Source organism: Triticum aestivum, chromosome 6B (assembly GCF_018294505.1).
Source record: "Triticum aestivum cultivar Chinese Spring chromosome 6B, IWGSC CS RefSeq v2.1, whole genome shotgun sequence".
Classification (NCBI taxonomy): Eukaryota; Viridiplantae; Streptophyta; class Magnoliopsida; order Poales; family Poaceae; genus Triticum; species Triticum aestivum.
This window is the reverse complement of record NC_057810.1, coordinates 542397965-542542143: the sequence shown is the minus strand read 5'-3', so window position 1 is coordinate 542542143 and position 144179 is coordinate 542397965.

Here is a 144179-nt window from a genome sequence, read left to right as displayed (position 1 = left end):
CTGAGTCGCGATGCTCAGGCACCCCCCTTTAACGCGCAAGCTTGCGACATCCAAGAAGAAAAAGGTACCATGAACAGGCACCAAACAACAAGCATGACGGGTCAAAAACACGGCCCTAAGATAAATGCAAGAGGGGTACATGCCACTGGGTCTGACCCGAGCGGCTTGGGGATAATGCAGCCCGAGGGGCGCCCCCAGCAGAGTAAGCTAAGAACATGAAATAAAAGAGATACACGCCACAGGGACGGACCCACGCGGCCTGGGAATAATGCAGCCCTGAGGGCGCTCCCAGCTGGAAATGAAACTAGAAAGATGTCACCTGATGACACTGAAGACGAAGGGGTGTTGATGCAGCAGACTCGGTGGGCTGCGGGAGCAGATCCTCACGAGCCCCCAGGCCCTGGGGCCTCGGGAGGCTCCGGAGGTGCTGGTGGTTCCTCGCGGACCGTCTCCATCTCCACCAGGGCTGTGGAACGCCTGACCTCTTGAGCCTCCAGGATGGCCCTCATGATGCACTGGTACGCAACAGCCGCGTTCAGCGAGCCGTAAGGCATGCGAACATAGCTGTGGGCGGGCCCTTGCAGCGTCCCACTCACGAAGGCCAGAGGCGCTCCTGAGACGCGGCTTGGTTGAGCCCTGGTATGTCGATGCAGACGCATAGCCCACCATCCTCGCCTGGATGGGGGGCCACAGCGGGTAAGCGGCGGCTGCCTCTCATGACCCTTGATTCCTGTAGCTCCTGAATGGCCTTGCTGACGAACTCCTGAGGGTTTGGCCCTCCTTGCCTTGCTCCTTCTTGATGGAAACGTGCTTCGAAGCACGCTTCCACCTGGTGCCGAAGCGCCTCCCTCGTGACCTTGGCGAGGTCGACGGCCCTCCAGGGGAGAGCCCCCGAGCCCTGCCTGAGGAGGGTGCCAGGCACGCTTCCCTATGCGACGGAAGGAGGTTCCCCCTGAGTAGGCGCGGGTCCTGAGGGACCTGCCTCCTGAGGGGCCAGGCCGGCCGATGTCTTCTTCTTCTTGGGGGCGGCCTTGGGAAGCCTCCTGCTTCCGCGATCCGGATCTTCCAGTGATGCGGCCTGAAAGGCTCTCTCCAGGGAGCAAACTGCGTCTCTCTCTTCGCAGGGCACCGTGATGACTCCGCCACTTCCTGGAATCTTGAGGACGATGTAGCCGTGGTGGGTTACGGCCATGAACTTGGCCAGCGCTGGGTACCCGAGGATGGCGTTGTACGGCAGGCGAATGTGGGTGACGTCGAAGTCGATGAGCTCGGTGCGGTAGTTGTCGCGTGCCCCGAAGGTGACAGGGAGGCGGACCTGCCCAATCGGGACCGTGGAGCCGTCGGCGACTCCGGAGAAAGGCTTGGTTGGCTGAAGCTGACTGTAGGGTACTTGGAGATTGTTGAATGTTTCCACGGACAGGACGTTGAGCCCTGCCCCGCCATCGATGAGGGTCCTGGTGACTAGCACGTTGCTGATGATTGGGGAACAAAGCATCGGGAGGACTCCGGCTGTGGCCGCGCACTTGAGCTGATCCGCTGAGCTGAACGTGATGGCACATGCCGACCACCTGAGAGGGCGCGTGGCCTTGAGCTTGGGGAGGACTGCATTCACTTCTCGGGCGAACTGCTTGAAGATGCGTTGAGAGGCTGGGGCTTGAGCTCCGCCTAGGATGCAGGCGATCGCACGTGGTTCCTGGAAGCCCCCAGCCCCCTCGTCCTGATGACGGTCCTCATTTCTCCTTGGCTGCGGCGGTAGCGGAGGGAGGCCTGCGTTACCTTGCGGGCGATCCTCGCGAGGCTGATCCCTCCATCCTCCCTCATGAGGCGGGTCCTGCCAGCGATCCTCGCGAGGTTGGTCGCGCCACCCTTGACGTGGGCTGCGGTCTTCCCAGCGTCCTGCGTTCCTTCCTCCTCCTCGTCCATAGCCCCGGTCGCTGCGGTCGGGACACCGGCCAGTCTGTCCTTCATGCACGGCCCTGAGCTCTTGGCATTCATTGGTGTTATGGGTGTGTAGTACATGGTACACGCAGTACCGACTACCCTTGGAGGATTCGGGCTCATCTCTGCCCCGCTTGGTGTCTGGTTCTGCCGCGAGCACGGCAGCCCCCTTGCGCTTCACGTCCTTGGCCCCTGCTTGGTGTCTGGTTCTTCTCTTCAGGGTCTGCGGCAGGCAATTCAAGGAGGGAGAGACGCCCTTCCTCAGCCCTAGCGCACTTGGTCGCCAGGTTGAACAGCTCCAAGGAAGTGCACAGATCTTCATGCATTGCGAGCTCCTCCTTCATTTTGACGTCACGCACGCCGTTAGAGAAGGCTGAGATGATGGCCTCCTCGGTCACCTTGGGAATCTTGAGGCGCGCATTGTTGAAGCGTTGGATGTACTTCTGCAAGGTTTCCCCTGGTTGCTGCTTGATGCGGCGCATGTCGCTCACGGCGGGTGGCCGGTCGCGAGTACCCTGGAAGTTGGCGATGAAGCGGGTGCGCATCTCGTCCCAGGAGGAGATCATGCCTGGGGCCAGGTTCAGAAGCCAGGTGCGGGCCCCGTCCTTGAGAGCCATGGGAAACCAGTTCGCCATGACCTTCTCATCTCCGTTGGCGGCCTCGATGCCCAGCTCGTAGAGCTGGAGGAACTCTGCAGGGTCTGCCGTGCCGTCGTAGCGAGGATGCAGGTCTGGCTTGAACTTGCCGGGCCACGCGACGGTGCGCAGCTCGGTGGTGAAGGCGCGGCAGCCCGCTGTGGCCACAGGAGGCCTTGGAGGACGAAGGGCTTGGCCCTGCGGGTCCCCGTGCACCGTAGCTGGGTGCAGCGCGGGGTCTTGACGTGCTGGAGCAGGAGCGTGGTCGGGACGAGCCGGAGCAGAGAGCGCTCGGGCAGCTTCTCGAGGGCGAGGGACCTCTTGGCAGCTCTGCTCCTGCCGCGCTGGTTCCTGACGGGGCGGGTTCCGCCCAGGGGCCGCACGCCTTGGAGCCAGGGCGCCTTCTTGAGGGGAAGGCGGCTGAGGCGCCCCAGGAGCTTCATTGCCCGCGCATGGCGGGGCGCGGTGCAGCGAGAAAGATGGCGTGGGGGAGCCCCCAGCGGCGCGGACGAGTTCGGCGACTCGGACGAGCCATTCTTCGTAGACATTGTCGACTGGGCGGTAGCGCAGGAGCTCGTTTGCCGCGATGAGCGCAGCTCGAGCCTCCATGGCTGCGCGGGGCGCGAGGGATGAAGAACCAGCGGGGGTGAGCGAGGGCGTAGCGGTGCAGCCATCTCGCCTCATGGACGGGTGCTAGGACGATGCTTGCTGCTCGTTCCCCGCCGGGCCGGTGGCGGCGTTGACAGCAGGCGACGGGGAACAACGAGGGCGCCCGCCGACGGGAGCCGGCTGGGCGACGTGGGAAGCGAGGGCGGCTTGGCGCTCGGCGCGAACCCGGCGTGCGTCAGACATGGACGCGATGGTCGGAAAAGAACAGGGCGACGGAAGACGAATTCCGGAGCACCCCTATCTGGCGCGCCAGATGTCGGATTTAGGGTTACGGCAGACCCTTGAGGTTCGAACACTGGGGTGCGCGCGGAGGTTTCGCCTTCTACCTACCTGTTCCTCATCGAATCGCTAAGATCTAAACTACAAGAAGAACAACGCAAGAGACACAGGGTTTATACTGGTTCAAGCCACCATTGTGGTGTAATACCCTACTCCAGTGTGTGGCGTGGTGGATTGCCTCTTGGGCTGATGATGAACAATACAAGGAAGAACAGCCTCGCAAGGGTCTGCTCTTGTGGTGGTGTTGTCCCTTTGGAGGGGTTGATTCTAGATGCCTATCTTATCTCCAGATTCCTATCCAGATCCCTCTACCCTATGGGTGGCTAGTCCTATTTATAGGCGAAGGCCCTGGGCCTCTTCCCAAATATTGCGCGGGAAGGGCGCCAACAATTGGCCAATTTGAAAGGGAACATCTAGTACACTTATCCTGACTAAAGTTGGTCCTCGCCTGTCAAAGGCTCTGGTGGTGACGCCGACTTGGGCTCCACGGTGACCTCCATCCTGCCGTTGGACTGGTCTTGGTCTTGTTGCACCGAAATGGATGCCTTTGCTTGATGCTCTCGCCTGCGCTTGCTCCCCTTGCACCAAAGAGGAAAGAAGGACACTGCGCGGCTGGCGCCCGACCGGCGCCCTTGGTCGTCATGGCTTGCGTCATGGGCACCTCGCGAGGTACCCCGCCTTGAACTCTCCGCCTCCTCGTGAGCTAGCCTGACGAGGCCGTGCCTGAGGAAGCTCCTTGTCGTCCACCCCACGAGGCTTAGCCCCTCGCGAGGGTCTTGAGCTTGTGTTGATGAAGATGGGCCGTGCTGGGCCCCCTTTGAGCCACGCCGCAGGCCGTAGGCAGGCAAGTCTGGGGACCCCCGTTCCCAGAATGCTGACACCGTGTGCGATGTTTCATGTTCCCAATCCCGCCTGCATCCCTAGAAAATATCTGCCCGCCTCGAGGGTTTTTCTGTTTCATAACACACGGTTGTTATCTTCAGACCGTGTGCGATGTTTCTTGTTCCCAATCCCGCCCACCCATAGTAAATATCTACCCGCCTCGAGGGTTTTTCTATTTCATAACACACAGTTGTTAGCTCCGGACCATGTGCGATGCACCATCATCAAAAATTTCAATAGCCCCGCATTTCACTTCCGCGTTTGACTCCTGCGTAGTAAAATTTTTAGTACCCGCATCATTTCCTCAAACACCCTCCCCTCCACACACACACACACACACACACACACACACACACACACCAAACCCTCCTTGGGCACGCGTGCACACAGACACACACCCTCCCTTGCTCGAAACCCTAGCAAGGTCCCCCCCCCCCGCCGCCGCTGCCGCAAGATCTCCATTGTCAACATCTGCCGGTTTGCTCATGCAGCTTACCCACCGATCTCCATACCCAGGCCGCCCTGAGTTTCTTAGATGACGCCTGCCAAATGCCCCCTTTCCCACAGATCCCCATCCCCTTCCCGATCCCCATACCCCACTCTAGAGTGTTGCAGCCTAAGCCCCGCTACGCTTCCCGTGGAGCTCGAGGAGCGACTGGCCCAAAAGAGGTGTATTGTGGTTTCTTCGCCCGATGTTGCCGAGGAAGTTGACGACCATTACTGTTCGCAGACACTCAATCAACGGGCTAGACTATGCGAGTATGTCGCGGATGCCGACTACGGCATCTAGGTCATCGACATCGACGTCCTGAGGCGGGCTATGTCACAGATTAAGTGGCCCACCCCCAACCCCTCGGGTTCAATCGCCGTTGATCTCATCCATGCCCCGCCGCTGATCTCCTCTGCCTCGCTGTCAAGAATTTGCCATCCTACATCGCCATCGAGCCCCTTTTGTCATTTCTGAAGGACACGTTATGCAACGTTGGCTTGGGATCCACAGCTTCCAAGTCAGACCTCATCGACGGCGCCCACGAGGAGGGAACCCTTTTTGTCTCTTCCAAGGGGAAAGAGCCCGTCTGCGACATTAGGGAGGGCACCCTACAGCCGTGCTCTTCAAAGGGGAAGGAGGCCATCTGCGACAACATGGAGCGTATCCGGGGTCTGTGCTCTTCCCACGGGAACAAGCCCATCTATGAAAATTGAGGAAACCCATGATTTGTTTTGTCGCGCCTCTTCACAGGGGGAAACCCATGATTTGTTTTGTCGAGTCCCTTTTGTAGTGTAGTGAGAATATGTCCAGTTTTAATTGCTATATCTAGTTGTTTGTAGTAAGCCTTGTTTATTTCAGTTGTTCACAATGTGATGCTCTATATGTGCAATTATTTACTATGTAGTAAATTTCATCAATCTAGTTTTAAAAATACCGATAGGAATGCATATAATTGCTTGTTGTTAAGCCTGTTATAGCTAGCATATGCCTCTTTTAAAGTTTTTTGATTGTTTTGTTGTTTGTAGTTAGCATATGTCCAACTTCAAATGCTATCTTTGGTTGTTCGTAGTATGCCTTATTTATTCCAGTTATTCACAACGTGATGTTCTATATGTGCAAGTATGAACTGTGCAGTTCAATTTCATCAGTACCAGTTTCAACAATACCACTATGAATGACTACATTTGGTTGCTGCATCTTGTAGTTAACACGCCTTTCCATTTTTATTTAACAATAACCAATGTACTTAGACCGGCACGATACCAGTTTCAATGACTATGTTTTCTTGTTGTTAAATGTTAGGCCCGTTGCAGTTAACACACTTTTCCACTTGTTTTGCTTTACTAGCGTGCTTAAACCTGCACACTGAAGCTATCTTTTGGAGATTATTTTGTCTGACATGGATAATTTTAGTTGATGTTTAGCCTGTTGTGCTTAACATGCTTCTCGATGTACCTACACAGGACAATTCTGGGAACGACTGTTGTTTTCCATCGAGGTTAGTTTCATCCCATGGCTTATATATGCTCACTGTTCAGGATATCGGTAGCTGGTACCATACAGGCCGGGGGCTGATAAGGGACTAATCGGTGAATCAGACTTTAACTGAATATATCTGTAACCCATTTATCGTTAGGTTAACTAGGGCCATATGTAATATATATGAGGCTACATATCAACATGCACTATACTTAATGTCTACATATGCATTCCTAGGCTACATAGCAAAAAGGAAGAGTGCTACCTTAATGTTCTGATGATGTCTAGATATACGTAGAAGAGCAGCAACAACAACAACAACACAACCCTGTTTGGATACTCAACTTAGCTAGAGGTTAGAGTTAGTTTCTAGCTCATGACTAACCCTGAACTAACTCCATCCAAAGAGGTGTTTGGATGACAGGGTTAGATACTTAGATTGACAATAAATGCACTAGGAGAACTAGCTCCAATTAGCACCTCTTGGGTTGGATAGTTATTTTGGGTGGGTTATAGATGAACCTAGCTCAAACTAGCCCTGATGTTTAGATATACTTTAGGGCTATTTGGGCCCAAACTAGCTCAAACTAACTCTAACGCATGGATACGACAGCAGTTAAACAGATAATTTGTAAGAATGCAATAAACTCCTTTCGGCTCATAATATAAGATGTTAATTCATCTAATATGTGAGTATATTGGATGTTATAAGATATTATATAAGAGTGTTGTACTACATCATTGTGCAATTGGTGTTTAGATTCTAATATTTACTTGGTGCTTTTAGGTACATATGTCATTGGTAAAGATCCGCACTTCGACCCTTTCTGCGTATGGGGAAATGAGATATCGATGAACCAGCATCAAGTGAGGAAGATGATAAAGATTGTTAGTAAAATGGGTCAAAGGATGGCAATTAAACTATTTGTTTACACTTTATCCAATACAACAGCGAACTACAGGATGGTAAGTGAGAACTCTGCAACCTTCTTTTTACTGCCCATAATGAGTTGTGTTAGATGACAATGTCGGAATCTTTTTTCCTTTGCAGTGGTTCCCAAAGCAGTTTACTCAAGATTACCTCTCAAACTACATGATTGGTGGGCATGCAAAGGTTAAATTATTTCTACTAGAACACGATGATTATCTAGATGTTTTCATGAAGACCGTGAAGGATGGGCGGTCGACCATCACAAGGGGTTGGACTAGAGTCGAGCATGCCTTCTGCATGGAGGAGGGCACACTATGGGCATTTCGCTTCACCTTGTTTAGCAACCACAATGTATTTCGCCTCTTTCTTTACCATTTTTAATAGTACAAGTATACAACTGTGGTTCATCATTCTTTATTTGGTTCTTATGTAATTCTTGATATATACCTATGAATCAAATAATGCATTGGTTGTCTAAACCTGATGGATATGAATAAAGCTATAGCGTACATTCAAATTCAAATTCAAATTCAAATCCGGTACAATTTGATATAGCAGCAATTAAATTACAGCAAAATTATGCTCTCCAGGTCGTTACGCCACACATTGGTAAAACACAAACATTTGCGATATACACCATAATCCGAGATGGTTCACAGAGAGGAAACGTGTGCAAGCGTGCACACAGTTGTCATTTGCAAAGAGTGTGCGATGTCACACAATATCACAAACGGTGCGGGAAAACTAAACGTTTGTGATAGTTGCCTTATCGTACATGATTCACAACCATGAACTATTTTTGATGAAGTACACATCGTAAACGTTGCACCACAGAATAGCGTGTGCGATAGTAGTCATGTACGACAATGTTATGACGGTCCGACGTTTCATAATCCTATCCGACACCCGTACGACGATTAGCTAATCTTCTTAATTAGTTATCGCATATGGTTTGGGAATGCTTACCATACATGTTCTATAATAGTGAACCATTTGTTATGGGCCGCGCATCATAAACATAGCACCACAGAATACCGACTGCGATGGCAATGCGAGCACAAACGAGTAGGAGTATTGTATAAGCATCTAGGCTCCCTATCCCCGACGGTTTATGGGTCGTGTGGGAAGGACCCCCCTATCGCCCACACTCACTTGGCGACGGTTCTAATGCCGTCACGGAAAGGGGTTAAAAACCGTTTGTATAGCACCAACGCATACCAGTGATACTTGCATAAAAATTTCTCTAGATCATCTCTATCCTTACAAGCAAGGATATCTCTAGTTGCCTCCTCACTCATAATATAACCTTCTGGTGCCTTTGGAAATTCATATCTAGGAGGACTAGCTCTAGTAGGTGTTTCAAGATTTTCAGTTTTAAGTTCATCATCAGATTCAACAATATCATGCTGTCTTACTCAAGCAATTTGTTCATCAAGAAATTCACCTAATGGCACATCATCATCAAGCAAGGTACTAGCATCATCATCAGTAGAATCCATAGCAGAAGTAGCATCATCAATAACTTGCGACATATCAGAATTAATAGCATGTTGTGGTGTTGCAAGTTTACTTATAACAGAAGGTGAATCTAAAGCGGAGCTAGATGGCAGTTCCTTACCTCCCCTCGTCTTTGAGGGAAAAATCTTAGTCTTAGCATCCTTCAGATTCTTCATAATTATAATATGATATTAATCCCAAGTGACTCAACAAATATAGCTATGCTCCCCGGCAACAGCACCGGAAAAAGGTCTTGATAAGCCACAAGTATAGGGGATCGCAACAGTTTTTGAGGGTAGAGTATTCAACCCAAATTTATAGATTCGACACAAGGGGAGCCAAAAAATATTTGAAGGTATTAGCAGCTGAGTTGTCAATTTAACCACACCTGGAGATTAATTATCTGCAGCAAAGTGATTAGTAGCACAGTAATATAATAGTTTTGATGATAGCAGCAGTAGCAACCGCAATGGTAACAGTGATAGCAGTGATTTTGTAGCAGTAACTGTTGTGGAATTATCACGACAGATGTCCTAGTGTGAGGACTTAGTCGTGGAGCCATCGCAACTAGGTTAGCTTAAAGGGATTAAACGGGACAAAGGACACAAGAGTTTATACTTGTTCGGACCCTTGCGGTGAAGGTAAAGGCCTAATCCAGTTTGAGGTGGTATTGCTTATGTCTCGATTACCAGGGAGCGATTCTGCTTGACCTAGCTTTCGATCTCTTCTTTCTTGCCCTAACTCGCTGCCGGGTCGTCCCTTTATATACACAAGTTAACGCCTGGCGGCTTACAGAGTCCCAGCCGGCTCATAGACTACGTGTCCAACTTGGTGATCAACTACGCCTGCCTTATCATACAAGTTTATCCTTATGGAGGTTCATCCTTCTAGGTCCTAAGTCGTCTTTGGGTCTTGGGCCGTCAGAGGGCTTCTCATGACCCGCCCTCTTCATGGGTTATCACTAGTTGTATGACCCGACCCCTCCTGGGTGGTTCATACCTACTAGATATATCCCCAACATTAGGCCCCATGTTGATTTCAAGTTGTTCATATCAATCTTCACCTCTTGAACTATAAACCTGCACCACCTGTTGTAACCCGCCATGACGTCAGCTCTTGGAATCCTCTTAAATCGCCATGACGTCATTTTACCTTAACCGTGCCCTAGGCTCGAAGCATCTTAACTGATCCTTATCTTAATAAACATCCCGAGAATTGAGGCGTTTCTATAGCCATGCGACAATTTTGGTCTCCTCGATTCCCGTGCATGCCTTATGCTCGCCTCCCTTATAAATAGGTATGAGGGTCTCCCTCATTCTTTCCCCCTGCTTCCTTCTTCGTCTTCCTCCTCTTCTCAGCCGCTCAGGTGCTCGTGCTCCGCTGTCGTGACCTCCAGCTGCTGCACCAACTCCGGCCGCCGCATCACCCTAACCGGACCAGATAGTTCCAGTGTGCCTCTGCCGATCCTCATCACCTGTAAGCGCGCCTCCCTCTTCTTCCTCGGATCTCTTTTTAGGGTTTCCACTGCTCATCGGTGTTCTTACTGTTCTTCCTCATCCTCTTTAGTTCTTTGTAGTTTCTAATCTGAATAGGCTATAGGTCTTGTGCGGAAGTAATTTTGTCACCATTTTTGCTATTAAAGTAGTATCACCCTTGCAAAGAATCATACTGGCGCATCTAGGTTTTTCCACTACCGCCACCTTTGGCTTTATTTTCACTGATTTTCCTGAGCTATCACAGATCTTAATTTATAACCAGCTTGCAAAACCTGTTTGTCTGCCCCTTAGCAGAATCTTTCAGCTGATAGATTTAAACCTGAAACCGCCATGGCGGCTTACAACATAAACCATGATCCTCCATATTACATTAGGCCCCGGGTAAGCCGCCATTATCTGCTTAGGTTCATAACCCGGCCATCTTTCAATTTGAACCAAACTAACTTTGTCTAAACTGATTCTTCATAATTTATCCTTGCATTGCAGCTTGAGACCACCACATGTAGCTTGCTATATACCTGTCGGTTTAATTTTTATTCACTCTACTATAGGCCTTGCATTCAATCATGACCAAAACAGTCACCTCTTGTGATTGGGTCCCCTACATCGTCACCGAAGCTATGCTTGAAGACTATGTGAAGATTGTTTTTTTGCCGGCCAAGGATGTCATTCATTGGCGTGCTCCTAACCCGGAAGAAGCCAAACCTCAGCCGCAAGCCGACGAAGTTATTGTTTTCATAGATCACATGAACCGGGGCTTCTCACCGCCCGGGTCAAAATTCTTCCGTGATGTCCTACACTTCATGCAACTTCACCCTCAAGATATCGGGCCCAATTCCATTTCCAACATCTGCAACTTCTAGGTCTTCTGTGAAGTATACCTTCAGGAAGAACCCAGTGTCGATCTTTTCAGAGAATATTTTTATATGATCAGCCAGAATGAGTTTACTGACGGCCCCAGTCAAGAACTCGGAGGAATTTCAATTCAGCATCGCAGAGACGTTATTTTTCCTTATGCTTCACTCCCAAGTCATCCCAAAGACTCGAAACAAACCTGGTTTTACTGCAAGGACACTTCTCCGGCTGATGAGAATCCTTTGCCTGGCTTCCGTGATCAACGGCTCAGCCCAAAGCATCCCCTTCCTAGTCGACTCGGCACTGCTGAACAGGCCAAGCTGATGCCCACATTTTCCAAGGTTAGGGCTTTACTGGGCAATGGACTAACCAGAATCGACCTGGTTTGGTGTTGGGTAGCCTGGAGAATCATAATGTTAAGCCGCCGACCCGGCTTAATGTTCTTATACACTGGTGACACCAAAGACCCGCTTCGCTACAACTCCAAGCGCCTGACTGATAAAGCTATCAATGAAATGACCAAGACTCTTCTCAATGAGTCATTGGAAAACTGTAGTAGAGTGGGTCTGAATCCATTCTGCGTCCTTAACCCTGCACCAGAGGTATGCTATTCCAGCTTACATTCCTGTTGATTTGCCACTCATAAACCTGAACAGTCTGACTATCATAAACCCTTTCAAGCTGGGTCCACTTTCTAGGACAAGAGATATGATGAAAAAGCCACCAAGAAGACCAGATCCAAGAATAGAGCAATGAAGAGAAGCAAAAAGACGTCCACTGTTGCTGAGGCGTTTAACGTGGATGATTCTGAAGAGTCGGAGGGAGATCTTGATTCCCTTGTCTCCTTTTTCATTGACCTTATTGATAGTGATTACTATCAGGACGATGCTGAGAGCAGCCAGGCAGTTGATGTCGAGGTAACAATTATTTCCTCCGACTCAGAGCCTTTGCCAAGACAGAAATCCGATGCGTGATCCGGAAAGTAAGGTTTTCTAACCCTTTAGCTCACATGGATCCCAACTTTATTTTGAAGCAATAACAATATGAGAGTCGGCGCCAAACCCGGAACAGTGGAGGTGGAGAACTTTCCTCCAGTTTACCCAACACACCAGCTCCACGCAAACGGCGAAATGAGGTAAAAGCCCAACACTTGTTTACTTTAACCTGTGTATTTACCCAGTCAACACTTCATGCCTCCGGCTTAACTTTCCAGGGGGTCTCTCACTCTTTGTCTGGCGACTCATCACAAACTCAACTTCCCCCTTTCAAAACCGCCCCTGGGTATCAACTTAAACTTGTGTCTCTTTCGACATCTTTAAGCTCATACTGACTTTCTTAATCTTTGTGTAGTGGGAAAGCAAAGCCTAGCAAGAAGGCCAGGACCAACAAGCCCTCCGAAGACCCCAAACCTCGTTAGCCGGAGAAGCAGGCACCAATCTCAGAGACCTCTGTACAACAACCGGATAATCCTGCTGATGACCCGCCACCAGAAAACCGTGGCACCTCTGTTGATCCCGTGGTTCCTGAGCCGGAGATTGCTAAACCATCCAGCCCAACTAGACCTCTTAAGCCGGATATTGAGGAAGTTGTGATCATTGGCTCTGGTTTCCAAGAACCAGGAAATCCTGTAGCTCTGGCAAAGCATTCTGCCAAGGAAGAGATGGTTGAATGGCGCAAGGTCAAATTTGACATGGCAAACTACTCTCATCTGAGTTGTAGTGAAATCTTCTCTGGCTTTTTGAACCAAGTACACAGCAGCTGAGACCTAGAGATTGACATGGTCAAGCACATGCATCAGAAATATGAGGTATTTAATTCATGCTCTCATATGAGATACATTCCTGTAGCCCCCAAGTCTACTGGATATGATAGGATAAAATATATTGTAGACTTGTTAGATATCTTTAGTGTTGTGAGTCAAATCTTGTAGCCCCCAAGGGCCGTCTTACACTATTAAGTTTAGCCGGGACTTATCAACTGATAAAAAATCCATGTAAATTTAGCCTTACCAGCCGGATGATAAACCGGGGTTACTGCTTCATAAATTGAACTTGGCATCCATTAGCCCCCAAGTGCCAAGTGCTATTGCTTGCAAAGGACTTGGGACTTAAAAAGATAGATAACTTTATGAAGAAACTTTCTACACCCATTAGCCCCCAAGTGCCAAGTGCTATTGCTTGCAAAGGGCTTGGGACTTAAAAATATATATTATAACATAACTCATCACACTTGCTTTGACTTGTCTCAGGAGGCTTCCAGTCAATTTCAATCCCAGCCGACTGACTTGAAATCCCGGCTTGAAGCACAAGAAGCTGAGGCCCGGAAGGCTGACGCCAAGTTAAAATTTAGCTTGGATGAAACTGAGAAGCTCAAAACAGATTTTAACACTGAGAAAATCGCCTGGGCTGAAGAAAAGGCCGCTTTAATCAAAAGGGCTGAGAAAGTTGAGGCCTCATTGGAAGAGGTCACTACCAATTTCACCAGTTTACAACAGCATGTCAATCAAATGACCTTTGCCATCTTTGGTAAGACTATGTTACATCTCAAGAATTTTTACTTCTTGAATTATGAATTGCCTATTAACTCAATCATAACTCCCATGCAGGCCCCAGGAGTAGCAACCTTGGGAAAGAAACTTTAATAAAGCTCAAGGCGGTTTACACCTTGGTGGAGCAACTGTATACTGGAGCTCAACGCACTATCGCTGCCATCTCCCCAAGCAAGCAGACACCGTCTCTTCTCAGCCATGTGCTAAGCAGTCTCTCTGTTTTACCAGCCCGAATTGAAGGGAATAAGCGGTCCGCTGCTAGAGTCGATGCCCTTACGGCTTTAAGCCGGGCTAAGGTGTGGCAGTCGGAATTAAACCCGGCTGAGCTAGCCACAGGCTGCCCCGGTTTCAAAGAATACGGGTCTGCTTTTTACAAGAAAGACTTTGCTGCCTGTGTAAAAGCGGTGCGTCCTCTGGCGAGTCTACTTGCTGAAGAAATGAATCTGTCCAAATACTCGACGGCTTATACCGCAGAAAATCAAAAGATGCCCACGCCGGCTTATAAAGTTGCAGATCTTATCCCTCCAATCCGTAAGCATACCTTCGCCCGGACATTGATCTGTCTGAACTTATTGATGAAGATGCTGAATTTCAAGCTTTGACTAGTATCGATTGGTCATCACCTGACTTCTAGACGGTGGATGAAGAAGAAGAACTGGCGCGGGATGACCCGGAAGCTTCAAACCGCTAGGGCCAGGAGAACTGATCAGCAGGGCGGTTCTTGACTTGCACTTTTCCGGAACTTTGAAAAACACTTTATCCATTTGGGCCTTGCTGAGCCATGTAATAGGCTAGTGAAACACTGATCTGTCGTGCCATCGTGCATGTTTTTCTTTGCATAATACTACTAATTCATCATTGGGAAATCCATCCCTTATGCTTAATAGTATGATCAACTATGCCGATCTGACTTATCATTTTTCCCGTATAAACAGAGAACAAGTGCCCTAGCAGTTTACCCCAAGACGGGTCATAACACCCATATATATATAACCACTAAGGACTAATCAACCCATATCAGGGCCGGTTTATAAAAAACCTTATGCAATAAAATAAATATCTTACCTTTGATATTTGTTCCTCCCGCCGACTTATCATAAGTCATGTGTAAAGGCAATAGCCCATAGAAACATAGTTTTGTTCCATACATGTACACTACAAGTTTATAACACCGCATGCGTCAATGGGTAATATCCCTAAACTTGAGCAGAAAGCTCAAAGCATATGATGATCGTTTCCTGGCGACTTATAATCCACAGCCAGGCTGGGTTAAAAAACCCAACAATGCTCAAATATGAGACATAGACAAGGCTGCTTGGCCCAGCTTGTAACAACCATACGGTAAGAAAAAGGAAGTGATATAAATCCAGAATGGAAAAGAAATCCAAAAAATACGAGGCTTTTACAGGCCGCCAAGCCAAAATTTTCTTCTTCAATGAAACTAACATGATAGCTGTTGGAGTATCCGCGCTTTCTGTGAGCCGGCTTTCACATGACCCAATCGACATTTTCACCTGGATAAGTTCAGGGTCTTTAAAATCTTAACTTATCAAGAGTATGGCGGGGTTGGAATAGCATCGTGCAAAACAGGTCGGTTTAACCAAATTTCAAAGAAGGCAGCTTATCAGCCTGAGCTTCTCCTTGCATTCTGTAGTCCGGCTCTTTCATGACTCAATCAATGTCTTAACCCTTAACAAGTTCAGGGTCTCTTTAAAAGATTGACTTGTTAAGCAGAGGGTGGGTCATCCAGGATTATCTGGTCAAAGAGCACCTTGGATACAGGTCGGATAACCCGGATTTTTGGTGAATACACCTAGCATCCATGCCTATCAAGAGGGTAATTTCAGTTGTGTTCTTTGAACAAGAAGCCCCCAAGTGATATATTTCTGAGCTATGCTCAGCGGGTACCTATGTTTGAGTTGTGTTGTCCATCCAACTACCTTTGGTCCCTGTAATTTGGGCGTCAAGCCTCTTTAAGTAAGATGATAATAAAGACTCAATTTCAAAGAAGTAAAACATTAGAGGCCCTGAATTATCAGGCATGCCGGCTTTATTATATTCATCAAATATATACATTTTCAAAAATATGTACATCACAAGAGCCGGTGGCTCAGGTGTAATAAGGCCGAAGATGGGCAATATTCCACGGCCGGCGGGTCTCCTCCTCCGATGTGCGTGAGTCCTTTTGGTCTCGAACATCGATAAGGTAGTATGACCCATTGTTCAGATTCTTGCTGACCACAAAGGGCCCTTCCCGAGGTGGGGATAGCTTGTGCATATCAGTTTGATCCTGGATAAGCTGGAGCACCAAATCACCTTCTTGAAAGGTTCTGGTCTTAACCCGGCGGCTGTGATAACGACGCAGATCTTGTTGGTAAATCACCGAACGAGCCGCCGCAAGGTCACGCTCCTCATCTAATAGATCAAGTGTATCCTGACGTGCTTTTTCATTATCAGCTTCAATGTACGCCGCCACATGGGGCGAGTCATGACAGATGTCACTAGGGAGAACCACCTCTGCTCCATAAACCATGAAGAAAGGTGTGTAAGCCGTAGATCTGTTGGGGGTAGTATTGATGCTCCATAACACAGAGGGTAATTCCTCTACCCAACAACCTGGCGTCCTCTGCAAAGGAACGATAAGTTCTGGCTTGATGCCTCTCAAAATTTCTTGGTTGGCTCTCTCAGCTTGACCATTGGATTGGGGGTGAGCCACTGAGGATACATCAAGTCGAATATGCTCACGTTGAATAAACTCTTTCATAGCACCCTTGGACAGATTAGTGCCATTATCAGTTATAATGCTGTGGGGAAAACCAAAGCGGAAAATCACCTTTTTGATGAACTGAACCGCTGTTGCCGCATCACACTTACTGACCGGCTCTGCTTCAACCCACTTTGTGAATTTATCAACTGCCACCAAAAGGTGGTCTTCTTATCCTTGGACCTTTTGAAAGGCCCAACCATATCAAGCCCCCAAACTACAAATGGCCAAGTAACTAGAATCATCCTCAATTCTTGAGCCAGCACATGAGCTCGCTATGAAAATTTCTGACAACCATCACATTTACTGACCAAATCCTTTGCATCAGCATGAGCCGCCAGCCAATAAAATCCATGACAAAAAGCTTTAGCCATGAGAGATTTAGAGCCGGCATGATGATCACAATCTCCTTCATGAATCTGGTGAAGAATTTCACGACCCTCTCCAGGAGAGACACAATGTTGAAACGCCCTAGTAACACTGCAATGGTGTAACTCTCCTTGACAATTGTCATCGATTTAGACCGTCTGGTTATCTGTCTGGCCAAGGTTTCATCCTCAGGTAACTCGCCTTGGGTCATATAAGCCAAATATGGAACTGTCCAATCAGGAATAGCGTGAAGAGCCGCCACCAATTGTGCTTCCGGGTCAGGAATAGCAAGATCTTCCTCTGTACGCAATTTAATTGAGGGGTTATGCAGAATATCCAAGAAAGTGTTAGGTGGTATCGGCTTACGCTGGGACCCAACCGGCTCAAGGCATCAGCCACCTCATTTTTCCTGCGATCAATATGTTCCACTTGATAACCCTTGAAGTGCCCAGCAATAGCATCAACCTCGCGGCGATAAGCCGCCATGAGTGGATCCTTAGAATCCCATTTGCTCGAAACTTGCTGAGCCACTAAGTCTGAGTCGTCGAAACATCTCACCCGACTTAAATTCATCTCCTTATCCATCCGAAGACCATGGAGCAAGGCTTCATACTCAGCTGCATTGTTAGTACAAGGAAACATCAACCTTAAAACATAACAAAACTTGTCACCTCGAGGGGAAGCTAAGTCAACGCCAGCCCCTGAGCCCTCCAATTGCCTGGAACCATCAAAGTGAATAGTCCAATATGTGTTATCTAGCTTCTCTTCAGGCATCTGTAGCTTTGTCCAGTCATTGATGAAATCCACAAGTGCTTGGGATTTTATGGCCATGCGAGGCATATATTTCAAACCATGAGGTCCAAGCTCAATAGCCCACTTGGATACTCTACGTGTGGCTTCTCTGTTTTGAATAATATCCCCTAAAGGGGAAGAACTAACCACAGTGATAGGATGACCGAAGAAATACTGCTTGAGCTTTCGACTAGCCATGAACACCCCATAAACAAGCTTCTGCCAATGCGGATATCTCTGCTTGGTTTCAATAAGCACTTCACTGATGTAATAGACCAGCCTCTGAACTGGATATTCCTTGCCTGCTTCCTTCCTTTCCACCACAATAGCTACGCTGACAGACCGGGCATTAGCAGCCATGTATAATAGCAATGACTCTTTATCAATAGGAGCATCAAGAACCAGCGGCTCAGCCAGCTGTTTCTTTAAGGCTTCAAACGCCTCATTAGCAGCATCACTCCAAACGAAATTATCTGTCTTTTTCATCATCTGATACAAAAGGGATAGCCTTCTCTCTCAACCGGCTTATGAACCGGCTTAAAGCTGCAATACGACCTGCCAAACTCTGAACATCATTGACACACGCTGGCTTAGCCAGGGAAGTAATAGCCTTAATTTTTTCTGGGTTAGCTTCAATACCCCGTTGAGAAACCAGAAAGCCGAAAAGCTTGCCATCTGGCACACCAAAAACACACTTGGTTGGGTTAAGCATCATTTTATAGACCCGAAGATTGTCAAAGGTCTCCTTCAAATAATCTATCAAAGTTTCCTTCTTTTTGGATTTCACCACAATATCATCCACATAAGCATGAACATTGCGCCTGCCGTGGAATTGTCAAGTCAGATGTCCTCGTGAAAGGACTTAGTTGTGGAGCCATTGCAACTAGGAATCTTAAAGGGGTTAATCGGGACAAAGGACATGAGGATTATACTGGTTCGGCCCCTTACTGTGAAGGTAAAAGCCTACGATCCAATTTTGAGTAGGATTGCTTATGTCTTGATGACCAGGGAGCGAATCGCTTGACATAGCTCTCGATTGGATGTTACTTGCCCTGAACCGCCACTGGGTCGTCCCTTTATATACAGGGGTCGACGCCCAGCGGCTCATGGAGTCCCGACCGGCTCATAAACAACGTCCGGCTCGGTCTCTCTCTATTCTTTCCTTACAATACAAGTTACATACATATGGCGGTTTATCTCTATGGGCCTTGAACCGCCTTTGGGCTTAGGCCCTTAACTGAACCGCCATTTTCAAGTGTCTTATTGGGCTTCATGTCTTGACTCGCCATAGGTGTAACCCGGCGCCTCATGGGTGGGTCATACCTAATAGTTATATCCCCAACATTAGGCCCCAGATTGATTTGAATGGGTTCATGTCAATCTTCAATACTTAGAAAAAATCTTCAGCTCTTGTCCGTGCAGAAATTTCATAACCCACCATGACGTCATCCTCCGATCTTGGGATAACCCGCCATGACATCATCTGCCATCAATTTATACTTTGTCCAATAGATCTCAACGGATCCTTATCTTTATGACCATCCCGAAAATCGAGGCGTCTGAGTAGTTGGATAACCATTCTTTCTGCCTCCTCTTTTTTCGCGCCTGTTTACCACCTTTTCCTTATAAATAGGCATGACTAGGTCTCTTCTCATTCTCCCCTTTCCTCATCTTCTTCCTCTCGCACTCTACTGCTTCTCAAGCTCCGTCGGCGCTGCTGCGCACCTCATCTTCGTCGACCTTGGACGCTGCATCGACCTGAATCCGTCCAGAGAACGGCGGTGAGCCTCCGTAGTAGCCCTGCAGCTGTAAGTCTTCTTCTTCCCATGCTTCAGATCGGCATTAGGGTTTGTAAGTTCTTTCTGCGTTCTTCATTGTTCATCTTGGTTTCTTCGTAGCCTCACCACTTCAGCCACCTTTGATCCAAAAAGAGTATAAAACTTATGTGATAGCTGTTTCACATTCATTTTTGATACTAGCAGATCCGTTTATCTTGCAACGAGGCCTCATTAGGACTGATGAACTCATCTATACTTGCTTTTTACATCTAGAATATTTTCTTTTCCTGAACATCATTTGATCCAAAATTATTGTCGCGGCCTGTGAAACTTGTTTGTGCAACACTTAGTAAAAAACCTGCACTTGTTAGATCCACATAGCCATGGCGGTTCAAACCACCAGACCACATTGCAATGTTCAATAGATAATGTCAAATACTCATGGTGGCTTAAATAACCTGTTTACCCACGGCGGTTTAAAGAACCTGACATAGTAATATACCATTAGGCCCCTTTGTAAGCCACCATCTTGAATATGTACTGTAATGTTTCCCTCCGACTCTAAATTTGAACCAGAAATCTTTACTCTTTCTTAGGCTTTCATCACAATGCCGCCTAAGCCGCCTACTTCGTGCAACTGGGTCAAATCCATTGTCACAGACAACACACTTGATGACTTTGTGAAGACTGGTTACCTTCCCAAGAAGGAAGTTATGTCTTATCATGCTCCCGATCCAACAGAAGAGAAGCCTCGGCCCAAAGCGGGGGAAGTTATTGTTTTTACTGATCATATGAACCAGGGTTTCTCACCATCCGTCTCAAAATTCTTTAGGGACATCCTACACTTCTTTGATCTCCGTCCTCAAGACATCGGACCAAATTCTGTGTCTAACATTTGCAATTTCCAAGTGTTCAGCGAAGTATATCTTGGAGAAGAACCCAATATGCTACTCTTCAGAGAGTTATTATATTTGAACCTCCAAAATGAATGTGCCAACGGACAAAGTTTGGAGCTTCGCGGCGTCTCAATCGAGTGTCGGAGAGACGTCATTTTTCCCTATGCCAATCCACCAAGTCATCCCGAAGACTGGAACCAAACATGGTTCTACTGCCAATAAACTTCTCCGGCTGATGAGAATCCTCTGCCCGGGTTTCGCGCTCTTCATCTTGATTCCAACCATCCACTTCCTAACAAGATAAGAGCCGCCGAACGCAAGATGCTTCCCCCACCCTAGCTAAGATCAAGGCTCTTCTCGGGAACGGGCTAAATGGCATTGATTTAGTCCGGGTTTGGCTCGCCTGGCGGATCATTCCATTAAGCCGCCGCCCCGGTTTAATGTGCACCTATTCAGGCAAGAAAGATGATCCTCTGCGACACAGTTCTGACGACTTACCTGACGATCTCATCAATGACATGACCAAGTCGCTCTTAAACGAGAGCCTAGCAGATTGTGGCAAGATAGGCCTAAGCCCTTTATGCGAAGCTAACCCGGCTCCAGCGGTAAGTCGCCAAACTGAATAAATCATCTCCATCATTAACGTTTTCATCTGTACTCAACTTCTTCACCGACTTTCATAGGCTGATGATAAATTCTAGAAGGCGAAATATGATCATGAAGCCGCAAAGAAGGCCAGGAAGGCCAAGAGAGCCGCCAAGAAAGCCACTGTAAAGAAGAGGGGAAAGAAACCCAGCGCTTCCGAGTTACTTCAATTGGAGGACTCTTCTGAGTCGGAGGTAGCCCTTTACTCTCTTGGCTCATTTTTAATCACCTTATTGATATTGATTATGATCAGGAGGACACGGGCACGAGTCACAGGGTGCATGAAGAGGTAACTATTATTTCCTCTGACTTAGAGCCTTTGCCGAGACAAAAACTCCGATGGGTAACCCGGAAAGTAAGATTTTCACATCCCTTAGCTTATCAAGATCCTCAATTTATTTTGAAGCGACAGATTCATGAGAGCCGGAGGCAGACCCCGACCAACAAATACGCTGAACTCTCCTCCGGCTTACCAAACACACCACGGAAGCACCGGAACGAGGTCACCTCCGACTTAAATTTCTCTTATCCTTTGGCGAGTCTCACTCGTTAGCCACTGAACTCTTCTGACTCGAATTATCAAGAAACTTCACCTTCCTCCGGCGACTCAATGCAATCTAACTTGCCGGCTTTCAAAACTGCTCCAGGGTAATGATAACCTGCTTATACTGTGTTTATTTCAATTCATCGTACTTGCACTAATCTTTTAATCTTATGAAGTGGAAAAGCAAAGCCCAGCAAGAAGGCGAAGAAAGATAAGCCGGCCGATGAGCATGTCTTCAAAGAGCCGGAGCGTGGAACAGCCGCCACCGAAGCCTCTACTCATGAGCCACCACCTAAGCCAGCTCATGACGCGCCCACTCCAATTGCCGACCCAACTGCCGAGTGAGCCGCCGATGGCTCTAAAAACCCGGAAATCCCTAGCCCGGCCAGGACAGATGCTCCTCAAGACCCGGATGTCGACATCACAAAGACCGGTTACGTTGAATCGGGGAGGCCAACCGTACTGCCCAAATGTTCCACCAAGGAGGAGCATCTGGAACACCTCCGAGTCAAGCTTGATGTTGCTGATTATACTCATATAAGTATTGGGGAGGTTTTCTCTGGCTATCTGAGCCAAGTACATAGCAGCCGTGACGTTGAAATTAATATGGTGAAGCAGATGCACCAGAAGTTTGAGGTACAATCCTTTCTTTGTACTAATTTACCCTTGTTATGCCAGCCCCCAAGTCTATTGCTTATGATGAATATGTTGTAGACTTAGAAGCGAGCTTAATAACATTAGAAATATATAGGGACAAAATATGTAAGAATTCCGGCTTACGTTGTAGCGGCTTAAACAACATGTTTGATCCGGTCTTTAACATGTTTGATCAGAACAAGATACTTGTAAAATTGTTGACCAACAATATGCATTAGACCCCAAGTGCCAAGTTCTATTGCTTGCAAAGTACTTGGGACTTACTCTCATGAACCGCCATGTAGAAAAAAATTCTTCGGTAGACATTAGCCCCCAAGTGCCAAGTGTTGTTGCTTGCAAAAGGCTTGGGACTTGTAATATTAGATGCTATCAGTTATGATTTTTGACCCGATATTTGTACAGGCCACCACCAGTCAACTTGAATCAGAAATTTCTAACCTAAAGAGCCGCCTGGAATCACAAGAGATGGAAACCCAAAGAGCCAGCTCCAAGTTTGAACTCAGTGTATCTGAACAAGAGAAACTGAAAAAAGACTTTGAAGTGGAGAAAAAGGCCTGGGCTGACGAAAAGATTGCTTTGACCAATCGAGCTGAAAACGCAGAGGCGGCTCTTGAAGAAGCAACTGTCGAATTATCTAGCTTAAAATGCCATATATCTCAGATGATCTTAGCGATCTTTGGTAAGTCGCCCTGCAAGTGTTAAATACTTGAAACTTTCCAATGATCATATAAATTGTTACTAATGCACCTGACATTGTTATGCAGGCCCCAGGAGCTCCAATCTTAATCAGGATATGCTGATAAAGCTGAAGGTGGTGTATACGTTGGTAGAACAACTCTATACTGGGTCTCAGCATGCCTTAGCCACAGTGGCCTTGTCCAATGAAGTGCCCGCACTCCTGGTGGATGTGCTAAAGAAACTCTCTGTGCTACCCCAGCGTCTCACTGAACTTAGGCATTCGTCCGCTAGAGCCGGAGCAGTGAATGCCTTAAGCCGGGCCAAAGCTTGGCTACCGGAGTTAGACCTGGCCGACATCGTCATTGGTTATCCGATCCTTAAGGAGGATGGCACTCCCTTTGAACAGGAAGACTTTGCCACTTGTGTAAAGGAGGTACGTCCCGTGGCCACCCTGATAGCTGATGAAGTAGATCTCAGCAAGTACCAGCCAGGTTATGACAAAGAGAACCGGAGAATTCCAATGCCACATTATAAAGTGACCAGCCTGGCCCCCCCAATCCGTAAGCATACGTTCGCCCCTAAAGTTGACCCGGCCGGACTAATCGATGATGAAGCTGAATTTGAAGCTTTGAATGGCATTGACTGGTCATCATCAACCTTCCAGGAAAGGGAACAGGGCGAAGACGCGGAGAGGGCTGACCCGGACGCTTCAATCCAACAAGAAAGTTGATCCACCAGTGGCTTATCTTTGTAACCCGCTGAAAAACAATTTAATCCTTTGGACTTGGGGAGTCATGTAATAGGATAGGAAAAACATAGCTTCACTTTGTCGTGCCATCGGGCACATTTTGATGCCTTAACATTGTTTAAGCCGCCATCTTATATTTGCTCCCTTTTTATCATCTATATTCCTTGTGCATAAGAAGCCGTTAAATTTTCCTGCATAGGGAAATAGATCACAAAGACTCTTGGCGGCTTATCGCAAGGTGGGTCATATAACTCTCATCATGAAGATAAGAATCACAGATAAACCTATTATGAATTATAGCTGTTTGAATCATACTATTAATATCATACCTGTGACTTGAACTTTGAACTGCCGGTTTACATGACCCGCACAGTAAGAGTGGTAACTCAATCCTCAGAAGCCGCTTACTTCCAAGTACATGATATTTGTCATATGTTGGTGACTTATCGTTCCAAACTAAGCCGGTTTAAAGCTAAACTGCACTTATATTTAAATCTGAACAAGAAAAGTCTCAAGACAAACCAAAGATTGTTCTCAAAACACTTAAGTCAAATGGAGATAAAATAAAGCAAAGGCTTCTGATTCGAATACGATCAGTAAACCGTTCCTAAGGGGTTAAGCTAGGATTCCAATATGATCATCTAGCCCCCAGTGGCTTTGGCGTTGCGCCGATCAAGAGGGTACCGACATCTATGTTCTCTTGGGTTCGAATACGACCCATGTTTGAACATGAAGCCCCCAAATGACCTTGAGAGTTTTTTAATGACTCTGATTCGAATATGATCAAAGTCGGACCCAAAGAGGTTAAGTTGTGATTCGAATACGATCAAGAAGCCCTCTAGTGAGCTTGGCAGTGTGCCGATCAAAAGGGTACCGACAACTATGTTCTCTTTGGTTCGAATACGACCTATGTTTGAACAGGAAGCCCCGTAGTGATCATAAAGTTTTAACGACTAGATTTGAATATGATCATAAGCCGAACCAAGAAAGTTAAGCTAGATTCAAATATGATCAGCCCCCAGTTGGTCGTTTTTTGAAAAACAATGATGAAAACATACAATCTTTGAGGATGAAAAGGATAGAGGTCCTGCTTTATTGCTTATCATGGTATATACATCGTCAAAATATGTACATCATGAGAGCCAGTGGCTCAAGTGTAATAAGACCGAAGATGAGCTATATTCCACGGCCGGCGGGTCTCCTCCTCCGACTTACGTAAGTCTTTATGCTCTCAAACATTGCTAAGGTAGTATGACCCGTTGTTCAAGTTCTTGCTGACACAAAAGGCCCTTCCCAAGGTGGGGATAACCTGTGAGCATCCATTTTATCCTAGATGAGCCGGAGCACCAAGTCACCTTCCTGAAAGGTTCTGGTCTTAACCCGACGGCTATGATAATGGCGCAGGTCCTGTTGGTAAATCGCTGAACGAGCTGCTGCCAAGTCACGATTTTCATCTAGCATGTCAAGTGCATCTGGACGGGCTTGTTCATTATCAGCTTCAACATAATCTGCCAGGCGGGGCGAGTCATGACGGATGTCACTTGGTAGAACCGCCTCTGCTCCATAAACCATGAAGAAAGGCGTATAACTCGTAGACCTATTGGGGGTGGTATTGATGCTCCATATCACAGAAGGTAACTCCTCCACCCAACAACCCGGCGTCCGTTGCAAAGGGACCATAAGCCGGGGTTTGATGCCTTTCAAGATTGCCTAATTGGCTCTTTCAACTTGACCATTGGATTGGGGGTGAGCTACCGATGAAACATCAAGTCGGATATGCTCACGTTGATAGAACTCCTCCATGACACCCTTGGACGGATTAGTACCATTGTCAGTTATAATGTTGTGCGGAAAGCCAAAGCAAAAGATCACCTTTTTCATGAATTGAACCGCCGTGGCTACATCACACTTGCTAACTGGCTCTGCCTCAACCCATTTTGTGAACTTATCAACTGTCACCAAAAGGTGGGTCTTCTTATCTTTGGACCTTTTCAAAGGCCCAACCATGTCAAGTCCCCAGACTGCAAACGGCCAAGTAATTGGAATCATCCTCAACTCTTAAGCCGGCACATGAGCTCATCGTGAGAACTTCTGGCAACCGTCACATTTACTGACCAGATCCTCTACATCTGCGTGAGCTGTCGGCCAATAAAACCCATGACGAAAAGCCTTAGCCACCAGGGATTTTGAGCCGGCATGGTGACCACAACCTCCTTCATGAATCTCACAAAGAATTTCTTGACCTTCCTTAGGAGAGACACATTGTTGAAACGCCCCACTGACACTACGATGATGCAACTCACCTTTGGCAATTGTCATTGACTTAGACCGTCGGGTTATCTGCTTGGCCAATATCTCATCCTCAGGCAACTCGCCCCGGGTCATGTAAGCCAAATATGGCACTGTCCAATCTGGGATGACGTGAAGAGCCACCACCAACTGAGCTTCCGGGTCAGGAACAACCAAGTCTTCCTCTGTAGGCAACTTAACAGAAGGGTTATGCAGAATATCCAAGAAGGTGTTAGGCGGCACCGGCTTATGTTGAGACCCTAGCTGGCTTAGGACATCAGCCGCCTCATTCTTCCTGCAATCAATGTGCTCCACCTAGTAACCCTTGAAGTGTCCAGCAATAGCATCAACTTCACGGTGATAAGCCGCCATGACGGGGTCTTTAGAATCCCACTTGCCTAAGACTTGTTGAGCCACCAAATCTGAGTCGCCAACGCACCTGACCCGGCTTAAACTCATCTCCTTAGCCATCCGAAGACCATGGAGCAAAGACTCGTACTCAGCTGCATTGTTACTACATGGAAACATCAACCTTAGCACATAACAGAACTTGTCACCTCGAGGGGAAGCTAAAACAACTCCAGCCCCCGAGCCCTCCAATTGCCTGGATCCATTAAAGTGAATAGTCCAATATGTGTTGTCCGGTTTTCTTCAGGCATCTGCAGCTTCGTACAATCGTTGATCAAGTCCACCAGTGCTTGAGACTTGATGGCCGTGCGTGGCACATACTTTAAACCATGAGGCCCAAGTTCAATAGCCCACTTGGCGACTCGTCCTGTGGCACATACTTCCCAATGGAGCAGAACTGACCATAGTGATGGGATGACCCAGAAAATATTGCTTAAGTTTACGGCTTGTCATAAACACCCCATAAACGAGCTTCTGCTAATGTGGATACCTTTTCTTGGAATCAATAAACACCTCACTGATGTAGTAAACCGACCGTTGAACCGGATGCTCCTTACCTGCCTCCTTGTGCTCCACCACAATGGCTACACTGACAACACGTGTGTTAGCAGCCACATATAACAATAGCGGCTCCTTATCAATGGGAGCAGCAAGGACCGGCGGCTCAGCTTGCTGTCTCTTCAAATCTTCAAAGGCGGCGTTAGCAATGTCACTCCAGACAAAGTCGTCTGTCTTCTTCATCATCTGATACAGCGGTATGGCCTTCTCACCGAACCGGCTTAAGGCAGCAATACGACCCACCAAACGCTGAACATCATTGATACACTTGGATTTTGCCAAAGAGGTAATAGTCTTGATCTTCTCCGGGTTAGCCTCAATGCCTCTGTTAGAAACAATAAACCCCAAAAGCTTGCCTGCGGGTACACCGAAGACACACTTGGCCGGGTTAAGCATAATATTGTAGACCCTAAGATTGTCGAAGGTCTCATTTATATCATCTATCAGTGTTTCCTTCTCTCTGGACTTCACCACAATATCGTCCACATAAGCATGAACATTGCGCCCAATCTGATTATGCAGGCAATTCTGCACACAACGCTGATAAGTCGCCTGGGCACTCTTGAGCCCAAAAGGCATAGAAACATAGTAGAAGGCTCCAAAAGGAGTAATGAAAGTTGTCTTCTCCTGGTCCTTAACTGCCATCTTGATCTGATGATAACCAGGATAAGCATCCAAAAAACTCAAACGCTCACAACCCGCCGTAGCATCAATGATTTGATCAATACAAGGGAGAGCAAAAGGATCAGCCAGACAGGCCATGTTTAAGTCTGTGTAGTCCACACACATACGCCAAGTGTCATTCTTCTTAAGTACCAGCACCGGATTAGATAACCACTCAGGATGAAAGACTTCAATAATGGACCCAACCGCCAAGAGCCGGGCCACCTCTTCACCAATGGCCTTACGCCTCTCCTCATTGAAGCGACGAAGGAATTGCTTGACCGGCTTAAACTTTGGATCTATATTAAGAGTGTGCTCAGCGAGTTCCCTCGGTACACCTGGCATATCAGAAGGTTTCCATGCAAAGATGTCCCGGTTCTCACGGATGAACTCGATGAGCGTGCTTTCCTATTTTGGATCCAGGTTAGCACTGATACTAAACTACTTGGAGGAATCGCCGGGAACAAAGTCAACTAGCTTAGTGTCATCGGTCAACTTAAACTTCAATATCGGATCATGCTCTGCAGTTGGCTTTTTCAAAGATGTCATACTCGCCGGGTTAACATTGTCTTTGTAGAACTTCAATTCCTCTGTTGCACACATAGACTCAGCATAAGCAGCATCACCTTCTTCACACTCCAAAGCTATTTTCCGGCTTCCATGAACGGTGATGGTCCCCTTGTAACCCGGCATCTTGAGCTGCAGATAAACATAACAAGGCCGTGCCATGAACTTGGCATAAGCCGGCCGTCCAAACAGAGCGTGATACGGGCTTTTAATCTTGACTACTTCAAAGGTTAGTCTCTCGGCCCTGGAATCATGTTCATCTCCAGAGGCTACTTCCAGATCAATCTTGCCTACAGGATACACCGACTTACCAGGCACCACTCCATGGAAATCAGTATTGGGCGGCTTAAGATTTTTGTCAGTCAACCCCATGCGACGGGAAGTATCATAGTAAAGGATATTAATGCTGCTACCCCCATCCATGAGTACCTTAGTGAATTTGTATCCACCAACTTGAGGCGCCACTAGCAAAGCCAAGTGACCCAGATTATCAACCCGGGGCGGGTGATCCTCTCGACTCCACATAATGGGCTGCTCAAACCATCGCAAGTAACGGGGAACTGCCGGCTCAACGGCGTTCACAACCCTTTTATGGAGCTTCTGATCCTGCTTGCATAAACTTGTGGTGAAGACATGGTACTTCCCAATATTCAACTGCTTCGAATTACTTTGATAACCAGACTACAGCTGCTACTGAGCCCCCTGACCAGATTGTTGATGATAACCACCCTGATTACCTTGATGGTTTTGGTGGCCCTAGAAATCGGAATTAGAACCGCCACCACCGTAACCCGGACCTTGTGAGCCGGAACCTGAGCCGCCATTCGGGCCATGGCTATATGCTGGAAAAGATGAGACTCTTTGAATTGCTTCATGATAAAGCAATCCTTCCACAAATGTTTAGATGACCTTTCCTTTGTTCCGTGCCTTGGACACGGCTGGTTCATCACTGCTTCTAGGTTGACTTCTCCTCCTCCAGACTGAGCCAGCCTCCCCTTACGATGCTGGTTATAATTCTGCATGTTGGTATTGGCCACAAAATCCAAACTATTATCAGCCTTGCGCTTACCATTTCCCCCTTGACTTGTCGGGCTATGATGCTGCCCCTTGGTGTTGCCACTCTTCTTTACCCTTCCTGACTTTTCATCATCAGACTCGGGGTCCTTGGTACCATTAGAGTCGTCATACTTAACCAGAGCCACCATCAGCTCCCCCATGTTGCTGCAGTAGCGCTTAAGCCTCCCTAGCTTTTGTTTAAGGAGCAGAAAATGGCAATTCTTCTCTAACATCAATACTGCTGAACTGGCATTGATGCGATCCGATGAGTGCAGGATAGTTGAGACCCGGCGCACCCAATGGGTTGTTGATTCGCCCTCTTCCTGGACACAGGCATCCAAATCCACAATTGACATAGGCTGCTTGCACGTATCTTTAAAATTCTGAATAAACCGGTCTTTTAACTTGGCCCATGACCCAATGGAGTTAGCAGGCGGCCCTTTCAACAAAGTACGAGTTGTTCCATCCAACATCATGGTGAAATACTTAGCACACGCAGCATCACTAACATCCAAGAGTTCCATGGCCATCTCATAACTCTCAACCCATGCCTCAGGGGGTAAATCAGCTGTATAGTTAGGCACCTTGCGAGGACACTTGAAATCCTTAGTTAAACGTTCATTACGCAGAGCCGGCACTTAGCATGGCACACCCAAAGTTCTGAAGGTTACGCCTGTTTCCACCGAGGTTGTCGGATGAGCCAGAGAATGTTGACGAGCTGCGTATTGAGCCGCCAGCTCAGCCTCCTGACGTGCTCTTCCCTTATCCACAACATTCTGAGCATTAGCTCCACCACGCGCCGGCTCATGCCCATGAAGCGAGTTGCGGTTTCGTCCACTGCTTGACACGGCCGGTTCATCAATATGCCTGTTATAACTTTTGCTCGGACATGGCGTGGAATGGATATGGTCCCGACTATATGAATAAGCCACCTATTGAGCCACAGCCGTCTGGAGCAGCTCCTCGACTCATCATATTTCCATCGCTGCCGGTGATTCGCCCTCAACCAGCAGAACCGCCAGCTGTGTCGCCGCAGCAATCATGTTATCCAAAGGATTAGAATAACGACCCAGCGGCGTTGGCACATACTGAGGCGGAGTATTATTTAGACGAGGCAGCTCCGTCGTGCGTGGTTGAGTCGACGCTCCAGCCCCAGGCGCTTCAACTTGGTTTATCTTTGGTTGGTTACTGGTCCCCGCTCCAGGCGTGCAAAAGAGGTTTCTCGCCTCGTAAACCGGAGGTAGACGATGGTGATGCCTCCTCCTCACGACTTCATTTGAAGTGTTTTGATCCATCGTAAGCCAGAAGGCCTCTGACTGAATCCGCTGTGCCTGAGCATCTAGGGCAGCCCACTCCGTGGCCATCCTGACGTTGTCTGCATCCAGCTCCTCCTTGGCCTGTGCTATCTCATCATGCAACTTTGCAACCTCCGCGTTGTGCTAAACTTGATTTGCCAGGTTAACCTCCGTTGTTAACAAGGTTGTCAGATTATCCTGCAAATCAGTCAAAACTTGAGTCAGCGGGCACACAGGGCCTCCTGCCCCAGCTACCATCATCGTTGCTGACCCGAAGACCATTGCTGCCGCAGTCGAAGAATTCTGCGTGGGCTGTGTACCGGCCATGAAAATCGTAACCCTATTTGGCGGCTCATAGGGGTCCGGAATACTATCGCCATCAGAATAGCCCCAAGCCAGCCATCTTGTAGTTGGTACAGCGAATTAGTGTCGCTAGTGGATGACTCACTATCGGAGTAGACAACCGTCTCACCACCAGACACCGATCTATCCTCAGATTCCGCCCCATGGATGAATCCCACAAAGGCACGCTTCTCGGCAAGCTGAACTCGGGCGGGTCGCGCATGCTGAGCTGTCTCGTGTCGGTGCAGATGTCCGGCTCAGGGCCCGGTTCATCGATCTTGCCGATGAAAACATGATTCCGCCAAAGGGGACCCGGTACCCATACTCAATTGAGCCGGACTCGGGGCCCTAGCCTACATCGTCGGCGTAGAGCTTGCCGCGATGATTCTGGGTCATCTAGCCCACAACGTATCCCTTGATCCCTTCGAAGCTGCCCTTCAAGAACTCAAAACCACCATGCGCTAGCCCCACGGTGGGCGCCAACTGTCGTGGAATTGTCACGGTAGATGTCCTAGTGTGAGGACTTAGTCATGGAGCCATTGCAACTAGGTTAGCTTAAAGGGGTTAAACGGGACAAAGGACACAGGAGTTTATACTGGTTTGGCCCCTTGCGGTGAAGGTAAAGGCCTAATCCAGTTTGAGGTGGTATTGCTTATGTCTCGATTACCAGGGAGGGATTCCGCTTGACCTAGCTTTCGATCTCTTCTTTCTTGCCCTAACTCGCCGCCGGGTCGTCCCTTTATATACACAGGTTAATGCCCGGTGGCTTACAGAGTCCCGGCCGGCTCATAGACAACGTGTCCGACTCGGTGATCAACTACGTCTGCCTTATCATACAAGTTTATCCTTATGGCGATTCATCCTTCTAGGCCCTAAGTCGCCTTTGGTTCTTGGGCCGTCAGCGGGCTTCTCATGACCCGACCTCTTCATGGGTTATCGCTAGCTATATGACCCGGCCCCTCCTGGGAGGTTCATACCTGGTAGTTATATCCCCAACAGTAACGATAGCAGTAGCAATAGTAGTAACTTAGCAAGAACAATAGAAGATAAATTCGTAGGCATTGGATCGGTGACTCGTTGGATGATATTCATCATGAGACAATCATAACCTAGGGCAATACGGCACTAGCTCCAGTTCATAAATATAATGTAGGTATGTATTCTGTAAATAGTCGTACGTGCTTATGGAAAGAACTTGCATGACATCTTTCGCCCTACCCTCCCGTGGCAGCGGGGTCCTATTGGACACTAAGGGATATTAAGGCCTCCTTTTAATAGAGAACCGGAGCAAAGCATTAGCACATGGTGAATACATGAACTCCTCAAACTACTGTCATCACCGGGAGTGGTCCCGACTGTTGTCACTCCGGGGTTGACGAATCATAACACATAGTAGGTGACTATAACTTGCAAGATCGGATCTAGAACATGGATATAATGGTGATAACATAAACGGTTCAGATCTGAAATCATGGCACCCGGGCCCAAAGTGACAAGCATTAAGCATGGCAAAGTCATAGCAACATCAATTTCAGAACATAGTGGATACTAGGGATCAAGCCCTAACAAAACTAACTCGATTACATGATGAATCTCATCCAACTCCTCACCGACCAGCGAGCCTATAAAGGAATTACTCACTCCCGATGGGGAGCATCATGGAATTGGTGATGAAGATGTGTTAGTGATGATGAAGATCGAAGATCCCCCTCTCCTGAGCCCCAACGGACTCCAGATCTGGCCTCCTGATGAAGAATAGGAGACTACGGCGGCTCCGTCTTATGAAACGCGATAATTCTTTCTCCTTGATTTTTTTTCTGGAATAATGTGATTTTATAGCGTCGGTTTCAGGGTCATCAGGGCCATCAGGCGGGGACAACCCACTGGGGCACGCCTGGGGGGGTAGGTGCACCCTGGTGGGTTGTGCCCCCCTCAGGTGGCTCTTGGCTCCAGAAATTCTCTTTATTGATATAAAAAATCCTCGCAAAGTTTTGTTCCATTCCGAGAACTTTTATTTCTGCACAAAAACAACACCATGGTAGTTCTTCTGAAAACAACGTCAGTCCAGGGTTATTTTCATTAAAAACATGCAAATTAGAGTTCAAAACAAGAGGAAAATCGTTAGGAAAACTATATACGACGGAGATGTATCAGCCCTCCCCCGCACCTCCAGCCACCGCGGCCCGCCGCCGGGCCGAACTGGGCCCAAGCCAGCCCGCGCGCCTCCCAGCCATGCCCGAGCGCCGGCCGGCCTCCCGCTTGCCTACTCGGTCGCCTCCTCCGTCTCCAGACGCCACCGGCGAGCAGCTCCCCCGGAGACCCCTCCCCGAGCACCCTCACGCCGCTCGCGCCTCGTCGCCGCCTCCCTGTGCCCGCACGCTGACCCCGCCGCCTCGCAGCGCCACCGTCATCGGAGCAACACGCTCGTGTGCCGTCCGGCTCCGACGCGCCCCGCGGCTCACCACCGGCCGCGTCTCCGGCCTGATCCGGATAGGGAACGGCCAGATCCGCCCACTCCACGGCCAGCTCCGGCCATGCCCATCGGACCTCGCCTCCACATCGCGCCCCATCGCCGCCGGAGGACAGCCCCGCCATTACCAACCTCCGCCTGCACCGCCTCGTCCGGCCCCGTCATAGATCCAAGCCATCCTGCGAACCAAACAGATCCGCCTAGATCTCCTCGTCCCACTTCGTCCTTAAGGTATAAAATTTCGCCCAAGTCATTTTTCTGGTAACATCATATCGCATCCTTGTGGGGCTTGTAACTTTGTGCCTGTTGATCCAAATTGAGTGTATGATATGTCAAAATGTTCATCTCTGGATGCTCTACATGGTGGTTACTGTTGCATGCTTGTTTCAGTTCATCTGCATGCCATAATCTCTGTTGTAAAAGTGCCAAGTGTTGTTAACTGCTAAAAACTGTTATAATTTGTCATTTTGTCATTTTTATATCTTTTTGTGTGATTTTCTTTTGAGCATCATGTCAACGTGTTTTAGGAGCACAATCATGTCATCTTTGCATTTGTATATTCCATTTGTTATGATATGCCTTGTGGTGAGTGCATCGAGCTTGTGAAGTGGGCTACTTGCTGTTAGTGTTCTGTCAAGTCTGAATCTGTTATATCATATTGCCATGTTTGCTTGATGCTAAGATCTAATCCATGCATAATCTGGAGATGCTTAGTTGACATGTTGTAATGTCCATGTTATGCTCTATCATGAGATGCCTTTTTATTCCATATATATGTCTTGTTGGATATGTTTTATTTGCTATGAACATGCCTAAATGATGTTCCAGTTTTCTGTTAACTTCATGATGCTATGTTGTGAGCTTGATATTAATTAATTTATGCCTCTTTTGGAGATGCTACAATTACATGAATTGAAGTATGTTATGATTAATTTGTTCACATGCCAAGTTTGATAATTTTACACGTAATATGACCTATGTTCCAAGCTTGCGAACATGCAACGATAATGTTGTTGTTTTACACTTGCTGAAACGGTTACAACATTCAAACTTGTCTTCATGGTTCCCACTAATCCATGAGCCATATGCATATGATGTCTTGATGTTATTTTCTATTTGTTATGTCTAATTTGATTCCATGCCCTTGGTTGCTATGTATAGTTGTTGTAGCATCTTTGTTTATTGCCTTCTACATGTCATCATATTAACTCTGCTCATGCATATGCCCTGTTTTTCACCAAGTCATGAATCTGTGTTATAAAGTTGTTTTTTGCATTAATCATATTGGATTAATATTGATGCCTATGAACCTGAACCTTGTTATAAAGTTGTGTTATAAAGCGTGTTATCTGTACTTTGAGTGCATATCAAGTTTGTATTCATATGTTTCCTGTAGCTTGTTGTTTTGATGATTACAAAGTGCCTACTTGCTGTTTTGGGCAGATTGTTGTTATAACTTGTTTGGAGTGTATGTGTTGAACTGTTGCTCCGTTTTGAGCATGCTCTATATGAATCTTGTTTAGAATTGCATGTAGTTTCATATTATCTTGTTGCATTCATGTTTTGGAGTGTTTGTGATTGTGTTTTGCTTGCTTTTGTATCAATGCCATCATTAACTTGTGTTGCTCATATCTTCTAGGTCGTAGCTTCGAATTAAATAAACTTTATATGTAACTTGACTAAAAAACGTGTAGATTATCATGGTGCTCCTTAACTTGCTGTTTAACAACCTCAACATTGTGTTTTAATCATATATGGACCAATTTTGAAATTTGCATGTGAGGACTTACCAGAATTGTTATATGTTGTTCCCGGCCTCATTTAAACTTGCTTTGATGTGTGGTCTTGTATGCATCATCTCTTGACACGAGTCGCATCATATAGCCCTCTCATGCATCATACTTGGTTGTGCATCATGCCATGTTTATGTGTTGTGTGTTTACCATGTTGTTTGCTTCTTTCCGATTGTGCTTCTTCTCGATAGTTCCTATTTCGTTGTGATCATGAGGATTCATTCGACTACGCTTGGTTCGTCTACACCCGTTCGTCTTCTTCATGAACTCGATATTCTTCCTAACGGCATTTCAGGCAAGATGACGGTTACCCTGGATCTCACTACTATCATTGCTATGCTAGTTGTCTCGATGCTATTGTTATGTCGCTCTTCCTACCACTTGTTTATCAAGCCTCCCAATATGCAATGAAACAACCTCTAACATTTGCCACCATCCCAGCAAACCATTGTTTGGCTATGTTACGCTTTGCTCAGCCCCTCTCATAGCATTGCTAGTTGCAGGTTGTTCCATGTTGGGACATGGATATCTTGGGATATCACAATATCTCTTATTTTAATTAATGCACTTATATACTTGGTAAAGGGTAGAAGGCTTGACCTTATGCTTGGTGTTTTGTTCCTCTCTTGCCGCCCTAGTTTCTGTCATACCGGTGTTATGTTCCTTGATTTTGCGTCCCTAACATGGTGAGGGTTTATGGGCCCTCTTGACAGTTCGCTTTGAATAAAACTCTTCCAGGAAGGCCCAGCATTGGTTTTACCATTTGCCAACATAATAATATTAAATTAATTAATTAATTTGCATAGGGCATCATGAATCCGAGGATTCATTATTCCACATACACAGGGGGGCCAGTGCTGATGGTGTTGGTCCCAAATGGGCAGACTACGGGGCCACCACGGGGCAACTCGAGGTCTGGTTTTACTCGTAGACTGACCCATCTGGTGTACCCTGAGAACAAGATACGTTCGACTCCTATCAGGCTAGGTCGGTGCATCGGGCGGTCTTACTGGACTTGTTTTACCATTGTCGAAATTTCTTGTGCACGGGGATTCCGAGTCTAATCGGAGGGTCCCGAGATGGAGAATTGTCTCTGTGGATCGTGAGCTTGTCATGGGCTAAGTTGGGACACCCTTGTAGGGTTTAAACTTTCAAGAGCCATGCCCTCGGTTATGTGGCAGATGGGAATTTTTAATGTCCGGTTGTAGAGAATTTGACACCAGGTTCGAATTAAAATACACAAACCACGTGTGTAACCGTGACGGTCTCTTTTTGAGTGAGTCGAGAAGAGAACATGGTGGGGTTATGTTTGAATGTAAATAGTTCAGGATCACTTATTGATCATTACTAGTTTGCGTCCATTTGCGGAGCTTCTCATCTTATTCTTGTACTCGTAAGTTAGCCACCGTACAGTGCTTAGTCGCTTGCTGCAACCTCACCACTTATCCATTTCTTACCCATTATGCTTTGCTAGTCTTGATACCCATGGTAATGGGAATGCTGAGTCCTCGTGGCTCATAGATTACTACAACCACAGTTGCAGGTACAGGTAATGCGTTGATCATGATGTGAGAGCGATGCTTACTTGTTTTGGGAGTTCTTCTTCTGCTTCTTCTTCGATTGAGGGATATGTTCCTGGTCGGCAGCCTGGGCTAGTCGGGTGGATGTCGTTTGAGTTTCTATTTGTGTTTCATCTGTAGTCGGATGTTGTTCTCATGTATGATTTGTTGTATTCATGTCGCATTGTATGCCTTTTGTATGTATCCCCATCTATTATGTAATGGTATGATGCAATGATATCCACCTTGCAAAAGTTTCTTCAATATGCGGCTCTATCCTTGGTGGGACCTTCGAGTTCCTATCCGATAGGATCACATATTGGCGTGACGCCCAAATGGCATCCCCTGTTTCGTCTTTGTTCATCAGTAACTTTACTTGGAGCTATATTTTTATTCACCACATGATATGTGTTTTGCCTGGAGCGTCATTTTCTTTTATTTTGTTTTTCTTGTTGTTTGAATAAGATATTAAGATCTGAAATTCTTAAATGTTAGAGATTCTTCACATAGTTACACAATTATTCGACTACTCATTGATCTTCAATTATATCTTTTGGAGTAGTTTGTCGTTTGCTCTAGTGCTTCACTTATATCTTTTTAGAGCACGGTAGTGGTTTTATTTCGAAGAAATTGATGAACTCTAATGCTTCACTTATATTATATTGAGAGTCTTAAACAGCATGGTAATTTGCTTAGGTTATGAATTTAGTCCTAATATGATGTGCATCCAAGAGGGGTATAATAAAAACTTTCATATAAAGTGCATTGAATACTATGAGAAGTTTGATTCATTATGATTGTTTTGAGATATGAAGATGATGATATTAGAGTCAAGCTAGTGGAGTAATTGTGAATTTGAGAAATACTTGTGTTTAGGTTGGTGATTCCCGTAGCATGCACGTATGGTGAACCGTTATGTAATGAAGTTGGAGCATGAGGTATTTATTGATTGTCATCCTTTGTGTGGAGGTCGGGATCGTGCGATGGTTAACTCCTACCAACCCTTCCCCTAGGAGCATGCGCGTAGTACTTTGTTTCAATGACAAATAGATTTTTGCAATAAGTATGTGAGTTCTTTATGACCAATGTTGACTCCATGGATTATACGCACTCTCACCCTTCCACCATTGCTAGCCTCTCTAGTACCACGCAACTTTCGCCGGTACCTACTACCTCTAGAGCTTGCGTTGCTTTTTCCCTTGAAGAGGAAAGGCTGATGCAGCAAAGTAGAGTAAGTATTTCCCTCAGTTTGAGAACCAAAGTATCAATCCATTAGGAGATAACGCACAAGTCATTGAATACCTGCACAAACAATCAAACAAACTTGCACCCAACACGATAAAGGGGTTGTCAATCCCTTCACGGTTACTGGCAAAAGTGAGATATGATAGAGATAGATAAACGGTAAAGTAAATATTTTTGGTATTTTTGGTTTATAGATCGAAAAGTAAAACATTGCAAAATAGTAGATCAAAAACTTACACGATGGAAGAGAGAACTTATATGATGGAAAAGAGACCCGGGGGCCATAGGTTTCACTAGTGGCTTCTCTCAAGATAGCAAATAATATGGTGGATGAACAAATTACTACCGAGCAACTGATAGAAGAGCGCATAATGATGACGATATCTAAGGCAATGATCATGAACATAGGCATCACATCCGTGTCAAGTATACCGAAACGATTCTGCATCTACTACTATTACTCCACACATCGACCGCTATCCAGCATGCATCTAGAGTGTTAAGTTCATAAAGAACGGAGTAATGCATTAAGTAAGACAACATGATGTAGAGGAATTAACTCAAGCAATATGATGAAAACCCCATCTTTTTATCCTCGATGGCAACAATACAATATGTGCCTTGCTGCCCCTACTGTCACTGGGAAAGGACACCGCAAGATTGAACCCAAAGCTAAGCACTTCTCCCATTGCAAGAAAAACCAATCTAGGCAAAACTAAACTGATAATTCGAAGAGACTTGCAAAGATATCAAATCATGCATATAAGAATTCAGAGAAGATTCAAATAATATTCATAGATAATCTGATCATAAATCCACAATTCATCGGATCTCGGCAAACACACCACAAAAAAGTATTACATCGAATAGATCTCCAAGAACTCGAGGAGAACATGGTATTGAGAATCAAAGAGAGAGAAGAATCCATCTAGCTACTATCTATGGACCCGTAGGTCTATGGTAAACTACTCACGCTTCATCGGAAGTCCAATGGTGTTTATGTAGAAGCCCTCCATGATCGAATCCCCCTCTAGCAGGATGCCGGAAAAGGCCTGTCGGTGTCAAAACTAGCAGATCTCGGGTAGGGAGGCCCAAGCTGTCTGTCTGAGGATCGGCGGTAACAATGATCAAAGGGACACAGTGTTTACCCAGATTCGGGCCCTCTTGATGGAGGTAAAACCCTACTCCTGCTTGATTATATTTGATGAGTATAGGAGTTACAAGAGTTGATCTACCTCGAGATCGTAATGGCTAAACCCTAGCTTGGTTATCCTATCAATGTTATGATCCTAGCTTCGGTCTAAACCCTCCGGTTTATATAGATACCGGAGGGGCTTAGGGTTGTACAAAGTCGGTTTAACAGAAAGGAAATAGCATATTCGGACACCTAAACTTGCCGTTCACGCATACGGGAGTCCTAATCGGACACGAGAGGCGGTCATCCTCATTGTATCTTGACGGCCCATTAGTCCGGCCCATATCAAATAGACCGGACGCTCAAGGACCCCTTAGTCCAAGACTCCCTCAGTAGCCCCTAAACCAGTCTTCAATGACGATGTGTTCGATGCGCAGATTGTATTTGGCATTGCGAGGCGGGTTCCCTGAACAATATACATCAGCTTTCCTCCATAAAAGAACTATATTTGGCCTTGCAAAAATAACACAACCCTTAGCCGCGAAGGCAGGACATATAAAAATAGGAACAGTGTCTTTACTGACAACTTTTTCCGGCGAAGCGTCAGACTTGACCCTTTAGTGTTTTGAACCGTTTGCACACCCTGCGTTCCGTGTTTCGAGGCCAAGCCCCTTGGCCCGTCTTGTCAAAATAGAGATCGTGCCCACTTATTACGGGATTGCTCATCAATAAGATTTGGGTAATCCAACCGTTTACGGCGCATGCTTATGTTGGGAACATGCGAGTTTCAAGGCATAATTTGGGGACGGTTGGCATTTTTACCACCTATAAGAGGGCAATAGATTTCTGCTCTCTTCCCCACGTCTTCTTCCAACCTCAGCCTTCCAATCTCCCAAGCTCTCAACGCCCGAAAGAAAGCTTTCGTGTTCACCGCCACCACCTCCTCCGGCCATGGCCGGATCCGGTTCCAAGGGAAAGTGGGAGGCCTCCTCCGTCATGGAGAAGGAGATAAAGGATCTTCGGAGTGCGGGGTACCTAGCCGCAACCATCATGCACAGGCTCCCCACCAAAGGTCAAATAATCCCCACTCTGGAGCCCGACGAAAGGGTCATTTTCCTCCCCCATTTCCTTAGAGGGCTAGGCTTTCCACTCCATCCCTTCATCTGGGGACTCATGTTCTACTACGGGATAGATTTCCAAGATCTAGCCCCAAACTCTTTCCTCCACATCTTGGTGTTTATTGTCGTGTGTGAGGCTTTACTCCGCATCCCCCCACACTTCGGCCTTTGGCTGAAAATCTTCAATGTGAAGCCGAAGGGGGTCGACGGGCAGCACACGGACTGCGGCAGGGCCATGATAAGCAAGCTGCCCAATGCCACATGGCCCAAGGGGGCCTTTGTCGATACCGTCAAGGTATGGCAACAAGAGTGGTTTTACATCACCAAGCCGCGCCATACCAACTGGGCGACGATTCCGGAGTTTAGATCTGGACCCCCCACAAGGCTCACTTCGTGCAACGCCATGGGCCTCGACTGGGGGTCCCAAAAGAAGGTGCAGACGCTACAAACGCGCATCACCAACGTGCTGGGCAAGAACACCGGTCACACCAATGTGGTGCAGATCATGCTCTTCTGCCGCATTCTCCCCTGCCAGCGCCGGACTTCCCCCATGTGGGAATTCGGTCCGGAGGAGCCGTGGAACCTGCAGCACTTCCTCAGCATGATGCACGCTGGAATATGGAAGCTTCTTTTCAAGGCCTAGAAGAGCTGGCCCATGGAGACCAAAGACGTCGGTCTTGACATCGAGAATCTGGCCACTCCGGTAAGTGTTAATTTTCCGAAGATATGTCCGGTCTATATATTTGATCAATACGAAACTTATCAACCCACCTCTTTACAGGACTGGACAAAGAAGGCAGAGCGGATCAAGAGTCTGGCTCCATTGCCCGAAGACCCAGTCACTCCTCAGCTGGAGGAGATGATGGTCCCGGCGCCCTACCAAGCGCCCGAGAAGAAGGGCAAGAAGAAGGGCAAGGAGCCCAAGGGCAGGCCCCGTTGAAGAGGTCCTTCGGACGTTGTGTCCGGAAATACCGAGGCCGTCTCCTCTCATGAGGAAGATAAGGATGAGGAGGAGGAGGAGGAGGAGCACGGGGAGAGCGACTCCCCTCGCACCACAAGGAGGAAGAACAGGACGGCTCCAAGAATCAGAAGGGGCAACACCGAAGAAGAAGAAGATCACCTTCTCGGTCCAAACACAGCCCAAGGAGAGCCCCCAGGGTTAAGCCCCTGGCCGAATCGTAAGCATCGAAAACCTTACTTGTTCAGCTTCCGCTTACCCACCTCTATTTATATAAATTGTATCTTTGCTTGCATTTCAGCCCTCTGCGCGATATCCCGAACCCCTCGTCTTCGTCGGGGAATTCTCTGGCGCCTGAAGAGGCGGAGAGCGATGGACCATCGCGAGCGCTCTCCCCCTGCCATGGAGGAAACCGAGGTGTCATCCCAAAGGACCTCTCCTGGCCAAGGAGGGGCGGACGAGGCCATCCAGAAGGCGCCCGAGGTTAATATCTCGAATGCTGCAGAGCGGGGCACGGCGACCCCCATGACCACCGAGGTTGGGGGCCTCAACAGTTTGGGCCCTCACCGAACACCGTCCCGGAGAACAATGTGGCTCCGGGTTCGGACCAACACCCCGCTTCGACAGAGGGGGAGGAGCAGCAGCTCCATAAGTAGCCTCTGTTAATCTGGAGGCCGCTCATACTTTGGAGGAAGCGCTGCAACACGCTTCCACCATGGAGGAGCACCGCACCCTGATGGGTGCGGTTATGGAGAAAGTTCGGTCTGCGAAAAGCAGACTGAACAAAGCCTTCAATAGCCTACTAACGGGCTTTGAGGAATGTGATGTAATTCTCTTACAAGTTTTCCTATGCATGGTTGAACCCATGTATAGATAGTTGCTACCTCTTGAGCTTGCGTTGGTTTTCCATTGAAGAGGAAAGGGTGATGCAGCAAAGTAGCGTAAGTATTTCCCTCAGTTTTGAGAACCAAGGTATCAATCCGCTAGGAGACAACGCACAAGTCAGTGAATACCTGCACAAACAATCAAGAACCTTGCAACCAACGCGATAAAGGGGTTGTCAATCCCTTCATGGTCACTCGCAAAAGTGAGATCTAATAGAGATAGTAAAGTAAATATTTTTGGTATTTTTGTTGTATAGATTGGAAAGTAAAGATTGCAAAATAGTAAACAAGATTCAACAATATGGAAAAGAGATGCAATATAATGGAAAAGAGACCCGGGGGCCATAGGTTTCACTAGTGGCTTCTCTCGAGATAGCTTGTATTACGGTGGGTGAACAAATTACTGCCGAGCAATTGATAGAAAAGCGCATAATTATGAAGACATCTTAGGCAATGAACATGAACATAGGCATCACGTCTGTGTCAAGTAGACCGAAACGATTCTGCGTCTACTACTATTACTCCACACATCGACCGCCATCCAGCATGCATCTAGAGTATTAAGTTCATAAGAACGGAGTAACGCATTAAGCAAGATGACATGATGTAGAGGGATAGACTCAAGCAATATGATATAAACCCCATTTTTTATCCTCGATGGCAACAATACAATACGTGCCTTGCTACCCCTACTGTCACTAGGAAAGGACACCGCAAGATTGAACCCAAAGCTAAGCACTTCTCCCATGGCAAGAAAGATCAATCTAGTAGGCCAAACTAAACTGATAATTCAAAGAGACTTGCAAAGATATCAAATCATGCATACAAGAATTCGGAGAAGAACCAAATAATATTCATAGATAATCTTGTTCATAAATCCACAATTCATCGGATCTTGGCAAACACACCGCAAAAGAGTATTACATCGAATAGATCTCCAAGAACATCGAGGAGAACTTTGTATTGAGAATCAAAGAGAGAGAAGAATCCATCTAGCTAATAACTATGGACCCGAAGTTCTGTGGTAAACTACTCACGCTTCATCGCAGAGGCAATGGTGTTGATGTAGAAGCCCTCCATGATCGATTCCCCCTCCGGCAGATCACCGGAAAAGGCCCCAAGATGGGATCTCACGGGTACAGAAGGTTGCGGCGGTGGAAAAGTGGTTTCGTGGCTCCCCTGATGTTTTCAGGGTATGGGAGTATATATAGGCGAAAGAAGTACGTCGGTGGAGCTACGAGGGGCCCACGAGGGTGGGGGCGCGCCCTCCTACCTAGTGGACGCCTTGCTGCGTCTCTGACTTCAACTCCAAGTCTTCTGGTTTGATTTTGGTCCAAGAAAGATCATCGCGAAGGTTTCATTCCGTTTGGACTCCATTTGGTATTCCTTTTCTGCAAAACACTAAAATAGGCAAAAAAACATAAACTCGCACTAGGCATCCGGTTAATAGGTTAGTCCCAAAAATAATATAAAAGAGCATATTAAATCCCATTAAACATCCAAAACAGATAATATAATAGCATGGAACAATAAAAAATTATAGATACGTTGGAGACGTATCAAGCATCCCCAAGCTTAATTCATGCACGTCCTCGAGTAGGTAAATGATAAAACAGAATTTTTGATGTGGAATGCTACCTAACATATTTATCAGTGTAATTTTCTTTATTGTGGCATGAATGTTTAGATCCGAAAGATTCAAGACAAAAGTTTAATATTGATATAAAAACAATAATACTGCAAGCATACTAACAAAGAAATCATGTCTTCTCAACATAACGTGGCCAAAGAAAGTTATCCCTACAAAATCATATAGTCTGGTTATGCTCTATCTTCATCACACAAAGTATTTAACCATGCACAACCCCGATGACAAGCCAAGCAATTGTTTCATACTTTTGATATTCTCAAACTTTTTTAATCTTCACGCAATACATGAGTGTGAGCCATGTACATAGCACTATAGGTGGAATAGAATGGTGGTTGTGGAGAAGACAAAAAGGAGAAGATAGTCTCAAATCAACTAGGCGTATCAACAGGCTATGGAGATGCCCATCAATAGATATCAATGTGAGTGAGTAGGGATTGCCATGCAACGGATGCACAAGAGCTATAAGTGTATGAAAGCTCAAAAAGAAACTAAGTGAGTGTGCATCCAACTTGCTTGGTCACGAAGACCTAGGGCAATTTGAGGAAGCCCATCATTTGAATATACAAGCCAAGTTCTATAATGAAAAATTCCCACTAGTATATGAAAGTGACAACATAGGAGACTCTCTATCATGAAGATCATGGTGCTACTTTGAAGCACAAGTGTGGTAAAAGGATAGTAGCATTGCCCATTCTCTCTTTTTCTCTCATTTTTTATTTTTTTTATTTGGGCCTTTTCTCTTTTTTTATGGCCTCTTTTTTCCCTTTATTTATTTTCATTCGGAGTCTCATCCCGATTTGTGGGGGAATCATAGTCTCCATCATCCTTTCCTCACATGGGACAATAATCTAATAATGAAGATCATCACACTTTTATTTACTTACGACTCAATACTTAGAACAAAATATGACTCTATGTGAATGCCTCCGACGGTGTAACGGGATGTGCAATGATTCAAGAGTGACATGTATGAAAAATTATGAACGGTGGCTTTGCCACAAATACGATGTCAACTACATGATCATGCAAAGCAATATGACAATGATGAAGCGTGTCATAATAAACGGAACAGTGGAAAGTTGTATGGCAATATATCTTGGAATGGCTGTGGAAATGCCATAATAGGTATTTATGGTGGCTGTTTTGAGGAGGGTATATGGTGGGTGTATGGTACCGGCGAAAGTTGTGCGGCACAAGAGAGGCTAGCAATGGTGGAAGGCTGAGAGTGTGTATAATCCATGAACTCAACATTAGTCATAAAGAACTCACATACTTATTGAAAAAATATACTAGTCATCGAAACCAAGCACTACGCGCATGCTCCTAGGGGAAGGGTTGGTAGGAGTTAACCATCATATGATCCCGACCTCCACACAAAGGATGACAATCAAAAAACACTTCATGCTCCAACTTCGTTACATAACGGTTCACCATACGTGCATGCTACGGGACTCACAAACCCCAACACAAGTATTTATCAAATTCACAATTACTCCACTAGCATGAATCTAATATCACCATCTTCATATCTCAAAACAATCATAAAGAATCGAACTTCTCATAGTATTCAACGCACCTTATATGAAAGTTTTTATTATACCCCCCTTGGATGCCCATCATATTAGGACTAAATTCATAACCCAAGAAAATTACCATGATGTTCTGAAAGACTCTCAAATAATATAAGTGAAGCATGAGAGTTCATCAATTTCTATAAAATAAAACCACCGCCGTGCTCTAAAAAGATATAAGTGAAGTACTAGCAGAGCAAAATTGCCTAGCTCAAAAGATATAAGTGAAGCCCATAGGGTGTTCTAATAAATCAAGATTCATGCGTGTCTCTCCCAAAAGGTGTGTACAGAAAGAATGATTGTGGTAAACTAAAGATCAAAGACTCAGATCATACAAGACACTCCAAGGAAAACACATATCATGTGGTGAATAAAAATATAGCCTCTCGTAAAGTTACCGATAGACGAAGACGAAAGAGGGGATGCCTTCTGGGGCATCCCCAAGCTTAGGCTTTTGGTTGTCCTTGAATTTTACCTTGGGGTGCCTTGGGAATCCCCAAGCTTAGGCTCTTTCCACTCCTTATTCCAAAATCCATCAAATCTTTACCCAAAAACTTAAAAACTTCACAACACAAAACTTCAACAGAAAAATCTCATGAGCTCCGTTAGTATAAGAAAATAAACCACCACTTTAAGGTACTATAATGAACTCATTTTTATTTATATTGGTTTTCAAACTACTGTATTCCAACTTCTCTATGGTTCATACCCCCCGATACTACTCACAGATTCATCAGAATAAGCGAACAACACACGAAAAACAGAATATGTCAAAAACAGAACAGTCTGTAGCAATCTGTACCTTTCAAATACTTCTGTCATTCTAAAAAATCTGAAATAAAGTGGCGGACGTGAGGAATTTGTCTATTAATAATCTTAAAAAAGAATCAACCTAAAATCACTCTTCTGTAAAAAAATGACAGCTATTCTCGTGAGCGCAAAAGTTTATGTTTTTTACAGCAAGATCACAAAGACTTCACCCAAGTCTTCCCAATGGTTCTACTTGGCACAAACACTAATTAAACATAAAACCACATCTAAACAAAAGCTAGCTAAATTATTTATTACTAAACAGGAGCAAAAATAAAATAACAAAAATAAAATTGGGTTGCCTCCCAACAAGCGCTGTCGTTTAACGCCCTAGCTAGGCATAAAAACATGAATAGATCTAGGTATTGCCATCTTTGGTATGCAATCCATAAGTGGCTCTCATAATAGATTCATAAGGCAATTTAATTTTATTCCTAGGAAATTGTCAAATGCCTTTCCTTAACGGAAATTGGAATATAATATTTCCTTCTTTCATATCAAAATTGCACCAATCGTTCTAAGGAAAGGTCTACCAAGAATAATAGGACATGTAGGATTGCAATCTATATCGAGAACAATGAAATCTACGGGCACATAATTACTATTTGCAACAATAAGAACATCATTAATCCTTCCCATAGGTTTCTTAATGGTGGAATCCGCAAGATGCAAATTTAAGGAACAATCATGAAATTCACGGAAACCTAGCACATCACAGAAAGCTTTTGGAATCATGGAAACACTAGCACCCAAATCACACAAAGCATAACATTCATAATATTTAATCTTAATTTTAATAGTAGGTTCCCACTCATCATAAAGTTTTCTAGGAATAGAAACTTCTAGTTCAAGATTTTCTTCATAAGATTGCATCAAAGCATCAACGATATGTTTAGAAAAAGCTTTATTTTGATTATAAGCATGAGGAGAATTTAACACGGATTGCAACAAGGAAATACAATCTATTAAAGAACAATTATCATAATTAAATCCCTTGAAATCCAAAATAGTGGGTTCATTGCTATTTAAAGTTTTGACCTCTTCAATCCCACTTTTATCAATTTTTTGCATCTAGATCTAAAAACTCCGAATCATTGGGACGCCTTTTAACTAAAGTTGACTCATCTCTAGTCCCATCTTTACCAAGATTCATATGGGAAAACAAGGATATAATAGGAGTCACATCAATCACTTTTAGATCTTCATCATTATTATCATGAAAACTAGAAGAACACGCTTTCATAAACCAATCTTTTTTAGCACGCATCCTAGCGATTATTTATTTGCACTCATCAATGGAAATTATCATGGCTTTGAGAGACTCATTGATATCATGCTTAAGCGGAATAGGTCTAAGCTTCAAAGAATCAACATCAAGAGAAATTTTATCCACGTTCCTACCCAACTCATCAATCTTAAGCAATTTTTCTTCAATCAAAGCACTGAAATTCTTTTGCGAACTCATAAATTCTTTAACATTATTATCAAAACCAGAGGGAAACTTATTAAAATTTCCATAAGAGTTGTTGTAGTAATTACCATAATTATTAGAGGAATTGCTAGGAAACGGCCTAGGATTAAAATTGCCTATATACGCGTTGTTACCAAAATTGTTCCTACCAACAAAATTCACATCCATAGATTCATTATTATTCTCAATCAAAGTGGACAAAGGCATATCATTAGGATTAGAATAAACACTTTTATTAGCAAACAATTTCATAAGTTCATCCATCTATCCACTCAAAACATTAATTTCTTCAATCGCATGAACTTTTTTACTAGTGGATCTTTCGGTGTGCCATTGAGAATAATTAACCATAATATCATCTAGGAGCTTAGTAGCTTCTCCTAAAGTGATTTACATAAAGGTGCCTCCCACGGCCGAATCTAATAGATTTCTGGAAGCAAAATTCAATCCAGCATAAAAAATTTGTATAATCATCCACAAATTCAAACCATGTGTAGGGCAATTATGTATCATTAATTTCATCCTCTCCCAAGCTTGTGCAACATGCTCATGATCAAGTTGCTTAAAATTCATAATATTGTTCCTAAGGGAGATGATCTTAGCGGGAGGAAAATACTTAGGGATAAAAGCATCTTTGCACGTATTCCATGAATCAATACTATTTTTAGGCAAAGAAGAGAACTAAGTTTTAGCACGATCTCTAAGAGAAAACAGAAATAGCTTCAATTTAACAATATCATTATCCACATCTTTATTATTTTTCATATCACACAAATCAACAAAGTTGTTTAGATGGGTTGCGGCATCTTCACTAGGAAGGCCAAAAAATTGATCTTTCATAACAAGATTCAACAAAGCGGTATTAATTTCACAAGATTCAGCATCGGTAGTAGGAGCAATCGGAGTGCTAATAAAATCATTGTTGTTGGTATTGGAAAAGTCACACAATTTAGTATTATCTTGAGCCATCGTGACAAACAATCAACCCAACACACAAGCACACAAGAAGCAAGCAAAAAGAGACGAACGAAAGAGGGGCGAAGAAAAGGCAAAGGTTTTCGAAAATTGTTTTAGAAGTGGGGGAGAGGAAAATGAGAGGCGAATGGCAAATAATGTAATGCAAGGGAGAAGAGTTTATGATGGATACTTGGTATGACTTGACTTGGCGTAGATCTCCCCAACAACGGTGCCAGAAATCCTTCTTGCTACCTCTTGAGCTTGCGCTAGTTTTCCCTTGAAGAGGAAAGGGTGATGCAGCAAAGTAGCATAAGTATTTCCCTCGGTTTTGAGAACCAAGGTATCAATCCAGTAGGAGACGACGCACAAGTCACCGAATACCTGCACAAACAATCAAGAACCTTGCAACCAACGCGATAAAAGGGTTGTCAATCCCTTCACGGTCACTCGCAAAAGTGAGATCTAATAGAGATAATAAAGTAAATATTTTTGGTGTTTTTGTTGTATAGATTGGAAAGTAAAGATTGCAAAATAGTAAACGATATTCAACAATATGGAAAAGAGATGCAATATAATGGAAAAGAGACCCCGGGGCCATAGGTTTCACTAGTGGCTTCTCTCGAGATAGCATGTATTATGGTGGGTGAACAAATTACTGCCGAGCAATTGATAGAAAAGCGCATAATTATGAAGACATCTAAGGCAATGATCATGAACATAGGCAGCACGTTCGTGTCAAGTAGACCGAAACGATTCTGCATCTACTACTATTACTCCACACATCGACCGCTATCCAGCATGCATCTAGAGTATTAAGTTCATAAGAACAGAGTAATGCATTAAGCAAGATGACATGATGTAGAGGGATAAACTCAAGCAATATGATATAAACCCCATTTTTTATCCTCGATGGCAATAATACAATACGTGCCTTGCTGCCCCTACTGTCACTGGGAAAGGACACCGCAAGATTGAACCCAAAGCTAAGCACTTCTCCCATGGTAAGAAAGATCAATCTAGTAGGCCAAACTAAACTAATAATTCAAAGAGACTTGCAAAGATATCAAATCATGCATATAAGAATTCAGAGAAGAACCATATAATATTCATAGATAATCTTGTTCATAAATCCACAATTCATCGGATCTCGGCAAACACACCGCAAAAGAGTATTACATCGAATAGATCTCCAAGAACATCAAGGAGAACTTTGTATTGATAATCAAAGAGAGAGAAGAATCCATCTAGCTAATAACTATGGACCCAAAGATCTGTGGTAAACTACTCACGCTTCATCATAGAGGCAATGGTGTTGATGTAGAAGCCCTGCGTGATCGATTCCCCCTCCGGCAGATCGCCGGAAAAGGCCCCAAGATGGGATCTCACGAGTACAGAAGGTTGCGGCGGTGGAAAAGTGGTTTCATGGCTCCCCCTGATGTTTTTAGGGTATGGGAGTATATATAGGTGAAAGAAGTACGTCGGTGGAGCTACGAGGGGGCCACAAGGGTGGGGGTGCGCCTAGGGGAGTAGGCGCACCCTGCTGCCTAGTGGACGCCTTGCTGCGTCTCTGACTTCAACTCCAAGTCTTCTGGTTTGCTTTTGGTCCAAGAAAGATCAGCGCGAAGGTTTCATTCCGTTTGGACTCTGTTTGGTATTCCTTTACTCCAAAACACTAAAATAGGCAAAAAAAAACATAAACTGGCACTAGGCCTCCGGTTAATAGGTTAGTCCCAAAAATAATATAAAAGAGCATATTAAATCCCATTAAACATCCAAAACAGATAATATAATAGCATGGAATAATAAAAAATTATAGATACGTTGGAGACGTATCAATAATAGCCCCTGAACCTTTGTTCAGATTAGAACAATCCGGATAGAGGATCCCAAAACAAGTTAATAATGTACCATGCTATCGTGTTGGACATGCATCTATGTTGGCGGCTACTGCCCAAGCCGCAGAGGTTTTCGAGCTCAATTGGAAGCTTCGGCTAGCCGATGAGGAGCTCGACCATGTCAACAAGCGGTTTGACGAAACACAAGGTATGTGGCACTTTTACATACCAAAGTGATATGGTTCTAATTCTTTAAACTTGCAGAGTTTTATGACTATACTCATAGTTGGCACAGCCGAGGTCGAGTCCCTCAAGAGCGTGCTTGCCCAAGCCAAGAAAGAGGCGGAGGTGAGCAGGGCGGCCGCTGACAAAGCGGCGAAGGAGTTGGAGGCGGAGCAAACCACCCGCCGAAGACATGAAGCGCGGGTGAGCAAGGTCGAACAAGAGCTCAAGGACGCCATAACAAAGTGTGAGTCCTTGGACCAGAAGACTTCGGAGCAAGCCTCCAAACTCGCCAAAGCTCTCGAGAGCGTGAAGGAGGCCCGGGTTGAAGCCCAGGGCGCCTGCCAGCAGATCTAGGAGCACGAGGCAGATAGCGACTGGCAAGGCCTTTCTTCTATAGAGTAAATTTACAAGTAAGAGATACATCTTGCTAACCCGAGTTTGGAGTTCTCCACACGCGTTTGTGGATCTACCGAGGAGTGTTGCTGACGCCACAGAGTTCTTCCGAGCCGAAGAGGGGAGCTCGACAGAGAAGTTGTTCTGGTCGCAGTACCTTGTGCCAGAGCATTCGGCGCCCCTCAGTGATCAGCTAAAGCAGCTGACCGAGTTGCATAGGGTGGTTGGCCTGGCCATGAAGGATGTAATAGTCCCTCTTTGGCCAGCCGAGCCCATACCCAACAGCTACTTCGGACTCGTGAAGCGGTTGGTCGATGCTCGTCCTCGGATTGACGCCATCAAGCGGTCGACCTGCATATAAGGTGCCCGGATGTCCTTCGCCCGAGTCAAGGTGCGGTGGGCGCAGATGAAGGCCATCGAAATTGCCACCGCGGGGCCGCCCGAAGGCAAGGAACACCGAAGGCTGGAGAGGTACTTCAGTGAGGTCCTTGAGGGAGCCCGCATTGTAGAGGGTCAGTGCTCAAAGGATATCATATTTGAGTAGTGGAGTCCGGCTTGTAAGAACCATGTAATGAACTCATAATGGGAAATATTTATGCTTGCGCTTTGTGATTTTGTTAGTTTATCCTCCTATTTGGCCGTTTATTTTATAAGTCTGAAAGTTTTACCAGTCGTCGGCTTCTGCCCCCATGTAAATATTACAGGGGTGTTCGGGAATGCATCTCCGCACTTTATCCAATGTCTTGGTCCTATTTAGGAGGCGACTTGCAAGGTGAACTAGGAAATTAGACTATGCGGCTTTATTACTTTCACTTAGCCATAAGAGTCCATTGGTGGGGCTAAGTACTAGCCCCTGTTGCATAAACGGAAATCTGGATTATGGTGCCTTTGCAACACGGCTGGTCGAATCCCAGCGCCTCGTATAACACGACAGAAATCGCGAACGATTTGTAGTATAACACTAAGTCACCGGATTGCTGACCCGCTCTCGCATATCATGACAGTCAGTTATCGGCTTTCTCTACTGAGGTACTTAACCGGATGAACCAGAAACACAATCGCAGTAGTTCTCCCTTTACTACCTTAGCCGAACTTGCCGAACGTAAGGTGGCAAACACAGGAGCTGGGCAACCCAACTATAGACCAAAGACATGATTCAGAGCCGATGCACATAGTGCAATATCCGAGATGCCGAAAAGTTCCCTATATGTGTTCGGACTTAAGGGTTTGCAGGGCCGAATACAACCCCTGGTATGAAGGCCGCGCCTAAGCGCGTCCACCAAAAGCAAGGGGGGAATACGGATGACGAGATAATATAAGAACCCAACAAAAAGGTGGTGATCATCTGCTTCCTTTATAGCCTTATCAGAACATCGAGGCGTGTTTCGATAGATAATGCCATTAATAGTAAGGTCATGTTACATGCCTAAAAAAATACATAAGGGAAAGTCTAGCACAGGGCCTAAAAGTAGTGGTTGTAAGACTCCAGTGATGCCCTACTGCATGTCTGCGCCATTTCTCCTTAGTAACAAATCCTTTGATAGGAATTTTCATGGTTGGCCGTAAAGAAAGGAAATACTAGACTTGAAAGGATCCCAGGTGCAACCATAAAGCAAATAGGGTTCTTAATGAACCTGTAGGAAAAATGTATGAGGTCCAAATAGGGTCAAGCCGTACTATGGACTTTTTCCGCAGTGTGCCTCCGGTGCTGCCCAAGGTATTTTGAGTGCGTAGTTATGTACGCGTGGTATGTAAGCCGCAACCTTATGGGGCAGTCGGCGGAGGCCGAACTGCTAATCGAGGTCCGGATCCGTCGATTTATCACAATGATGAGGGAACCGCACTCATTTAGAGACGTCATTGGCTTATTGTCCGACGAACTATTCGGCTTGATAAGGCTGCCATACACCTCGGCTGCAAGGGCTGCGGTGTGCTCTTCTGTACGTAGGGAGCACTCCATATTTCCATTGATTGTAATAACACCACGTGGTCTGGGCATCTTAAGCTTAAAATACGCATAGTGCGGGACTGCATTAAAGCGTTTGAAAGCAATTCGTCCGAGTAGTGTGTGATAACCACTTGGGAAGGGGACGATGTCGAAGATCAGTTCTTCACTACGGAAGTTGTCTGGGGAGCCGAATACTACCTCCAGTGTAAGTGAGCCCGTATAACGGGCCTCCACGCCAGGTATCACTCCTTTAAAGGTAGTGTTACTAGGCTTGATTCTAAATGGGTTGATGCCCATCTTGCGGACAATGTCTTGGTAGATCAAGTTGAGACAGCTACCACCATCCATGAGGACTCTAGTGAGATGGTATCTGTTGATAATTGGATCTAGTACCAGGTCGGCCGAACCCCCATGACGGATACTGGTTGGGTGATCCCTGCGATCAAAAGTGATCAGATAGGCTAACCATGGATTAAATTTTGGGACGGCGGGCTCTATGGCGTAGACATCCCAAAGTGCACGCTTGCGCTCCCTTTTGGGAATGTGAGTGACATAGATCATGTTCACTGTTTTCACCTCGGGGGAAAACTGCTTTTGGCCCCCGATGTTCAGCTGACGGGGCTCATCATCGTCCTCACTTGGAGGTCCCTTTCCCTTATGTTCGGTATTTATCTTACTGGCATGTTTGAAAACCCAATAGTTTCTATTGGTGTGGTTAGTTGGCTTATCGATTGTGCCATGAATCTGACAGGGCCTCTTAAGGATTTTATCCAAGTTGGATGGACTGTCCTTGTTGCCTTTGAAAGGTTTCTTCTGCTAACCGGATTTAGAACCACTGGATACGGCATTGACTGCCGTATCATCTGCGTCGCCATTGTTGCTTCGACATTTGTTTTTAGTTCGGCGTGGTTTACCATTGCCATCCTTGGCCAGAAGTGCTGGAGTCGCCTGAGTTGTTGCTTCTACGAGCTAACCAGTTGTCTTCTCCCGCACAAAAATGGGTCATTAGTGCAGTTAAAGCTGCCATGGTCTTTGGCTTCTCCTGCCCTAGGTGTCGGGCGAGCCATTCGTCTCGGATGCTGTGTTTGAAGGCCACTAAGGCTTCAGCGTTCAGACAATCCATGATTTGGTACTTTTTAATTAGGAAACGATTCCAAAGCTTGCGAGACGATTTGCCTGGTTGCTGGATTATGTGACTCAAGTCATCTGCATCCGGTGGCCAGACATAAATGACCCGAAAGTTGGCCCAAAAAGCATCTTCTAAATATTCCCAGGTTCCAATGGAATTCTCTGGGAGGTTGTTCAGCCAGTGTCCAGCTGGTCCTTTCAGCTTTAGAGGAACATATTTAATGGCGTGGATATCATCTCCCCGAGCCATATGAATGTGGAGAAGGAAATCCTCAATCCAGACGGCCGGATCCGTCGTTCCATCGTATTGTTCGATGTTTACGGGTTTGAACCCTTCCAGAAACTGGTGCTGCATTACCTCATCAGTGAAACACATGGGGTGCACGGCACCTCTATATCGTGCAACATCACGGCGGAGGTCGGGCGACATTTGTGCTTGGTGTGGATCCCAAATATTGTAATGTTCATCGCGCCGGGCTTCATAGCCATTATCTCTCACCGGGGCATGACCTCTTGATTTGTAGATTGATCTGGTCTGGTCGGCTTTATTGGCCAGGTCCTGATACAAATCATATGTATACCCTACAGCCGTTGTCTCCTTGCCTCTTCAGCAAGGGAGAGTAGGTCGGTGTTCGGCTTGATGTGTTGTTTTGTCCTGTCCACGTGGTGGTCGGTCTAGTTGATCTGCATAATTGTATTTTGACGGTATTGGCTCTAAGGCTTCGTCGTTGAACTGTGGTAGCAGCTTACGCTTGGGGTAACTCTTTGCTGGTCGCTCGGGGCCGTACTCTTCGATGGCCAGGACCTTGGTCCATCTTTCATTGAGTGTATCCTATTCAGCTTTGAGCCATTGTTGTTTCTTTTTCAGGCTCCACGTTGTGGCGATGAGCTGTCGCTTGAAGCGTTCTTGTTCGAGGGGTTCCCCTGGACGATAAAATCTTCGTCTCCAAGGCTAACATCCTCTTTAGAGACTGGCATATAATTGCAGTCTTCTGAATCTTCATGATCAGTGTGCTCGGGGCTATACTGACCCTCCTCCCTCTCATCCTGATCGGACGTGGGCTCGATGGGGTGTTCGGGATCTTCGACATTATCCGGAGTCTCATCATCTCCAGTGCTGGTATTGCTATCCTTTGCCTGACGTGATTGTGAGCGGCGCCGCTGACGTCGGCGCTTTGGTGGTTCATCGACGGGTTTGTCCTCATCAGGATTCGAATTATCCTCGTTGTCCTTTTTATCAGGAGTGTCCACCATGTATACATCATAGGTTGAAGTGGTCGTCCAACGCCTTGTGATGGGTGGGACTTGGACTGATTCAGCATCGGCATCATCGTCCATACCGTCGATGTCTTCGGACACATAGTCCAGCATGTTGGTTAAATACTCGACAGTGGATATTAAGTGGGTGGTGGGCGGGTCATAAAATTCCCCGCTCTCTGTGTCCAGCCCATACTGGGTGCAGTTGGGAGGCAAGGTTTCTATAATGGCGAGAGATTGCATTAAGCCCAGTGCTTCGCCTAAGGGTGAAAGCTGGGCATGATCCTGCAGATCTGCCGGGCTGAGTTCGGCGACAGACGCCTGATCGGGCCCGATCAATGCAGACTTCGAAAGTTTAGAGTTGTCGTCCAAAAGTGAGTCCAAGATTGCGTCTAGGTCTCCAGTCGGCAGTTCCATGATAGAAGAGAGTCCGGTGGGGCTGATCCTCCCGTCTTTGGATGATACGACCTGCTCCGGATCTAAGGCCGAGGCAGGCGTGAGTGTTGACCCCTAAACGGGATCTGAGAGCGGATTCGAAGAGCTTCCTTCATGGGTGCTAGGGGCAGCAACCGAGGTCATGAACCCCTCGAAAATTAGATCTCCTCGCATATCGTCGATGTAGTTCAGGTTTCCAAACCTAATTTGCTAGCCAAGGGCGTAACTGTCGACCTGCTCGAGGCGGCCGGTCAAGTTGGCACGAAGCACAAAGCCGCTGAACATAAAGAACTGTCAAGGGAGAAAGGTTTCCGTGGATGCAGCATCATCATTTATGAAGAGGCGAGCCATCAATCCTTTTGTCGACGATACAGCGGAGCTCTCAATGAAAGCACCAATGTCGGTGTCAAAACCGGCAGATCTCGGGTAGGGGGGCCAAGTTGTATGTCTGAGGATCGGTGGTAACAATGATCAAAGGGACACAGTGTTTACCCAGGTTTGGGTCCTCTTGATGGAGGTAAAACCCTACTCCTGCTAGATTATATTCGATGAGTATAGGAGTTACAAGAGTTGATCTACCTCGAGATTGTAATGGCTAAACCCCAGCTTGGCTAGCCTATCAATGTTATGATCCCGGCCTCGGTCTAAACCCTCTGATTTATATAGATACCTAAGGGGCTTAGGGTTGTATAAAGTCGGTTTAACAGAGAGGAAATAGCGTATCCGGACACCTAAACTTGTCGTTCACGCATACGGGAGTCCTAACTAGACATGAGAGGCGGTCATCTTCCTTGTATCTTGATGGCCCATTAGTCCGGCCCATATCAAATAGACCGGACGCCCGAGGACCCCTCAGTCCAGGACTCCCTCAAGGCCCCTAGATGGGATCTCACGGTTACAGAAGGTTGCGGTGGTGGAAAAGTGTTTTCGTGGCTCCCCCTGATGGTCTTGGAGTATAAGAGTATATATGGGAGAAAGAATTAGGTCAGGAGACCCACGAGGGGGGAACAGGGCAAAGGGGCGCGCCCTACCCCCTGGGCGCGCCCTCCACCCTTGTGGCTGCCTCATAGCTCCTCCGACTTCATCTCCAAGTCTCCTGGTTTGCTTCTGGTCCAAGAAAGATCATCGCGAAAGTTTTATTCCGTTTGGTATTCCTTTTCTGTGGAACTCTAAAACAGGTAAAAAACGTAAACTGGCATTGGGCTCTAGGTTAATAGGTTAGTCTCAAAAATAATATAAAATAGCTTATTAATGCATATAAAACATCCAAAACAGATAATATAATAGCATGGAACAATCAAAAATTATACATACATTGGAGACGTATCAAGCATCCCCAAGCATAATTTTTGCTCGTCCTTGAGTAGGTAAATGATAAAAATAGATTTTTTGATGTGGAATGCTACCTAACATATTTATCCACGTAATTCTCTTTATTGTGGCATGAATGTTCAGATCCGAAGTATTCAAAACAAAAGTTTAATATTGACATAAAAACAATAATACTTCAAGCATACTAACAAGGTTATGTCTTCTCAAAATAACATGGACAAAGAAAGCTTATCCCTAGAAAATCATATAGTCTGGCTATGCTCCATCTTCATCACACAAAATACTCAAATCATGCATAACCCCGGTTTCAGCCAAGCAATTGTTTCATACTTTAGTATTCTCAAACTTTTTCAACTTTCACACAATACATGAGCATGAGCCATGGACATAGCACTATAGGTGGAATAGAATGGTGGTTGTGGAGAAGACAAAAAGAGGGAGATAGTCTCACATCAACTAGGCGTATCAATAGGCTATGGAGATGCCCATCAATAGATATCAATGTAAGTGAGTAGGGGTTGCCATGAAACAGATGCACTAGAGCTATAAGTGCATGAAAGCTCAAAAAGAAACTAAGTGGGTGTGCATCCAACTTGCTTGCTCATGAAGACCTAGGGCATTTTGAGGAATCCCATCGTTGGAATATACAAGCCAAGTGCTATAATGAAAAATTCACACTAGTATATGAAAGTGACAACATAAGAGACTCTCTATCATGAAGATCATGGTGCTACTTTGAAGCACAAGTGTGGAAAAAGGATAGTAACATTGTCCCTTCTCTCTTTTTCTCTCTTTTTTTCTTTGGCTTCTTTGGCTTCTTTGTCCTTTTTATTACTATTATTTTGGCTTCTTTGGCCTCTTTTTTTCATTTCCTCACATGGGACAATGCTCTAATAATGATGATCATCACACTTCTATTTACTTACAACTTGAAAAATTACAACTCGATGCTTAGAACAAAAATATGACTCTATGTGAATGCCTCCGACGGTGTACCGGGATGTGCAACGAATCAAGAGTGACATGTACGAAATAATTATGAAAGGTGGCTTTGCCACAAATACGATGTCAACTACATGATCATGCAAAGCAATATGACAATGATGAAGCGTGTCATAATAAACGGAACAGTGGAAAGTTGCATGGCAATATATCTCGGAATGGCTATGGAAATTCCATAATAGGTAGGTATGGTGGCTGTTTTGAGGAAGGTATATGGTGGGTGTATGGTACCGGCGAAAGTTGCACGGCACAAGAGAGGCTGGCAATGGTGGAAGGGTGAGAGTGCGTATAATCCATGGACTCAACATTAGTCATAAAGAACTTACTTATTGCAAAAATCTATTAGTCATCAAAACGAAGCACTACGCGCATGCTCCTAAAGGAAGGGTTGGTAGGAGTTAACCATCGCGTGATCCCGACCTCCACACAAAGCATGACAATAAAAAAATACTTCATGCTCCCACTTCGTTACATAACGGTTCACCATGCGTGCATGCTACAGGACTCACAAACCTCAACACAAGTATTTATAAAATTCACAATTACTCCACTAGCATGACTCTAATATCACCATCTTCATATCTCAAAACAATCATAAAGAATCGAACTTCTCATGGTATTCAATGCACTTTATATGAAAGTTTTTATTATACCCCCCTTGGATGCCTATCATATTAGGAATAAATTCATAACCCAAGCAAATTACCATGATGTTATGAAAGACTCTCAAATAATATAAGTGAAGCATGAGAGTTCATCAATTTCTACAAAATAAAGCCACCGCCGTGCTCTAAAATGATATAAGTGAAGTACTAGCAGAGCAATATTGCCTAGCTCAAAAGATATAAGTGAAGCACATAGGGTATTCTAATAAATCACGATTCATGCGTGTCTCTCCCAAAAGGTGTGTAAAGCAAGATGAATGTGGTGAAATAAAAAGAAAATACTCAAATCATACAAGACGCTCCAAGCAAAACACATATCATGTGGTGAATAAAAATATAGCCTCAAGTAAAGTTAGCGATAGACGAAGACGAAAGAGGGGATGCCTTCCGGGGCATCCCCAAGCTTAGGATTTTGGTTGTCCTTGAATATTACCTTGGGGTGCCTTGGTCATCCCCAAGCTTAGGCTCTTGCCACTCCTTATTCCATAGTCCATCAAATCTTTACCCAAAACTTGAAAACTTCACAACACAAAACTCAACAGAAAATCTCATAAGCTCCATTAGTATAAGAAAATAAATCACCACTTTAAGGTACTGTTGAAAACTTATTATTTTTTTATATTGGTGTAATATCTACTGTATTCCAACTTTTTCATGGTTCATACCCCCCGATACTACCCATAGATTCATCAAAAATAAGCAAACAACACATAGAAAACAGAATCTGTCAAAAACAGAACAGTCTGTAGTAATCTGTAATTGTCGAATACTTATGTAACTCCACAAATTCTGAAAAATTAGGAAGGCCAGGGAAATTTGTTCACCAATCCATAGCAAAAATAATCAGATCAAAATCACATTTCAATAAAATCCTGGAAATTATTTACTGGGCACAAAAGTTTCTGTTTTTCAGCAGGATCAATACAACTATCACCGTAAGCTATCCTTAAGGTTTAACTTGGCAAAAACATTAATTAAACACAAAACCACGTCTAACCAGAGGTTGTATTAATTATTTTACTAAATAGGAACAAAAATCAAAGAACAGAAATAAAATTGGGTTGCCTCCCAACAAGTGATATAGTTTAACGCCCTTCGCTAGGCATTGATAATTTCAATGATGCTCACAAAGAAAAGAACTAAAGCACAAAGAGAGCATCATAAAACACGTGACAAACACATCTAAGTCTAACATACTTCCTATGCATAGGCATTTTATAAGCAAACAAATTATCACGGCAAGCAGAAACTAGCAAATGCAAGGAAGAAGAAAGAGACAGTAGCAATCTTAACATGAAGAGAGGTAATTTAGTAACATGAAAATTTCTATGACCATATTTTCCTCTCTTATAATAATTACATGTAGGACCATAAGCAAATTCAACAATATAGCTATCACAAAACATATTCTCAACACGATACACATGCATGCAAAGTTGACACTCTTCCAAAATAGTGGGATCAATATTAACTAAAGTCATGACCTCTCCAAACCCACTTTTATCAAAAAATTCATAAGATTGAACATTCTCCAAATATGTCGAATCTAAAGTTGACACTCTTCCAAACCCACTTCCAATATTATTTCAAACATTATTATCAACCTCATATTCATCATGGGGCTTAAATAAATTTTCATGATCATAAGAAGAATCACTCCAATCATGATCATTGCAACAAGTAGTAGACATAACAGAACTAGCATCCCCAATCTTAGGGTTTTGAATTTCATTAACACAACTGACATTAATAGAATTTATATAACATCATCGCAATCATGTTTTTGATTCAAGGAACTATCAAGTATTGGTGCAATTGCAACAATCTCATGTTTAACATAAGGAACTATAGCAAATTCATCTCCATAAATATTGGCATCATGGCCATAAGAATAGCAAGCATCATGTTCATCAAGGGATATTTCAATCAAGTCATTGGAATCATAATTATCTATAGATTCATGCATATCATTATTTTCTTACAAAGCAATGGTCATTATTTCAATAAATTATTTGACATAGGCATTATGAGCATAGTTTTCATAGCAATATTTAAGTATGTCAAAAAATTTAGATTTGTAGAGAGTAATATCATACTTTTAAATCAAAGAAGCAACTTCATAAGCACCCTTAAAAGCAACAAATTCTTTAATTTGTTCAATATCATAGTAACTATAAACACCCTTTTTATAAGAAGATAAGATTTCATTATCATTAGACTCACATAGGTAGGGAATGTGTTTTTAGGGTTCTTAGAGCGACAAGTAAAATCATAAATTTCATAAAGATTCCAAGCATAACACAGAAAACTATTTATTTGATTCCATAAGAGTCTCCCTTTTTTAGATAAACAGTGACGCACAAAATGAGCATGTTCATCTGTAGATTTTCCCTCAACTAAACTAGTTGGGGTTTCAGCACGAGCACATATACATCGAAGATGATCCAAGTAAAACATGTTAATTGGATCCATATCAATAGATTTTTAGCAAAGCAAAGATGCAAGCAAATAGAAGGCACATGGAAACACATACGGAAAGAAGGTGAAGAAAAGGAAAATCTTTTCGAAAATCATTTTAGAAGTGGGGGAGAGGAAAACAAGAGGTGAATGGCGAATAATGTAATGCAATAGATGAGAGTTTATGATGGGTACTTGGTATGGCTTGACTTGGCGTAGATCTCCCCGGCAATGGTGCCAGAAATTGGCAAGTTTATGGGAGACAAATCTTGACTTGACTTGGCGTAAATGTCATCGGGAACGGCGCTAGAAATTCTTCCTGATACCTCCTGAGCTTGCATTAGCTTTTCCCTTGAAGAGGAAAGGGTGGTGCACAAAAGTAGAGTAAGTATTTTCCTCAGTTTGAGAACCAAGGTATCAATCCAGTAGGAGACAACGCAAAACTCACTGAATACCTGCACAAACAATCAAACAAACTTGCACCCAACACGATAAAGGGGTTGTCAATCCCTTCACGGTTACTGGCAAAAGTGAGATCTGATAGAGATAGATAAACGGTAAAGTAAATATTTTTGGTATTTTTGGTTTATAGATCGAAAAGTAAAAGATTGCAAAATAGTAGATCGGAAACTAATACGATGGAAAAGAGAACTTATATGATGGAAAATAGACCCGGGGGCCATAGGTTTCACTAGTGTCTTCTCTCAAGATAGCAAATAATACGGTGGATGAACAAATTACTGCCGAGCAACTGATAGAAGAGCGCATAATTATGACGATATCTAAGGCAATGATCATGAACATAGGCATCGCGTCCGTGTCAAGTAGACCGAAACGATTCTGCATCTACTACTATTACTCCACACATCGACCGCTATCCAGCATGCATCTAGAGTATTAAGTTCATAAAGAACGGAATAACGCATTAAGTAAGATGACATGATGTAGAGGAATTAACTCAAGCAATATGATGAAAACCCCATCTTTTTATCCTCGATGGCAACAATACAATATGTGCCTTGCTGCACCTACTGTCACTAGGAAAGGACACCACAAGATTGAACCCAAAGCTAAGCACTTCTCCCATTGCAAGGAAAAACCAATCTAGTAGGCCAAACTAAATCAATAATTTGAAGAGACTTGCAAATATATCAAATTATGCATATAAGAATTCAGAGAAGATTCAAATAATATGCATAGATAATCTGATCATAAATCCACAATTCATCGGATCTTGGCAAACACACCGCAAAAGAGTATTACATTGAATAGATCTCCAAGAACATCGAGGATAACATGGTATTGAGAATCAAAGAGAGATAAGAAGCCATCTAGCTACTAGCTATGGACCCGTAGGTCTGTGGTAAACTACTCACGCTTCATCGGAAGGGCAATGGTTTTGATGTAGAAGCCCTCTGTGATCGAATCCCCCTCTGGCAGGATGCCGGAAAAGGCACCTAGATGGGATCTCATGGGTACAGAAGGTTGCGGCGGTGGAATAGTGTTTTCGTGGCTCCCCCTGATGGTTTGGGGGTATAAGAGTATATATGGGCAAAAGAATTAGGTCAGGAGACCCACGAGGGGCCCACAAGGCAGGGGGTGTGCCCTCCACCCTTGTGGCCACCTCGTAGCTCCTCCGACTTCATATCCAAGTCTCTTGGTTTGCTTCTGGTCCAAGAAAGATCATCACGAACGTTTTATTCCGTTTGATATTCCTTTTCTATGAAACTCTAAAATAGGCAAAAAAAACAAAAACTGGCACTGGGCTCTAGGTTAATAGGTTAGTCCCAAAAATAATATAAAATAGCATATTAATGCATATAAAACATCCAAAACAGATAATATAATAGCATGGAACAATAAAAAAATTATAGATACGTTGAAGACGTATCAGGATCTCATGGGTACAGAAGGTTGCACCGGTGGAAAAGTGTTTTCGTGGCTCCTCTGATGGTTTTTGGAGTATAAGAGTATATATGGGCGAAAGAATTAGGTCAAGAGACCCACGAGGGGCCCACAAAGCAGGGGGCGTGCCCTACCCCTGGGCGCTGACGATGCCATAGACCTAGGGTAGGGTCATAGGCCTGACCTAGATACCCCACCCAAGGTCACTACCCTAAAAGTAGAGACATTCAAAGCACAGCAGGGAGTATCAACTGAAGCCATCGAGTGCAATCCACTCGACCGGTCACCTCACTCGGATACCCCCCCCCCTCTAATTTCACTCGACCAAGACGAAGACATTCGACCATACAAGAAACCACTCGGAGTACAGAAGACCAGGAGTCACTCAGGATGGCAACGGTTAGGCGTTCACTCCGTAGTCTTAAAGGTCATTAAATACACATTATAATTGGCGTTATCAGTAACGCCTTATCTTAATGTACATTGAACCCCTGTAATGGAGGTGGGCTGGGGTCCCGGCGCACTGTATATAGGCCACCCCCTCCTCTGGGACAAGGGTTTGCACCCCCTGTAACACACTCACCCATATTCCAGTCGACCGCCTCAGGGCACCGAGACGTAGGGCTTTTACCTCCTCCGAGAGGGGCCTGAACTCGTAAACTCGTGTGTACAACCTCGTCGTAGCTAGGGCCTCGCCTCCTCATACATACCCCCTATTCTTACTGTCAGACTTAGTACCATGACAGTTGGCGCCCACCATGGGGCAAAGCATCTTAGCGACTTCCGGTGAGGTTGCATTTTCTCCGATCTTCATCAACATGGTTTCCAGCGGCGGTTTGGTCATGGGTCATGAGTTCCGACTTGGTGCGCTCACTTTCATCGTCGACGACTCCACCTGGCTCCAGGAAGCCCCCCTCGACATTGAGGCTCTCCTGATCTATGGTTCGCACTTTCACGAAATGCCTGCGGCGTCCTCCTTCGGCAGTCGTCGACCCCGCATCGGTCGGTCCTCGCGTCACCTTGTCAATCCGTTGGACGCCGCCGCAAGTGATATGGTTAGTCGCGGCTCCAGCGCTGGGTTAACATGCGGTGGCTCGTCAGACGGCCACCCCCCAAGTCGCGGCAATCGATCCCGTCGAGTTCCGCTGCGGTTCAGTTGACCTGTCGACTGATTCTGCAGATACGTTTTCTGAGAGCGGGAGCTATGACCCCACGACAGAAGTTCTCATGGTCGATACCCGTTGCAGCCCACCTGGGTTTCGCCGCAGTGGCGGCAACGGTGACGGTGATAGCCTATCGTTCGGCCACGAAGAGTACAAACCTCAACCTCTCAACTCATAGCAGAGGGAAGAGCTACACCTCCGCAACGTGGAGGCCCTCCAGACCCCCATCATAGGGTAGACCACCGAGGCTCGGGCCTTGGAGGCAGTGCGACTGGCCATGCTGGCTGAGCGCACTTGTTTGGAGAATCTGCAACATTCTCTCGACGAGCGTGCCCATCGACTGATCCCCAAGTCCAGTCGACGTCCATGATAGTTGTTTCCACCGAAAACTCAGGTATTCTGCACTCCGATCCAGAATCTTGCAGTTGTTGCGTGTATCTCAGAGTCTATGCAGTCGTCCCGTTCAGAAGCTAGAAGGGGTTTGGAACAGATCAGAATGCTGCTCCGAGCAGCAGGAGACCTGAACTCCATCGTTTCTCAGTCGCGGAACAGGATCCACAACAGATCGATAAGGGTAGATATTGTTCAGTCGGCACACAGTCCTGGGTCGCCTTTGCAACTTGAAGATCGTGATCACCACCGAGATCGGCACCTGGGAAGAGCTCATGGAGAGTATGATCGTGAGTACGCCCGCGACAACCATCATCAAGCGCCTTTGCCCCTTCCGAGGGACGGGTCATACGCGCCCCAGAGGTATGATGACATGCGTCCGTATGGTAATGACCGCAGAGTTCTAGTTGACCTAAGAGAGCCTGGCTTCGATGCAAGGTCAGTCCTTGTTCAGGGTTTGGTCGACTGGAACAGAGCATACAGAGAAGGGCTGGATAGAGACAGGCCCAGCAGAAGCAGGGTCCACGTTTATGGCCCTGAGTGTTTTGGAAGAGCCATCAGAGCCGTTGAGATCCCTCACAACTTCAGATTGGCGACTGGCGTCAGCAAGTTCACAGGAGAATCAAAGCCCGACACTTGGCTTGAAGACTACCGAGTGGTTGTGCACATTGGTGGCGGCAGCGATGAGGTGGCCATGAAGCACCTCCCTCTGATGCTTGAAGGTTCTGCCAGGGCCTGGCTGAATCAGTTGGCCCTTGGAAGCATTTTGAGTTGGGATGAGTTGGCCCGAGTGTTTACCAGAACATTTGAGGGCACCTGCAAGAGACCTGCTGGTTTGCCGGAATTGCAGCATTGCGTGCAGAAACAGAATGAGACCTTGAGAGATTATATCCAGAGATGGATCACTCTTCACCACGCAGTGGAGAATGTATCAGATCACCAAGCAGTCTGTGCCTTTAAAGAAAGCATTCGCTATAGAGAGCTCAATCTGAAGTTCGGTCAGACCGGAGACATGTCTCTGGCTCGGATGATGGAGATTACCACTAAGTATGCTAACGGCAAAGAAGAGGACCGACTCCGGGGCAAAAACAGGCCAGTCGCCCAGCACACCGGAGGAGGAAATTCCAGTCGGAAGAAGAAGCAAAAGGCTGAGGCAGTAGGCCCCGCCGAAGCAGCAGTTTTGAACCAAGGAAAGTTTAAAGGGAAGCCTAAAGGGCCTTGGATCCCTAAAAAAGTGAAGGATCAAGCAGGAAATGATATGATGGATTTGCCATGTCATATACACACCAAAAAGGATGAGGAGGGGAATCTGATTCTCCCCAAGCATACCACTCGACAGTGTCGACTCCTGATCCAGAGCTTCCGAGAAAGCCAACCCAGTGAAAAGGATAAGGAGTGTGATAAGGAGGAAGACAAAGATGATGATGGTGGTTACCCCAATGTTAATGCCACCTTGGTGATTTTTGTTGATCTCAAGAGCAAAAGTCGACTGAAAGTTATTAACAAAGAGGTAAACATGGTTGCTCCGGTAACACCAAGATATTTGAAGTGGTCAAAAAACCCTATTACAATCGACCAGTCCGACCACCCGCCGCACGTTGCTACCCCTGGGCGGCAAGCGTTGGTGGTCGACCCATTCGATGGGGGCACCCGACTGACCAAGGTTTTGATGGATGGTGGAAGCGGTCTGAATATATTGTATGCTGAGGCCCTCCGAGGGATGGGCATTCCAGTGTCCAAACTCAGTGAAAGCAAGATGAGATTCCATGGTATCATCCCGGGAAAAAAAGCCGATTCACTCGGTCAGATCACTCTTGATGTGGCTTTCATTGATTCCCTGAACTACCGTAAGGAAAAGTTGACGTTCGAGGTAGTGTATTTTGAAAGTGCCTATCATGCCATTCTAGGCAGACCTGCTTATGCTAGTTTCATGACTCGACCGTGTTATGTGTACCTCAAGATGAAGATGCCTTGCCCCAAAGGCGTGATCACGGTTAATGGAAACTGGCGGAGAGCAGAGGATTGTCTCCAGAATGGTTCAATGATCGCAGATGAGCAGATGGCAGTAGTGGAGTTTCAAGAATACAAGAAGACAACAGATCTGAGTGATTTTCTGCGTGCCAAGAGGCCTGCCTCGGAATCTGCATTCCAGTCGGCCGGCGAGACAAAGCCATTTCACATTCACCCGACCGACCCTAATGCTGCTCCAACTCATATCTCAACAACACTCTACAGCAAATAGGAAGAAGCACTCATCCAGTTCCTCTGTGAGAACTCGAACATCTTTGCATGGAAGCCATCTGACATGCCAGGTGTACCCAGGGGACTGACTGAGCACTGTTTGCGAGTCGACCCGAAGGCAAAACTGAAAGTGCAACTATCCCTGGTTGGTTTTGGTAATGATTAACAACATAGCTCATTGAACTAATGCCATTTCAAGATAAATATTTCAGGAAAGTTCAATGTTTGGCATGGCATGGATTAGGACTGTGGACCCCTCAAAATTCTAAGGACAAAAGACTGGCTCAAGATCTAAAGTCCAACACTCTACATTCTCTATTTTAGTGACCCAAGATCACATTGAGTCTATAGGAAAGCCAATACTACTAAAAAGGGATGAGGTGTTGCTTGCTTGCTCAAAGTGCTTAGTGATATGCTCCAAAGCCCTCAGCCACTTTCTCATATCCACATATGTCCCAAACCAAAAGTCAAACTCGGCCCCACCGATTTGATGCATCCGGCACCACCGAGTTCAGTTGACATAGCCACTTGCTAGAAACCCTAGTCACTTCGATCTCACCAATAGGGATCTCGGTCTCACCGAGATGGGGTTGCAAACTCTTCGTTTCCCTTCGTAACTTTTTGGTCTAATCAAGATGAGCGATCGGTCCCACCGAGTTTGCAATGCAAATTCTCTGTTTCCTTTTCATAACGCTTCAGTCCCACCGAGACAAGCGAATCGGTCCAACCGAGTTTGCCTGACCAACTCTCTGGTTAGCTTATTACCAAAGTCGGTCCAACCGAGTTTCTGTAATCGGTCAAACCAAGATTACGTTATGCCCTAACCCTAATGATATCGGTCCCACCAAGTTGACATGTCGGCCCCATCGAAATTGCCTAACGGTCACATTATGTACTGAATCGGTCTGACCAAGTTTTCTGATTCGGTCCCATCGAGTTTGGTATATTGTGTGTAACGGTTAGATTTTGTGTGGAGGCTATATATACCCCTCCACCCTCTCCTCATTCGTGAGGGAAGCCATCAGAACGTGCCTACACTTCCAGCGTTCATTTTCTGAGAGAGAACCACCTACTCATGTGTTGAGGCCAAGATATTCCAATCCAACCATATGAATCTTGATCTCTAGCCTTCCCCAAGTTGCCTTCCACTCAAATCATCTTTCCACCAAATCCAATCATATGAGAGTTGAGTGTTGGGGAGACTATCATTTGAAGCACAAGAGCAAGGAGTTCGTCATCAACACACCATCTATTACCTTTTGGAGAGTGGTGTCTCCTAGATTGGTTAGGTGTCACTTGGGAGCCTCCAACAAGACTGTGGAGTTGAAGCAAGGAGTTTGTAAGGGCAAGGAGATCGCCTACTTCGTGAAGATCTACCCTAGTGAGGCAAGTCCTTCGTGGGTGATGGCCATGGTGGGATAGACAAGGTTGCTTTCGTGGACCCTTCGTGGGTGGATCCCTCCGTGGACTCGCGCAGCCGTTACCCTTCGTGGGTTGAAGTCTCCATCAACGTGGATGTACGATAGGACCACCTATCGGAACCACGCCAAAAACATCCGTGTCTCCTATTGCGTTTGCACTCTCCAATCCCATCCCTTTACATTCTTGCAAGTTGCATGCTTTACTTTCCGCTGCTCATATACTCTTTGCATGCTTGCATGAATTGTGTTAAGATTGCTTGACTTGTGCTAAGTTGATAAAATCTACCAAGAACTAGAATTGGGAAAAGGTTAAGTTTTTATTTGGTCAAGTAGTCTAATCACCCCCCCCCCCCTCTAGACATAATTTCGATCCTACAATTAGCATCAGAGCTTTGGTCTCCATTTGCCCTGATTTCCATAGATTTTGGTGATCATAGCCTTGGTTTCACAACTTAGGAGAGTATGGCGTCTAGCAAGGGAAATTACCACCGTAGAGGTTCTTACTTTGATGGTACTAATTTTGCTAGTTGGAAGCATAAGATGAAAATGCATATTCTTGGACATAACCCCGCCGTTTGGGCTATTGTGTGTATTGGCTTGCAAGGTGAATTCTTCGATGGGAGAGAACCAAACCGTGAAGCTACCGCGGAAGAGTTGAAGATGCTGCAATACAATGCTCAAGCTTGTGGTATCCTCTTCAATGGATTGTGCCCCGAAGAATTCAACAAAATCAGCCGCCTTGAGAATGCAAAGGAAATTTGGGATACTTTGATTGATATGCACGAAGGTACCGACTCCGTCAAGGAATCCAAATTGGATGTGCTTCAAAGTCAAGTTGACAAGTTCAAAATGAAGGATGGTGAAGGTGTCGCTGAAATGTACTCTAGGCTTGCTCTCATCACAAATGAGATTTCCGGCTTAGGAAGTGAAGAGATGACCGATAAATTCATCATCAATAAGATCCTAAGAGCCTTGGATGGAAAATATGATACCGTGTGCACATTGATCCAAATGATGCCCAATTACAAAGATCTCAAGCCAACGGAAGTCACTGGAAGAATTGTTGCTCATGAGATGTCACTCAAGGATAAGGAAGATCTTCACAACAAGTTAAGTGGTGCTTACAAAGCCTCATGTGATGCTCCTAGATCATCAAGTGAGAAACAAACCTTCAATGAGGAATTGAGCCTAATGGTGAAAAACTTCAACAAGTTCTACAAGAGTAGAAGCAAGGAAAGAAGCTCTAAGTCAAGGTCCTACAATGACAAAAGATCTTCGAGTCGTGGACGTAATTGCTACAATTGTGGAAGACCCGGACACTACTCAAATGAGTGTATGGCTCCTTACAAAAGGAGAGAAGATTCACCTAAAAGATGAAGTAGAAGAGAAGAATCACCACCAAGAGAGAGAAGGAGTAGAGATGATCTTTATGAACGAAGAACCTCCTGGAGAACCGAGGATTTGAAAAGGAAGGACAAATCATCAAAGAGCTACACAAAGCAAAGACATCAAGCTCATGTTGGTGAATGTGTACCCGACTCCAACTCCGACCATTACTCCGAGAGAAGCTATCATTCTGACTCCGAATATACTCAAGATGAAGGTGTTGTCGGTCTAGCACTTGTGTCAACCAACTCCTACGACATATTTGACTCACCAAATGAAGGAATTGGAAGATGCTTCATGGCTAAAGGCCCAAAGGTATCACACCCCGAGTATGTTGATTTCAATAGTGATGAAGATGACTTGTTAGGTGATGATGATTTACTTGTTGACAACTCTAGTGATGAATACTATGATGAAACATCAATTAATCATGCTAATCAAGATAAAATGAATGACAATGATAAGGAGAAGATTGAGCGTCTAACTAAAGAACTAAACACTTTTAAGTTAGCTCATAAAACTACATTGGCATATCATCGAAAACTTTTAAAGACTCATGAGAAGTTACGCTTTGAAAAGCTCAACCTTGAGCAAGAACATGAGTTTTTAAAGGCAATCAATGATGATCTTCGCAAGAAAACTTCTTCTTACATTGCCAAGCGTTTACTTTTATCTACTTACATGCCACAAGTAAAGTCTAGCAACAAGAGTAAGAAAGATTCTTCTTCTAGTGGTAACAATAATCATGCTAAATCCAATGTTGTTGCTTCTAGTAGCTCTCTTGATTCCACTAATGATTCTCTTAGCCAAGTTACACTTGAGCAAGAAAATAGCTTATTGAAGGGAATTATAGAGAAAGGTGTCTACAAGAGCCTTGCCAGAAGTAAGCAATTTGAGGAAATTGTATGCAAGCAAGGAAGGCACCGGAAGAATCAAGGTGTTGGTTTTGAACGAAAGTTCAATGCCAATGGAGTTGAGTCGGAATAAGATCAATACCCCAAGATGAAGTTTGTTCCCCAACAAGAGAAGTATGATCCTACTTCTTTCCAAGGGACACAAGCTCAAGATGATCTTCCACCACAAGACCACAAGAAAAAAGGCAAGGACAAGCTTCAAGAGGAGATTGATGCATTTGAAGAAGCTCCCAAGGCCTTGGTAAAGTGGGTTCCCAAGACTACATCAAGTTATACTTCATCAAGTCCACTACAACCCCAAGGATTCCCATCAAGATGATGTGGATCCCAAAGAAGAAGGACTAGAGAGTTCTTGAGGGTGAATCCGCCAATATTCTTCACTCATATCATTTTGTCTAGGACAAGTGCAATCTACTTCCACATCTTGCACTAGTTCAAGGAGTCACAAACCCTCTTGTTGGTAAGACAAGGGACAAGGTAACCTAATGCTTTCATGGACATCATCTTGTGTGTGCATCACTCTATGTCTATGGATATCCTTGTTTGTTCCTTGTGGGACTAACCCATGTAGGTATTGAAAGTGCAACTCACTCAAATGGATTGCTCCAAATGATCTACAACAACATTGAGCATCCATATCTTCAACACCTACATGAAGTCATCATCAACAAAACCCAAGGTTAGTTCATCCCTCTTAAGGGGGGATCTCACATCTAGGGGGAGCTTTACTCTAAAGAATTGAGCTAAAGCAACTCTAATGGTGCGAACACAACAATGCTTTATGCAAAAGTGGTAACCCCACTTGTGCTTAAACGATGAGTATGACCTATGATAAAATGTTCTCATTTGACTCTTGAGTCAGTATACTCATATATAGATGACCTAGTCATCGCCAATTGGTTGATAGATGCTAGAATTGGTTGTGCATGCTTTGTCACATATTTCATTTGCCATTTTATTATGTCAGCATGTCATTTGCATATTTTACTCATTCGAGGACATCCACTTGTTGTTTTGATTGTTTGGATCTTTCTCTTTTGCCAAGTGGATGGACAAGAATGCCTAAGAACCTTCTCTAGCTATCTATGCTTTTCTCGTCTCAAACTCTATTCATGCTACATCAAAAAGTTTGATCAAGTCAGATTCGAACCACTCTGTGTGAGGAGCACTCGGAGTCCCCGATTTGCCATAGACTTTAACTTCCAAAACCTCTTTGTGCATTTCGGTCTGACCGAGACATCCATTTCGGTCAAACCGAGTTCACTAAGTTGATATAGGTTTTCATCTTGGTGCAACCGATTTGCACACTTCGGTCACACCGAGTTGCAGCAACCGCTTGCGATTCTGCAATCTCGGTGCCACCAAGTTGTTCCACTCGGTCACACCGATAGGGTCGGGATATAAATACCCACGGGTGAGATTTTGGAAATTACTTCAAATCCCCTCATCCCGTGCGTGTCCTGCTCTGCCTCTTCGGGTCTCCGTATCGTCTCCTCGCCGGCAGCGACCTTCCTCCATTGGATTCTGCCACCGTCGACGGATTCTGCTCCGCCGTCGCTGCCATAGCGAACACCCGCCATTCTAGGGTACATGTTCGATCCCTTGTGTTGTCTTTTTAACTCTGATTCCTAGCACAAGGACAATGCCATGATTCTTGCCACGAATGAGATTGATCTATCAAGCTAAATCTTCCTTAGGCCTAGTTTGATTCGAAAATTTTAGGTTTAGCTCTCCGCAGAACTCATCTCAGACCAACCGAAATGTAGAAATTGGTCTCACCGATTTGGTTTAGGCCATTGCACATGCATTTTTCGGTCTGGCCGAAAATTGCAAATCGGTGTGACCGAGTTCAGGATTCTGTGGAACCCTAGCAATCTCGGTGCCACCGAACTGTGACTCGATATGACCGAGTTCACTAGTTCAGGTTCCAAGTGTTGCTTCGGTATCACCGAGTTTGTCAATTCGGTAGCTCCGAGATGATTTCCGTACAGAACTAAAACTAAGTTTTTGACTCAATTTGTTTTGCAAAACCTCTGTACTTTGTGATGCTCATCTACTCTACCTCATCTACAACCTATTCACAGGGTCTGCTAACAGTTTGCCTGCAAGATGTCTGACCAGAGTGAAAATCAGAACAAATCTGAATAGCAAGAGCATTTGAGGGAGGGCACTAGTCCCTCCAGCAGCTATGATGAGGGCAGCAGGAGCACACCTAGTAACTTGCCCAAGGCAGCTACTAGAGCAAGAAAGAAGAGAACTTCAGATTTAGAAGATGAAGATTATGTTGCAGCTGAGGATGAGGCCACTTCAAAGAAGAAAGTGTTGAAGAAAGAATATGGTACTGCTGCTTCAACCAAATTAGGCATGAACAAGAAAGCACCAGCAAAAAGAGTTCGTATGTCTAAGTCCAGAGCCTCAACTCAAGAAACTTTGGGATCTGAACCCAAAGAGACTGTTGCAAAAGGGAAGAAGAGGAAAGAGAGGGTCAAGAAGACCACCGCCAGGATCATTGGCATGCCCTCGATGATGAGAGATTCTAACGAGGAAGAGGATGCTGCTCCAGCACCTAAGGCACAAAAGCTAATGGGAGATGCAATTAAGTTAGGGGTTGCTGCTAAGCCCAAACCTACTCCCAAAGTTGCTGCTCCAGCCACCAAGTCTGCACCCAAGAGGAGTACAAGAAACATTCCTGCTGAGGAGAAGAACAAGGCCCCAATGCCTGAAGTTGAAGAAGAAGAAGAAGTTGAAGCCCAAGTGCTAAGGAAGCTCAAACCCAAAGATTCCAGACCACAATGATACACATCCTGTGGCAGAGGACATGAGTATCAGGAAGGATGCTGGTCTGAGACTTTCGAGGAAGAATGACCCATATGCTGTAAGGAGGAGAACTATTATGGATTACAGGTTCCACACTAAGGAACAACAAGATTTCTATGGGACTATTCTGCTTGATAAGAAGCCCATAGTATGTGACATGATATGGGTTGACTGGACATACATCAGAAAAAATGAAGATCACTTCCCAGGTGTCTATGATAGCTTCAAGGCTTGTGAAGTGGACAAGTTTGTTGGTCAGAAGCTCACTAAGTGGAATGATGAGCTGATCATGCAATTTTACTCCACTGCTCACTTTTATCCTGATGGCAAAATTGTATGGATGTCAAAAGGTACTAGGTACCAATCCACTATTGATGAATGGGCCAGATTGATAAATGCCCCAGAACCTCATGAGGGTGACTTGGATATGTATGCTAAGAAGAAGAAAGACCATAACTCAATTCCAAGTATGTACAAGGAAATTCCTAATGCGGACCTAGAAACTCACAAGCTTGGTCAAGTGAAGCACTTATTGCCAGGCCTGCCTACAATCAATACCATCCTAAGGCATACTCTTTTTCCCAAGTCTGGAGATCATAGAATGATAAGAGGACATTCCATCAACTTGTTGCACATATTTGATGTTCCTCAAAAGTTCAAAGTCATGAGTCTGATTGTGGAAACAATCAAGAGGATAGATGTAGATCAGAAGAGGTCTTATGGGTATGCTCCACAAATTCAGGTGCTCATCAACTCAAAGATGGGCACATGCACTTATTTGTTGGACAAGGAGCATTTACCTCTCAAGCCAGATTTTGAGGATAACACTGTTGTCATGGATGAGAAAGATCCTTCCTCAATGCAAGCACATGAGAAGAGAGAGAAGGCAAGGGCAGAGAAAGCTGCAGAAATGCCAAGTGCTGAAGAGGCATTCAGGTGTTCTTAAAGAGTAAGAAAGATCAACTTGGATATCTAATCCAATCCACCTTGAGGATTGAGAAGGGCTTGGCCACCCTCACTCAAAATCAGGAGAGTTTGGAGAGGATCATTGAACAGAAATTCTATGATCTTGATGTCAAAGTTACTGAGATTCAGTTAGTAGTTGAGCACCTCCAGGAGGAAGTAGAGGAGAAGAAAGGCAAGTCAACTATAGATGCTTTCACAAGAGTGCCAAGAGGTCAGAGGTTTGCTGCAGTGCATGTTCCTGATACTAGAGCCACTACATCTGCACTAGCAGCCACAGCTTCAGTGCCACCTCTAGTAGCCACTCCACCAGCTCCAGCTACATCAACAGAAGCTTTTGTCCTTGGAGTCATCTCTACACCACCTCATGAAGACCAAGCCTGGGAGACGCATAGCACTATGCATATTTTTAACTTTTTGGTAACTTGTTGCCAAAGGGGGAGAAATATGTATAAATCATAGTCTGAGAGAGAGAGAGAGAGAGTGTGTGTGTGTGTGTGTGTTGTTTTGTTTTTGTCTCTCTTTGCACTTTATTTGCTTGATACTTTATTGTGTATTTTCTTGATACATTATGTCTTTTGTGAGATACTTGGATGATCGTGTGTTTGATCATATGCTACCTTAATGTATGCTTGAATGATATTATCCCTTATATCCTTTTATGATCATTCACTTTGCTTGGTGATGAGTGCAATTGTTATCATTTTGAGCACTCCACCAAGATGTATGTGACATGTAAGAGTGACTGAGGGATTCCTGGATTAGGGGGTATCCGGACAGCCGGACTATATACTTTGGTCGGACTGTTGGACTATGAAGATACAAGATTGAAGACTTCGTCCCGTGTCCGGATGGGACTCTCCTTTGCGTGGAAGGAAAGCTTGGTGATTCGGATGTTAGATCTCCTTCTCTATAACTGACTCTATGTAACCCTAGCCCCCTACGGTGTCTATATAAACCATAGGGTTTAGTCCGTAGGACAACAACAATCATAATCATAGGCTAGCTTCTAGGGTTTAGCCTCTATGATCTCGTGGTAGATCAACTCTTGTAATACTCACATCATCAAGATCAATCAAGCAGGAAGTAGGGTATTACCTCCATCGAGAGGGCCTGAACCTGGGTAAACATCGTGTCCCCAGCCTCCTGTTACCATTAGCCTTAGACGCACAGTTGGGGACCCCCTACCCGAGATCCGCCGGTTTTGACATCGACATTGGTGCTTTCATTGAGAGTTCCACTGTGCCGTCGCGATAAGGCTTGATGGCTCGTCTCGTTGTCAGGGACAACATCACCTCTGGGGGAGCCCTGGCTTCAGGCCAAACTCTCCGACTAGGCGGCTTCGTCATGACCGCCCGATCGGCTATCGCGCCGATGATGACTTCTCGGGTCATCAAAAACAGCCTCCATGTCAATTCGGAACTCGCCGAACAGATGGATCCAATGGAGCTCTCCTCCCTTAACGAGCTCTTGGATCGCATCGCCACTCTGGGGGTCGCTACGGACTACGATCGGATTGGGATTAAACCCGACCAAAGAGAGATTAACTCTCCGCCGGTCACCCATGAGATAGCGGTAGTGGAAGAGCAACACATGGATTATCCTTCTATTTTGAGGATGAACTATGTCCAGATTTCCGAGCTCTCCAAGCCGTATACCCGTTCGCGGGAAGACATGACCCAAACCCCAAACTTAGAATCGGGCGGTAGGCCGGAAAAATTGGGCAACATCCCGGAGCCCGAACTGCCAAGCTTGAAAGCTCCTCTGCCCCTGGGTCTCAAATCGGGTCAGGGTTCGGACTTAAATCTACCCACCCGCCCAGATTCAATCAATCTCTCCCATATCAGACAAGAGCCCCAAGAGATAGTACATCATTACTGGGCCAGATTCCTCCTTATGATAAACAAGGTCAAGGACTGTCGCGAGGAAGACGCGATCTCATTATTTTGCAAAAATTGCACGGACAAGGGGATCCTAAACACTATAAGTCGCCATGACATAGTACACTTCGCTGACTTAGCGGCCATAGTACAAAAATACTGCGCGATGGAAAGTGCCTAGAAAACCCAAACAAACTTTTGGGATAATCCGTCTCTCAATAAACCCTCCGTCCGAACTAAAAGGGCAAACTCTCGCAAGTCACCCGACTCAATTACCAAAAAACAAAGGCCTGCTGCAGGGCGCGGAACCGTATTGGAGCAATGGCTCAATGGGCCATGCAAAATTCATAGAACACCGGAGACCATACCAACACATAGCCTTAGAGCATGTTGGATACTCCGGCAGGTAGCGAAGAGTGGTGAGGATCTCTTCATCAACCATACTGCAGAACAACATCCCGCTGAGAATAACAATGCGGTACTGACAGTCTTCGAGACTTTCACCTCCAATAATAGGCGCAAGCGAGCTCTCCGTAGCCTCGCCAAAGTTTGCAACGTGGCAACAATAAATCCGTGGAATGACACGGCTATAACTTTCAATGACAGTGACGAACCTCAATTCCGAACAGTTCGGGCACCAGCCACTTTGGTCCTTACTCCAATCATGGACGGCTTCCGGCTCACTAAAGTGCTCATGGATGGCGGAAGCGGATTAAACCTCATCTACGAGGAAACCCTCAACAAAATGGAAATAGACAAGAGCCGCTCGAGCGGAGTAGTACGACCTTCAGGGGAATCATCCCTAGCCGGGAAGCACGATGTGCGGGAAAAATCACACTAGACGTGGTATTCGGCATGCTGGAAAATTACAGGTCCGAAGAAATCACATTCCAAGTGGCCCCATTTAGCAGCGGATACCACGCCCTTTTAGGGCGGGACGCATTCGCAAGCTTCCAAGCGATACCCCATTACGGGTACATGAAGCTCAAAATGCACGGGCCCAATGGAATCATCACTCTAGCTAGTGATCCGGACGTTGCACTCCGAGCTGAAAATAAAACCGCCGCACTGGCCCTGGAGGCATTATCCGAGGCCCTCGCGGCCGAAGAACTAACCATGCTGCACGCCACAGTGGACAGAGATGACGTGATACTTGACAAGCGTCCCAAGTCCACCTCTTTCAAACCCGCGGACGAGATAGTCAAATTCCAGGTCCGCCCAACGGACCCCACAAAAACAGCTTCCATTGGGACACAGCTGAACCCTACAATAGATGCCGCACTGCGAGATTTCTTGCGTGAGAATTGGGACATTTTCGCCTGGCATCCTTCAGACATGCCAGGATCCCACGCAGACTGGCCGAACACAGTTTAAATATACTGAAGGGGTATAAGCTGGTCAAACAGACCCTTAGGCACTTCTCAGAGCCTAAACGGCAAGCCATGGGGGAAGAGCTAGCTAAGTTACTCGAGGCATGGTTCATCAGAGATATAAAACATCCAGATTGGCTAGCAAACCTGGTGATGGTACCAAAGAAGGACAAATCCTGGCGCCTATGTGTCGATTTCAAGGACCTCAATAAGGCTTGCCCTAAGGATCCCTTCCCCCTCCCCCACATTGATCAAATCATTGATGCTACCACAGGACACGACTCATTGTGTTTCCTCGATGCATACTCCGGATACCATCAAATCAAAATGGCGGAGTCCGACCAAGCCGCAACGGCCTTCATCACACCATATGGACCCTTCTGTTTCAATACCATGCCTTTTGGGCTCAAAAATGCCGGCGCAACCTACCAACGCATGATTCAGACATGCCTGGAGAAACAAATTGGCAAAACAGTGGAGGCATACGTGGACGACGTGGTCATCAAAACAAGACACGTCGAAACTTTAATAGACAACTTGAGGCTCACGTTCGATAACCTCCGGACATATGACATCAAGCTCAACACTGGAAAATGTGTCTTCGGCATACCTTCTGGGAAGTTGCTCGGCTTCATCGTCTCCAATAGAGGAAATTGAAGCAAATCCGGCAAAAATCCGAGCTCTGTCATAGTTGGCTACCCCAACAGACCTCAAGCAAATCCAGAAATTAACTAGATGTGTGGCTGCCTTAAGCCGCTTTATCTCCTGATTAGGAGAAAAGGCACTACCTCTTTATCGCCTTCTTCGATGCACCGAACACTTCGAGTGGACGGATGCGGCCACGGCCAGACTGGAAGAAATAAAGGACCTCTCGGCCAGCAGTCCAATCCTGACCATGCCGAATACTAGCGAACCTATGCTATTATATATAGCCGCAACACACCAGGTTGTAAGCATAGTGCTCGTCGTCGAACGAGAAACGGACGGACACAAATTCCCGCTCCAACAGCCGGTATATTACATGTCCACTGTCCTCACCCCATGCAAATCCCGGTACCCACACTATCAAAAGATAGCATACGCGGTCTTCATGGCATCCTGGAAGCTACGACACTACTTTGAAGAGTGTTCTATTACGGTGGCCTCTGAAGTGTTGGAAATATGCCCTAGAGGCAATAATAAAATGGTTATTATTGTATTTCCTTGTTCATGATAATTGTCTATTGTTCGTGCTATAATTGTATTAACTGGAAACCGTAATACATGTGTGAATACATAGACCACAACATGTCCCTAGTGAGCCTCTAGTTGACTAGCTCATTGATCAATAGATGGTTATGGTTTCCTGACCATGGACATTGGATGTCATTGATAACGGGATCACATCATTAGGATAATGATGTGATGGACAAGACCCAATCCTAAGCATAGCACAAGATCATGTAGTTCGTTTGCTAAGAGCTTTTCTAATGTCAAGTATCATTTCCTTAGACCATGAGATTGTGCAACTCCCGGATACCGTAGGAATGTTTTGGGTGTACCAAACGTCACAACGTAACTGGGTGGCTATAAAGGTGCACTACAGGTATCTCCGAAAGTGTCTGTTGGGTTGGCACGAATCGAGACTGGGATTTGTCACTCCGTATGACGGAGAGGTATCTCTGGGCCCACTCAGTAATGCATCATCATAATGAGCTCAATATGACTAAGTAGTTAGTCACGGGATCATGCATTACGGAATGAGTAAAGTGACTTGTCGGTAACGAGATTGAACGAGGTATTGGGATGCCGACGATCGAATCTCGGGCAAGTAACATACCTATACACAAAGGGAATTGTATACGGGATTGACTAAATCCTCGAAATCGTGGTTCATCTGATGAGATCATCGTGGAACATGTGGGAGCCAATATGGGTATCCAGATCCCTCTATTAGTTATTGGCCAGAGAGGTGTCTCGGTCATGTCTGCATGGTTCCCGAACCACTAGGGTCTACACACTTAAGGTTCGGTGACGCTAGAGTTGTTATGGGAAATAGTATGTGGTTACCGAAGGTAGTTCGGAGTCCCGGATGTGATCTCGGACATCACGAGGAATTCCGAAATGGTCTGGCGGTGAAGATCAATGTATTGCACGAAGGGTATTGGAGTCCGGAAGTGTTCCGGGGGTACCAGGCTATGGCCAGCATGACCGTCGGGAGCCCCGGCAAGTGTTGGAGGGCCTCATGGGCCAAAGGGGAAGGGGAAAACCAGCCCACTAAGGGGTGGTGCGCGCCCCAAACCCTTTCCCATGTTATTTGGGGGAGGTGGGGCGCCTCCACCTGGCTTGGGAGGAAATCCTCCACCTGCTTGGCTTGGGGGGCAAGTCTCCCTAGGATTTTCCCTAGGGAGATCCAATCTGCTTGGCCACCGCCACCTAGGGGAAACCCTAGGGCGCCTCCCCCTCTCCCCTTGCCCCTATATATAGTGGAGGGGTGGGAGGGCAGCCGCACCTCTTCCCTGGCGCAGCCCTCTCCCTCCTCCAACACCTCCTCCTCCTCCATAGTGCTCGGCGAAGCCCTGCTGGAGAACCACGAGCTCCACCACCACCACGCCGTCGTGTTGTCGGAGTTCTTCCTCAACTTATCCTCTCCCCTTGCTGGATCAAGAAGGAGGATATGTCCCCGGGCTGTACGTGTGTTGAACACGGAGGCGCCGTCCGTTCGGCGCTAGATCGGATCTTCCGCGATTTGGATCACCGTGAGTACGACTCCATCAACCGTGTTCTAGTAACGCTTCCGCTTAGCGATCTTCAAGGGTATGAAGATGCACTCCCTCTCTCTCTTGTTGCTAGAATCTCCATAGATTTATCTTGGTGATGCGTAGAAATTTTGAATTTCTGCTACGTTCCCCAACAGTGGCATCATGAGCTAGGTCTATTGCGTAGATTCTATGCACGAGTAGAACACTAGTTGTTGTGGGCATTGATTTTGTTCAATATGCTTACCGTTACTAGTCCTATCTTGTTTCTACGGTATTGTGGGATGAAGCGGCCCGGACCGACCTTACACGTACACTTACGTGAGACAGGTTCGACCGACTGACATGCACCTGTTGCATAAGGTGGCTAGCGGGTGCCAGTCTCTCCCACTTTAGTCAGATCGGATTCAATGAAAAGGGTCCTTATGAAGGGTAAATAGCAATTGGCATATCACGTTGTGGTTTTGGCGTAGGTAAGAAACGTTCTTGCCAGAAACCTATAGCAGCCACGTAAAAACTTGCAACAACAATTAGAGGACGTCTAACTTGTTTTTGCAGCATATGTCGTGTGATGTGATATGGCCAAGAAGGATGTGATGAATGAAATATATGTGATGTATGAGATTGGTCATATTCTTGTAATAGGAATCACGACTTGCATGTCGATGAGTATGACAACTGGCAGGAGCCATAGGAGTTGTCTTTATTTATTGTATGACCTGCGTGTCACTGAATAACGCCATGTAATTACTTTACTTCAATGCTAAACCGTTAGCCATAGTAGTAGAAGTAATAGTTGGCGAGACAACTTCATGGAGACACGATGATGGAGATCATGGTGTCATGCCGGTGATGATGATGATCATGGCACCCCGAAGATGGAGATCAAAAGGAGCAAAATGATATTGGCCATATCATGTCACTATTTGATTGCATGTGATGTTTATCATGTTTTTGCATCTTATTTGCTTAGAACGACGGTAGCATAAATAAGATGATCCCTCACTAAAAATTTCAAGAAAGTGTTCCCCTAACTGTGCACCGTTGCGAAGGTTCATTGTTTCGAAGCACCACGTGATGATCGGGTGTGATAGATTCTAACGTTCGCATACAATGGCCTAGCATGTACACATGCAAAACACTTAGGTTAACTTGACGAGCCTAGCATGTACAGACATGGCCTCGGAACACAAGAGACCGAAAGGTCGAACATGAGTCGTATAGTAGATACGATCAACATGAAGATGTTCACCGATGATGACTAGTCCGTCTCACGTGATGATCGGACACGACCTAGTTGACTCGGATCATGTATCACTTAGATGACTAGAGGGATGTCGATCTGAGTGGGAGTTCATCAAATAATTTGATTAGATGAACTTAATTATCCTGAACATAGTCAAAAGGTCTTTGCAAATTATGTCGTAGCTCGCGTTTTAGTTCTACTGTTTTAGATATGTTCCTAGAGAAAATTTAGTTGAAAGTTGTTAGTAGCAATTATGCGGACTGGGTTTGTAAACTGAGGATTGTCCTTATTGCTGCGCAGAAGGCTTATGTCCTTAATGCACCGCTCGGTGTGCTGAACCTCGAACGTCGTCTGTGGATGTTACGAACATCTAGCATACACGTTTTGATGACTATGTGATAGTTCAGTAATGTTAAATGGTTTAGAATTGAGGCGCCGAAGACGTTTTTTGAAACGTTGCGGAACATATGAGATGTTCCAAGAGCTGAAATTGGGATTTCAGGCTCGTGCCCACGTCAAGAGGTATGAGACCTCCGATGAGTTTCTTAGCCTACAAACTAAGGGAGAAAAACTCAATCGTTGAGCATGTGCTCAGATTGTCTGAGTACTACAATCACTTGAATCGAGTGGGAGTTAATCCTCCGGATGAGATAGTGATGTTTCTCCAAAGCCACTGCCACCAAGCTACTAGAGCTTCGTGATGAACTATAACATATCAGGGATAGATATGATGATCCTTGAGCTATTCGCAATGTTTGACACTGCGAAATTAGAAGTCAAATAGGAGCATCAATTGTTGATGGTTAGTAAAACCATTAGTTTCAAGAAGGGCAAGGGCAAGAAGGGATACTTCATGAAATGGCAAATTAGTTGCTGCTCTAGTGAAGAAACCCAAGGTTGAACCCAAACCCGAGACTAAGTGCTTCTATAATGAGTGGAACGGTCACTGAAGCAGAACCACCCTAGATACTTGGTAGATGAAAAGGCTGGCAAGGTCGACAGAAGTATATTGGATATACATTATATTAATGTGTACTTTACTAGTACTCATAGTAGCACCAGGGTATTAGATACCGGTTCGGTTGCTAAGTGTTAGTAACTCGAAATAAAAGCTGTGGAATAAACAGAGACTAGCTAAAGGTGAGATGACGATATGTGTTGGAAGTGTTTCCAAGCTTGATGTGATCAAGCATCGCATACTCCCTCTACCATCGAGATTGGTGTTAAACCTAAATAATTGTTATTTGGTGTTTGAGTTGAGCATAGACATGATTGGATTATGTCTATCGCAATATGGTTATTCATTTAAGGAGAATAATGGTTACTTTGTTTATTTGAATAATACCTTCAATGGTCTTGCACCTAAAATGAATGGTTTATTGAATCTCGATCGTAGTGATACACATGTTCATGCCAAAAGATATAAGATAGTAATGATAGTACCACATACTTGTGGCATTGCCATTTGAGTCATATTGATATAAAATGCATGAAGAAGCTCCATGTTGATGGATCTTTGGAATCGCTTGTTTTTGAAAAGACTGAGACATGCGAACCATGTCTATTGGTATACATGCATGAAGAAACTCCATACAGATGGATCATTTGGACTCGCTTGATTTTGAATCACTTGAGACATGGAAATCATACCACATGGGCAAGATGACTAAAAAGCCTTGTTTTCAGTAAGATGGAACAAGAAAGCAACTTGTTGGAAGTAATACATTTTGATGTGTGTAGTCCAATGAGTGCTGAGGCACGGAGTGGATATCGTTATGTCCTTACTTCACAGATGATTTGAGTAGATGCTAAGTATATTTACTTGATGAAACACAAGTCTGAAATATTGAAAGGTTCAAGTAATTTCAGAGTGAAGTTGAAGATCATCGTCACAACAGGATAAAATGTCTATGATATGATCATAGAGATAAATATCTAAGTTATGAGTTTGGTACACAATTAAGACATTGTGGAAATTGTTTCACAACTAATACCACCTGGAACACCATAGTGTGATGGTATGTCCGAACATCATAGCTGCATCCTATTGGATATGGTGCATACCATGATGTATCTTATTGAATTACCACTATCATTTATGGGTTAGGCATTACAGACAACCACATTCACTTTAAATAGGGCACCACGTAATTCCATTGAGATGACACCGTATGAACTATGGTTTAGAGAAACCTAAGTTGTCATTTCTTAAAAGTTTGGGGCGGCGACGCTTATCTGAAAAGTTTTTTGCCTGATAAGCTCGAACCCAAAGCGGATAAATGCATCTTCATAGGACACCCAAAACAGTTGGGTATACCTCCTATTTCAGATCCGGAAGCAAAAGTGATTGTTTCTAAAACGGGTCATTTCTCGAGAAAAGTTTCTCTCGAAAGAATTGAGTGCAAGGATGGTGGAGACTTGATGAGGTTATAGAACCATCACTTCAACCAGTGTGTAGCAGGGCACAGGAAGTTGTTCCTGTGGCACCTACACCAATTGAAGTGGAAGCTAAAGATAGTGATCATAAAACTTCGGATCAAGTCACTACCAAACCTCGTAGGACGACAAGGATGCGTACTGCTTCAGAGTGGTACGGTAATCCTGTCTTGGAGGTCATGTTGCTATGAACCTACAAGCTGTGGAGAAGCGATAGTGGGCCCGGATTCCAACAAATGGCTCGAGGCCATAAAATCCAAGAGAGGATCCATGTATGAAAACAAAGTGTAGACTTTGGAAGAACTACTTGATCGTCGTAAGGCTGTTGGGTACAGATGGATTTTAAAAGGAAGACAGACAATGATGGTAAGTGTCACCATTAAGAAAGCTCGACTTGTCGCTAAGATGTTTTCTGACAAGTTCAAGGAGTTGACTACGATGAGACTTTATCACTCATAGCAATGCTATGAGTCTGTAGGAATTGTATTAGCAGTTACTGCATGATTTATGAAATCTTGCAGATAGGATGTCAAAACATTGTTTCCTCGACCATTTTCTTGAGGAAAGGTTGTATATGATACAACTAGAAGGTTTTTCAGTCCTAAAAGATGCTAACAAGTATGCAAAGCTCCAGTGATCCTTCTAAGGATTGGAGTAAGCATCTCGGAGTTGGAATATACGCTTTGATGAGATGATCAAAGGTTTTGGGTTTATACAAAGTTTATGAGAAACTTGTATTTCCAAAGAAGTGAGTGGGAGCACTATAGAATTTCTGATGAGTATATGTTGTTGACATATTATCAGAAATGATGTAGAGTTTCTGGAAAGCATATAGGGTTATTTGAAAAGTGTTTTTAAATGGAAAACCTGGATTAAGCTACTTGAACATTGAGCATCAAGATCTATAAGGATAGATCAAAATCGCTTAATAGTACTTTCAAACAAACACATACCGTGACAAGATTTTGAAGGAGTTCAAAATAGATCGGCAAAGAAGGAGTTCTTGACTGTGTTATAAGGTGTGAGTATTGAGTAAGACTCAAGACCTAACCATGGCAGGATAGAGAGAAAGGATGAAGGTCGTCCCCTATGCTTTAGACGTAGGCTCTACAGTATGCTATGCTGTGTACCGCACCTGAAGTGTGCCTTGCCATGAATCAGTCAAGGGGTACAAGTGTGATCCAGGAATGGATCACAGGATAACGGTCAAGGTTATCCTTAGTAACTAGTGGACTAAGGAATTTTCTCGATTATGGAGGTGGTAAAAGAGTTCGTCGTAAAGGGTTACATGGATGCAAACTTTGACACTAATCTGGATGATTCTGAGTAGTAAACCGGATTCGTATACTAGAACAGTTATTTGGAATAGCTCCAAATAGAGCGTGGTAGCTGCATCTACAAGATGACATAGAGATTTGTAAAGCACACACGAATCTGAAAGGTTCAGACCCGTTGACTAATAACCTCTCTCACAAGCAAGATATGATCAAACCCCATGGGTGTTGAATTCATTACAATCACATAGTGATGTGAACTAGATTATTGACTCTAGTGCAAGTGGGAGATTGTTGGAAATATGCCCTAGAGGCAATAATAAAATGGTTATTATTGTATTTCCTTGTTCATGATAATTGTCTATTGTTCATGCTATAATTGTATTAACTGGAAACCGTAATACATGTGTGAATACATAGACCACAACATGTCCCTAGTGAGCCTCTAGTTGACTAGCTCATTGATCAATAGATGGTTATGGTTTCCTGACCATGGACATTGGATGTCATTGATAACGGGATCACATCATTAGGATAATGATGTGATGGACAAGACCCAATCCTAAGCATAGCACAAGATCGTGTAGTTCGTTTGCTAAGAGCTTTTCTAATGTCAAGTATCATTTCCTTAGACCATGAGATTGTGCAACTCCCGGATACCGTAGGAATGCTTTGGGTGTACCAAACGTCACAACGTAACTGGGTGGCTATAAAGGTGCACTACAGGTATCTCCGAAAGTGTTTGTTGGGTTGGCACGAATCGAGACTGGGATTTGTCACTCCGTATGACGGAGAGGTATCTCTGGGCCCACTCGATAATGCATCATCATAATGAGCTCAATGTGACTAAGTAGTTATTCACAGGATCATGCATTACGGAATGAGTAAAGTGACTTGCCAGTAATGAGATTGAACGAGGTATTGGGATACCGACGATCGAATCTCGGGCAAGTAACATACGGATACACAAAGGGAATTGTATACGGGATTGACTGAATCCTCGACATCGTGGTTCATCCGATGAGATCATCGTGGAACATGTGGGAGCCAATATGGGTATCCAGATCCCACTATTGGTTGTTGGCCGGAGAGGTGTCTCGGTCATGTCTGCATGGATCCCGAACCCGTAGGGTCTACACACTTAAGGTTCAGTGACGCTAGAGTTGTTATGGGAAATAGTATGTGGTTATCGAAGGTAGTTTGGAGTCCCGGATGTGATCCCGGGCGTCACGAGGAGTTCCGGAATGGTCCGGCGGTGAAGATCGATGTATTGGACGAAGGGTATTGGAGTCCGGAAGTGATCCGGGGGTACCAGGCTATGGCCAGCATGACCGAAAGGTGTTTCGGGAGCCCCGGCAAGTGTTGGAGGGCCTCATGGGCCAAAGGGGAAGGGGAAAACCAGCCCACTAAGGGGCGATGCTCCCCCCACACCCTTTCCCATGTTATTTGGGGAGGTAGGGCGCCTCCACCTGGCTTGGGAGGCAATCCTCCACTTGCTTGGCTTGGGGGGCAAGTCTCCCTAGGATTTTCCCTAGGGAGATCCAATCTGCTTGGCCGCCGCCCCCTAGGGGAAACCCTTGGGCGCCTCCCCCTCTCCCCTTGCCCCTATATATAGTGGAGGGGTGGGAGGGCAGCCGCACCTCTTCCCTGGCGCAGCCCTCTTCCTCCTCCAACACCTCCTCCTCCATATTGCTTGGCGAAACCCTGCTGGAGAACCACGAGCTCCACCACCACCATGCCGTCGTGCTGTCGGAGTTCTCCCTCAACTTCTCCTCTCCCCTTGCTGGATCAAGAAGGAGGAGACGTCCCCGGGCTGTACGTGTGTTGAACACGGAGGCACCGTCCGTTCGGCGCTAGATCGGATCTTCCACGATTTGGATCGCCGCGAGTATGACTCCATCAACCGCGTTCTAGTAACGCTTCCGCTTAGCGATCTTCAAGGGTATGAAGATGCACTCCCTCTCTCTCTTGTTGCTAGAATCTCCATAGATTGATCTTGGTGATGCATAGAAAATTTTAAATTTCTGCTACGTTCCCCAACACGAAGTACCACTCAATGACATAATAAATAACCGCGACGCCACGGGCCGGATTGCTAAATGGGCTATTGAGCTCCTGCCGTTCGACGTAACATACAAACCACGGTGAGCCATCAAGTCGCAAGTACTGGCCGACTTTGTCGCCGAATGGACAGAAGTCAAACTCCCTAAAGAGTACGGCGCATACTCCAATTGGATCATGCACTTCGACGGCTCTAAAATGCTGGCCGGATTGGGAGCGGGTGTTATCTTGACATCCCCCACTAGAGACACGATCCAATATGTACTTCAAATATTATACACACACTCCAACAACGTAGCCGAATACGAGGCTCTATTGCATGGTCTTTGGATGGCAGTCTCCATGGGCATCCAACGCCTAGATGTGCGCGGGGATTCGAACCTCGCAATATCTTAGATAAATGGAGACTTTGATGCCAAGGATCCGAAAATGGCGGCGTACCATAATGCCGTCCTCAAAATGTCAGCTCGGTTTGAGGGGCTCGAATTCCACCATGTGGTCCGAGAAAACAATCAAGCGGCGGATATTCTCGCCCGCATTGGTGCTAAACACGACCCCGTCCTACCTAATATCTTCTTGGAAAGGCTGTTCAAGTCATCCATGGTATGGGAAGGGGAGATCGGCAATACCAGTCCGGATCCGAATATAAACCCAGATTCCAAACCATCTGACGTAATCGGAGGTTCTGCCACCGAAATAACAACTTCGGCCCACGAAATCATGGATGTCATCGCCCCATGGACCGAGCCCTTCTTAGCCTACCTAAATAGGTAAGAGCTCCCCGAGGACCAAAATGAGGCACGTTGTATTGTGCGGTGTTCCAAGGCCTACAAAGTTCACGAGGGAGAGCTTTATAAGAAAAGCGCCACCGGAGTGCTCCAAAGATGCATCTCCGAAGAGGAAGGGCGGCAGCTCTTGGCTGAAATCCATTCCAGACTCGGCCGGCACCATGCCGCAGCTCGGGCACTTGTAAGCAAGGCCTTCCGTATAGGTTTTTACTAGCTGACAGCCCGGGCAGATGCACAGGACCTTGTCCAACATTGCGTCGATTGCCAACTCTTCGCCAATCAGAGCCACATGCCCCCTACCGCTCTCCAAACAATCCCCATAACTTGGCCCTTCGCGGTCTGGGGGCTTGATATGGTCGGACCTCTTAAAGGGGGAAGCCATAAGAAAAAATACTTATTGGTCATGGTGGATAAATTCACCAGATGGATCGAAGCCAAACCAGTCAAAATGGCAGAATCCGGACCAGTGATAGACTTCATATCAGGGGTCGTGCACCGCTATGGTGTCCCCCACAGCATCATCACTTACAATGGCTCAAATTTCACAACCGATGAGGTGAAAACCTGGTGCGGCAAAATGGGCATAAAGATAGATTACGCCTCTGTCTATCACCCCCAAACAAATGGACAAGTCGAATGGGCAAATGGTCTTATTATGAGCGGCATCAAACCCAGACTAGTGCGATCCTTGAAGGAATCAGACACGCACTGGGTCGAGGAGCTCGACTCCGTACTTTGGGGGCTGCGGACCACGCCAAATCGCACCACCGGATACACACCATTTTTTATGGTGTATGGTGCAGAGGCAGTACTACCCTTCTATATAATTCATGACTCACCTCGCGTGCGCATGTACAAAGAGAAAGAAGCCGAGATAGATCGGTAGGACAACTTGGATGCCTTGGAGGAGGAGCGTGACGTTGCAAAAGCCCATTCCGCATTCTATCAGCAGCAGGCTCGAAGGTACCAAAGCAGAGAAGTACGGGCCAAAACTTATAACATTGGCGAACTCATTCTACGCCTACCGGAGAAGAATAAGGACAAGCTCAATCCCAAGTGGGAGGGTCCCTTCATCATTGATAAAGTCCTCACCGGAGGAGCGTACCGTCTGCGTAATGCATCAGATAACATACTCGAGCCAAACCCATGGAACGCGGCAGACTCCGAAGATTCTACGCCTAGCGCCAAACTCAGTGTTTGTATCCTTACCTCCGCCTTTTCAATTATGTACTCCTCCTTTCTTTCTCTTCCTCTTTTCCTTTTATACACAAAGCCTTAAAAGCTTTACGGATGCTTTGATCGCTCCGGCCGCACTATGCGTGCTCAATATACCTGGGGGCTTCCTATACGGAAGCTTAATATAATTACTTTCATGGCTTCATGCCCACCACATATGCGTCACCTTTCCATATGTGCCTTTTCTTCACCATTATATGCATCGATATGACTTAAGTTTTGGCCATGCTGGGTTGCATGGCTCTTGTGTTTATGCCCTACGTTCATGTTAATTCGGCTAGGGCATAAGGGGAGCACCTCTGCGATTGCTACTGCCGGTTCAGCCGGATGTGTACCTCAGACTGGGTGAAGCCGAAAGCTAGCGTTCTTAAGAGAATATTCGGTCGGCGAACAAAAGATGCTTTTTGTTTATTACAACATAAATCCCCAGATGTTTTGTATCCCGCGTCTCTGTTCGCAGTTTGGACATGCACATCGATGCATGCATACCCAGGGAAAGGAACCCCTAACGGAACTATTCTCTCTAGAAGATGTTTCTTACTATCCATGTAATATAACATAACTAGTTGGGTACTTGTCTGTTCAAGCACTTATGACCCCTACGCCTGGTTTCCACACGTACCCCGGTTTTACATAACTGAGCGGGTACTCGGATACACTCCGGACTGTCGGGTTCGAAGGCTGAAGCGAAAAGGTCTGCCATGACAAATGATTTACAATCCGGCTAGGGACCACATACGTCCATTGAAGTACATAGTCACTTGGACTGGCTAAATTTTTCTTCTATACCATCCAACAGGCTTCTAGCCTACAATCCTGTTGGGAATACTTTGCAGCTAATGCTACTTGGTCATACACCAGACTTATGGGAATCTCTTTCCCATCTGGCCCCACCGGTCCGACTTCGGCCATGTGGTTTGGGTCAGCCTTGGTGTTGGTGTCAAAACTGGCGGATCTCGGGTAGGGGGTCCCGAACTGTGCGTCTAGGCGGATGGTAATAGGAGACAAGGGACACGATGTATTTACCTAGGTTCGGGCCCTCTCGATGGAGGTAAAACCCTACTCCTGCTTGATTAATATTGATGATATAGGTAGTACAAGAGTTGATCTACCACGAGATCAGAGAGGCTAAACCCTAGAAGCTAGCCCATGGTATGATTGTCGTTCGTCCTACGGACTAAACCTCTCCGGTTTATATAGACACCGGAGAGGGATAGGGTTACACAGAGTCGGTTACAATGGGAGGAGATCTACATATCGTATCGCCAAGCTTGCCTTCCACGCCAAGGAAAGTCCTATCCGGACACGGGACGAAGTCTTCAATCTTGTATCTTCATAGTCCGGGAGTCCGGCCAAAGGTCATAGTCCGGCCATCCGGACACCCCCTAATCCAGGACTCCCTTAGTAGCCCCTGAACCAGGCTTCAATGACGATGAGTCCGGCGCGCAAATTTGTCTTCGGCATTGCAAGGCGGGTTCCTCCTCCGAATACTTCATAGAAGATGTTGAACACAAGGATAGTGTCCGGCTCTGCAAAATAAGTTCCACATACCACCGTAGAGAGAATAATATCTGCACAAATCTAATCTGCTAACGTATTCCGTAGCGTGACATCATGCCACAGCCAAGCCTTCATTCGAATTGTTTTACTATCCCACCTCAGTGTGTTTAGCGAGGCGGTTTCCTTGGCACGTCTTGTCAAAGCAGAGATCGTGTCCCCTTATTTCGGGATTCTCATCAATACGGACGTGGGTAACCCAACCGTGCCATTGGTATGGCATCATAATTGAAAGTGAGTCCCAAATGGTCACGGGGAGGGCTCTTGGTATTCAACCCCTTTATAAAGGGACCAAGGCCCGACTCCTTTCTTTCAATCCAATCAAATCCGCCTCTTGCCTCGAGTTCCAACACCCAAAGCTTCAGATTCAGGCGCTTCGGACCTTCGATGATGTCCGACTCCGACCTCCAAGGCCGGTGGATGCCTTCCTCCATTACGGAAGAAGACGTGCGAAAGCTGAGAGATGCCAGGTATCTGACCGGCGAAATCTCGCATAGGCTGCCTGCTCAAGGGCAGGCCATTCCCACTCCCCAGCCTGGTGAGAGTGTGGTGTTCACATCTCACTTCCTTCGGGGGCTAGGCTTCCCGATTGATCCCTTCGTGAGGGGGCTCATGTTTTATTACGGGCTGGAATTTCACGACTTAGCTCCGGAGTCCATCCTCCAAATCTCACCGTTCATCATCCTGTGCGAGGCCTTCCTCCATATTACTCCTCACTTTGGGTTGTGGCTTAAAACCTTCAAGCTAGAACCGAAGATGATCGAGGGGCAGCATGCTGAGTGCGGAGGTGCCATTATAAGCAAGATTGCCGATGCTCCATGGCCTGAGGGCTCTTTTCAAGAGGAGTTCGGCTTATGGCAACGAGAGTGGTTCTACATCACAACTCCTAGGGGCACCACGTGGGTGGCGCCACCGGCTTTTCGCTCGGGTCCCCCACCACGGCTAGCGTCATGGGTCAACAAAGGGCTTAACTGGGGGCCGCCCAAGGACATGCCCATGCTGCATCGCCGCGTTCGAGATATCCTAGAGAGAGATATCAATTTGGCTGTAGTGGCGCAGGTTATGCTGATTCATCGCATACTGCCCTGCAAACGTCGCCCCCTCCGCATGTGGGAATTTAATCCGAAAGGGCCACGAGCTCTCCAACACTTTATGGGCACGACGCCCGTGGAGATGTACAAATTGTTCTTCGGATCACAAGCAAGGTGTCCGTACTTGTCCGAGGACGCAGGTCTGAGTTGTAATCGCCCGGATACTCAAGTAAGTAGCCCCGTACCCGGACATGCCATCCGTACATTTATCATAAAACTGCCTTTAAAAGAGCTGTCCTTTAAAAAGGAGTGGATAGTGGAAGCAAAGCTTATCAGGTGTCCGGCCCCCCACCCGGAGACCACGCCGGATCCCATGTTGACCAGGATGCGGGAGATTGCGCCTTTTGAAGAAGGCGAAGAGGGGAACAAAGAAGCTACCGCCTCCGCGAAGGAGGCTGTCAGGAAGGGAGGAGTCGAGAACTCCTCTATCCAGGGAAAGAAGAGGAACGCCTCTGAAGACTCGGAGGCGATCGCCTCAAAGCGGGGGAAGAAATCTTCGTCAGAGGGTCCGGCGCCGAAGAGTGCTCCGGCCGCATTGCGCCCCCAAGGGGATCAGCTCTCCAATGAGCCGTAAGTAAAGAGGGGGGTTTTAAAATGAGTGATATCCCTGTTTTATTTCTGAGGAAGATAACCAAATTTTTACCTTGCAGTTCGGATCCCAACCCTTCTCAGCATAGCTCATCTTCAGGGGATCTCCTTTCGGAGATGATGGAGAGCGAAACGCCTCCCCCAACTGTACCGTCTTGCGAGGCTGGCGACCCCGAGGTGTCGTCTCGGAGGATTTCTCCAAATCCGGACCTTGAAAAAGGTCGTCGGACTAGTCCGGCACCTTTTGGTGCACGGTCGGAGGGGCTGAAGGATCTGCTCGGGCGAGTGTCTATCTCAGAAGAACACCGTGTGTTGATGAACACGGTGATTAGAAGGATTTCATCCGCGGAAAGCGGATTGTACGAGGCCGCCAGGAGTTTACTGACAGGTTTTGAGGTACGCGAAAAGATGTACCTTTTGACAGAGCCGCATATATAAAATGCTCCCTGTATAAATAGTAGCCCCTGAGACTCTGTGTGTTGTCAAAAATGACGGCGCATAGAGGATCATAATCCCAGGTATAATATGTCGCCTTTCCTATGTAGGTGGCGAGGTGTTCGGTGGCTAGCCGGACTGATGAATTTGCCGAGCTAAAGCGGCAACTTGACGTAGCAGATGCCGACATCGCGCTTGCAAATGAGCAGCTAGACGAGGCACAAGGTGTGTAATGTCTCCAAAGACATCTAATAAGAGGAGCTTGATGCTCGTGCCTTATAACATATGTGCTTAATGCAGATGGTGCCGCTGCCGTGGTGAACCTTCGGGCGGAACTTGCCCAAGCCAAGGAGCAGGCGAGGAAGAGCGATGCGGCTGCCGTTAAAGCGCCTGAAGAGCTAAAAGCCGAACAGGCTGCTCACTGCCAGAGCAAGAAAGAAATGGCCGAGATGGCTGTAAAATTGAAGGATGCTGCCGACCGTTGTAAGCTTCGTGAAAAAGAAGATAGGGTGGCATAGAAGGACCTAGAAAAGGTCACTTTCGAGGCCAAGGACACTCGCTCTATAATGAGAGCTATGAAGGAGGAGCTTCGTCAGGCCGGAGATATCGCGGCTGGAAGGCCCTATATGTTGTGGATGAAGTTCGGGGATCCTAAGTATGCTCCGTTGGACCGGAAGTGGAGTGGGCGAACACTTACCTGGATTTGGCGGCGAGTGCCGCGGACACGACCGAACACTTCCGGGGTCTGGATGACAATAAATTGGAAGGATTGTTTTGGTCGTAGTTCCATAATCTAGAGCACCCACTTTCGGTGTCCGACCGTTTGGCCGCTTGGGCGGAGCTGAACAGGTTGTCCGGACTCGCTATGAGGTACGTCGTGAGTCGTCTGTGTCCGGAAGAGCCAGAGCCGAAGAGTTATTTTAGCTTGGTGCAGCAGTTCCTTGGTTCGGTGCCGCATGTTGATGCAATGAAGAGGTCTATGTGCATAGAGGGTGCACAGATGGCTCTTGCCCGTGTCAAGACATACTGGGCGGATATGAAGGCCAGTGTTGTTGCGTCCCGGGATTCGGACGAAAGCCGAGTACCTGCCAAGCACTACTTTGAGGAAGTTCTTCAGGGCGCTCGTTTAATAGAGACGCGGTGCTCAAAGGATGTTGTGTTCAAATAACATGTGCTATTGTAAAACAATATTTTGATGGGATATAAAAGCTTTTTATACTTGTGCTTTCAAGAATTAGAATGCCTCCTGTGCGGCCGTTAATGTATATGTGTATATAACCTGAAAGATGGCAGTCGTTGGCTTCAGCCCCCGTGCATATAATGCGGGGGTGTTTGCAGAAGGCGCCTTTTCACACTTGATCCAACGTCTTGGTCCTATAAAGGAGGTGATAGCGCAGCGAACTAGGCAACCGGACTATAATGCTTTATCACTTTCACTTAGCCATAGGAGTTTGACAGTGGGGCTACTGAATAGCCCCTAGGGGCACCGCGCTCGCCCGAATTCGGGGCGCGTGTGTGCCTGACCGGGAAACGGCCCTTCGTTAATGCGGAGGAATCCTAAAGATTCCGGCAAGTCATCGAGTGGTTGACCAGTCTCTCGCTATATCATGACAGTCAGTTTTTGGCTTTCTCTACTGAGGTGCTCGCCTGGCCGAACCGGGGCACAATCGTAGTAGTTCTCCTGGTGCCGCCTTAGCCAATAGAGCGGAACGTAAGGCAGCGAAACACACGAGCCGGGCAAACCCAACATTTGACCAAAGACATGATTCGGAGCTGATGCATATAAGGCCAAACTCGCAACGCGAACACTCCCTAAGGTATTCGGTCTTTATGAAGACGGGCCGAACAAAAGCCCTTGGTAAAAGAGCCCCTGGTGTCCAGGTACGCACAAAATTCTAGCGTGGCCACATGCCAAGACGCCAGCCTCCTCCTCGGTTATAGCAAAAACCAGGGGATGTTATCAACAAGAGACAGTAAAAAAGGTTTACGCAGGGTCCTAATCTGAAAAGAATCCTTGAAACGGGTCCCTACTGCATGCTGCGCATGTGTCTCCGTTGTGCTATATCCTGGACGGGTGTAGCACGGTGTTCGTCTGCAAAAGGGAGGAACTTAGTGGAAAACAATCGCGCGAGAAATCGATGTTAAAATAAACAAAGTATAATACAGAAAATGGGGAGAATTGAGCTTTATTGTCTCCTGGTGTAAACGCGCGGAGCCCCTTGTACAGGGTTATGTGGCTATTAAGCCTTTGTATGTTTGCGCCGAACTCGTCGAGCCATGTCCAGAGTCTTTAACGACCTGTTTAGGTGCTATAACTAGTAAAGCTGGATTAGTGCGCGGCTGTCAAGGCAGCCGCACCATCATCCGCGCTTGGGTGACACTTGATGTTTCCCATTAATGAGATGATGCCTCGTGGACCGGGCATTTTGAGTGTAAGGGATGCATAATGCAGTATTGCATTAAAGCGGGCGAAAGCTTCGCGTCCCAGTAGTGCTTCATAGCGACTTATGAATGGGGCGATGTGGAAGGTTAGCTTTTTGCTTCGGAAGTTGTCGAGGGAGCCGAACATAACTTCTAATGAGAGGGAACCCGTGCAATGGGTATCTGGGCCTGGCGTGACCCCTTGAAAGGAAGTGTTGCCATGGCGAATTATTGCTGGGTTTAACCCCATTTTGCGGATTGTGTCCTGATATAGCAGGTTTAGGTCACTGCCGCCGTCCATTAGGACTTGTATAAAGTGGAGTCCGTTCATTATCGGATCTAAGACCAAGGCAGTCCAGCCTGCGTTCTAGATACCTCTAGAGTAATCCTGATGGTCGAAGGTGATTGGTTGTAACAACCAGTGGCGGGACTCCTCTGGGACAGGCCGTATGGCGCGTATCTCCTTAGGCGCCACTCTTCTTTTCCCTTTTGTCACATGAAGTGAATTTACTATTTTGACTTCTTGTGGGAACTTCTTTTGTTCTCCGGCATTCTGCTTGTGGGGTTCGTCATCGCCCTCGCTTGGTATGTCGAGCCCCTTGTGTTTGGCGTTGAGTTTGCCGGATTGCTTGAAGACCCAACAATCTCGGTGGGTGTGGTTTGCAGGCCTCCCGAGAGTACTGTGGATTTGGCATATTTTGTCCAAGATTTTGTTGAGGTTAGAAAGCTCGTCCCTATTATCCTTGGGGACGGCCTTTTTTGATTCTGCCGAGAGCTTTTGAATCCGGTGTTGACTGTTGTGCTCTTCGGGCTGTTATCCTTGATCCGACTCCATTCCTTGTTACGGTGTGGTTTCCCGTTTCCATCTCTGACTTCGGATGTACTTGGGTCGCTGGTGCTGCTTCTTGCCAACCAGCTATCCTCTCCTGCGCAAAAAGCGGGTCATGAGGCTTGTTAATGCGGCCATTGTTCTTGGCTTTTCTTGGCCGAGGTGTCTGGCGAGCCATTCGTCTCGAACGCTATGCTTGAAAGTTGTTAGGGCTTCGGCGTCCGGACAGTCGACTATTTGATTCTTTTTAGTAAGAAATATGTTCCAGAGTTTCCGGGCTGACTCTCCGGGTTGTTGAGTTATATGTCTTAGATCATCTGCATCCGGAGGTCGGACATAGGTCCGTTGGAAATTTGCCCGAAAAGCATCCTCGAGCTCCTCCCAACTTCCAATGGTGTTTTCTGGAAGGCTTTTAAGCCAGTGCCGGGCTGGCCCTTTGAGCTTGAGGGGTAGGTATTTTATGGCGTGGAGGTCATCTCCTCTAGCCATGTGTATGTGGAGGATATAATCCTCAATCCAGACTCCATGGTCTGTTGTTCCATCGTATGCCTCTATGTTTACAGGCTTGAATCCCGCTGGAAATTCATGATCCAGCACCTCATCGGTGAAACATAGGGGATGCGCGGCGCCCCTGTATTTCAGTGTGCCGTGATGTTCGGATATTTGTTGCGTTGCATTGCTTAATAGAGCTTGCTTTCTTGGCCCATAGATAGATCTAGGTGGGCCGTCTTTTTGATTCGAATCCTTGTGCGGATCGTGTGCCAGATTGAATGCGGCGCCCTTTGCCGCTCGATGTTGGCCATGGGGTCGTCTATCCGACCAGGTGGCTTCCTTGTTTTTTGACCGTGGGGGCTCTAAGGCCTCCTCATCAAATTCTGGTAGTAATCTTCGCGTCGGATAGCTCTTTGTCTGGTGACTGTCGCCGTACTTGTGTGCGGTGTTGAGTACTCTGTCCCATCTGATTCTAAGTGCTTCTTCCGCTGTTCTGAGCTTCCGCTTCTGCTTTTTCAGGCTACGTGCCGTGGCGACGAGCCTTTGGTGGAGGTTATTCTTCTCCAGTAATTTGTCCGGCATGAGGTTGTCCGTACTATTATCTTCACCGGGGACGGGATGCTTGGTTTGTTCATCCAAGTTGCCCTGTTCGGACGGTTGCTCGATGGTATGTTCGTCGTCCGCCGGTTCATCCTGCTCTATGGCTGGATCTCTGTCGAGGTGGGGTTTGGCACGGCGTTTCCACCGCCGCTTTGATTGCTTTTCGAGGGAATGATCCCTCATTGCGACTTTTTGATCCTCGTCTTTGTTTCTTTTAGGTGTGTCCACCATGTATACATCGTGAGGTGAGGTGGTTGTCCAGTGCCCTATAGGCGCTGGTTCTTGGTCGTCTCCTTCATCGGCATCCATACCGTTGATGTCTTCGGAGTCGAAGTCGAGCATGTCGGTTAAATCATCGAGAGTGGCTACGAAGTGGGTGGTGGGTGGGTTTTGAATTTCTTCATCGTCCGCATCCCAACCTTGCTGACCGTAGTCCGGCCAGGGCTCCCCTGATAAAGAGAGAGACTTTAGTGAATTCAGGATGTCGCCAAAGGGCGAGTGCTGAAAGATGTCCGTGGCGGTGAACTCCATGATCGGAACCCAATTGGGTTCGATCGGAAGGGGTGCAGAAGATTCGGAGTTCGGAAAGGAGTCCGGCACCTTGGAGTCACAAGCTTCACAAAGGACAAGGCTGGTATTCGGCTCGATCGCCGTAGAGATTGCAGCCCCCGAGGCGGCGTCCAACCATCCATCCCTGATTGGCGTGGTCGGCTCCGAGCTAAGGGTCGGAGCGGACACCTGAGCGGCACTCTGGGCATTGTCCGGCGGCAGAGCTAGATCATGCCCATCGTGACAGTGCGGCGCGCTCGGCTGTGGCTCGAATCCGTTGAAGATCAAGTCCCCGCGGATATTAGCTGTGTAGTTCAAATTTCCAAATCTGACCTGATGGCCAGGGGCGTAGCTTTCGATCTGCTCTAGTTGGCCAAGCGAATTGGCCCGCAGTGCAAAGCCGCCGAACACGAAGATCTGTCTGGGGAGAAAAGTCTCACCCTGGACCGCGTCGTGGTTGATGATCGAAGAAGCCATCGGGCCTAAAGGTGACGACACAGAGAAACTCTCAATGAAAGCACCAATGTCGGTGTCAAAACCGGCGGATCTCGGGTAGGGGGTCCCGAACTGTGCGTCTAGGCGGATGGTAACAGGAGGCAAGGGACACGATGTTTTTACCCAGGTTCAGGCCCTCTTGATGGAGGTAAAACCCTACTCCTGCTTGATTAATATTGATGATATAGGTAGTACAAGAGTTGATCTACCACGAGATCAGAGAGGCTAAACCCTAGAAGCTAGCCTATGGTATGATTGTTGTTTGTCCTACGGACTAAACCTCTCCGGTTTATATAGACACCGGAGAGGGCTAGGGTTACACAGAGTCGGTTACAATAGGAGGAGATCTTCATATCGTATCGCCAAGCTTGCCTTCCACGCCAAGGAAAGTCCTATCCGGACACGGGACGAAGTCTTCAATCTTGTATCTTCATAGTCCGGGAGTCCGGCCATCCGGACACCCCCTAATCCAGGACTCCCTCACTTGGCGTATCGCGTCTTCACCATGGCCCAGGCTTCCCTTGCACCTTGTCGGCAGGCCGATATCTCCCATAATCAGAAGCGCCACCGTGCTCCTTTGAGCATATCCACAAGCTCCCCCATGCCTCCTGGCAGGGAAGCGGATGGCCACAAGGCCTGGGCAATACCCTGCATCACCTGCTGAGCTCGTCCGTGCAGTTGTGAGAGATCTTGCAGCAAATCGCATGCGGATCCGGGCATCTCCTCTTCATGGCGTCCCGTCAGCATACCTACAGACATAACTCTGTTAATACACTTCCCCACCGAACTCTACTATAGTTCGTTTAAGCACTTACCATAAATGCCACGTCGAAGCCTCTTGTTCTCCTTCACGGAGTCTGCAAGTTGAGCTCAAACATCTGCTAATTCGACGCTCAGCCGGATATTGGCATCTTGGAGATTATTTTTCTCTTGAATAACCTGCGTAAGCACATGCTCGCCAGCCTTCGGATTCTTATAATATGTGGCTCATTATCTTTTACACTCTTCGGATTCTTTCCGGGATCGTCTGCAGAATCTTCTGTTAGACTTATCAAGCATGTCGAATACTAAATGGTATACGTCCTTAAAATTTCTCTATTGAGACAAGTATTACCAGATGAGGCCTTCTGGGATTCCTCTAGTTCGTCAACTGCGGCCCGGAGCTGGATCTTGCAATCCTCTAGCTCTCGAGATAAATGGGTATTCTTTTCTACAAGAACCTGTGCATACAATGATCCTTAAATCAGTTGTTCCAATTGTTTCAAGTCTCAGGGGCTACTGATACACATGCTTATTAAATTTTCTTACCTGAATATCCTTTGCATATCGGCCCGTTGCTCGGGCGAGTCCATCTTGAGCAGCTTGGATGTATGCGTCTCCCAAATTGAAGGCATTGAACGCCTCTTTGGAAAAACACTATCGCGGAGTACGGCCCGTCAGCGCCGGTGATTCATGGCGCTCTCTACTTCGGAATTTGTGGTGGAGAGCCTATCCGCATCCTCTGTCGGAGGACAATTCGGCGTCGTCCCCACATTAGCCTCCACTCATGAGGCCGGTTCTGGAATCTGGCTGGTGGAGGCGTGGCCGGAAGGGTCTCCGGATATAGCCCGGCGACTACTATTTCTGCCAGAACATGATGGACGCTGTTACATTTCAAAGATGATAATCACAGAGCAGGTTTTAAATTATACCTCTGCGACGGTGTTTCAATCCTGACCGCCTTCCTCTTAAGCCTGCCTGGCCTAGATGCCCTTTGCTGATGAGCCCCTAGGGGCTCGGTGCCGCGTCCCGGTGGCCATCTCAATAAAAGTACGATATATGTGCATAATGTATGGCATAAAGAGGGAATCCTTTCTGGAGGTTAGGGCTTCAGCTTCGCTTACATGTGATACGGGGATTAGCCCGGGATAATCAGCGATGATGGCCACTAGGGTGCCGTTGCAGCTTGCCTGATAAAATGTCCCATCGACAAGCTCCACAGACATATCCAGGTCTTCTTCAAGTCCAGGGTCGAAAGCCCGGCCAGGATCCTCTGGCTGCGGAGCGGGGTTGTTGAACTCTTTCACAGCCTTCCTTAGTTCCTGCTTTGAAATAGCAAGGTAAATGATTGTGACAAAGGATGCAAGAATGGATGGAGTTGAGTAAAGAGTAACGGCTTACCCAGCTTGGAGGGTTGTACATGGAAAATTCATCCCGCGGCTTAATGCAGAGGAACTCCTCTTCTTCTCCTTTATATAAATCGGACAGTATCCTCGCCAGAGCGGTGGCGGAGTCCAGACCTTTACAACCGCAACGGGTAGCATCGTCTTCCCCGTTGAAGTGCCACATGGGTTTCCCCCAATATTGAAGTGGCTGCACCCCCCGCATTATGCATATTGACATAACTTCGATTATGGTCAGTCCTAATTGGGCCAGTGTTTTTATCCTGCCCATCAGGAACTGGACCTCTCTGTCATCTTCCTCCTGAGGGCTCCGAGGGCGCCAGCTTTGGCGTTTCTTCAGTGGAGCATTACTGAACTCAGGAAGGCCCGTCCAGATTGGGTCCGTAAGGGGAACAACATCCACATAAAACCACTCTGAGGGCCACTCTTTGGATGCCTTCTTTGGAGTGCCGGATAAGTATCCGGTCTGGGCAACGCGCCATATTTCGGCTCCGCCCAATTGATATATAGATCCCTCCTCATTGCGAGGGACAAGGCAGAATAGCCTCTTCCATAACTCAAAATGAGCCTCGCAGTGCAGAAATAGTTCGCAGAGGGTAACATAACCTGTGATGTGCAGTACGGAGGCGAGGGTGAAGTTATGTAGCTGGAGACCGTAGAACTCCAGGAGCCCGCGGAGGAACGGGTGGATTGGAAACCCGAGTCCTCTCAGCAAATATGGGACAAGGCATACCCGCTCCCCCTGAGATGGGTTAGGAAAGTTCTCCGCTTGCTCCCTGCCATCATAGGTGGCTAGTCCGGCTTGGACGGGGACCATATATGCAGGTGGAAGGAACCCTTGGGTCTGCAACTCTACTAAACGGTTGTGGGGGACAGAACACTTTTCCCAATCACCTGGCTTAGAGCTAGGGGAGCGAGAAGAGGAGCTGCAGTGACCGGCCATGATGGAATGGTTTTTCCAGATGCGCTCCGTTGAATGCTTGCTTGGGGGAAGGAGGTGAGATTTGGATCTGAGAATCCCCGTCTCTTCAAATAGATGGTTCGCTTACAGGGTCAGGGTGGCAAATGTAAAAATTCCCCGGCTCCTCGTATTCACTCGACACGTGGAGATAGCCATTATTTAAGCACAGAAGCCGAGGAGTACAACATTGATGGGAAGCCGGACACTGTTCGCTACGACAGGTACTCTAGATTTGGAGAAGAACCCGCCTTGCAATGCCGAAGACAATCTGTGTGTCGGACTCATCATCATTGAAGCCTGGTTCGGGGGATACTGAGGGAGTCCTGGATTAGGGGGTATCTGGATAGCCGGACTATATACTTTGGCCGGACTGTTGGACTATGAAGATACAAGATTGAAGACTTCATCCCGTGTCCGGATGGGACTCTCCTTTGCGTGGAAGGCAAGCTTGGTGATTCGGATGTTAGATCTCCTTCTCAGTAACCGACTCTATGTAACCCTAGCCCCCTCCAGTGTCTATATAAACTGGAGGGTTTAGTCCGTAGGACAACAACAATCATAATCATAGGCTAGCTTCTAGGGTTTAGCCTCTATGATCTCGTGGTAGATCAACTCTTGTAATACTCATATCATCAAGATCAATCAAGTAGGAAGTAGGGTATTACCTCCATCGAGAGGGCCCGAACCTGGGTAAACATCATGTCCCCAGCCTCCTGTTACCATTAGCCTTAGATGCACAGTTCGGGACCCCCTACCCGAGATCCGCCGGTTTTGACACCGACAGTGACCCATGATCCTAACACATTGTGCATTTGCAGTCCAAAGCAAATTTAAATAATGCACAAATTTAGGGGGAGCTCTTGTTTGTCACATACTTCTCAAAGCGACAATGTATTTCGATCTTATTATGATTTGTCGAAGCTTTGATCTATATGTTGTCATCAATTACCAAAAAGGGGGAGATTGAAAGTGCAACTATCCCTGGGTGGTTTTAGTAATGATTAACAACATATAGCTCATTGAACTAATGCCATTTCAAGACAAATATTTCAGGAAATTTCAATGATTGGCATGGCATGGATTAGGACTGTGGACCCCTCAAAATGCTAAGGACAAAAGATTGGCTCAAGCTCTAAAGTCCAAGACTCTACATTCTCTATTTTAGTGACCCAAGATCATGTTAAGTCTATAGGAAAGCCAATATTATTAAAAGGGGATGAGGTGTTGCTTAATGGCTTGCTTGCTCAAAGTGCTTAGTGATATGCTCCAAATCTCCCAGCCACTTTCTCATATCCACATATGTCCCAAACCAAAAGTCAAACTCGGCCCCACCGATTTGATCCATCCGACGCCACCGAGTTCAGATGACATAGCCACTGCCAGAAACCCTAGTCACTTCGGTCTCACCGGTAGGGATCTCGGTCTCACCGAGATGGGGTTGCAAACTCTCTGTTTCCCTTCTTAACGTTTTGGTCTAACCGAGATGAGCGATCGGTCCCACTGAGTCTACAATGCAAACTCTCTGTTTCCTTTTCGTAACGCTTCGGTCCCACCGAGATGAGCGAATCGGTCCCACCGAGTTTGCCTGACCAACTCTCTGGTTAGCTTATTACCAAAGTCGGTCCAACCGAGTTTGTGTAATTGGTCAAACCGAGATTACGTTATGCCTGACCCTAATGATATCGGTCCCACCGAGTTGACATGTCGGTCCCACCGAAATTTCCTAACGGACACATTATGTACTGAATCGGTCCGACCAAGTTTTCTGATTCTGTCCCACCGAGTTCGGTATATTGTGTGTAATGGTTAGATTTTGTGTGGAGGCTATATATACCCCTCCACCCTCTCCTCATTCGCGAGGGAAGCCATCAGAACGTGCCTACACTTCCAGCGTTCATTTTCTAAGAGAGAACCACCGGCTCATGTGTTGAGGCTAAGATATTCCAATCCAACCATATGAATCTTGATCTCTAGCCTTCCCCAAGTTGCTTTCCACTCAAATCATATTTCCACCAAATCCAATCCTATGAGAGAGAGTTGAGTGTTGGGGAGACTATCATTTCAAGCACAAGAGCAAGGAGTTCATCATCGACACACCATCTATTACCTTTTGGAGAGTGGTGTCTCCTAGATTGGTTAGGTGTCACTTGGGAGCCTCCGAGAAGATTGTGGAGTTGAACCAAGGAGTTTGTAAGGGCAAGGAGATCGCCTACTTCGTGAAGATCTACCCTAGTGAGGCAAGTCCTTCGTGGGCGATGGCCATGGTGGGATAGACAAGGTTGCTTCTTCGTGGACTATCGGTGTCAAAACCGGCGGATCTCGGGTAGGGGGTCCCGAACTGTGCATCTAGGCGGATGGTAACAAGAGACAAGGGACACGATGTTTTTACCCAGGTTCGGGCCCTCTCGATGGAGGTAAAACCCTACTCCTGCTTGATTAATATTGATGATATGGGTAGTACAAGAGTTGATCTACCACGAGATCAGAGAAGCTAAACCCTAGAAGCTAGCCTATGGTATGATTGTTGTTCGTCCTACGGACTAAAACTCTCCGGTTTATATAGACACCGGAGAGGGCTAGGGTTACACAGAGTCGGTTACAATGGGAGGAGATCTTCATATCATATCTCCAAGCTTGCCTTCCACGCCAAGGAAAGTCCTATCCGGACACGGGATGAAGTCTTCAATCTTGTATCTTCATAGTCTGGGAGTCCGGCCAAAGGTCATAGTCCGGCCATCCGGACACCTCCTAATCCAGGACTCCCTCAGTAGCCCCTAAACCAGGCTTCAATGACGACGAGACCGGCGCGCAAATTGTCTTCGGCATTGCAAGGCGGGTTCCTCCTCCGAATACTGCATAGAATATGTTGAACACAAGGATAGTGTCCGGCTCTGCAAAATAAGTTCCACATACCACCATAGAGAGAATAATATCTGAACAAATCTAATACGCTAACGTATTCCACAGCGTGACATCACGCCACGGCCAAGCCTTTATTTGAAGCATTTTACTGTTCCACCTCAGCACGTTTAGCGAGGCGGTTTCCTTGGCACGTCTTGTCAAAGCAGAGATCGTGTCCCCTTATTCCGGGATTCTCATCAATACGGGCGTGGGTAACCCAACCGCGCCATTAACCGCGGCGCTTGGGAGATAAGCGAGTTTTATTAGGCTGGTGGGGGTTTATAGTTTCGACCGCCCATATAAGGGGATAAGGATCCACCCTTTCCATTTACGCCTTCTTCCTCCTTTGCTTTTCCATCCCTGCGCACTCGAGCTCCAGCGCCCAAGTCCGCACTTCCCACCTCAACCTTTCTCCAATCATGTACGGAGCGGGAGGTAGATGGATGGCCTCCTCCGTCACAGAGGGGCAAATCAAAAAGTTGAGGAAGGCCAGATACTTGTCTGACGACATCGCGCACCGGCTTCCAGATGAGGGGCAAATCATCCCCACCCCTGGGGCCCATGAGAGGGTCGTGTTTCGCCCCCATTTCCTCCGCGGACTGGGCTTTCCTCTTCACCCGTTCGTCCGGGGGCTCATGTTCTACTACGGCCTGGACTTCCACGATCTGGCCCCGAACTTCATCCTCAACATCTTGGCATTCATCATCGTGTGCGAGGCCTTCCTCTGCATCCAGCCCCACTTTGGCTTATGGCTGAAGACTTTCAATGTCAAGCCGAAGGTAGTGGGCGGCCGCCAAGCGGAGTGCGGAGGTACCATGGTGGGCCGGATGGCCAACGTCCTATGGCTCGAGGGCTCCTTTGTGGAGACAATAAAGGGGTGGCAATCGGGGTGGTTCTACATCACCGAGCCGCGTGACCCCAAATGGGCGGCGGCCCCCGAATTCCAATCTCGTTTCCCCACACGGCTCACCTCCTAGAAAGAGACGAGCCTAACGTGGGGAGATTCAGAAGAGCTAACCGGACTTCAAGCTTGCGTCCAAAAGCTGGTGAACAAGAGTCTCAAGCTTTTCAACGTAGTCCAGGTCATTCTCATCCGCCGGATCCTCCCATGCCAACAACAGGCCTTCAAATTGTGGGAGTTTGATCCGGCACAGCACCAAACCTTGAGCAAGCTCTTCGACACTATGTACGAAGATGCCTAGAAGGTGTTGTTTAAGGGTGCCGAGGCCCCCGCATCCGCCACCAAAGATCGTGGATTCAGCTCGCGGTGTCAGGCCAGCGAGGTAAGCTATTCTACCCTTTACGGGACTCTTGTTTTTCATATTCTGACTCTATGTGGGATCTAAACTCCCTTACCTTTGACAGGACTGGTTGAAGAAGTCTGGGCAGGTTAACTGTCCGGCTCCCTTACCAGAAGACCCAGCGGACGCCCGATTGACGGGGCTGCTGGTTCCGGCACCTCACGTGGTGCCGGATAAGAAGGCCAAGAAGAAGGCCACGGGAACCCGAAAGAGTTCCCGGCGCCTGGTGGTGTCGGATTCATTGCCTGACAACCCCGAAGCACCCTCCGCCTCTGAGGACGAGGAGGAGGAAGAAGAAGCCTCTCCCCCTCCAGCGGGGGGAGGAAAGAAAAGGAAGGTCGCCCCAACTGGGGAGGCCGGAGGGTCCAAGAAGGGGAAGACCCTTTTACCGGACTACGCCTCCCATGCCGAAGACGGCGGGGAGGAATGGCCATCCAGGGTCAAGCCCCTGGCAAAATCGTAAGTATCCGGATACCCAAATAACTTATGGCGCTCCTCTATTATACGGTACCTTCTGACGCCGAATTCAATCATGCAGTTCGCCCAAGGCTCAGCTTGGCGATTCGTCGAGCGGCTCCCTGGATTCGTCGGATGTGAATAGTGCTTCACTTCCGACGGCCTCCTCCCCACTCCCTGCGGACGACGCCGAGGTGGAGTCCCAAAAGGGACTAAACCAGGAGGAGGTGGTCCTGGAGGCGCCACAGGCGACCTCCCGGATTCCAGGCCCAAAGGGGGTAAAGCCCCAGAGGTGTCTAAGTCCGGCCCTAGGCCGGACACTGCTCCGGAACCTTCAGTGGTTCCGGAGTCCGGCAGGCGGCGCCTTCGTAAGAAGGGCAAGCCTACGACGCCAGCGACCTCCGTCCAACCGAAGGTGCCGGACAATTTGCTGGAGGTGCTTAACGGCACCTCCATCGACGAGGAACACTGCACTGTTATGAGTGCGGTGATTCAGAAGGTTCAGTCCGCCAAGAGCGGGCTGACAGAAGCATGTACAAGTCTGTTAACAGGCTTTGAGGCATGTGTTCAAAAACATATAAAAATGTTACCGCATAGACAGTAGCCCCTGATGCTCAGTTCGGCGTTCGGAAAGAAAAGCCGAGCTGAGCATCTAAAAAGATATACGTGGGAGTCTAAAAAATATGTCAATATGGGAATGCAGGTTGCGCTGCTGAGCTCTGCCGCACTGACTGCGGAGGTCAATGCATTGAAGGAGAACCTCGAGCGGTCCGAGAACGAGCTCGGCCGTGCCAAGAAGCAGCTCGAGGACAAGGAGGGTATGTAATACCGCATGTAAATGTATATAGAAATACTTGGTTGAAAATAATGGCAAGGACCAACGTAAATGTTGCAGGGGACACGGCCGAGGTGGTGACCCTGAAGGAGGCGGTCTCCAAGGCCGAAAACAATGCGGCCTTGGAGCGCACCGAGCGAGAGAAGCAGGAGGCGCGGGTGGCGGAGGTGCGGCAAGAGCTCGAGGCTCTCGTGGAAAAAAACGAGAGTTTGGAGCGTGACTCAAAGACTCAAGAGTCTGAGCTCGCCTTGGCTCTTGAGAGTGCGAAGACTGTTAAGGCCGAAGCCCAGAAGGCCCTCCAGGAAATCGAGGCCATGAAGAAGATAGCGGCGGGTAAGGCATTCTTTATGCAAAGCAAGAATATAAAAGTAAATTATCTGTTACTTACCCGAATCCGGAGCTCTCCAGGAGCATTCGCCGGTCTTCCCCGTAGTGTGTCTGATGCTGCCGCAGTTTACCGAGCCGAGGAGGGGAGCTCGACGGAAAAGGTGTTCTGGTCTCAGTATGCTGAGGCCGGAAATCCGGTGCCCCTGAGCGACCAGCTGAAGCAGCTGGTCGAACTCCACAAGGTGGCCGAACATGCCATGAACGGCCTCATAGTTTGGTTGTGGCCTAGAGAAGCCATGCCTGGGAGCTACTTCGGTCTGGTGCGGTGGCTGGTGGGCACGTGTCCGTGGATTGAGGTCGTCAAGCGCTCCATCTGTATTGAAGGTGCCCGTCGGGCCCTTGCCCGTGCTAAAGTGCACTGGGGCAAGATGGACGCCGAGAAGCTTGTGACGGACGCGCCACCGCCGGGCAAGGAGTATCGCAAGCCCGAGATGTATTATGAAGGGCGTCCTGAAGGGTGCCCGCCTTATAGCGGGTGAATGCTCCAAAGATGTAATTTTTGAGTAGACTCGCATCTGTTATCCTGTACGCTGAAAACTTTGTTCATATGCGCTAAGCAACGCTTGTTAATTTAAAATATTACCTTCTGTGCGGCCGTTTATCAAATCTGAGAGATGCAAGTCGTCGGCTTCTACCCCCATGCCACGAGTGCTGGGGTGTTCGGGATAAACCTGAGCGCTCTTGTTCCCATTCTTGGGTCCATCTAGGGAGGCGCTCAGCACAACGAACCAGGCCATCGGACTTATAATGCTTTATCACTCTCACTTAGCCATAGAATTCTATAATTTTAAATTTCGGCGAAGCCCCTAGTATTCGGAAGACCGAGTTCGGGGCGCTATCCACGCCTAGGCCAGATAAATCCGGCTCCTCGCTCTAAGCGGCATAAGTCTTTAGGGACTCGAAAAACCTCGCGAACAGCGACCGGTCTCTCGCACTATCATGACGGTCAGTTTTAGCTTTCTCTACTGAGGTGTTAACCCAGCTCAACTGGGGCACAATCGCAGTAGTTCTCCCAGCGCTACCTTAGCCAACATTGCGGAACGTAAGGTACCAAAACATGGGAGCCGGGCAAACCCAACTATTGACCAAGACATGATTCGGAGCGGATGCATATAGTGCTATAAGTTCAGGGGTGCCGCACTCATGAGAGTGTTCGGTCTTCTCACACCATGTTATGGGGTGCTTAAGCCCCTGGTGTATTGGCCGTACCAAAGTGTACGGTTGCAGAATGTCATGACTGAACATATTTGTATATATAAAAAATAGATGAGTACAATAATAGATAAGAGCTATGTATTGTTTATTAAAAAAGGGCTGCTACGAAAGCAGAATGATACAAGTAGTGTGATAAGCAAGAGATGGGATTATTTGACATGTCCCCCTCCAGGGCAAGCTGCGGAATTTTAAGTAAAACAGGTATTAAGCTCGTTATAGAGACCACCTGGACATTTGACGCGGCTTGTTCTCTCCTTGGCTGTTGCATCGTGTGTTCGGCGAGTGTATTGCTGGACAGGCCTTCCGAATAGTTGGGTCCTGAAAGTGTGTAAAAAGGAAACAGCGGAATAGGGAGCCCCTTAGTGCGGTTGAGCCGCATTCTGGGCGTGCCGTAGTTGTGACCCTCCCCTTATGCCCATGGTATCTCTAAGGCGTAATTATGTACGCGTGGTACCGATATCACCATTTGGCAAGGGCTGGGGTTGGGGCCGCACTGCCATGCTTGCTAGGAACGTGCCAGCCGGATTTGTTGTAGGTTACTTCGGGCTTGCTTGACGTTGTCCGGACGTTTGACACCTGGATTGGAGAATTGCCTTGAGAGGCTATTCTGTACTTCCGCCGCCAGGGCCGCCGTGTGCTCCTCCGTTCGGAGAGAGCGTTCGGTCTTTCCATTTACCGTGATGACTCTGCGAGGTCCTCGCATCTTGAGCTTGAGATATGCATAGTGTGGCACCGCATTGGATTTTGCAAATGCGGTTCGTCCGAGCAGGGCGCGATAGCCACTGCGGAATGGGACTATGTCGAAGATTAACTCTTCGCTTCTGAAAATATTCGGGGATCCGAAGACCACTTCGAGTGTAACCGAGCCCGTACAGCTGGCTTCTACACCTGGTATGACGCCTTTAAAGGTTGTCTTTGTGGGTTTAATCCTTGAGGGGTCGATACCCATTTTTCGCACTGTATCATGATAAAGCAGGTTCAGGCTGCTGCCGCTGTCCATTAGGACTCTGGTGAGGTGAAATCCATCGATAATTGGGTCTAGGACCAATGCAGCGAATCCATCGTGACGGATGCTAGTGGGTGGTCCCTTCGATCGTGATCGGGCAGGAGGACCACGGGTTGAACTTTGGGGCGACTGGCTCCAACGCATAGACGTCCTTGAGAGCACGCTTCCGCTCCCTTTTGGGGATGTGGGTTGCGTATATCATGTTCACCATCCGTACTTGCGGGGGGAATCCCTTCTGTCCTCTGTTGTTCGGCGGCCGGGGCTCCTCCTCGTCATCGCTATGCAGCCCCTTGTCTCTGGTTTCGGCACTTAACTTGCCTGCCTGCTTGAACACCCAACAATCCCTGTTGGTGTGGTTGGCTGGCTGTTCGGGGGTGCCGTGTATCTGTCATGAGCAATCGAGTATCCGGTCTAAGCTGGATGGGCCCGGAGGGTTTCTTTTGAATGGCTTCTTCCGCTGACCGGGTTTAGAGCCTCTGAATCCGGCATTGACTGCCGTATCTTCAGTATTGTCGCCGTTAATGCGGCGCTTGTGCTTGTTGCAACGTGACCTGCCGTTGTTGTCCTTGGTATCTGAATTGCCAGGGCTCTTGATTATGTTATTGCTACGAGCTAGCCAGCTGTCTTCTCCCGCACAAAAGCGGGTCATGAGTGTCGTGAGGGCTGCCATACATTTCGGCTTTTCCTGTCCTAGGTGCCGGGCAAGCCATTCGTCTCGAATGTTGTGCCTGAAGGCTGCAAGGGCCTCGACGTCTGGACAGTCGACTATTTGATTTTTCTTGGTGAGGAACCGTGTCCAGAATTGTCTGGCCGATTCCTCTGGCTGCTGGATTATGTGGCTTAGGTCATCGGCATCTGGTGGTCGCACATAAGTGCCCTGGAAGTTGTCAAGGAATGCGGATTCCAGGTCCTCCCAGCAACTAATTGACTCTGCTGGTAGGCTGTTAAGCCAATGTCGAGCTGGTCCTTTAAGCTTGAGCGGGAGGTATTTGATGGCGTGTAGGTCATCACCACGGGCCATGTGGATATGAAGGAGATAATCCTCGATCCATACCGCAGGATATGTTGTGCCATCGTATGATTCGATGTTTACGGGTTTAAAGCCCTCAGGGATTTGATGATCCATTACTTCGTCTGTGAAGCATAGTGGGTGTGCGGCGCCCCTGTACTGGGCTATATCACGACGCAGCTCCGATGAGCTTGGTCTCTTGTATTCGGCATGGCCGTACTTATCATGTCCGGCGTGACGGCTAGCGTCACGTGAAGCAGGACGCCCATGCGATCCGTAGATCGATCTTGTTTTCCTTGCCTTATTCTCCAATATGTCTCGCAGGTCTGTTGCGTCTCCCTGTACTCTGGTATGTTTTGAGTGGTGCCGGGGTGCGGCTTGGGTCGAGGGCCTGAAGGCCTCTCTGTCGCGGCCACGGGGTGGCCGATCGGGTGCATCGTACGCTGGTGATGTAGGTTTAGTTGCTTCCTCCTTAAGTTGGGGTAGCAGCCTGCGCTTTGGGTAGCTCTTGGAGGGGCACTCGAGTTTATACTCTTCAACCGCCAGGACTTCGGTCCATCTGTCGGCTAGCAAGTCTTGGTCAGCTCTAAGCTGCTGCTGTTTTTTCTTGAGGCTGCTTGCCGTGGCCATAAGCCTGCGTTTGAAACTCTCTTGTTCGACAGGATCCTCTGGCACGACGAATTCGTCGTCGTCGAGGCTTGCCTCATCTTCAGAGGGAGGCATATAATTGTCGTCCACGACCTCTCTGTCGGCCGCTCTCTCATGAGGGCTGGCTCCTTCGTCCTCCTGCACTAAATCCTGCTGGAGGGGGTTGTCTTCGGCACTGTCCGGCGTGTTGTTATCTCTGGTGCCGGAATCGCTGTTTTTGCTTTGGCGGGACTTAGAGCGGCACCGCTGATGTCGGCGCTTAGGTTGCTTCTTGGAGGGGTCGTCCTCCGTTTTTTCATCGCCATCCCCTGCTTTGGGGGTGTCCACCATGTATATGTCATATGACGAGGTGGCTTTCCAATTCCCTATAGGTGCTGGTTCTTGGTCGTCTCCTTCATCGGCGTCCATACCGTCGATGTCTACTGAGAGCACAATTGCTCAAAGGCCAAAGAAGCGCTCTCGGGTCCTAAATGACCAAGAACTTCTTGTCGTCCGCATCCCAACCATGCTGACCATAGTCCGGCTAGGGCTCTCCTGACAAAGAGAGAGACTTTAGTGAATTCAGGATATCGCCAAAGGGCAAGTGCTGAAAGATGTCCGCGGCGGTGAACTCCATGATTGGAGGCCAATCGGGTTCGATCGGAAGGGGTGCGGAAGATTCGGAGTCCGGAACGGAGACCGGCACCTTGGAGTCATAGGCCTCGCAAAGGACGGCTGGTATTCGGCTCTATCGCCGTAGAGATTGCGGCTCCTGGGCGGCGTCCAACCGTCCCCCGACTGACGCAGTCGGCTCCGAGCTAATGGTTGGAGCAGACACCTGAGCGGCGCTCTGGCGCTGTCCGGCGGCAAAGGTAGATCATGCCCAGCGTGACAGTACGGCGCGCTCGGCTGTGGCTCGAATCCGTCGAAGATCAAGTCCCACGGATGTCAGCCATGTAGTTTAAGCTTCCAAACCTGACCTGATGGCCAGGGGCGTAGCTTTCGATCTTGCTATGGTTACAACTCTTCTTTGATACATTTCGTTCGTTGAGTTGTAACACTTAAACTCGATGGTCGTCTGCTACTTATTTGCTCTTTCATGTGCGATGATAACTTCCGCACTTAGATCATTCGGCACTTAGATCATTTTGCAGACGTCCATTTTCCATTATGCATGTCATTCCTTAAGTTATATCATTTCATGCATGATGAATTATCTTCATAAGTTGAAGAGGATCTCCACAAGTACAACCTGCCATGTGCATTTGCATTCCAAAAGCAAATTACTTATATGCACATCTTCAGGGGAGCCCTTGCCACTTATGAAGACAATACCCTATCCTTTACAATTTCACATACTTCATTCCCCTTGAAAACATCAACTAGTTTGTCATCAATCACCAAAAAGGGGGAGATTGTAAGTGCATCTAGTGCCACCCCTAGTTGGTTTTGGAGTATTGACTACAAAGTTGGTTGAGGTACTAATGCGTTTGTGAGAATTGCAGGATAACGCAGGTTGTCTCCCCTCATTGATTCGGTTTACCTACCGGCGATGACCCCTAAAAATGTATGAAGACATTGAAGACAATGGTGGTATGTGAAGATATTCACATCAAAGTCTATGACATGAGAAGACATTGAGCGAAGACTATGGAGCACGAAGACTGTGTTGATTCGTTGTTTCCTTTTCTTCTTTGTTGAGTCATAGGAACCACCGTACTGTTAAGTGGGGTCCAAGTGAACAAAGTCAGAGTGACTGAAGTGATGCTCAACCCAAATCCTATGTCTTCGAGCGAAGACAATGAGAGCAAATCTTATCCAGAGCTGGATGAGTCAGCTTTGCTTGTAGCCCAAGTAAAGTTGCCGTGTGTGTTTGAAATCTGACCGTTGGAACACGTGTCAGTTCCTTAGTGACCCAGGGTCATTTCGGACATATCAGGTCGGGTTGCCTTGTGGCTATAAATAGCCCACCCCCTACACCATAAATTGGTGGCTGCTCAGTTAGTTAGTTTTGAGGGGGGTGAATAGGCGATTTTTATCAAAGTCTTCAAAACGTGGAAGTTTTGAAGACAAACAATAGAAATGACCTAATTGATATGCAGCGGAAGATAAACTACAACAAGCAAGCCATAGTCAAGTATGCAATAATGTGAACATACAATGACTAATAGCAGCTAGGTAGTAAGGATCAGGATGGAAGATAATACGAAACCAATCAACGATAGTAGTCAAGCAATGAAGTCAAACAGATAAGACAAATAAGCAATGACTTCACGAAGACAAACTCAAAGTAAAGGAGGGAAGAGATAGAACCAGTCAACTTGATGAAGACACAGGATTTGTTGGACCAGTTCCAGTTGCTGTGACAACTGTACTTCTGGTTAGGGAGGCTGATATTCAACTCAGAAGACTGTGTCTTCACCTTATTCCCCTTGAGCTAAGGACACACAGTCCTCGCCCAATCACTCTGGTAAGTCTTCAAGGTAGACTTCCGAACCTTCACAGACTTCGTTCACCGGCAATCCACAATGACTCTTGGATGCTCAGAATGCGACGCCTAACCGGCTGGAGGATACACAGTCCCCAAGTGTAATAAGTCTTCAGGTCACACAGACAGAAAAACTTCAGTGATGCCTAACACTCTTTGGCTCTGGGTGTTTGGGCTTTGTCCTCGCAAGGATTTCTCTCTCAAAGGCTTCGAGGTGGGTTGCTCTCAAAACGACAAAAGCCGTAAACTCACTCTAAGCAGCCACCAATTTATGGTGTAGGGGGTGGGCTATTTATAGCCACAAGGCAACCCGACCTGATATGTCCGAAATGACCCTGGGTCACTAAGGAACTAACACGTGTTCCAACGGTCAGATTTCAAACACACACGGCAACTTTACTTGGGCTACAAGCAAAGCTGACTCATCCAGCTCTGGATAAGATTTGCTCTCATTGTCTTCGCTCGAAGACATAGGATTTGGGTTGAGCATCACTTCAGTCACTCTGACTTTGTTCACTTGGACCCCACTTAACAGTACGGTGGTTCCTATGACTCAACAAAGAAGAAAAGGAAAACAAGAAAACAACTCAGTCTTCGCGCTCCATAGTCTTCACTCAATGTCTTCTCATGCCATAGACGTCACGTGGATATCTTCACACACCACCATTGTCTCAATGTCTTCATACATTTTTAGGGTCATCTCCGTAGGTAAACCCGAATCGAATGAGGGACACTTCCTGCATTATCCTGCAATTCTCACAATCGCATTAGTCCCTCAACCAACTTTGTCGTCAATACTCCAAAACCAATTACGGGTGGCACTAGATGCACTTACATTTACGACTTTTGTCATTTTGAGAGCAACCCACCTCGAAGCCTTCGAGAGAGAAATCCTTGTGAGGACAAAGCCCAAACACCCAGAGCCAAAGAGTGTTAGGCATCACTGAAGACTTTCTGTCTGTGTGACCTGAAGACTTATTACACTTGAGGACTGTGTATCCTCCAGCCGGTTAGGCGTCGCGTTCTGAGCATCCAAGAGTCATTGTGGATTGCCGGTGAACGAAGTCTGTGAAGGTTCGGAAGTCTACCTTGAAGACTTACCAAAGTGATTGGGCGAGGACTGTGTGTCCTTAGCTCAAGGGGAATAAGGTGAAGACGCGGTCTTCTGAGTTGAATCTTAGCCTCCCTAACCAGACTTACAGTTGTCACAGCAACTGGAACTGGTCCAACAAATCATGTGTCTTCAACAAGTGACTGGTTCTATCCTTTCCCTCCCTTTACCTTGAGTTTGTCTTCGTGAAGTCATTGCTTATTTGTATTATCTGTTTGACTTCATTGCTTGACTACTATCGTTGATTGGCTTCATACTATCTTCCATCCTGATCCTTACTACCTAGCTGCTATTAGTCTTTGTACGTTCACATTATTGCATACTTGACTATGGCCTGCTTGTTATAGTTTATCTTCCGCCGCATATCAATTAGGTCATTTCTATTGCTTGTCTTCGAAACTTTCATGTTTCGAAGACTTTGATAAAAATCGCCTATTCACCCACCCTCTAGTCGATAACTAGCACTTTCAATTGGTATCAGAGCAAGGTACTCCCTTGTTCTGTGTGATTCGGTTTAACCACCTAGAGTTTAGCTATGTCGACTGCAGGATTGAGGAATGTATCTTGCCCCACCTTTGACGGTCATGAGTATCCTTGGTGGAAAGCCATGATGAAGAAGCAACTCATGGCTATGGATAGCAAATGGTGGACCTTCACTGAGATTGGTCTTACCGATCTATGCAAGATGGTGGAGGCTGATGACATTCGCAAGTACACTCTACTGAACCTCACAGCGAAGGATGTCATCTGCTCCTGTCTGTCCTGAAATCAGTTCAGGAACGTCATGCACCTCAATCACACGAAGCTAATCTGGGACCGGCTTTCTGAGGTCTATGAAGGTCATCTTAATCGTCATGATCCTTGGCTTGATGACTACAAGGAGTCTCTTAAAGATATGACCTTTCCACCTGAATCATCTTCATCTTCACCATGCCTCATGGCAGGGGGTGCTAAGGTAACTGAATGCTACCTCTCTGAAACTAGTGATGATGAATCAGGTGATGAATTTGGCCCCAGCTATGTCAAACTTGCTTCCCTTGCTACTGAACAACAAAGGACTATGGAACATACTCAAAAACTGTTAGACAAAAGCGATGACCTGTTGGACGCAGAAATGACACGTTCACAGTCCTTAGTTGAAGACATAAAAAATCTTCATGCTAAGTACCAAGAACTTGAAAGTCTTCATGAGACGCTCTCAACCACTTATGAAAAGCTCTCCTATGATTATCTTCAAAGGAAGCAAGAGCTTGAGAAATTGAAAGCGACTCATGAAGATCTTCAAAAAGAGAATGAGTCATTTCGCGCTCAACATATCAGTTCCGCTCAGGATGGATTTGAACCACCATGTTTAAAATGCATTGAGCGTGATAACGCTACCTCTGTTGCTGAATGTTCCAATGCCGCTGCTGTTGCATTGTCTTCAACTACTGATGTGGAAACTAACCCCTCTACGGAGGATACCACTGCTATTGCTGATGAAAATGCTAGGTTGAAGACATTGCTTGAAACAGGGATGTATAAAAGTCTGAAAGGACATCAGACACTTTGTGATGTCCTCAAAAAGCAGATTCTGAACCGAAACCCTAGGAAAGAGGGTGTTGGATTCGAGAGGAAAATGAATGCTGATGGTTCCTACTGGAAGCCTGAGCAGTATCCCAAAACCACATGGGTTGCTGCAAAGGAACCTTCAGTGGATCCATCCACTTTATCTGGCTTTACCTATGCTAATCCTATTATCATTGATGAATCCCTTGATGCAAACTATAAACTGTTCAAAAATCAGAATGGTGAAGTGTTTGCCAGGTATATTGGTACTAACTGTAGGAATGGACCACCTATGAAGAAGATCTGGGTTCCCAAAAGCTGTCTTGAGAATCTTCTAGTGAATGTCATCATGACACCACCAGGGAAGAAGACAAACCCCAGACCAAAGGCATCATATGGTCCAACGGCTTCATACAGATACAGGACTCACTTGAGTCACCCTAACGCCAATGTTTTGCAGGGAAATCATACTCAGACTTATGAATATGAGCGTGTGTCTTCAAACCACTATGTTCATAGGACTAAGAACTTTTCTGCTGATTCATATGAGTATCATTCATCTCCTGCAAGGCTATTTGCTAGGGCTTCAAAGCCGAAATTCTCCGATGCTGCACTTAGACTCATTGCTTCTAAGCCACCCCTGAAGATGTGGGTGGTGACGAAGAATTAACTCTTTTTTGCAGAATATGGTCTCCAGCCAGCAATCAAAGGCGTCCGATACTATTGCTGGGGACCTAAAACACATTAAGGGACGCATGATAAAATGACTTACTATGTATTCCACATATGAATCGCTTACCTACATACTGTGTGTTCTAACCTTGATCTAAGCTGTGATAATCCTAGTGTGCGTCAAATGCTTATGCTTCACAACATACCTTGTGAAGCCTATCCTCCTAACTGCACTGTAGGGTATGACACCTCGTGCTTGGACAGCGGATGCACTAATCATATGACTGGTGATCGAAGTCTTCTCATGGACTCAATTTTACGTCCATCTGACAAGAGTCAAATCACATTTGCTAACACTGGTAAAAGCAAGGTATTGGGTCTAGGTAGAGTTGCAATCTCAAAGGACCAACACATGGATAAAGTGATGCTTGTTGAATCCCTTGGGTTCAACTTAATGTCTGTCTCAATGCTTTGTGACTTGAACATGATTGTGCTATTCGGAAAATATCGTTGCCTTGTACTAATGGAATCTGACAAGTCTCTAGTCTTTGAAGGGTATAGGAAAGATGATCTATACATGGTAGATTTCTCAGCGGGTCCACAGCTTGCTGTATGTCTTGTTGCAAAAGCTTCAGAATGCTGGCTCTGGCATCGGAGGATGGGGCATGCTGGCATGAGGAACTTACACACACTCGTCAAGAAGAAGCATGTCATAGGCATCCAAGGTGTCAAGTTCAAGAAAGATCATTTGTGTGGTGCCTGCGAAGCTGGAAAGATGACTAGGGCGAAGCACCCCTCAAATACAATCATGATGACATCTCAACCCTTCGAGCTGTTACACATGGACTTATTTGGCCCTACTCACTACTCTACCCTCACAACAACAGCTTGTCTCTATGGCTTCGTCATTGTTGATGACTACTCAAGATATACATGGGTGCACATAATTCTCTACAAGACTGAAGTACAAGATGTCTTCAGACGATTCGCCAATCGAGCCATGAACAATTATGGCATCAAGATCAAGCATATCAGAAGTGATAACGGCACTGAATTCAAGAATACCGGGCTTGATCTTTATCTGGATACAATGGGAATCACTCATGAGTTTTCTGCTCCATACACACCTCAGCAAAATGGCATTGTAGAGCGCAAGAACAGAACCCTCATTGAGATGGCTCGAACAATGCTCGATGAGTACAAGACACCAAGAAAGTTCTGGCCTGAAGCTATTGATACAGTATGTCATATCATCAACCGTGTTTACATCCATAAGCTTCTGAACAAAACATCCTATGAGCTCCTCACTGGCAAGAAGCCAAATGTCAGCTACTTCAGAGTTTTTGGTGCTAGGTGCTGGATCAAGGATCCCCATCACAAGTCAAATTTGCACCTAAAGCTCACGAAGGCTTCATGCTCGGTTATGGAAAGGACTCGCACTCTTACAGAGTCTTCAACCTCTTTCACTACAAAATCGTTGAAACTGTGGACGTGTGATTTGATGAAACCAATGGTTCACAACAAGAGCTCCTACCAAGCACACTTGATGAAGCTCCTCCCAACGAATCTATCAAGCTGATGGGAACTGGTGAAATCATGCCTTCTGAAGCACAGCCTGAAGAGGAACTTATCATTTCTGCACCAAACCAACCTGAAGACAATGCTCAGACCGAAGACAATCCTCCCAATGATGACAATGATCAGCATGAGCAAGGTCTTCGTCCAGTTCATCCTCGTGTTGCAAATGAAGTACAAATTGAGAAGATAATTGATAGCATCAATGCACCTGGTCCACTTACTCGCTCAAGAGCAACACAGTTAGCAAATTTCTGTGGGCATTTTTCATTTGTGTCAATATCAGAACCCAAGAAAGTTGTTGAAGCCTTTATGGAACCTGAATGGATTCAAGCCATGCAAGAAGAACTTCAACAGTTCAAGCTGAATAATGTTTGGGAACTTGTCAAGCGCCCTGACCCTCGCAAACATAACATTATTGGCACTAAATGGATATATCGAAACAAGCAAGATGAGCATGGTCAAGTCGTCAGAAACAAAGCACGTCTTGTGGCTCAAGGATATACTCAAGTTGAAGGAATTGACTTCGATGAAACATTTGCTCCTGTAGCAAGGCTTGAAGCTATTCGCATACTGCTAGCCTATGCTAATCACCACAACATCTTGCTATATCAAATGGATGTGAAGAGTGCATTCCTCAACGGCAAGATTGAAGAAGAAGTGTACGTTGCTCAACCACCTGGCTTTGAAGATCCAAAACATCCTGATATGGTGTACAAACTAAACAAAGCACTGTATGGCCTCAAACAAGCTCCTCGCGCTTGGTATGATACGATCAAAGACTTCCTGAAGAGCAAAGGCTTCAAACCTGGATCCCTCGATCCCACACTCTTCACGAAGACATATGATGGTGAACTGTTTGTGTGCCAAATATATGTGGATGACATTATCTTCGGCTGCACCAACCAGAAGTATAGTGATGAGTTTGGATACATGATGCAAGAGCAATATCAGATGTCCATGATGGGTGAGCTGAAGTTCTTCCTTGGTCTTCAAATTCGTCAGCAAAGGAATGGCATCTTCATATCTCAAGAAAAATATCTCAAAGACTGTCTGAAGAAGTTTGGAATGCAAGATTGCAAAGGTTACACGACGCCAATGCCAGCCAAACACCATCTTGGTCCCGACGACAATGGTAAAGAGTTCGATCAAAAGGTATACCGCTCCATGATTGGTTCTTTACTTTACCTATGTGCATCTAGGCCAGATATTATGCTTAGTGTTTGCATGTGTGCTCGATTCCAAGCGGCACCAAAGGAATCGCATCACTTAGCTGTGAAGCGAATTCTTAGATATTTGGCTTACACCCCAACACTCGGATTATGGTATCCAAAGGGCTCAAGATTTGATCTGGTTGGATTCTCGGATGCTGATTATGCTGGTGACAAGGTGGATCGCAAGTCTACATCAGGCACATGTCACTTTTTGGGACGATCACTTGTCTGTTGGTCTTCAAAGAAGCAAAACTGTGTATCACTCTCAACTGCTGAATCTGAATACATTGCTGCTGGATCTTGCTGCGCTCAGCTTCTGTGGATGAAGCAAACTCTCAAGGACTATGGCATCAATCTGAAACAAGTCCCTCTCTTCTACGACAACGAAAGCGCTATCAAGATTGCCAACAATCCAGTCCAGCACTCGAAGACAAAGCACATTGAAATTCGTCATCACTTTCTCAGAGATCATGTCATGAAGAAAGATATTGACATCATTCACGTCAACACTCAAGAGCAACTGGCAGATATCTTCACAAAGCCCTTGTATGAGAAAAGGTTTTGCAAGTTACAGTGTGAGCTAAATATCTTGGAATCCTCAAATGTCCTGTGATCAGGCACACATCCTAACACTTATGCATGTTGATGACTTAGATATACAACACACGAAGTAAAGTATATCTTCAATCAATGAAGACTTACATTCTGAGTGTGAATACATTAACATGGAATTTGACTTCGGAGCGCCACGATAATTGTGTGTCGTGTCTGGGTCTAATACTTCCTATACGGTGGGTAACGCCACCACCAAATTTCTTGGTTTGAAGTGTTTCACTCATGGTGTTATTGTTGAATATCTTCGCATTTGGTTTGTCTTCAACTTTCAACTTATCTTCATGATTTACTTCACTATATTGATTTGATTGCTTTCTCATATATATATATATATATATTAGTATTCTGTCCTCTACAGCATTCACTTATAGCTATGTCTTCATTTGTGAATCTTTTGAACTAAGTGAATGTGATCGGACCCTAATCTCTCTATGCTTTCTATCTCAAACTCTATCTGTCCAAATCATATGCATTCTATTGAAACTGTCAAATGTCTTCTCTGCATCCTTGTCAGTAGAAGATATAGAGACAAACATCAAGTCCTTTTAAATGATTCATCTATTGTTGAAATCCGGAGAAGCCGGAACAACCATCCGACAAACTTGGCGGGCGTGGGAACGTGGGACAACTCTGAGTATGTTGCATGCTTGCCACGTGTCCCACGGATGTGAACAGGCAGGGGCACCTATGTAATTGCGCTATGCCGCACACCTACTTATAAATTCGAGTCCGCTGCGGTCAAGAAAACCTTCTTCCACCTCTCCACCTCGTCAAAACCCTAGCACCACCGCTACCTCTCGACGACGCCGACGACGAAGCGCTTAGCTGCCGCGACTTCTCCGACGCTGTCCTCACGCCGGCCGCGGGCATCGTCCTCTCCGCCGCCGCCGTAGGTGTCCTCCGTCGCCAAGTTAGGGCACGGTGGATTGAACTGCTCGGTCTCCTATTCATCCCATCTAGCAGTTCTTCGTGTGGTAAATATAACTCTATTTTTACCATCTTTTTGATCCTCAATGATTCATCCTATTTACCAAAATTGGTTTCTGCCTATACGATGTTAGATCTATTCTGTCTGCATCTCATACTGCCTAGTATATTCACTTAAGCTTCATATCTAGTTAGATTCCTCACTTGTACTTATTCACGGATTCGTACAAATTTGGAACCAACTCTCAACATATAAGTGAACTTGTACAAATTCACGGATTCATATCTAGTTCATGGCTGCAGAGAAGTCAGTGAGGAAGGGTGGCAGACAGCGTCGAGGGGGAACATCAAAAGATTTGCCTGATGACCTCGCAGAAATCTACAAGACAGATCTTGAAGAGGATTATAATCAGCGCAAGACCCGAATCCAATGGATTCGACGCTATTGGGCTGAACAATGGTTCAAGTACAAGTTCGTGATCAAGGAGTACGCTGAGAAGAATGCTATCAAAAGTCCTTGGGGTGATATTCTCTATCGAGGCCTTCCCCCCAAGAACAGAGCTGAAGCTATTGCACAAGAATTCTATCCTTGTATGGTCTGTGGACCACAGCCTGAAAATGCCGATCCATCATCATTGCTCTGGTGTCGTGACGATAATCTCTTCAAGCGCAACTTCCAGTATGCAAAGGCATCGGCAAAGGAAAACAAGAAGTCATGGGGATTAGACTTCAATCCTGGTCCCTCTACTGGCCGTGATGACGGCACACGTGAAGCGGAAGAAAATGAGATCGGCCCCTTCACGAACCTTGATGGCCTCATCTCATACATCTTGGTACAAGGTGCCAAAGTGGATCATTCTGATAATGATGCTGATACTGATGAAGCCCCAGCTCCTCCTCCAAAGCCGCAGAAGCCAAAGAAAATTAAGGCTTCACAATCAGCTGCACCTCCAAAAGCATCATGTGTGAAGCCACTGGCCACTGCACCTCCTAAAGACAGTGTGTAGTCTAAAGATCTTTCACGCATCTCCAAGAAGACGGAGAAGAAAAAGAAAATCATCAAGAGTACTGATCAGACATTGACTCCTGCTGCCATTCTGCGTGAAGAGCACATTGATCTGTCCAGCGATGACGATCTTGCAGATGATGCTCTTGAGCAACTGATCAAGAGCAAGGAAGAAGCAGAGATCTTCAATAATTTGCCTCTCTTTGACGTGGCAATCATCCATAACTTTATTGATGAGTGGTTTGACACACCAAATCTCAGCTTTGATGACTTGCAACTTCCCATTGGCCTCAGCGTCTCCTTCAATGGCGCTATTGCTTCTGAGTTAGCTATTGCTCAGCGCATCGTCGAACTGAAGCACAAGATTGACTATGAAAAGGCTCAGTTCAAGAAGCATGTGGCCAAGCTCAGCGTGCAAGATGTCAAAAACTTCAAGATCATGCTGCACGAGCTCAAAGAAGCCTTTCACAAGAAGCGTGAAGAAGCTCGAGGCTCTCGTGAGCGCATGAAGAGTCTGGCTGACAAGTGTGTGCTAGCCTATAATGAGGCTGAGAAGCGCAAAGCTCTTGGTCGTCCTGGCATCGACCCCAGGATGGCTGCAAAGAAGAAGAAGCTATCAACTGTCCAACCTGCACCTTCAAGGCAGGATGAACCTCGCATAGTCTTCCCAAGCAGCATGACTGGCTCGAAGCCAAAAGCCATGTCAACCGCTTCAGAACAGAAGAAGACGAGGGCTGCAGAGGCTGAAGCAAGAAAAAGGAAACCCTCAGAAGCCTCTGATGCTGCTCCCTCCAAGAAGAAGCGCAAAACCAAGAAGAATCGGGCTGCTCCCACAGAGCCCCTTGTTGTTGAACCTATCTCAGTGGTTCGCCCTGCATCTGCAAATCAAGAACTACGAATGATTGTTCATGAGCCTGCTTCCACAGAGGCTCATGAAGCTGAAGACATTCCAGCAGTTGATCCCATCACTGCTGAAGACATTGGTCACCATGACAATGTTGAAGATGATGAAGTTCTTCCTCAGATTGAACACAACGTGGTATCATCGCCTGTTCTCACGAACAGCGAAATCATCAGCATTGGTCGTCCTCTGACGCCAATTGCTCAGGATGCATCATGGGCTGATCGCCCGCAACAACAAGACTCCCCCAGTACTCCCCAACAACAACAAGTCACACCATCTGTGCAAGTTGAAGAGGATGAGGGCCTGCCTACTCCATCTCCCAAGGCGTCGCCTATATTACAAAGGCTTCACAAAGGACCAAGGCCTCAAGTCCCTCTTCTGAGCGTTCTAGAAGGAGAAGTGCACCACCAACCTGTTGCACGTCAAGTGTTTTCAGAAGCCACTCCAACTGTGAATGTCTCCGTGTCTGAAGCCCAAGCTGCTGAAGACAATCCGGCTGCATCACCCGATGACGAACATCAAGAAGAACGTGTCCCTACTCCCCCATTACTGAAGAAGCTGTTCCTGAAGTGAACGTGCCTGTGCCAGACCCTCCAGCTCAACAAGTGGAGGTTGAAAACGTTGAGGCTGCCACCACTAACACGAATGAAGCCAATGACGTAGTCATGGCTGAAGCTAATGTGGAGCCTGCACCAAGCAACATGCCAGAAGTCAATGCTGCAACTGCTCCTGAAGCTTCTGTAGTGCAGCCTGAAGCCACTGTTGCTGCCACTGCTCCTGTTCCGCCACCAAGGCCCTATACAATTGAGCAAGCTTACAACCATGGCGAGCTAATCACAGTAAGATGGCCCGTTCTGGTCCCTCCGCCTAATGTCTCTGGTCCTCAGTTTGATTATCACATTGAGCATAGGCCTCAGGTCCAGAAACCAAAGCCAAGACTGCCAAGGTTTCCAGGTACTGCCACATCTGTCGGGTCCTTCAATGCAAATGGCTTCAAAAGCCACAACACCTTCTTTGACAGCTCAAAGAACCCTTACTCAAGGCCAAGAATATCATCTGATCGTTTCTGGAGTCATCAGCAACGAAGCTATTACTCATGCGTTCTGTATGATCAAGGGCGCATTTTCCCTCATATGCGCCTCGACACTGAAGCCATTGCTGGACTGCCATGCTTAGAAGAAGCACTTGACTGCTTTCGTGATGCAGGTCTGCTCAGCTTTGTGACAGACAAAGAACATTGGAATGAAGAACTTTTGCTTCAATTCTATGCTACCCTCCACATTCGCGGCTACAACAGGGATACAAAAACATGGGTTCTCGAGTGGATGACAGGAAATGTTCATCATGAAGCCAAAGCTCTTGACATCATTGAGCTTACAGGCCTATCCACTCCCGGAGAGTTGTACGAACCTGGTTGTCAAAACCACCGCAATGCTTTGGAGAGCATCTTCCATAAGCCAGAACCCAACATGAGCCAGATGTTGAGCATGATGAAGCCATTGCCACATGACGCTGAATACCCAAAGGAGTTCTTTGTTGATGACCTTGAGTATCTGCCGCGCACCATATATCACATCATCAGGCGGACTCTATGGCCTATCAAAGGACATTCATCAGCTGCAAAACTTGAAGGAGCCATGAAGACATTGGTCTTTTACATCCTCAATGGCATCAGCTTCAATGCACAAGATTTCTCCCTCAGGCAACTGGCTGCATCTGGATCTGACCTTTTTGGCCTAAAATTCTATGCTCCATGGGTCATGCGCCTCATCAAGCTACACTCTGCTATCAACTATCAGCCCTCTGCTCGCAATCATGTGATCTTTCTACTAGAGGTTGATATGTCAGTTGAAGCCATATACCCTGAGCCTGCCAAGAAGCCTCTTTGTCTTCAAAATGCTGAACACCAAAGCTTCACTCAGCCTATGGAAGGAGTCCAAGCTGTAACTCGTGTCTATCCGATGGCTGGAACCACTCGTCTGCCTCATCGTGCACCAACTGAAGCTACTGAGAGCACAATTGCTCAAAGGCCAAAGAAGTGCTCTCGGGTCCTAAATGACCGAGAACTTCTTGTGGCACTGCATCAGAAACAAGACAAGCATCACTTTTGGCTCAAGCGTCAGATGCAAAGTCTCTTGGTGGATGTAAATCGCATTCGAAATCTTGCCACCAAGAATGCATTTGTCACTCACGAAACCTGTCGGCGATCATGGAAGAGTTTGACCCTGCTCAGTGCTGAAGCAGATCTTCAAGACGATGGCTTCACTGAACGATTCAAGTTTGACTCCACTCCTCCACGGAATGCTGTCCTACGACGAACTCCATCCCTTGAAGACTCTGACTATTCTTCCTCCGCGGCAACTGTGAATGCCAACGTGATCGATGATGAAGACGATGCTACTTCACCACCCCCTACTTCTGCACGCATCGACACTGCACCAAGTTCGTCTGCACCGCCAAACAACAACGACAACCCTGCTGCTTCAACTACTCCTCATGAGGACGAGTAGATGCTCTATGTCTTCAAACCTTTTTGGTCATTACTGACAAAAGGGGGAGAAGCATATGAGTTTGATAGTCTTCAAGCGGGTTCATATGGGCGGTTGCTTTATATTTTGCCTAGTGGTTACAACTCTTGCTTTTGATACATTTCGTTCGTTGAGTTGTAACACTTAAACTCGATGGTCGTCTGCTACTTATTTGCTCTTTCATGTGCGATGATAACTTCCGCACTTAGATCATTCCGCACTTAGATCATTCTGCAGACGTCCATTTTCCATTATGCATGTCATTCTTTAAGTTATATCATTTCATGCATGATGAATTATCTTCATAAGTTGAAGAGGATCTCCACAAGTACAACCTGCCATGTGCATTTGCATTCCAAAAGCAAATTACTTATATGCACATCTTCAGGGGGAGCCCTTGCCACTTATGAAGACAATACCCTATCCTTTACAATTTCACATACTTCATTCCCGTTGAAAACTTCAACCAGTTTGTCATCAATCACCAAAAAGGGGGAGATTGTAAGTGCATCTAGTGCCACCCCTAGTTGGTTTTGGAGTATTGACGACAAAGTTGGTTGAGGGACTAATGCGTTTGTGAGAATTGCAGGATAACGCAGGTAGTGTCCCTCATTGATTCGGTTTACCTACCGGAGATGACCCCTAAAAATGTATGAAGACATTGAAGACAATGGTGGTATGTGAAGATATTCACATTGAAGACTATGACATGAGAAGACATTGAGCGAAGACTATGGAGCGCGAAGACTGTGTTGTTTCGTTGTTTCCTTTTCTTCTTTGTTGAGTCATAGGAACCACCGTACTGTTAAGTGGGGTCCAAGTGAACAAAGTCAGAGTGACTGAAGTGATGCTCAACCCAAATCCTATGTCTTCGAGCGAAGACAATGAGAGCAAATCTTATCCAGAGCTGGATGAGTCAGCTTTGCTTGTAGCCCAAGTAAAGTTGCCGTGTGTGTTTGAAATCTGACCGTTGGAACACGTGTCAGTTCCTTAGTGACCCAGGGTCATTTCGGACATATCAGGTCGGGTTGCCTTGTGGCTATAAATAGCCCACCCCCTACACCATAAATTGGTGGCTGCTCAGAGTTAGTTTACGGCTTTTGTCGTTTTGAGAGCAACCCACCTCGAAGCCTTTGAGAGAGAAATCCTTGCGAGGACAAAGCCCAAACACCCAGAGCCAAAGAGTGTTAGGCATCACTGAAGTCTTTCTGTCTGTGTGACCTGAAGACTTATTACACTTGAGGACTGTGTATCCTCCAGCCGGTTAGGCGTCGCGTTCTGAGCATCCAAGAGTCATTGTGGATTGCCGGTGAACGAAGTCTGTGAAGGTTCGGAAGTCTACCTTGAAGACTTACCAGAGTGATTGGGCGAGGACTGTGTGTCCTTAGATCAAGGGGAATAAGGTGAAGATGTGGTCTTCTGAGTTGAATCTCAGCCTCCCTAACCAGACGTACAGTTGTCACAGCAACTGGAACTGGTCCAACAAATCCTATGTCTTCAACAAGTGACTGGTTCTATCCTTTCCCTCCCTTTACCTTGAGTTTGTCTTCGTGAAGTCATTGCTTATTTGTCTTATCTGTTTGACTTCATTGCTTGACTACTATCGTTGATTGGCTTCATACTATCTTCCATCCTGATCCTTACTACCTAGCTGCTATTAGTCTTTGTACGTTCACATTATTGCATTCTTGACTATGGCTTGCTTGTTGTAGTTTATCTTCCACTGCATATCAATTAGGTCATTTCTATTGCTTGTCTTTGAAACTTTCATGTTTTGAAGAACTTGATAAAAATCGCCTATTCACCCCCCCTCTAGTCGATAACTAGCACTTTTAGTTGTTCGTCCTATGGACTAAAACTCTTCGGTTTATATAGACACCAGAGAGGGCTCGGGTTACACAGAGTCGGTTACGATGGGAGGAGATCTTCATATCATATCGCCAAGCTTGCCTTCCACGCCAAGGAAAGTCCTATCCGGACACGGGACGAAGTCTTCAATCTTATATCTTCATAGTCCGGGAGTCCGGCCAAAGGTCATAGTCCGGCCATCCGGACACCCCCTAATCCAGGACTCCCTCATGGACCCTTCGCGTGTGGAGCCCTTCGTGGACTCGCGCAGCCATTACCCTTCGTGGGTTGAAGTCTCCATCAACGTGGATGTACTATAGCACCACCTATCAGAACCACGCCAAAAACATATGTGTCTCCTATTGCGTTTGCACTTTCCAATCCCATCCCTTTACATTCTTGCAAGTTGCATGCTTTACTTTCCGCTGCTCATTATATTCTTTGCATGCTTGCATGAATTGTCTTAAGATTGCTTGACTTGTGCTAAGTTCATAAAATCTGCCAAGAACTAAAATTGGGAAAAGGTTAAGTTTTTATTTGGTCAAGTAGTCTAATCACCCCCCCCCCCTCTAGACATACTTTCGATCCTACAAAAACCCGTTAAGGAGCATCTCCATCGGTCCGCTGCGGAGAAGAGAAATGCAATTGGCGAGGAGGTGGCTTGGCTCCTGGTTGCCGAGTTCATCCGTGAGATATACCACTCTGAGTGGCTCGCCAATGTCGTTATGGTCCCCAAGAAAGATAAATCACTTCGAATGTGTATTGATTTCAAGCACATCAATCGGGCCTGCCTGAAAGATCATTTTACTATGCCTTGCATGGACCAGATAGTTGACTCAACTGCGGGATGTGAGTGACTGTCCTTTTTGGATGCTTATTCCGGGTACCATCAGATCCGACTGTATGGACCCGACGAGATAAAGACAACTTTCATCACCCCGTTCTGGTGTTTTTGCTATGTTACTATGCCCATTGGCCTCAAGAATGCTGGTGCCACGTTCATGCGCATGATTCAGAAGTGTCTGCTCACTCAAATTAGTCAGAATGTGGCATACATGGATGACATAGTGGTTAAGTCACGCAAAGGTTCCGACCTGCTGACTGACCTTGCTGAAACCTTTGCCAACTTAAGATGATATGATATCAAGCTCAATCCATCAAAGTGCGCATTCGGAGTCCCATGTGGAAAGTTGCTCGGTTTCCTTGTTTCCGAATGGGGGATCGATGTGAACCCAGAGAAGATTGGCACAATCCTCCTAATGAAACGCCCTGTGCATGTGCACGATGTTCAGAAGCTTACTGGTTGTTTGGCCGTGTTGAGTCGATTCATCTCACGCCTCGGTGAAAAGGCACTGGCTCTTTACCGATTGATGAAGAAGTCTGAGAAGTTCGAGTGGAATGATGAAGCTGAAGTAGCGTTTGAAGAGATCAAAGCCCTGCTTTCCACCCAGCCGGCGCTTGCCGCTCCAGTCAGCAAGGAGCCCTTACTGCTTTACATCACAGCCACTGGACAGGTTGTCAGCACAATGCTCATGGTCGAGTGGGAAGAAGAAGGCAAATCCTTCAAAGTTCAGTGCCCTGTGTATTACATTTCGAAAGTCCTGATCCCATCCAAGCAGAGATATCCTCATTATCAGAAGCTTGTCTATGGAATTTACCTGACCACAAAGAAAGTTGCACACTACTTCTCAGACCACTCGGTTTTAGTCATCAGCGATGCTCCATTGTCAGAAATTCTGAATAATAGATATGCAACTGTTCGAGTGGCAAAATGGGCGATTGAACTCCTTCCTTTAGATATCAAGTTTGAGGCAAAGAAAGCCATCAAATCTCAAGCAATAGCAGATTTCCTCGCAGAGTGGATTGAACAGCAACAGCCGACTCAGATTCAGTCGGAACATTGGACCATGTTCTTTGATGGATCCAAGATGTTGAATAGCTCTGGTGCAGGGGTGGTTTTAGTGTCCCTAATAGGAGACAAGCTCAGTTATGTCCTCCAGATTCACTTTGATTCTTCAAACAATGAAGCTGAGTATGACGCACTATTGTATGGGTTGCGTATGGCCATTTCACTCGGCGTCCGGCGCTTGATGGTCTATGGCAACTCAGACTTAGTGGTTAATCAAGTAATGAAATAGTGGGACGTCAGGAGTCCATCAATGACTGGTTATTGTGATGCAGTGAGAAATCTAGAGAAGAAGTTCGAGGGGTTAGAGCTCCACCACATACCCTGAATCAAAAATCAAGCTGCTGACGATCTAGCGAAGATAGGGTCCACTCGGAAGCCTATCCCTAGAAACGTGTTCTTGGAGCATCTCCACACCCCGTCAGTATAAGAAGACCCCTTCAAGGAAGAGCCCCCGCAGCCGATAAGTTCGACCAATCTGACTGAGATCAAAGTCCCAGATGTGGTCGACCTGATCATGGAAGTCCTAGTGATCATGCCCGATTGGATGGTGCCATACATCACATACCTGCTCAGGCAGGAACTCCTAGAGGATGAGGATGAGGCTCGCCAGATAGTCCGTTGATCAAAGGCTTTCACCATGATAAAAGGATGGCTATATAGAGAAAGTGTTACAGGAGTAGCTCAATGCTACATCACCCTAGAAGAAGGTCGAATGATCCTAAATGATATCCACTCGGGGACCTGTGGTCACCATGCGTCCTCTCGGACCATCGTGGCCAAAGCATACCGAGCGGTATTCTATTGGCCTCGTGCAAATGAGATGTAAAAATATATAGTCGACAAGTGCGCAGGTTGCCAGTTCTACTCCAACATGTCTCACAAGCCTGCGTCCGCCTTGGAGACTATTCCACTCGTCTGGCCGCTTGCAGTCTGGGGGTTGGATATGGTTGGACCTTTCAAGACCGGCAGAAGTGGTTTCACTCATTTGCTCGTAGCAGTCAGCAAGTTCACTAAGTGGATCGAAGCCAAGCCCATCAAAAACCTTGACTCAAGCACTGCCGTCAGTTTCATCAAGGAGTTGATATTCAGATATGGAGTTCCTCACAGCATTATCATAAATAATGGCTCCAATTTTGATTTTGATGAGTTTAAGGCATTATGTGCTTCCCAAGGCACTCGGGTCGACTACGCGTCTGTTCCACACCCATAATTGAATGGGCAGGCAGAAAGGGTGAATGGTTTGATCCTTCAAGGGTTAAAACCCCGACTGATGCGCGACCTCAAGCACGCTGCTAGAGCTTGGGTGACTAAGTTACCATCTGTCCTATGGGGGCTGAGAACGACGCCAAACCGGTCGACTGACCGAACCCTTTTCTTCTTGGTGTACGACGCCAAGGCTGTGCTTCCAAGTGACTTGTTGCACAATGCTCCCCGGGTGGAACTCTTCTCAGAAGCTGAGGCAGAACAAGCACGCCAAGATGCATTTGATCTCCTGGAAGAGGACCGTGAGATGGCTCTGATCCGGTCGACCATCTATCAGCAAGATCTGCGTCGATTCCATGCCCGTAATGTCAGAGGTCAAGCGTTCCAGGAAGGAGACCTTGTGCTCCGAGTGGATCAGAAACGGCCCCACAAGCTTGCTCCGGCCTGGGAATGGCCATAAATAAAATAATACAAGCTTTATATTACAAGCCAGGGGCCTTGAGGGCTCGAATACATAGCTTGATAAGCGGAAGCAACAATATCTGAGCACAGACATAAGTTAATCAAGGATGCCTTAAGATGGCTAGCACAAAAAGCAACACGATCGAAGAGGCAAGGCCTCCTGCCTGGGACCTCCTAACTACTCCTAGTCGTCGGCAGTCTCCACCTAGCAGTATCCGTCCGCGGTGGCATCTGGCTCCAGGGATCCACCATCTAGTTGCATCAACCAGAAAGAAGAAAGAAGGGGGGAAAGGGGGTAGAAAAGCAAGTGTGAGTACTCATCCAAAGTACTTGCAAGCATCAGATCTATACTAAGTATGCATTGGTATCAAATGAAAGGTTTGTATCTGTGGACTGAACTGCAGAATGCCAGAATAGAGGGGAAGGCCTAGCCTATCTAAGACTAGCATCTTCAAGCAGCTCCAAGCATCTTGCAACATGTAGAAGAGTAAAGAATAGCAGTTTATAATTAACAAGCATGTTGTAACATTAATGCCTAGAGATCCTTCCTCGACTCCCTGCGAGAAAGCAATCCCGGAGCCACATATTTCAAGTATCCATTTGTAGTTGTATAAGATCAGGATATAAGTCTGAACGTCCGTTACCGTGGACACGGCTATTAATATATAATCTTCCCTGCAGGGGTGCACCATGTTTTCCAACACGCTTAATCACTCTGGCCGGACACACTTTTCTGGGTCAATGCCCGGCCTTGGAAGATCAACACGTCGCAGCCCTACCTAGGCTCAGCAGAGAGGTCCTCGCCGGTCTACCTCCTAAGCACTCCGGGGTCTGGGCCCATCGCCCATTGCACTCTGGGTCATTGCGCGCAGGGAGGGTCCAGGCTCCAACTCTACATGGATGGTGTCGGTCCAGCCGTGCCGCACTGCTGAACTGGACGTCTGACAAAGCTTCGGCTGATACCACGACGTCGAGGCCCATAATTATTCTCACGTGGTGGTTGGTGCATAAAGGCCAGAGGCCAACTCAGCACAAATACCCAAACCATAGTGTATTATTAGCTTGCGGAGACGAGCAGAGACTCACGATCGAAAGTGACCCCGTCGCCCCATCTCATGGACTTACGACAAGGGCCTAGAATGCCCGGCCGTGCCATCTCATTATCTTGCGGGTGCTCTCCAGGCCCGCCCAACTTTCACCAAGGTCTCAAGTAAATTCATTGTAACCGTGTGTCCAAACATCAAGGGGAAAACCCGAGGAATCACCCCCGATGGATTCCACTCGATGTAATCATCAAGGTGAATGTAAGAGGAACCACCCTCGAGGTTCACACTTGAGGTGTTGCATGACAGAGCCGTATCTGGAATGGTGAAGGAGGAACCACCCTCGATGACCACGACCGAATAGCTACACTACAGAATTATCATCAAGAGTGTTTTATGAGGGATCACCCTCGGCACTCGATAGTAGCTCTACAGAGTCGAGCAACTAACGGGGCATGATGTGATGTGAGGTGTCAGGCTCCGGTCATCGATCATGTCGATCCAGTCGTCGATGATGAAGCAGGGGCAACAAGGACAAGGTGGGTGAGGGAGTCCTGGATTAGGGGGTGTCCGGATGGCCGGACTAAGACCTTTGGTCGGACTCCCGGACTATGAACATACAAGATTGAAGACTCTGTCCCATGTTCGGATGGGACTTTCCTTGGCGTGGAAGGCAAGCTTGGCGATACGATGTGAAGATCTCTTCCCATTGTAACCGACTCTGTGTAACCCTAGCTATCGTGGAATTAACACGTCAGATGTCCATAGTGTGAGGACTTAGTCGCGAGGCCAACGCATCTGTGTGGTAGCTTGAGAGGGGTTGAGCAGAATCGAGAGACGCAACACAAGACAAGGGTTTAGACAACTTCGGGCCCCGGGAAACATCATCCGATAAAAACCCTACATGCTATTTGAGGCTAGATCTCATTATCGTCATGAGGGAGTCGTCGTAAACCGGCTCTCCTCTAGTTGTGTCTAGCCCTAGAGATTGTTTCTTTCTTGTTCCTCTTTGGGGTGCCCTGCCCCTCCTTATATATGTTGAAGGGGCGGGTTACATGTGGAGTCCAACTCGAACTTTAACTTAAACTATTTTGACTTCCTTTCCTGGGCTTCTCAACGTTTGCCGGTTTAACATTGTCTGCCGGTTTAACATTGTCTACCGGTTTAACATTGGCTGCCAGTTTAACAACACCTGTCGGTTTAACATTGTGTGCCGGTTTAACATTGTGTGCCGGTTTAACAACACCTGCCGGTTTAACATTGTGTGCCGGTTTAACATTGTCTGCCATCTGTCTTAACTTTGCCGGTTTAACACTTGCCGGTTTACCGTCTGTCTTAGCCATCTGCCGGTTTAACACCCGCCGGTTTACCGTCTGACTCAGTCATCTGTCTTAACGGTCTGCCGGTTTACCATCCGCCGGTTTACCATCCGCCGGTTTACCAAGTCCCGTCCGGTTTACGACTCCGGCCGGGTCATACCGTGGGGTATATCCCCGACATTAGCCCCCAGTTTAATTTGGATTTATCCATGTTAAACTGATCATGATCACCCTTAAGTCCTTGTCACTTCCTTTATAGAAAATCCGGTTTAATAGGCCAGCTTCATAATCAATTTGCTGACATTGGTTTGTCACAGAGAAATATTGTGAAGAATAACTTCTTTGACTCAGCTCCTAATGACTTAACAAAAATAATGGTCCTTGAAATCCTCATCTGATCTTCAGCCGGTTTAAGAATGTAGAACTTGCCGGTTTATAAATATTGATAACATCGGGTCATGCTTGTAGTTAACATCCAGCTTGAAAATATACCTCTTTATATGACTTATCACTTGTAGCCCCCAAGTCTTAAGAAGGTAGCATAACAACAGCTTAAGACTTGCTTCAATATAAATATCACAATCTTGAAGAAATCCAGGTTGTTCATCTCAATCACTAGTCAGAATTGAGTATTCCACATATGTAGCCCCCAAGTGCCGGGTCATTATGCAATAATGAGCAGGGACTTTGTAAATATAATCATGTAAACTTTGAACAGCAACGTGTAGCCCCCAAGGGCCGGCTCAGTAAGATAATATTGAGCCGGGACTTTGATATATACTTCAATGAAAATTACATCATATGATAGCACCCATCATGGGACTTGAATCCACGTCCACAAGGTTAAGAGCCTTGTGCTTTACCAACTGAGCAGTGGACCCTTCAATATAATGAATAAAAAGCTTTGTACCTTGAATTGTTGACATGAGCAATTGGTAGCCCCCAAGGGTCGGCTCATTATAATGTGATGAGTCGGGTCTTCAATAAGATGAGCAAAAAATGACTTTGCATTAGCCCCCAAGTGTCATGGTGCATGCTTGCAGCGACATGAGACTTGCATATTTGATGTAATCTCAACTTAAATAATGTAGCCCCCAAGTGCCGGGTTGTAAGCCTGCAGCAACTCGGGACTATTCCTTCAATTGTAGAATAAATCATATCCATTGATAATATGATAGCCATTGCGCTAAAGCGACTTTGAAAACCTAGATCATAATACTGGTTATTGATAACCATAATAGAAATCCAGCCATGTTGGCTATTTGAATAATATACCCAATGATTTATAAGCGCATAATTCTAATGGCGCAATCCAAATATATGCTGGCGACTTATAGTCCAAAGCCAGGCCGGGTCAATAAACACCGGATTATAAGTGATTATGTACTGACAACTTGTAGTTGAAAGTCAAGCCGGGTTAATGAACACCGGGTTAATTTGATGACTGATAGTCATGCCGGGTCAATAGACACCAGTTCAACATAAAATTTATCAAAAGAGAAAAATCTTGACAAAGGCAAATAAAACCGTGTAGTCGAGGCTTTTTGAGGGCTGCCAGGCCCAAATTCGAGGCTTTTTGTGGGCTGCCAAGCCGCTGAGTTGAACCATTTAACAAAGCCTTTTAAGATGGACCTCCAACTAACCAATCACCGTTTTAACTTTGACAAGTGCAGGGTCTCAATGAGAGTAACTGTCAAACGTTCGGAGGGCCGTGCCAGGATGACCTGGATAGGAGTGTCTTACTTGATGAAGGCAGGTTAACCCGGGGTTTTAGGTAAATATACCAAGCTTCCAAGCCGTGGGTCGATACCAAGCTACAAGGGTCCGTTCAAACTCCTTGGTATTTGACACAAGGAGCCCCCAAGTAACGTGATGAGCTGTGCTCATTGGGTGCCTATGTTTGAGCTGTGCGTAGCAACAAGACTCTCTTTGGCCCCTTGGGTGTGAAGCTCCCAAGCTGTATTGTGGCGTGATAGCCGGATTAATGGACAGAACTCCGCTTTGTCAGCCGAAGCCCCCTTGTAACCAATAATATGATAAGCCAATAAGGCGGGATACCCATGTTTGAACCGTGCATCATGGCAACATGTCCTCTTTGGCAACCTTTAACTTTTTGCAAGAGATAAATTCTTCTTGAATCGGGATTTTGAACCGGATATTGAGAGCTTCAAAGCTTTGTGGGAGATAACTTTCCCTTAAACCGGATATTTAATCGGAATCCTTCTTTTTAAGCCGGAAATTTTCTGACGGCCTTTAAATTTGCACCAATATGACGGTTTAGGGTCCTGCATTAGACAACTTTGCAGTCGGAGCAATTGCTCTTTTAAAGAAGGCAATATGTATAAAATATATTGAATAGATTTCACCTGATATATTAGGCCCAAAATGATCCACCGCGTAGTTGGTGATCACCCTGGTAAAGACGGGCGAGTCGGTGGTAGGCGCGGACAATGAGTTAATCACATATGTTGATGTAGCAGGGGCGGCGACTTGCTCACATATCCGTCCAACAGTACGGCACGGACAAATACTAGTGCAAAAGCAATATTGGCGTACGCCCCTTTGCCACATCTTTGTAATAATTAATGGTCCTGCAAAATAAAAATACCACAAACCAGAATAATTGTTTTTCAAACAATGTAATATATACTGATAAGATTTATAGAAAAGATAGCACCTGGTGTTTGTAAACCACAGATGATCTGGACGTAGACACCCATAGATAACCTTTCTATGCGGTTAGTGAATTCTGTTTGATGCTTATGTATGCATCCAAAGGATTTTCAACAACACCTGATCACTTTGACTTTTCGTCCAACAAGCCCCCTTTTTTCCTTTAATCAAGAGGCCTGATGCATATCTCTTCCCCTCATTTTTTTCATCAATCTGCAAGGGAGCGTACGGGCGCAACCCGTGTGATAGGACGACCAGAGTGGGGACACAGCGGGGCGGCAAGCCAGCAGGGGTGATGCAAGAATCAGCCCTGGCGCATTGTGGGAACAGCGTAGTGGCATTAGGAGGAGCAAGGCGGGAGGCTGCTCGCGGAGGCCTGCCGGAGTGGAGGCGTAGACCGGCGATGGCGGGGATGGGGCGGTTTATCCGTGGCGGGTCCGGCTTGGCGCGGACGCTGGGACGCGTGGCGAAGGGTTCGGTTTGAAGCCTTGATAGAAGCGGCCATGAGACCGGACGGCTTGAGGCGCTGTGGTATGGGTCAGGGCGGAGGTCCAGCGGGTTGAATCCTGCGGCGGCGGTTTACAGCCGACTGATGTCGCGGTCTGGATCCGGCGTGGGTGGCCCGAGGCAGCAGAGGGGTACCAGCGAGCGTGCTCGCGGGCAGCAAACGAGACCGTGAGGGCGACTTGGCGGCGCAGGGCGGCTCACCGGCGGAGATGAGGTAGTAACTCGGCGGCGCAGGGCGACGACTTACAGATGCAAAGACGGTCAGAGAGGCCGTCGCCTTGCGAGGCGGACTGGTGCTGGCGAATGGGGAGCACCTGGCCACAAGGAGGGTCGCGACCCGGCGTGGCGCGCTTGGCGGCCCAGGTGTGCAATCGCTCGAGGCAGCGCGGCTCTGAAGCGGCGCGACGATTCAAGGTGGAGCATCCGCAGTAAGAGCGGCGGGTCATGGCAGTTTGAGGTGGGAGGGTCCCGATGGCGACTCAACGGAGGTCGTGAAGTTGACTCGGCGCGGTGGTGGTTTAATACATCGGGCAGTTCGAGGTGTGGATGCGGCTGTAGCTGGATGCGAGCACTGAGCAGGGCCACGGGCGAGGCAGACCCGGCGGCGCGAGGCGGTTTGAGGGGAGCCGGAGGCGGCCTCGAGCGCGGGAGCTGATGCAGCCGAGCGTGAGGGCGGCCGGGCGCGGGAGCCGGCGCGGCTGGAGGCCGGGTCAACGAAACACGGCCGAGCGGTCATGGAGCGTCCGCCGCGCTGTGGACACGCGGCCGTGGGAGCGGCAGGAGGTGGCGGCCGAGGAGAGGTCCGGCCGCGGGAACACCGCGCAGAAGCGAGCGCTTGACCCGGCACCGGGAGCACCGTGGAGATGACCCGGGAGCACATCGTAAGGGAAGCAGATGCCGTTGCCATCGGTCCCGTCCATCTGGTCGGTGGCCGGGCGGGCGCTGTTCGACTCGCTGAGGGCGCTGATCGATGGAGAACGACAAAGGCGCAGGTCGATCGATGGAGACGGGCAGCTCGCGGCGGTTTGAAGCAGAGGGCGGCTCAGGCGCGGTGAGAACATGCTGGTGAAACATAGCAGCAGCCGAAGCGCTCAAGGTAGAAGAAACGAGCGAGGACCCATAGGCGCTCGTGCAACCCGTCGGAATGGCGATTTGGGGAAGGTGGTGACCCAAAGCCGCGTCGGTGAAGGCGACCATAGCGGAGGGCGCGTCGGTGGAGGCTGATAGCTCGGCGAGGCCGGATCGGGGCCGCAGGCGACTTACGACTCGCAGCGGCGTGGCGCATCCTGGCGGGTTTGGAGAGGCGCGGCTGCGGCCGGTTCCGCGAGTACGGGCACCGGCAGGCACGGCGGATTAGAGCAGCGGCTACGGGTCAATGATGACAACCCATAGGAGGCGATGTGCGGCTGGACCGGCGACGGGTTGGAGAGGCACCGACGGCTCAAGGCGGATGAAGAGGTGCAGCGACTGCCACAGTGAGGGCAACGATGTCTCGTAGCCATGGTGAACCGGCGGAGAAACAAATGCATCAGGCAAAGGTGAAACGGGGCGGTTTAAGGAAACTCCCCGGGGCGGCGATTCAGCAATGGTACAGGCCGGCTTCTGAGGCTTCGAATCATGACAAAGTGGATTAGTGGCGACTTGGTAATGCGGCAATAGCAGCCTAACACAGAGATAGAATGCTAGAAGGTTGAACGCGCCTGTAGCCGAGCTCCGGCCGATGGCTTGTAAAGAGACGGCTTTTAGCGGCAATGGCTAAACGCCGTGGCGACTTTGCGGAGATCGGCGGTATAGCCAGCCAGACGGTCTGGTGAAAACCGCAGGGAGCCGAGGCAAAGCGCGATGGCGCGTTGAGACCACGGTGACGGCGACTCGTGGTAGAAACAGCGACTTGAAACCAAGGTAAACCGATCCGGCGCGGTCAGAGCGATTTTGGTTGACTTTGATCTCTGAAACACACACCGGCTGGGACCTCCATCGGGCTTGACTTTTGCGTGCGACAATCTTCACTTTTATGGAAACTGCTGGCCTTGCAGCAGAACAGGTCACGACTGTCCGAAAAACCCCTGATTGTCTCGAACAGTTTGGAAACATATGACTTGATGGCGGCGCACCAGAAAATTAATCTCAGACCATGAATTTACCGGTTCTGCTCAAGGATTACCACCGAGGCTACGAGGTGTGCCCACGGCACTCCACGGCGGTTTAAGGAAACTCCCTGGGGTGGGCCAAACCGCAGTCACACGAATTGACGGCAGAAATGGCTTGGAGGCGCGTCGGCGGTTCACCAGCGAAGGACGGTCAGCGCCAGCGACTCAACAAAGGACCGCAACGGATGAGTACTCCCGACTCATGATTTTTTCCATTGTAATTGCCTAGGAACTTGAGTTGTAACTTGTGACGGGTGCTTCTTGATCCGGCCACCAGATATGTATTAAAAAATCCTGCCAGCTCCGGTACAGACCGCTCCTTCTCGGATTGACACGGATTTGTCTGACATAGCATACAATAGCTACCGCAAAACTCCTCTCGGCCTTGTCAACATGCCGCTATAGGCGGAAAGAAAAACTGATCTCATATTCGGACTCGACGGATTATGTTACCTCGGCAACGCATAAAACGCTAAACCCTCATGCTGCTAGTTTCAAAACCAACAATTCTGATTGCAAACATTGAATATTCCGGATCCACCAAAGACTACCTCATGTCGGCGGTTTATCACGGTGCGTGTATCTGACGCCGAACATGTAACCCTATAATATTTGTCTCAATTTGCAAGCCGATGACGTAAATCTCCTTCGCCGGCTCTCTTCCTTACGGCACCTTGCGTACTTCTTGATCCCTGAAGAGCTCCCTCCAAGAACTCAACACCACTGTGCGCAAGCCCCACGGTGGGTGCCAACTGTCGTGGAATTAACACGTCAGATGTCCTTAGTGTGAGGACTTAGTCGCGAGGCCAACGCATCTGTGTGGTAGCTTGAGAGGGGTTGAGCAGAATCGAGAGACGCAACACAAGACAAGGGTTTAGACAGCTTCGGGCCCCGGGAAACATCATCCGATAAAAACCCTACATGTTGTTTGAGTCTAGATCTCATTATCGTCATGAGGGAGTCGCCGTAAACCGGCTCTCCTCTAGTTGTGTCTAGCCCTAGAGATTGTTTTTTTCTTGTTCCTCTTTGGGGTGCCCTACCCCTCCTTATATATGTTGAAGGGGCGGGTTACATGTGGAGTCCAACTCGGACTTTAACTTAAACTATTTTGACTTCCTTTCCTGGGCTTCTCAACGTCTGCCGGTTTAACATTGTCTGCCGGTTTAACATTGTCTGCCGGTTTAACATTGCTATCGGTTTAACATTGTCTGCCGGTTTAACATTGTCTGCCGGTTTAACAACACCTGCCGGTTTAACAACACCTGCCGGTTTAACAACACCTGCCGGTTTAACAACACCTGCCGGTTTAACATTGTCTGCCATCTGTCTTAACTCTGCCGGTTTAACACTTGCCGGTTTACCGTCTGTCTTAGCCATCTGCCGGTTTAACACCCGCCAGTTTACCGTCTGACTCAATCATCTGTCTTAACAGTCTGCCGGTTTACCATCCGCCGGTTTACCAAGTCCCGGCCGGTTTACGACTCCGGCCGGGTCATACCGTGGGGTATATCCCTGACACTAGCCCTCTCCGGTGTCTATATAAACCGGAGAGTTTTAGTCCGTAGGACAAAAAACAATCATACCATAGGCTAGCTTCTAGGGCTTAGCCACTCCGATCTCGTGGTAGATCTACTCTTGTACTACCCATATCATCAATATTAATCAAGCAGGAGTAGGGTTTTACCTCCATCGAGAGGGCCCGAACCTGGGTAAAAACATCGTGTCCCTTGTCTCCTGTTACCATCCGCCTAGACGCACAGTTCGGGACCCCCTACCCGAGATCCGCCGGTTTTGACACCGACATTGGTGCTTTCATTGAGAGTTCCTCTGTGTCGTCGCCTTTAGGCCCGATGGCTTCTTCGCTCATCAATCGTGATGCGGTCCGGGATGAGACCTTTCTTCCCAGACAGATCTTCGTATTCGGCGGCTTCGCACTGCGGGCTGACTCGTTTGGCCATCTGGAGCAGATCGAAAGCTACGCCCCTGGCCATCAGGTCAGGTTTGAAAGCTTAAACTACACAGCCGACATCCGCGGGAACTTGATCTTCGACGGATTCGGGCCACAACCGGGCGCACCGCACTGTCTCGATGGGCATGATCTAGCTCTGCCACCGGACAGCGACCAGAGCGCCGCTCAGGTGTTCACTCCGACCATTAGTTCGGAGCCGACTGCGCTAGCCAGGGATCGATGGTTGGACGCTGCTCCAGGAGCCGCAATCTCTGCGGTGATAGAGCCGAATACCAGCCAAGTCCTTTGCAAGGCCGGTAACTCCAAGGTGCCGGACTCCATTCCGGACTCTGAATATTCTGCACCCCTTCCGATCGAACCCGATCAGGCTCCGATCATGGAGTTCACCGCCGCGGACGTCTTTCAGCACTCGCCCTTTGGTGATATCCTAAATTCGCTAAAGTCTCTCTCTTTGTCGCAAGAACCCCGGCCGGACTATGGTCGGGGTGGTTGGGATGCGGACGACGAAGTTCGAAACCCACCCACCACCCACTTGATAGCCACTGTTGACGATCTAACCGACATGCTCGATTTCGACTCCGAAGATAATGACGGTATGGACGCCGATAAAGGAGACGATCAAGAACCAGCACCTATAGGGCGCCGGAAAGCCACCTCATCATACGATGTATGCATGGTGGACACATACAACAGAAACAACAATGAGGACCAAAAGGATGCGGCCAGGGATCGCTACCCCGAAAAACAATCAAAGCAGCGGCGTAAGCGCAAGGCCAAGCCCCACCTCGACAAAGACCCAGCCATAGAGCAGGGTGACTCAACGGACGATGAACATGCCGTCGAGCATCCGTCCAAACAGGGCGGACAATCCGAACAACCAATCCCCGGGAAAGATAATAGCCCGGACGACCTCACACCAGACAAATTGCTGGAACATCAGAACCTCCACCAAAGGCTCATCGCCACTGCACGTAGCCTGTGAAAGCAGAAGCGGAGGCTCAAGACAGCGGAATATGCACACAGCATCAGATGGGGCAAAGTACTCAATACCGCACACAAGTACGGCAGTAGTCGCCACACAAAGAGCTATCCAAAGCGGAAACTACTACCGGAATTTGACGAAGAGGCCATAAAGCCCCCACAGTCAAAAAACAAGGAAGCCACAAGGTCGGATAGATGACCCTACAATCAATCTCACGCGTCAAAGGACGCCGCACTCAATATGGCGCGTGATCCGTCCAAGAATTCGCATCAGAAAACTGGCCCAACCAGATCCATCTATAGGCCAAGAAAGCAAGCTCCAGTGAGTGATGCAACGCAAAAAATACCCGAACATCGCGGCACGCCTAAATACAGGGGCGCCGCACACCCCCTATGTTTTACCGATGAGGTGCTGGACCATGAATTCCCAGCCGGATTCAAGCTAGTGAACATAGAAGCATACGACGGAACAACAGACCCTGGAGTCTGGATCGAGGACTACATCCTCCACATACACATGGCCAGAGGAGACGACCTCCACGCCATAAAATACTTACCACTTAAGCTCAAAGGGCCAGCCCGGCATTGGCTTAAAAGCCTTCCCAAAAACACCATGGGAAGTTGGGAAGTGCTTGAGGATGCTTTCCAGGCAAATTTTCAAGGGACCTATGTCCGGCCCCCGGGTGCAGATGATCTGAGTCATATAACTCAGCAGCCCGGAGAGTCAGCCCGGAAGCTCTAGAACAGATTCCTTATCAAAAAGAATCAGATAGTCGACTGTCCGGACGTAGAGGCCCTAGCAGCTTTCAAACATAGCGTCCGAGACGAATGGCTCGCCACACACCTCGGCCAAGAAAATCTGCAAACAATGGCCGCGTTAACAAGCCTCATGACCCGCTTCTGTGCAGGAGAGGATAGCTGGTTGGCAAGAAGCAGCACCAGCGACCCGAATACGTCCGAACCCAGAGATGGGAACGGGAAGCCGCGCCGTAACAAAGAACCGCGCCGGATAAAGGACAACAGCCCGATGAGCACGGTAGTAAACACCGGATTCAAAAGCTCTCGACAAAATCAGAAAAGGCCGCCCCCCAAAGACGATAGGGACGAGCTATCCAACCCCAACAAAATTTTGGACAAAATATGTCAAATCCACAGCACTCCGGGGAGACCTGCAAACCATACCCACAGAGATTGTTGGGTCTTTAAGCAGTCTGGCAAGCTCAACACCAAACATAAGGGGCTCAACACACCAAGCGAAGATGACGATGCACCCCACGAGCAGAACACCGGAGAACAAAAGAAGTTCCCACAAGAAGTCAAGACAGTAAATCTACTTCATGTGACAAAAGGGAAGAGCAGAACGGCACCTACAAAGACACGCGCCGTACAGCCAGCCCCGGAGGAACAACCCCACTGGTTGTTACAACCAATCACCTTTGATCATCAGGATTACTCCAGAGGAGACCAGAACGCAGGCTGGACTGCCTTGGTCGTAAATCCAATTATTAACGGACTCCAATTTACAAACGCCCTTATGGACGGAGGCAGCGACTTGAACCTGTTATATTAGGACACAGTCCGCAAACTCAGGGTAAACCCAGTTGTAATCCACCTCGGCAACACTTCCTTTCAAGGAGTAACGCCAGGTTCGGATACCCCAAGTATGGGTTCCCTTACGTTAGAAGTCACGTTCGGATCACCCGACAACTTCCGAAGCGAAAAGCTAACATTCCACATCGCCCCATTCGTAAGTCGCTATCAAGCGCTACTGGGACGCGAAGCTTTTGCCCGCTTTAATGCAATACCGCACTACGCATCCCTTACACTCAAAATGCTCGGCCCAAAGGGCATCATTTCATTACAAGGGAACATAAATTGACCCCAAAAGTACGGGTAGGGGTGCGGCTGCCTAGACAGCCGCCCACAAATCCAGCCCTACTATCCCGGACACGGCTCGACGAGTCCGGCGTCAACATGCTTAATAGCCGCATACCCTCGTGCAAGGGGCTCCGTGTGCTCACGCCCGGAGACAATACGGCCCAACTCTCGCTCCAACTATATTTTATTTATTTCGATATAGATTTCTCGCACGCTTATTTTTTACTAAGTTCCTCTCTTTCGCAGACGAACATCGTGCTACGCCCGTCCAGGATACGGCACAACGGAGACACAGGCGCAGACGTGCAGCAGGGACCCGTTTCAAGGATTCTTTTTAGATTAAGACCCTGCGTAAACCTTTTTTATTGCCTCTTGTTGATAGCATCCCCCAGTTTTCTCTATAGCCGAGGAGGAGGCTGGCGTCTTGGCATGTGGTCACGCCAGAATTTTTGCACG